At 51.8% G+C, this 117,758-nt stretch overlaps 1 protein-coding gene across 11 annotated transcripts; it reads left to right on the forward strand.

Moving 5' to 3' along the window:
* The first annotated feature begins 3,386 nt into the window (after positions 1-3,386).
* Positions 3,387-60,202, forward strand: ATE1 (arginyltransferase 1). 11 transcript variants are annotated; one of them, XM_081158324.1, is made up of 13 exons: positions 3,460-3,600; positions 6,830-6,893; positions 9,354-9,416; positions 9,892-9,995; positions 10,338-10,589; positions 12,177-12,406; positions 14,205-14,333; positions 15,214-15,342; positions 17,286-17,318; positions 25,128-25,309; positions 26,031-26,130; positions 44,415-44,535; positions 57,131-60,202. In XM_081158324.1, the coding sequence occupies exons 1-13, from the start codon at positions 3,516-3,518 to the stop codon at positions 57,307-57,309; spliced, it is 1,671 nt and encodes a 556-aa protein (XP_081014450.1). In that variant the 5' UTR covers positions 3,460-3,515; the 3' UTR covers positions 57,310-60,202. The 11 variants fall into 11 exon arrangements, 10 of the variants coding, with proteins under 10 accessions (XP_081014446.1, XP_081014447.1, XP_081014450.1 ...); XR_014000261.1 differs by lacking the exons at positions 3,460-3,600; positions 44,415-44,535 and adding an exon at positions 3,945-4,117 and having other exon boundaries at positions 57,131-59,762; positions 59,837-60,202; XM_081158322.1 differs by lacking the exon at positions 3,460-3,600 and adding an exon at positions 3,945-4,117.
* Positions 60,203-117,758: the final 57,556 nt, after the last annotated feature.

Genomic DNA, 117,758 nt, shown 5'->3' on the forward strand with positions numbered 1-117,758 from the left:
CTCTCTTGATCTATTTACACCTCTGATTTCTTTCATCTAAGGTTTGTAGGTGTCCTCATATAGATCTTCTACATATTTTCTTAGATTTTTACATAAGTGTTTCATTTTTTTCTGGTGTTAATATAAATGGTATTGTTTTTAGTTTCAAATTCCAATTAACATTGTATCTTGCAACCTTGCTGTAACTAGTGATTAGTTACAAGAAGTTTTTATTGTTGAGTCTTTGGGATTTTCCTTTTGTGGGACAGGATTTTCCATCATATCATTTGTGAAGACAGTTTTATTTTTTCCTCCCAATATGTATACCTTTTTTCTTATTTATTGCATTAGCTAGGAGTTCCAGTATGATTTTGAACAGGAGTGGTGAGAGGGCACATCCTTTTACTACTGTTCTTGATCTTACCAAGAAAGCATCTAGTTTCTTACCACTAAGTATGTTAGCTGTAGGTTTTTTGTAGATGTCACTTATCAAGTTGAGGAAGTTCCTCTCCATTCCTAGTTTGCTGAGTTTTTAATATGAATAGGTGTTGGGATTTTATTAAATGCTTTTCCTGCATCTATTGATTTTTCTTCAGCTTATAATGTGATGCATTAACTGTTTTTGTAATGCTGAACGAGCTTTGCTTACCTGGAATAAGTCCTACTTGGTGGTGGTGTGTAATTGTTTTATACATTGTTGGATTCCACTTACTAATATTTCATTGAGAATTTTTGCATCAATGTTCACTAAGATATTGGTGTGTAGTTTTCCTTTCTTGTAATGTCTTTGTTTGGTTTTTATATTATGGTAATGGTGGCCTCATAGAATGAATTAGGAAATTTCCTTTGCTGCTATTTTCTGGAAGGGACTGTAGAGTTGGTATAATTTCTTACTTAAATGTTTGGTAGCATTCACCAGTGAATTCATCTGGGCCTGGTGCTGTTTTCATAGGCCATCAATTATTGATTCTATTTCTTTAGACACAGGCCTCTTCAAATTAACTATTTTTTCTGAGTTTTGGTAGATCGTGTCTTTCAACAAATTGATCCATTTCTTCTAGGTTATCACATATGTAAGGGCTTAGAGTTGTTTGTAATATTCCTTTATCATCCTTTTAATGTCCATGGGATCAGTAGTGATGATCCTTCATTCATTCATTTGGCAATTTGTCTTTTCCAGTTTCCTAATTAGCCTTACTAGAGTTTTGCCCATTTTATTGGTCTTTTCAAAGAATCAGTTTGGTTTTGTTCATTTTCTTTACAGATTTACTATATTCAACTTCATTTGTTGTTGCTTTATTTTTTGTTAGTTTTTCCTGCTTATTCTTTATTTAATTTGCTTGTTTTTCTAGTTTCCTGGGGTAGAGACTTAGATTGTTGACTTGAGATTGTTTTTAGTATATGCCTCCAGTGCTGTATATTTCCCTCTAGCACTGTTTTTGCTGCATCCCACATTTTGGTAAGTTGTATCTTCGTGTTCATTTAGTTTAAAATACTTCTAAATTTCTCTTGAAACTTCGACTCAAGCGTTATTTATAAGTGTGTTGTTCAGTTTCCAAGCATTTTGGTATTCTCCAGCCGCCTTCTGTCACTGATTTCTAGTTGTATTCCACTGTGGTCTGAGAGCATACTTTGTATTTCTATTCTTTTAAAATCATTACGGTGTTTTTGTGACCCAGAGTGTGGTCTACTTGGGGCACTGTTCCATATGAGCTTAAAGAGAACATGCGTTCTACTGCTGCTGGGTGGAGTATTCCACAGAAGTCAGTTAGATACAGGTGACTGATGGCACTGTCGAGTTCAATTATGTGCTTTTGGTGTAATGTCTGCTGGATCTGGCCATTACTGACAGAGAAATGGTGGTTTCTGTAACAGTGAATTCATCCTTTAACACTTGCAATTATATTAGTTTTTGCTTCACATATTTTCCAGACCTAGTATTTGTTGCTCTCTTTCCTCTTCAACTTATTTTAATCACCTTTGCCTCCTCCTGTCATTTACTGTGCTAGGTGCACACACATTAAGGAATGCTATATATTCTTGGGGAACTCACCTCTTTATTATGTACTGTACCTTTTTATCCCCAATTTTCCTTGCCGATGTTTACACTGTCTGAAATTAATGTAGCTACTCCAGCCTTCTTTTGATTAGTTTACCAGTATCTGCCTCTTTACTTTTACCTGTGTTTTTATATTTAAAGTGGGTGTTTTTGGTAGATAACATAGTTGAGCCTTATTTTTTTTTACCCAGTCTGACAGTTATTTCATCAATATGATGTTTAAAGTGATTACTGAAAAGTGATTATTGATATAATTGGAATTAAAAACAAAGCTATTGCTGGTAATTTCATAAATAAAAAAAATTCTAATACTGCTCCCATCCCCTAACCCCTCCCCAAAAAGGGGGAAACTAAATGAAGGTCTGTTTTCTCATTTGGACCTCAAAGATGAAAAATGTCTCCCATCTTCAGCAAAATAAAGACCTTTAGGAACTGCTGTCCTACGTAAGTCCAGACCTAGTATTTGTGGCTCTCTTTTCCTTTTCAACTTATTTTAATCACCTTTCCTTCCTCCTGTCCTTTACTAGTTGTAGGACCTTGGACAAGTTATCTAGCCTGTTTCCTATGTTGTGAAGCTGTAAGCATCGCAGGAGTTGACACACGCCCAGGACCCTGCACGTCCTGCGGGCGGTGCCCCGGGGTCCCCGTGGGCGGGTTTGGGGCTGGGAGAAGGCCGGGCCCTCTAACGGGGGAGCCGGGAGCCCCAGGATGGAGGCGGACCCCCCCGCCGCCCCAGGCCCGCAACGATACGCGCACCAGCCCGGGAGGCCCAGGCCAGCTACAGCGAACGGCCCGGCGGAGTCTGTCTTGGGAACGCGGGGTCCAGCAGGGGCTGGAGCGGCCCGGAGGCCCCCAAACCGGCTGCGGGCCGCTTAGCAACGCGACGGGCGCGGGAACTGCCCGCCCGGCCGGCACTGACCCGGCGGGGGGGCCTGGGGCCGGAACGCTGCGCCTCGTCCCGAAGGTTTCCCGCTTCCCCGAGTTTCGTGACCTCGTCAGGACACCGCGCCTCGGCCGGAGACCCGGGGCTCGCGAGGGCAGGGGCCGCAGCACAGCTAAAAAAACTCTCTTAGAGGGACGCCCTGGAAATCGTATTTAAAAAAGTCAGCGCCCGGCTTTTCTCTGCGGCCCTAAGAGGCGGGCGCGGGGCTCGGAGCCGCGCGAGGCGCGCGCCGGTTCCCGCCCGAGGCCGGCGGGGCGCCCGCGGCGGGGCCTCTGCAGCGGGACCCTCGGGAGGCCCGCGGGCGGCCGCCACCCCGCGCCTGCGGCTCCCGGGACGCGGGGGCGGGCCGGGCGGCGACGCGCGCAGGGCCCCGGGCGGGCTCCCTCCCCGCCCACGCCCAGGGCGTCGCGGCCCCTCGGGACCGACCGGAAGACACGCGGCCTCGCCCCGCTCGGCTCCCCGCCCCGCGCCCGCCGCGCTGCCCAGGTCCCCGGCGCCGGGAGGCGTGGCCGGCGCGCACATCCTGCGGCCGCCATGGCCTCGGTGGTGGAGTACAAGGGGCTCCGGGCCGGCTACCGCTGCGGCTACTGCGACTCCGCGCTGGGCAAGGCGTCCCACGGTGAGCCCCCGGCGCGGGCGGGCTCGGCCTCCGCGCGCCCCCTCCCCGCCCGCCCGCCCGCGGCCCGGGCCAGCCCCTCGCGGGAGCGCACCGCCCGGCTCCCCGCCCCCGCTCCCCCGGCCCGCTCGCGGTTTCCCAGACCGTCTCCTCTCTCGCCCTGTCGCCGCCTCAGCCTCACCGAAGATGGCGGCCCCTCCCGGGAGGGCGCAGCGGGAGAGGAGGGCTGGTGCCAGGGGCCAAGATGGCGCGGGCGACGTCAGCGCCGGGACGGCGGGCGGCGCGGTGCACTGTGGGGCGGCTTCGGCGTCGGCCGCGCGCGCGCGTCTGGGCGGCGGGCGGCGCGGTGCAGTGTGGGGCGGCGCGGTGCACTGTGGGGCGGGCGGGCCGGTGCGCCGCGTTCCGGGCCGGGCCATGGCTTCGCGCGCCGCCCTCCCGTCCAGCATCGTGGAGTACTTCGAGGGCGAGGACTTCTACCGCTGCGGCTACTGCAAGAACGAGGCAGGCAGTCGCTCCAATGGTGAGCGGCCCGGCGGCGGCAGGGCGGGCCGGCGGCCTCGGGGCTCCGCGCGGTCTTGGGGTGTCGGGGTCACCGTGGCTGAGTGCGGCCTCGGGGCTCCGGGGCCGCGGCTCTGCCGACCGGCCCGAGGGTTTGCAGGTGCTGGGAGTGCGGGTGCAGGGAGTGCGGGTGCGGGCGGCGCGGGTGCAGGGAGTGCGGGTGCAGGCGGAGGGAGTGCGGGTGCAGGCGGAGGGAGTGCGGGTGCAGGCGGCGCGGATGCAGGGAGTGCGGGTGCAGGCGGAGGGAGTGCGGGTGCAGGCGGCGCGGGTGCGGGGAGTGCGGGTGCAGGCGGTGCGAGTGCAGGCGGAGGGTGTGCGGGTGCAGGCGGTGCGGGCGCGGGCGGCGCGGACGCCCCCCCTGTGGCCGTCAGCACGCAGAGCCCCTCGCGCGGTCCAGCAGCGAGGCTCCGGGCGCAGGTGCTTCACTCGGGGCTGGGACCGCGAGGCGGCGACGCGCTCGCAGCGGCAGGTGTGGAAGCCGATGGGGCCGATGCGGCCGCCGGGTGGGCGGGGCCCGCACCCGCTCCGGGCGCGCTGTGCTGTCAGTGACGCGGGCTGACCCGGGGCCCGCCGCGGGCGGGGCAGCACCCCCACGGCGAGTGCGGGCGGGCGGGGCAGCGAGTGCGGGGCGCCGTGAGCGTGGACGGCGCGCGGGCGCGCAGGTGCTCGGGCGTCGCGAACGGAACGTCTCGGGGAGCACACCGGAGCCCCCGGAGCGCGGGGATTCAGAATCTTCCCGGGCGCTCCCGGGGTCGCCTCCCGCCTCGCGGCCCGAGGGCCCGCCCGCAGCGTGTTTCCTGCCGCGCCGGCGGGTTCCCGAGGGAGGCCCGTGTGAACAGCGCGGGTCACCTCCCGGCCCGCGCGGGGCGTGGGAACCGGCTCCGCCGGGCGCCAGAGGGCGGTTCTCTGGGGAAGGGCGCTGCTGACGCCGGCGGGCCGGGCGGGGCCAAGGCCGCGCTGGGCGGGGCTAAGGCGGATGGGGCGGGGCCAAGGCATGGCGGGCGGGGCTAAGGCGGACGGGGCGGGGCCAAGGCCGCGCTGGGCGGGGCTAAGGCGGATGGGGCGGGGCCAAGGCCGCGGCGGGCGGGGCTAAGGCGGGCGGGGCGGGGCTGTGGCGGCGCGGGAGGGAGACGGGCACCGCGCCGCGCTGAGGCCCGGGCGCCCCCTGGGGGAGCTCGCCTTGCGCCTGGGTGGCCGGGGCCGGGCTGGGCCTCGGCGGGCGCCCGGTCCTCCCGCGCCTGCCGGACGCCGGGCCGTCGCGGCGCCGAGAGTGAGGAAGGAGCCGCGTTAAGTGTCCGCAGTGGATAGTTCGCGGGTCTGGGAGCCGCCCTGGAAAGCGTGCGGGGGGGGGCGGGGGAAGTGGCCGCTTCGCGTGGGGTCCGTGTCTGCGCCTGTGCGGGACCCTCAGAGCGGCCGCACAACCCGGGCCCCACCTCGTCCTCACAGCCCAGGGCCGGCGGGGCCTTGGTCCCTTCCCGGGGGGGGGGGGGGGGGGGGCGCGGCCTGGGCGCTCCGGGCTCCCAGCTCCCGGCCGCCCCCCCTCCCCCCGCCCGGTGCGCCGCTGCCCCGTGGGAGGTGCGTTCCCCGCCCTCAGCTAAACGGGCTCCCGACTCCCCGCCCGTCTTCGTGACTCGTGGTTATTCCACCCTGTGGGCGCCGCGCCGGCCGTGGCTCCTGGTCCGAGCCCCTGGGCCTCTCCCGGCTCCCCGCTCGGGAGGAGCGGCGCCGCGCGTCCCCGTCCGTTCTCGGAGCTCAGAGCGGCGCCGCGCGTCCGTCCCGTTCTCGGTGCTCAGAGCGGCGCCGCGCGTCCGTCCCGTTCTCGGTGCTCAGAGCGGCGCCGCGCGTCCCTGTCCGTTCTCGGTGCTCAGAGCGGCGCCGCGCGTCCCTGTCCGTTCTCGGTGCTCAGAGCGGCGCCGCGCGTCCCTGTCCGTTCTCGGAGCTCAGAGCGGCGCCGCGCGTCCGTCCCGTTCTCGGAGCTCAGAGCGGCGCCGCGCGTCCGTCCGTTCTCGGTGCTCAGAGCGGCGCCGCGCGTCCGTCCCGTTCTCGGTGCTCAGAGCGGCACCGCGCGTCCGTCCCATTCTCGGTGCTCAGAGCGGCGCCGCGCGTCCGTCCCGTTCTCGGTGCTCAGAGCGGCGCCGCGCGTCCCCGTCCGTTCTCGGTGCTCAGAGCGGCGCCGCGCGTCCCCGTCCGTTCTCGGTGCTCAGAGCGGCGCCGCGCGTCCGTCCGTTCTCGGTGCTCAGAGCGGCACCGCGCGTCCCCGTCCGTTCTCCGAGCTCAGGGCCGCGCCGTGAGCGGCACGGAACCCGGGAGGACTTGCGTGCGCAGGAACCGCTCGCGCTGATGTCCCGAGCGCCCCGCCCAGTAGCCGTCGGGATGTCGTGTTTAGGGGTGCGGCGCGCCCCGGTTGCCTCGGGGAGCGGAGTTTGTGTCATGGAGACCGTTGGCCGGCCCCGAATTCAAGGGAATCACTCCCACGCGCGTTTATGTTTAAGCGAAGGCGACTGTGCCGCGTCTTGACCTTGTGTCACCTGTCGCGGGAAACCAGCCGGTGGCACAGACGGGAACCCCTTCCCCGCGGGAGCCGGGTTTCCTCCGCGCTGTCTGCGTTTGGAAAACGCCGCTTTGCGCTGTGAGCAGGGCGCGGCCGGCTGCTGACGCTCGTCCCGCCCCGCAGGCATGTGGGCGCACTCGATGACCGTGCAGGACTACCAGGACCTGGTGGACCGCGGCTGGCGGAGGTGAGCGCGGGGGGCGGGACCCGGGGGGGACCCCAGGACCCCAGACTCAGGCCCGGCCTCAGCCCGGGCGCCGGCGGGTCCCGCCACACGGCTTTCCTGCCGCTGGAGAGAGGTGGAGGGGATTTTAAGTTACTTCGTGTAATGATTTTGTACTCTGTCATTTTAAGGACGACTATTAGGGCAACTTCCAATACGCAGACACAGAGCTCGTTGTGATGAACCCCGTGTCTCATCGCCGAGCTTCAGCACTCAGTTAACAGTTTGTCCTGTTTCATCAAACGCTCTTGCTCCCTGCAGTGTGTCCCACCAGCGTTTACTGTTCAGCCTGACTCCCGTGGTGCTGGTGTGTGGACGCGGGGCCTTTGGGGAGGTGGTTCAGCATGGAGATGGAGCCCTCGTGGGTGGGATGAGCGCCTTCATGAAGGAGCCCCCTTCCCCCCCCTTGTGAAGAGAGGAACCGGGAAGCTAGTCTTTGGAGACCCCAGACCCGCTGGCGCCTGGATCCTGGGCGTTCCAGCCGCCGAGCTGTGGGGAACCAGCACCTGTGTTTAGAAGCCACCCAGTCGGTGGCATCTTGTGATAGCAGCCTGAGCAGACCAAGGCACTTCCATCCCCCCCACAAGATAATTCAAAGCCAGGGTCAGGTGTCATGCCTGTAATATGTGTGGTCTCTAGGATGGAAGGGTTCTTTTTCTTTGTAACATATCCACAACTTTACAAAATTAGTAATTCTTTGATGTCACCTGTTACCTAGTTTTGATTAGATTTTCTCTGTGTCTCAAAACGTCTTTTTTTTTTTTTTTTTAACAGTTGGCTTATTTGAGTCAGGGTTCCATTAAGGTCCACACATTGCCTTTGATGGCTAAGGGTTTTTGGTAGTTATTTCTACATGCATGATTTTAAAGTAAAGCTCCCTACATAAGTAGTATGAGCAGTGTTATGTGCCCTGTGCTGGTTGGTCCCCAGGAAACATGGGATTAAGCGTAGCAGTGAAACCTCATGACTTAAACTTAATAACAGCCGAGTTCCAAAAGCAGAATCAGGCCAGGTGCTAAGGGACTTTGTGTGCCGTGATAGGAGCCTTTTTAAAGGTGGAAGGGGGCTGCAGAAGGCTTTTATGTCGCACAGAATGCGGTGGAATTTGTGCTAAGAAATCGTTTTACGTAATAGAAGAGTGTTCGGGGGGTGATCCTGGAGGGAGAAGACCAGTTCCAGAGATGATTGCAGTGCTGGGACAGGAGGCGGGTGAGGCCTGCCATTGTCATCAATAGCAGTGGCCAGAGATAGGAGATTGAAGATTCATTTTAGCAGTGGAAAGCCTGCTAACTGGAGAGAGAGCTACATTAGAGGGAAGAGTCCAAGATGACTCCTAGGTTCCTGGCTGGGGAACTGAACTCCTGAGTGTGTGTTGGGGCTGCCATAACAAGATACCGCAGATGGGACAGTTTAAACAAGAAAAATCTGTTTTCCCATCGTCCTGGAGGCCCAGAATCAAGGTGTCCAGAGCTTTGGTGTCTCCTGAGGCCTCTCTCCGTGGCTTGTACATGGCTGCCTTCTTGTGTCCTCACGTGGTCTTTTCTCTGTGCTTGCATATCCCTGGTGCCTCAAGTCTTTTTGTGTTTCCAGTTTTCTTTTTCTTTTTTTATATATATTGATTTCAGAGAGAGGAGGGGGGAGAGAGAGAGAGAGGAGAGAAACATCAATGATGAGAGAGTCACTGATCAACTGCCTTCTGCATGCCCCCGACTGGGGATGGAGCCCACAACCCTGGCATGTGCCCTGACCAGGAATCGAACTGCCATCTCCTGGATTGTAGGTTGATACTCAACCACTGAGCCAGGCCCGCTGGGCCAGTTTTCTTGTAAGGACTCGTATCAGATTGGATTAGGGCTCATCTTAACAGCTTTTTTTTTAACCCAGTCACCTCTTTAAAGGTCTTATCTCCAAATACAGTCACATTCTGAGGTGCTGGGGGTTAGAGTTTCAACATATGAATTTGGGGGAACAAAATTCAGCCCACAATGTATGGTTCTGCCACTAACTGAGATCTAGAGAGCATGCGAGGAACAGGTTGATGTGGGGTACTTTGTGCTGTTGCACGTGGAACCCCCAAGCGTGGAGGTCTTAGGCAGCAGCGTCCACCAGTCCCACAGCATCCTGGGCAGTTTTCTCTACCCGGGTATTGAGGAGTTTGGCGGTTGTCAGGCATGGAAGGGATTGCAGGTGCTGGTGCGAAGGTGACAGCGGATTAGCTTTGGAGCATACAGGTGAAGGTCTAGCGGGGAAAGCCTGGCCTCTCGTCAGAATGCCCACCTTGCGAGGTGATTTAGCTCAGGGAGAGTAACGAAACCTAGAGTGTTTTTACTCTTGATTAGGCTTTTATCCAACTTAAGTTTGTGCTTTTATACTAATCTACTTTGGTGTATATGAGAAATTAACAAAACTGTTTTATAATTTTAGAAGTGGGAAATACGTGTACAAGCCCGTGATGAATCAAACATGTTGTCCTCAGTACACAATAAGGTAAGAGTTCGGGTTCGTAGGAAGGGGCTCTACAATACGAGGGTTGTGTGTAATTCTTTAGTAGAGTCCTGCTTGTTTTAAGTCAGTTCTCGTTCTTGGTAGACGTCTGCGTAAGGAAGAGCCGACGAGCTGCGCTTTTCTGTTATCTTCCCACTTGCTGGTGCTGTGCTCATGTGCTGATCTGCAGCTTCAGTGATGTGTGATTGGCTCGTGTGTAAATACATGGAAAAATACCTCTTTATTTGGCAGTGTAGTGAGTGATTCCATGAAATGTTGGGAAAATATTGGTAAATACTCATTACTTTTAGATATCAAATTTTTATAGGTTTTAGCTCAGGGCTTTCCTTGTTCTGCAGTGTAACTGGCACAGTGCTCACATTCAAGTTTTGCCTCGTGGTACTGGGTACTGCCCATAACTGGTTTTATTTCTTCAGAGTTTGAGTTCACTTTTTAAATATTTATTTTGCTTTCCTAGGTGCCGATCTTTACAGTTCCAGCCATCAAAATCTCACAAGAAGGTTTTGAAAAAAATGTTGAAATTTCTGGCTAACGGGGAAATTTCCAAAGGAAATTGTGATGGTGAGATGAGGGTCTAAAAGCTGTTTACTTTAAAATGATGTTTTTTTCCAAGGGGAGGGGTGGAAGTTCATGGTACAAATTTCCTTTAAAACAAGCAGGTAAAATTGGACCTCTCGACTTGGTTGTATTTTGCTGGTGGGAATGTGGTTACACTTGCAGAGGGACTGGCAGCCCTTCCCCTGCTCTGCTGCCCAGCCCCGCCTGCAGCTCTGCTTCTCTGCGGGACATGAGGATGGACTGTGGACACAGTAGTTCCTGCCACATTGGGTGAAAGGGACACCTTTTTCCTTTGTGTGTCTTAACTGTATCTGGCTGATGGACTTTGATTTGTTTGATTTGTAGACGAGCCTATGGAGCCCAGCATGGAGGATGCCGTGGCTGGTGACATGGCGTTAATAAATAAATTGGATATCCAGTGTGACCTGAAAAAGCTCGGTGATAATCTCAGAGAGAGTTTAGAGAGGGAAGAGAAGACGAGAGGAAAAAGCACAGAGAAAGAAGAACCTAAGGCGTTAATTCAGTCACAGGAGAAAAAGGAGTTGGGCTCCGGGGAGCCGTCCCACTCAGTTGAAGTGCATCCGGCTCCTAAGCCAGGTAGTGGAGTCGTCTTCAGGCCGTGTAAAGTCACAGTGCGTGCTTCTCTGTGCTTGAGATCCTGCCCCTGGGTCCTCATCAGCTGGAAATGTGAATTACTGTGAAACCTATAAACTAGATCTGTTTTACACAACCCACTACCTGGGTTTAGGTGGACAAGTCATATCTTACTAAACTCTATGTCCTTTAATAAGCCTGAAAGAACAGCCTTGTTATCCCCAACTACGTTTTATAAGAGGCCCAACTCCTCTTACTACAGGTTTGAGAACCCAATTTTTGTCAGTGAGAAGATATGCTAAACACTTTCATTTTTGGTATTAACTGAGACAAAGTAAATTTTAGGTCTTATGTCCAAAGTGCAGACATCCTAAAATTCTTCAGTTTATCGTTAGATTTCTTTATGTCATAAAAAAACTTTATTTGATATTTAACTTCACCTTTAATAAGGTAAGATTTGTTTTCCATGTTTTCACTTATAAAAGAAATAGATTTGAAATTTTTATTCAGCATTAAGTGGGTTTATTATGTGTTTGTGCACGTGTGTACGTACGTGTGTGTATACGATTCTTTTAAAATTCCATAAAATAATTTGGATGGTTATTATGCTTCATTTCTTGAATTTGTTCTTACATTTATTTATACAAAATGATCCAAGGGAGAGGTTTTTAGTACTACTTTAGTTTTTCTTTGTTACACATATAAAAGCACAGAAAACTTTGCGTTTCTATTGAATAGTTTTGTGTGTTTTTTTTAATGTAAGGCTTCCATGGCTTTTAATTGACGGTCTGAGATTTCATCCTAATAATAAGAATAACCCAATAAAGTATTTTGAATGAGCTAGATCATTTCTTTCAAATTTTACTGTCTCGAGCGATAGGGTTAGTTCTTTTATTTTTAATTTTTATTACAAAAATTATCTGTGTATTGGTTATAAAAATTCATTTTGGAGAATTTCAAACAGAGACATGAAGACTGAATATTATAATGAACTTCCATGTACGCCCCCCTCATCTGAAACAGTCATTGACTCATGATTGATGATCCTCACGAAAAGTTTTGGCATATAATCTTTAAATTTTTATCTTTTAAAGAGGTTTGATTAATACAGAACTGTGATTAACCAGAGCCAAATAATATGAGTCCTCAGTTAGATGTGGAGAGACGTACTTTCAACCACGCTAGGGTGTTCTTTCATCGAAGCCTGCCGCAGTGTGTCTGGGGTCAGTGCTTGCACCCGGTGGCTGAGCATGTCTGTCACCAGTGCTTTCAGAAAGATGGGCTGGGGGCAGCGTGTCCTGGAGCAGGAGGTATTTGGTTATGTTCTTTCTACTACATTTTTTAAGAATGGAGATTTTCGAGCACAACCTGCCCGAAAAGTTCTGTGCCTCTTTACTTCCTGTGGCAGTTCCTGCTTCTGGGGTAGTTTTGTGATGGACTTACAGCTGCACTCGGGGCCCTCTTAAATGTCTGCCCCATAGCTAGCTAGTGTTTGGGATCCCGCACTTACCCTGCGGAATCTGGGAGACTTTTGAGAAAACGTTTCCAGAGTCGGATGTGATTGGCCTAATATTCTGGAATTCTCTTCAGGCAGGGGGCCAGATCTGAGTAAGCCTCCATGTCGAAAAGCGAAGGTGATCCGGAGAGAGAAGAAGAGGCTGAAGGCCGCGCAGCAGGGCCCAGCTGGGGGGCCCGAGGGCTTCCCAGCTCCCTGTGCACCGCCGGCTCCGCGCCCTCCAAAGGCTAAGCCCGGCCAGCCCAGATCCCTCGAAGACTTCATCTTCGAGTCTCTGCCAGAGAACGCGTCTCACAAGTTAGAGGTACTTCGGAGAACATGCAATGTTTTGGTTTGTCTTACTGTTTTTGTTGTTGAGTAACTTGTGTATCTTCACTTGAGGTTATATCGATCCACCGACACGTTGCTGTTTAAACGACAGGGAATTAAAGTGAACTGGGATGGAGCAGCCCTTGTATTTACTAAGTCAGCTGCTACTTGAGGGAGACTTTTAAGATGAAAAAAGTAGGCAGTTTGACTAAAGTTGGGAAAACAGTTCCAGGTTTAGTATGTAATGATGCGCAGAGTACTCTGGCTTTTTGCACCTCTGATTGAAATTTAGTAGTTAAAGTGAAAAAGAAACACCATTTAAATCTCATTTTTGGCACTTTTGGTTTAGAGAGTGAAGGATAACAGATCCCGCTAGGCACCGTGTCACTGGGCTGCTCTGACATTCTGACCTTGATCCAGGCAGCGGATAGCATTACATATGCAAGCCAGCAGTTAGGGATCAACCAGATGGTACTAAGTCGTTTTACTTTAATAAACTTCTCATTAATTCCCCAAACCAGTTTAGCACAGTGTGAATACTTTTAGAGCATTCCTGTTGTTTTTCCCAAATTGATTTACAGTCCAGATTAAGTTTAGATTATTCAGTATTCATTTGGTATTTATGAGTTTTCTTTCTAAAACATTAGCCATAATATCATATTCTCACATGATTTGCAACTAGTCGGCCTTTGAATTTATAGCTTAATATCACCTAAGATCGTCACTCATCACTAAAGATTTTACATTAAAAGTTAACTTTGACACAGTGTAAACCTTAGGACAGTACATGTTGTCAGACGTGTTTTTAACAGCTTTCACTCTTACAACTTCTTGGCTATTCTGATTTCGTTATTCGTGTTTCTCCTTCCCAAATTGTAAAAAGGGAATTAACACGCCACTTAAAGTATTTTGTGACGAGTCATTTATCGTTTGATGGTGAATAGTAATGCACTCAGGGAACCGGGCACACCCACCAGTAGCCCAGTGGCAGCTTTTACTTCTTAACGTAGTGGCACCTGGACGGATCAAGACTTGTCCACTGGGTGTCGCCCTTCCTTCATAGGGAATGGCTTCCCGAGGCATACGTCAAACTTCCAGTTATGCCTTTTTATTACGTTGCTTTTGATTTTCTGTTTCACTGTCTTGTTTTGCTAACCATTTTAACTGGTTAGTAAATAAATAGTGGTAAAATAAACGTTAGCCATGTTTGCAATTACAGTTTTAACTCCTCATTTTACATGAGCAAACTAAGGCACAGAGAGGTTAATTCATCTACTGAGCAAGACAGTGACATTAAGATTTGAGGAGAGGAAACGTGACTCAGAGTCTTGGTCCTTTGCTTAATGTCTTTCTAAAGGAAAGGTGGTAAGTTAGGGTCAGCAGCCCGCAGGACAGTGTCCAGAAAATGTATTCACGTGGCAGCCTTTCCGACTGATTTATTGCAGGCGAGGTGCACGCAGCTGAGATTAAAGAGTGTTTTATTTGTCGTCTGTATCTGGAGTGCTAGGAGCATTCTGTCATTTTACAGGGGATGCAGCTTATGTTATTGGGTCATAGACTGTAGTCGCAGATTTGGGACAGGATTCTCTGCCTCCTTCATGAGTCTCTAAGTCGGAGAAATAACTTAAGTTTATTTACTAACTGGTAGATTTTTAATGTTAAAATATTCTATGTTTGTGCATTAATATTTGTATCGGAACATTTGGTCCTTTTTGGGGGGGAGTAACTGTTGATATGTACTCCATGGACTAAACTGATGAATTAACGAGCATTGTTTTTAACTCCTTCTGAAGGTGAGGGTTGTGAGATCATCTCCACCAAGTTCTCAGTTCAAAGCCACAATGCTGGAGTCGTACCAGGTCTATAAACGCTACCAGATGGCTATTCACAGCCACTCGCCCGATGAGCCAACTGTCAGCCAGGTCAGCAGGCCAAGCTCAGTCTTCTGTGCACACGGAACTTTCCCTTCCACCCGACGCCACTTTGAATTCTCGGTTTACTTGTGCTACATTTTACTTACATTCAGTTTGCAGCATATCTACAGAGAGAGAGAGCTGGATTAATGGACATTCTGAAAGTGCAGATTCTACCTAGTGCCAGACATGTATAACTTCAAAGCGGAAAAGTCACATAAAATGAATTATCTTTATTTAAAATCACTATGTTCAGATGCATTCATCTAAAAGTAATAGAGGTCTAAGTAAAAGTGTTTATGAGAAAAATGCAAAATCTTTTACTCTTCACAGTGGACACACTTGGCACAGCACGGTCTATACACTTTCTCCCTATTTCAGGTCATGTGTAGAGGGGCTCATAGCTACCTCACTCTGTCCATGCTCAACTGAGGGGACTAGAAAAGTGAGATAGAACATTTGAACAGAAGTCCTCATTTGCTTATAATTTTATAAGTCAAATTATCCAGGAAAAATCTGGAAGGGAAAAGCTTAAAACACTATGTCGTGGTGACAGAAGTAGTGGCCGTGACCGTGACCGTTAGCCGCAATACTGACTCTAGGGTGTGCAGAAAACCACAATAGGTTGGTAGAGGAAAAGCCAAAACAAAAGAAAAATACATTGTCTTGGCCCTTAGGAGTTAAGATTTTCAAAGATACTAGTATAAAGCGAGTGCTTCGGGTTCTGTGCCAGTCAGCTCGTTCCGGGGCTTACTCGTTTCCTGGAAAATGCCAGTGCTGAGCTTTGGAAGTGGATTTGCGGAGATCCTACTCTGGCCTCACCTTCAGAAGCATGTCATCAGGTGGAGGCGTTTCAATAGCATTTGCTTGTATCTTCCTTGCTCTGAAGGTGAGGTTAGTACCTGTCTCCTTTGAGGACCCAGAGTTCAAGTCGTCCTTCAGCCAGTCCTTCTCTTTGTATGTCAAGTATCAAATGGCCATACACCAGGATCCACCCGATGAATGTGGGAAGACCGAGGTACCTTCATTTCCTCCTGTGTGGATGAGGTGGTCTGTGAAGCATAACTAACTTTCTTAGGCCATTTTCACCTGCTGAGTGGAGTGTATATTACTCTGCATTTTCAATGTAGGTTACTGAGTGTTTATGAAAGTGAGTTATACATGTGGATATTCTAAATCCTCAGGAAAAGGGCAGGTTCTTACTCAGTGTCCTGTCCAGGAACCTGACTGTAGTGTGTGTGTCTGTTGTCGTCGGGCTGAGTCAGCAGAGGTCCCTGCGTGCTCCTTACTCGCCTGCCTTGGTGCACGGAACCCTATACCTGCATACCTGTGAAAAGCTCAGTTTATTGATTAGGCACATAAGAGATTGACAACAATAATGATGATATAGTGCAGTTATATGCTATAATAAGTTATGTGAGTTTGGTCTCCTTCGTAACCAGTCTGATAACTGAGGGGCATATATGGCCTGGATGTGCTGGACACAGGGATGTTCACGTCTTGGGTGGGACGGAACATGGGATGGCGTGAGATCTCATCCCTCTCCTGGCAGAAGCTGTGGAGCAAGCACATCACCTTCCTTCCTTTGAGATTGTTTAAAACAGCACTGAGGTTGTGCATGAAGTTTATGGAGATTATCCACAAATACCCAACTAATGTCAGGACAGCTTTTCTCTATCTGTTTGTAGACAATCATGATGTTCACAATGTTACCATTTCTTTTTAACAGAAATCTTTAAAAGGCTTTAAAAAATGAATAAATCTTTTTTAAGAGAAGTTTTTAGGTTAAAAGGTTTGTTTGAAAGAAGTTCACATATTTGAAAGACATAGTCCTAGGATTAATAAGTAAGTCTGAAAAGTAATCTGAATGATTTTTACTTTACAAGAAACTTTAAAATGGAAATGTCAAGCCTTCACATGAAGATGATAGAATGGTCAGCCCCTTACATGCCCAGCGTCAACACTGTCAACTCTTAGCCTTATTTCCCCTTGCGACTTTGTTGAATTATTTGAGAACAAGTCCCTGAAATTATGCCCTTTTATCAATAATACTTTGTCTGATTCCATCAGGTGATTTTGTATAAATTTAAGACTTACAGCGATTGAGCCTATTTCAGGCTCCTGTGCCTTCATGGAAACTTTTCTAAGTTAGTACAGAGAACTTCCTATGAGCAATTTAAATGTAAGGAGACCTGCCCTTCTGATGGGTGCTTGTTTGGGGGAAGGTTTATCTTACATTCAGACATGATTAGGCAGTAAATGTGGTCATGAAAGGGAAAAATCACAGCGCGTCCATTCTGACCTCGTGGAGAAACAGGAGGTAGTAGAACACCGGTCTGTTGTGTGACCACGGCCACCAGGTGGCGGCCTGGCGCCAGGACAGGTCTGCTCTTGGATCCTGGGTCAGCCTGCCCGGGGGTGGGGGAGGGGGGGTGGGGGTTGAGTCCTGTATCCACAGCGTGTGAAGTAGGATAGATGCTTTCCTTCTGCTGTTGGTTAGACCAACTAGGCATTGAGCGTGGTAGTTACAGACGAACTTACAGACACTTTCAGCTTCATTTTCCCCCCTTGTTGGTCTCTGTATTTGAAAATAAGTTATGTTTAAAAAGTATTCACTGTATCAGACTGACATTCCCTTCAGTTATGCAAACGAACCAGACACTCATGTATCTAGGCATGTTCTGGTTTATAAATACCTGTCACGTGATCAACAGAACTGGAAAGATGGCAGTTCTAATTTTTCAGTAAGAGCACCTAAAGTGAACCTAAAAGTCTTCATAAAATATAAAACCACGCTCTCATGCGCTGTGTAACCCGTCCAGAGCACAGAAAAGTGCGCTCACGCCCTCAGTAGGCCCCAGCCTTTTGAATGCCATTAAACAGTTAATAACCTTCCCTTTCTTGTTCTCTCCTGCTGCCTGTTTATTGGATGAACCGGATTCTATTCAACTGTGACTGCAGTTCACGGGATTCCTTTGCACCTCGCCTCTGGAGGTAAGAGCTCACTCACTGGCCTTAGTATAAGTAAAAGCTGCTTTAATTTCCCAAGAGTATTGAGAAATTTACCTACAACGAGTTAAGCACAGTTTAGTGAGTGCAAAGCTCCTGTGATAGGAATAATCTTGTCGCGAGCGCCAGCGGTCTCTAGCAGTTGTTTTTTAGGTCTGCTTTTCCCATGAAGTCCAAGGAGCCCCACGTTTTATGGCCTCCTCGCAAGGACTTGACAAGTGAACAATGCTCCCTATTCACTCGTCCAAACAGGGAAAGTTTGCGGTTTTGCTGTGGGAATTCATTTACTAGGCCAAATAATTTTAGGTAGCTGCTTGCATGACTACAAAGCAGTTGATTTCCTTCTAGTTAGCAGTTACAAAAGTAAAATATACATATTAACACACACAATCACTTATCCAGAGCATAATTCTGCCTTTAAGAATGTAAAAATAGGAAATGTATTTGTATAGGTCTTTAATATGAGATACATATATATGTATGTGTACAAATATACACATATACATAAAAGCTTTTCTGTGACGTTTTAAAAATAGTTTGAAATGTCACTTTTAGAATGGCTCCCATATTTCTCCTCCTTTGCTGTGGAGAGTGTGATTCTGCTGGTCATCCGACTGTGTGAACCTTTAACTCCCAGCCTGTTGCAGTCACTGTGAGGTTGGGGGGCGCATAGATAAGTAAAGCATTGTCCTTTGAACATTTTAGCTGACAAATACATCTTAAAATACTTCTAAAAACTTCTTTTCATAGGTTTGCCTCAATGTTAAGAATGTTAAAATACTACATAATGCCTACAGTTATTGGGAATACATGGACCTGTCTTGATGTGGAGACATTTGGTCTTGCTCGGAATCAGTGGTCTAAGTGTGCAAGCAGCATCTATAACCAGTATTAGTATGACCAACTGTCAGTTTATAGTACTTGAATTACTGATGATATATTCTATATATTATCAGTACTTTGACCAGAGGGCTTTTAAAATAAATTTTGTCTTGATTGTGGTTTTCTGCTAATATTTATTTCTAGGTTTTCTGCTTATCCCTAATTCATGCCAATCAGATTTTTGGGAGTCGCCCAGTATTTCAAAGTCAATTTGAGTTTTTTTACTCAACTCAGTGTCGTTGACATGGTAACCTTGTGTTGACCTCTGTCTCTTGAGCAGTTGCTCCTTAAGAACAATACTTCCTGGAAGTTTCCCTGCAGGAAATTGGAGGCCGGGGGACAAGTGTTCCTAAGCGCTAGCAGGGAAGGCCCAGGCCATTTCTCTGGTGACCCCTCCTTTGTAACAGCATCTCAGCCTTACCAGACAACCCCACTCTACAGAGTAGCAGGGGCCACGAGGAGACTTGGGACAAAAGAAAAGAACATGAGCATTTATTTGTTTATGAGCTAATTAATTCAGTTCATGAATGAATGTGTGTAGGCATTCAAGCAGCAAATACTCATTATGAGTCCCTACTATGTGCCAGCAGTTATTTTAGACTCTGGGGATGCAGCATAGGTAACAAGACAGAAACGTTCTCACTCTCTGGGAGATTGTGCCCTTTTCTTACCTTAAAGGTATTTGGGAAATAGCTGAGAGTTTTCTCTTGATATTTTTCCAGCCTGGAGTTTCACAGGGGCCACCTGCTGATGTCATTATTGGCTGCTACCCCCCAGTCTCCACGACACTGAACTCAGCACTCTGTTCCTTTGCCCCTGCAGAGCCTGAGAGCCAGAGCAAAGCTTAAGCAGGAGAATGTTTAAGTCTCTAAATGTTTAATTTTTGCCACTAAGCTTGTGTTTTAGCTGGAGAAGAAAAATTGCAAATATGGTAAATACTGAAACACCTTTGCTAATTTTGGATAAAAGAAAATTAATTCTGGTAGAGACTGACATACCTGAGACGTGCCGTTGAAAATGAAGGAGACTTTAAATTTCACTTTGTCCACAAAAGCTGCTGCGAATGAACCATGTCCCTTTGTTGTAAGTCCTAAACAGTTAGCCGCCCTGTGAATCTAGCGAAATTGTCAGGTTATAGTAACTGCATCAGTAATGTGAGCCGCTGTCATTTGAATGGAGCCATGTGTGGAGAGTCTGTTACTTCCCTCGGTGGGGCTGACCCTTTTACATTCCTGTAAGCTGAAGACTAATAGAGCTCATTAAGCTTTATGGGAAAAGAGCTTTTATCACCTCGTCAAGTCAGGCAACATATTTCCATTCTACTCCTAATTTTGTGGGCTCTGTGCTGCTGATGTGTACTCCCTGCTAGGTTTACATTGGGCCTCTCCCTCACCGACGTTTTTATTGACATTTCTAAGTCTGAATTACATTTTGTGTGGCACCACCTACAGATGTCTTCAATTAAACGTAGGTAAATAAAAGGGATTATATGTCAGAGGCTGAGAGATTCTTGAAATTCTCTTGAGTTGAGCTCTGCCAGCCAGCCCAGTAGGGGGCAGTCTCTGTCATTTTGGAGGTGGACAGCCACAGGACCGGCCTTTGTAAGGAAAAATGAACCTGTGTGACTGCAGGTTACTGAGATTTCTCTTCAGATGTTCCTAGTCCTTCATTTCAGGTCAGTTAAAATATCCTTCACTTACAATTATTATAACTTACTGAGAAGCTAGCACCCGTAGTGCTAAGCTCTCAGCTTGCTATGTTTCAGTTCTTACAGAATGTCTCTGAGGAAGATAGTCCCCACTTTCTTATGAAGAAAGTTGAGCCTGGAGAGGCAGATGAGTTAAGCTCAGTGTCACAGCTGCTCGAATGAGACGACAATACGAGAGAGGAAGGAGTAGATGAATGACACTGCTCTAAGACTCTTGTGTTACATGAAGTGATGCAACATCATCGGAAGGAGGGCCGTGATGAGTTTGAGATGTGGTCTGTAAACGCTAGAGCGAGGTTTCCGGGCCATGGCACTGTTGACACGGATCAGTTCAGTCGTTTCTGTGGGTGCTGTCCTGTGCATTGCATGATGCTTAGCAGTATTTCTGACTTACACCCAGTAGGTGCCAGTAGCACCCTCCCTCTGAGCTGGAACAAAATGATGTTGAACAGAACATGTTAATATATTGTGATTGTGTTTTAACACGGTGTACCACAGAGCAGTGTCCAATGAGAGAAGCCCTCAGCCGAAAGCTGGGAATTCCTTCTTAGCATTTCCCTAAATTGGCTTCCTGGCCTTCGCCAAGTCTGTTAATTACAATGAGTACACACATATGTACAAGCAATTTAATAAAAGGTTGAGATGAGATAGCTGGCTGTTAGATAAAAACAATTCTCTTACGGGCATTAAACTAATGTTTTGGGTTATTTGTTCCGCTGGACACATAACCTCTGCCCCAACCAAATGTTAAAATAACCCAGACAATAGAAAATCAAGGCCAGAACTGCACTATTGAAGGACACCAGTGATTTTTCATATGATTGGGATCATAGCTCCCATTTCACAGTGTTAGATTTTTACTTAAGTTGGAGAAATGTTCATAATATTACTAAAAAGTCTTGGGAAAAATGGTCTTTAATTACTACACAGCAATTGCTCATATGAATGTACTGTAATCAGCTTACTTCATAATGTTGTTTAATTCGGTTCTTCAGAGTACTGACTGCCAGAAAATTAGGAACTGGTTGCATTTGATTTTTAAGTCACTTACACAAAACTGTGGGATGTTAGCCGTGAGCGTGATATAGGCAGTTTTCAGCTTAACCTCTTACTTCCTTTTATGGACTATTTCAAATTTTCAAATTTAGTGCTTGTTTTTTTAAAGAGAGAGTGTAGATTTTGATGCCACAGTGGTTTAACACACCTTCGGGTTTCTATTTTTAAAATGAATCCAAAGTTTAGTTTATACAATGTTTCATAAAACTATTAACAAAAGGCGACACAAGGAATAAGCTGCTGTAAAACAATGCATGCCCTTAATCAGGGGCTTAAAAAGACTACCTGTGGGGGCCCCTGTGAACTGTTAAAAAAAATTCAGACACCAGTTGTCTAATTGTAGATTTGTGTGTGAACAGTTGTGTTTTGGGGGAGGTACTTTTGGATGCCTTAGAAGGAAGGAGAACACAGGCCCTGCCCTCTCAGCGCCCCTGAAGACCTTCGCTGGTCCTGCCCTTGAACTCCCCCTTCCCCCGGCGTCACCTCTGGTGCCTGGTAGATGACTCACCCTTTGTCTGTTGCTTTGAGTCTCTGTAGTGCTTGTTTTAAGCATAACTGAGGTGTGGAGGCAGATGGGTCGGGGGACAGGTGTGCTCTATCAGAGTAGATAGACACACACTGACTTTGGGAGCAGTTTGATTGGAGGCCTGACCTGGCCTATTAATATTGGTGGCGGCTCTGCGTGGTGCCTCTGGTGCTGTACTGCACAGCTCATTAATCACCGAAGCCATGCGTCCTTCCCAGTGTGTAAGGCGGGTTTCTTTTGTGTAGCAAGTGGTGAGCTTTATTATGTTTTTCCTGTTGTCAGCTAAATCCTTGAAATTGAGGAACTTCTGAGAAATAACTTTGTATTCTTTCACATATCCAAATCTGTTTAAACTGCAGGCATGAGAAGGACAGACTATTAAATTATTTATGAGGAAATTAAAGCTATCTGCTACTTGTTTAAATAACTTTGCTGTTAAATGAGTGAGCTACTACTGATGTAATTTCATGGACATAATCTTTTAGGATGTGCTGTTCAGACCCCTTACACCAAAAGCTAAAACTGACCCAAATTTGCTCACAGTCTGCAGGATGCTTTTATTTGTACATTGTTTTTAAAAGAAGTTAAATTACTGTCTTGGGCCAGCTTATATAACTCCATGGTTTTATGATTGTATTCCTTAATCGACTCCTGGATGTTAGGTTTCCTTTGTGCCGTAATGGGGTCAGAGTCAGTCCTTCTGTGGCCTGTTTTTCCTGAGTAACTAGGGCAGCCCATAGTTATATAAAGTGCTTTGCAGGTGGGAAAACCCTGGCTTCCACGTAAATTGAGAGCTGGGAATAATGCCTGTGGTAGGACAAATTGCCCATTCAAACCAGTGAAGCACATGGAAACAGGTTACTAAATGGGAAGCCCAGGGAGAGAGAAGTGATGGATATTGGAAACTGGGATGTAACTGCAGTTTTAAAAAAAATTTCAAGCTGGTACCACAAGTGAGACTGATCCACATGTGGGCGTAACAGAGCACGCTGGTCATTCACTTATGAGAATGTGCTTATCGAGTCTGTACGTGTGTCCTTGACACATAATTTTGAATTAATGAATGAACAAATACACAAATAGATTTAGTGACCGAGAGGGATGCACTAAACTGAAGTCATGGAAGAATTTAGACTCATTTCAAAGGCGTCTAGCGAGCCCTCGACTGGGAGGTTTCTGGTCGTCAGCAGCTTCCACCTTCACTTCCCGAGCTGACAGTTTCTCTGTCCCTGTGCTGCAGCCTCGAGGCTCCTGCAGGGCTGTGCCTAAAGGCGGAGTGGTTCCTGTTACCTCAGGGCTTCCTCTGAAAGACAGTTTTTATAAAGTCCCTAAGAGAGGAGTTTGTTTCTTTCTCACTGGAGTATCCCGGTTTCTAAGACAGGCTGTTAGGCTTCACGTTGTGTAGCTGCAGGGGTCACTTCAGGTGTGTAGTTCTAGCAGGCTGGTGCACTTCCCTGTTTCCTTTTGGTTAATGCCTCTGCTTGTTTACCTCTTCTCTTGAAACTGTATTTGCTTCTAGGGAAATGGTGACTTTCAACAGCAAAGCTAAATGTGACAGCAAATGCTGAAACCTGGGTTTGACATAATTATTAGAATGAGTGGAAGCTCTTAAAAGTTTAAAGATGGCCCTGCTGGGTGCGGCTCAGCGGTTGAGCATCAATCTATGACCTAGGAGATTGTGGTTCAATTCCAGGTCAGGGCACATACCCAGGTTGTGGGCTCGATCCCCAGTAGGGAGCATGCAGGAGGCAGCCGATCAATGATTCTCTCTCATCATTGATGTTTCTCTCTCTCTCTCTCCCCCCCTTCCTCTCTGTAAAATAAATACATATTTTAAAAAAATAAAAGTTTAAAGATGTATTTATTGCCCAAGCAACATTGTAACTACAACAGTGGAAGTTACAGAAACCACTGATGCTGGGGGCGCCTAGTAAGTCCTTTCTTACTTGCTGCTGATGGTGAGCAGCTGTGCAGGTTCTTTCCCCTTCCCGTCCTGGGCTCTGGAAGGCGATCGCCGTGTGCAGCCCACACTTACGCAGTAGGGAGTTTGGCTCCCCTGCCCTTAGGAAGAGGGGTGTCCACACACGTTCTGGATTCATGGGAAGTTGTCCTCCTTCCTCACTAATTTGTTCTGTGACGCATGTGAATGTGGACGCGTGGATATTCAGTGTGTGCTTCGGGTTACAACCACGGCCACTGTATCTTGTTGCCCAGGTTATCTCGGCTCGGGCCATTGGGAGCTCCTTCCCTTGCCCCCGGGCCCTCTGATGGGGCCCCAGCGGTGTGGGCCGGCTTTTCTTTTCCGAGCACTTCCTGCTTTCGGGCACCACAGATACTCCAGGCTCATCTTGCGTGCCTCGCCCCATCCTGGAGTCAGCCATTTCTCCAAGAGAAATGGTTCTTGTTTCTTTTCTGGTTCCTCTTGCAGCAGAGTGGAGAAACCAAGATCTGGGTCCTCGGTGTGCTTGTTGCTACTGGGGTGTCATTTCTTTTACCATCTGACAGAACAAATAAATATATGGGTGTGACTGACCCTTGTGTGATCATGTGTGTGAGATACACACCTGTAAGTATTTCTGTGTGTGACCATCTGTCTGTGTTACACTAAACAGGAATTTGTACTCCTGTCTCCAGCTCTGGTCCATCACCCCGTGGGCCATGCTAGCCTCTCCCCCTTCCTGTCTGTAAATCCCCACACGCACAGCGGAAACCCGGCTTCTGCCACCCGCCGTCCGTTTACGTTGCTGTTTAGTTCCAGCACAGATGGGCTCAGTAGCAGAATGGTTCACCTGCAGTGCTCTTGGGAAGCAGTGTTCTCAGGTGCTGCGTGCAGATTTCCTGTTGCCTTCATTCTTTCAGACCCGAGGAGGTTACTTAGGTCAGCACCTTTCCCTCCCAGCCTCCGTCAGTAAGGTGGTTTCTCTCGTCATTCCCCGTGGGATCCCCAAACCTCCTAAATGCCTTTCTTTTAATTTGCATACACGAGCATCCATTTAGTACTAGCCAGCTTTTTTTATGCTGCTTTGTAGTTTTCATTTAACAAGTTATATTTTGAATCATGCTGAATTTTGAAATGAGAAGTATCACTCAAGTCACTATTTACAAAAATAGTTACACTTTAAGTTTTTTCTGTGGGATTACAGCTACGTTAAAGTAACGATGAGGAAATAGGTCTGTTTTCCCTTGGCTAGAAAGACTGTTACAGCCCCTTGTACTACACAGGAACTGCCCTGGAAGAACAGTGCAGTCAGGCGCCTTGTCGGAGCCGGGTGTCGGGACAGGTCTCCTCACCCCGCCCTGTCCCTGTCCATTCTCCACCTTTTCTCATACACGGTTTCTTCCCCGCTTTTGTGTGGAACAGAAAGATACAGCTTGATATTTACTCATCCTGTAAGATTTATGTTGCTTACTGGCAGATTTTAAAACAAGCTGAACATTCTCAATTGATTTCTCGTTTTCCTTCTTGGTCAGTGTTTCTACTCGTAAAACACTTTGCAGGGCGGGACTGCAGAGGAAGGAGGCCACAGACAGGAGCTGTAGGACAGTAGATTCATTACTAAGGTTTTTGATAGAAAGAGAAAAATGACATACTGCTTGTGTTTGCGTGTCTGCTGTTTCACAGCCAGAGAACCCGCCTAACGGACCGGACTGTGGCTACGGCTCCTTCCACCAGCAGTACTGGCTCGATGGGAAGATCATTGCTGTGGGGGTGATCGACATCCTTCCGTATTGTGTGTCCTCTGTGTATTTGTACTACGATCCCGATTACTCATTTCTGTCCTTGGGCGTCTACTCTGCGCTACGGTGAGTGCCTGAGAGCCTTAGACAGTTGTGACGGGTCAGGTAGAACTTCCAGTAGTTCCTCGTCTGCGCACGTCCCTCACAGATCAGCAGGAGCCCTGTTGTGACAGCACACATAACCTGTTGCTGCGTAGTCTCTTACGCTGGTGTTTAGAAATCCCACTTCTAGACCTGAGGCCAGCGCCGGTGGTAGTCCCGGGCCCCGCCTGCTCTAGTGCGCAAGGAGTCGTCGTGTTTGCAGGATGCCTTTGTTGCGTAGTGTATGCATTTGCGCTCCTGTCAGAGCCACTCATGGTTCCTTAGTATTACGTTCTTTATTTATTTTTCTTGTCACTTTTGTGTATGTTTTCATAAAGGTCAGATGGATCTGGTGTAAGTGGATTAAAGCAGCGTCTGTCTGTGGGAAGGAAGACGCAGTTAGTAAAGTATACAGAGTGGGATGGGCTCCCTGGCCCTGTGCCTGACTCGGCACCTGCTCAGACGACAGCCACTTCCCTTTAGGCTCCGGCTCATATGTGCTGCACACCACAGGTGCCTTTTGTGCATCTTCCTGACAGCCTTTTAGTAAAAATCGTCTCGCGGAGTTTTTAAAATGCTTTCAACACTTGGATGTTTTTGAGAGCTTAGTATCAAATTTTATCAATTGTGTGTCAGCAGGTTACACAGTACGTTGAATATTGGAACTAGATTAATTGTATCTTCATCTTTATTCTTCTTTTGGCAGAGAAATTGCTTTCACCAGGCAGCTTCATGAGAAGACACCTCAGCTCAGCTATTACTACATGGGTTTCTACATTCACTCGTGTCCCAAGATGAAGTATAAGGTAAGGGGAGCTCACATATGTCTGCTGTGGATTCAAACTATGAAAATTAGTTCTTTCATAGTTTCACATCATAATGTTTAACTTGCTTGTATATTTCTAATGTAAATCATGAGTTATTTTTAAACGTCTTAAACTTTTCTAGAGTCTAGCTGGTTCGTTGGCTTGAATAGTGCCTTACTCCTGGGTACTCGGTAGTTGTTTAATGTGGGTTAATCTGCAGTATGTTAATAGCTGAACACATAGAAATCCTAGCTATTCTGGGTAAATTTGCATGTTTTTTCCAAGTGAAGCCTGAGAAAAATTGGTTTAGAAGTCAGGAAATTGGGGGAAAATATAATGATTCTGCCACAAAAATTAAAGCTGAGTCGGCACCACAGGGGTGTTAGAGTTTGAGGGACCCACCATCAGGCCTGAAGCAGGGCAGGTTGGCGTTTCAGGGGGAGGACCCATGAAGTCTCCGTCGACCAGGGGTCTCCTTTGCGGCTGTAGCCGCACCGCTGGTGTTTCTTGGCCCTGTCTGCTGTTAACACTATAAATAACACTGTAAATATATGATATTATCAGTTCATGTGCAGAGTATATGAGTGCTGTTCCAAACAATAAGTTTTGAAACAAAATAAGTTTATAAATTGCTAATTTCAACTTTGGATTTCCTGTAGTGCTACTGACATGCTAAGAGATGCAAGTGTTAGGTTATTGGAAATAGTACCTAGCGGTTTTGCTGGCATTTTCCAGTGTGTTAATATTTTCTATAGCCTAGTTCTTTTTAAAATGCTACTAAACTTGATTTTTTTTTAAACTTATTAACTAATTTTTAAGATCTCCATATTGATGAGTAAAGAGTATGAGGAATATTGGAAGTACTTTAAGAACAACTTAGAATTTCAGGATTCCTAATTTCTCACTTTGAAATCCCCAAAGTTAATTTCTCTTGGGAATTTAGAAACACTATTGAAACCTTTAAAGTTAGGGTACAGCCCAGAGTGGAAAGGGAGGGGACTCAATTTAACCATTCAAACAAAACTTAAAGTTTCCCAATATATTGTATTTACATTGTACCTTCTTGGGAGAGACAGTTCTGAAAATTTGTAGTATAGTTAGTGATTTAGTAGCTATTTGGGAGATAATGATAAAATATTTGGATAGTAAATTAATTTTGTAAAGCCAGCATTTTCCTGGCATGGTTGAACACTTCTTAGGTCCTTAAGAACGTGTTGATTTTAATCTTTATATTGTTCGTTTAAGAAACTTATTTCCACTGCATTATGATTGAAGATAAGCCACTTTAGGTAACTGAGGAGTCAGTATATTTTTATTTAGTCAAGGATATTTTACTGTATTTGGAGCACATGAGAACCCTCGGCTATGAAGGAATAGCACAGCTGCTTATGAAAGTGGGATTTTCAGTCAGAAAATGTGCTGTTCACAGTTGTCAGGCAGATGTTGGTCCAGGCATGAGTATTTCTCATGACAAGTTGAGGGTCAGGAGCTAGAGACCAGTAAAAGGTAACTCACAGAAAATGAATTGCACACTCTTGTAAAAGCTCTCATTTTTAAGATTGAATGAGGGTAAATTTAACATATAACTAAAATAATAGTTAAAATGTTATCTTAGACCATAATTAACTGTTTAAAGAATTGATAATGACATTTTTTCCACATTATAAAATATACATGGAAAAATCTACACAAGTTTTCTCTCTGAAAGGAAAACGGAGTATGTTTTTGAATAGCAATGTTTCTTAATAACCAAGACGGACCTGTCTCTGAAAAACCTGGTGCGTGCTGGACACTGGCAGTCTGCTATAGCCATGCAGATGTGGGCTGTGCCCTAAGGGGGCTCCAGCTGAGGGGCGTGCGGGTAACTATAGTGCAGCACCTAAAGGGGCCCCGGTGACACTCAGCTGTAGCTGAGACTGGAGTCGCGTGTTATTGGGGTTTAGACAAGTTAGATCCCAGACTTCACAGTAAAGACACGTGTTGTGTGATGCAGAGCAAACTCAGGTGTTTAACAGCAGGTTCGATGCAGGTCTGGGTTTCCCCATGGACGGGAGTCACTCTGTGCCGAGCTGTGCAGACACGTGTCCTGAATGGAGCTGTGCTGATCTGAGAGGTTTCTGATGGCTCACGTGAGAGTTTTGGCAAAGTCCCTGAGTGTGCACATGCAGTCAGACCTCGAGGTGGCCGTTTGACTCAGATAGTTCATCCTTATGAGGCATTTTATTTATACCCTGGCTTGAGCCTGCAGGACATTTCTTAGCATGATGACACATTTTTATTTTGCTTGTCTTGCTAACAGTGAGCACTGCAGGTGGAGGTCACACGTGGAGCCTCCATAGCTCCAGAGTGGCACGTTTCGCAGTCAGTTCTCGCACAGTGCTCACGGCTGCTGGTTTATAGCAGTTACGTCTTCGAGCAGCGTAGTCCCTGAAATGCAGTACTTCTACTGCATTCCTTTGGATTTACCGTTGCGTGTGTCTGTGTTAAATGACGGTGATTTACGTGCACGTTACATAGTCAGACATGCTTCGTCTGTGGCCACTGTCTCCGGTGTGAGGCACAAGATAGTCGCGGAGGACGGTTCCGAGAGCTGGAAAGTAGTGGTGATGAAAGGAATTGTCTTCACGTGCTGTGCTGTCATCACTCCCGTTGACTTACAGTAACTGTGGCCACTTTACTGGGACTTGGTTCTGTTTTAGCATAAACTGGTGTCAGTGTGGGGACTCAGGCATTGGCTGAAGTGAGTGGAAAGTGTGTGTTCACCCTGGAGGAGGTTCTCCGTGGAGGAGCTGTCCTGCCGCAGGGGAGGGGTTGTGTGTCCCCTGGTCTGCTCTCGGCTCCGGTGCCTGCTGGCCATGCAGCACTGCAGGCCACTGCCCGTGGCTCACTCAGGAAGGAATGTCCTGTCCTGTCCTGGGGCTCTTTGTAATTGTGGTAAAACATACATAAAATTTACCATCGTAATCATTTTTAAGTGTACAGTTCAGAGGTATTAATCCATTTCCAGAACCCCTTTCATCTGGCAGAGCTGGAACTCTGTACCCATGAAGCATAGCTTCTCGTCTCCCCCTCTGCCCCCCACCGCCGTTCTGCTTCCTGTCCCTGTGAAGGCGACTCCTCGAGGTGCCTCATAGGAGAGGACCGTACAGTGTCGGCACTTTTGTGACTGGCTTGCTTATTTCACTCAGCACGATATCCTCAGGTCCGCCCATGTTGTAGCAGGTGTCAGGCTTCCCCCTCCTCAAGGCCGAGTGAGTCTGCGTGTGCCGCGTCTTGTTGGTGCGTCTGTCCACGGGTGGACACCGGGCTGCCTTCACCTCCTGGCTGCTGTGAGTGCTGCTGTGGACCTGGGTGTGCAAATGGCTGTTCAAGTCCCCGAGTTCAGTTCTTTTGTGTTTATGACCCCAAATGCAGTTGTTGCATCCTATGGGAATTTTAGTTTTAGTTTTTGAGGAACCACCATGGTGTTTTCTGCAGTGGCTCCACTATTTCACCGCCCGACCAAAGTCACACGGGGGTTCTCATTCCCACAGCCTCTCCAGCACTTTGTGTTGCCTGGTTTCCTTTGTTTTGACAGAGGCTATTCTTGTGTGTAAAGTGGCCTGTGTACCTCTTTAAGGTCCAGGAAAACCTTCCCAAGAAGCCGCCCAGCCCATGGCACCCGTTCCGTCTGTCGGAGCTGTGCCTCTTGTCCACCTGAGCCCGTCACTGACAAGGGGAACGGAGTGGCCTTGTGGCAGCTGCGACGTGCTGGGAGGAGTTGCCTCCTGGAGCACTTGGTGCTGCGGAGGGTGGTCCCCTGGCCAGGCGTGTGTGTGCTTAGTCTGCCTGCCAGCCAGGATTCATTTTTAACCCTCACCTGAGGATATTGTTTCCATCGCTTTTCAGAGAGTGGGAGGGAGAGAGAGAAACATCGATGTGAGAGAGAGACCAAATGGCTGCCTCCTGCACACGCCCCAACCAGGGCCAGGGATGGCGCCTGCAGCAGAGACACCGCCCGCGGCTGAAATCAAACCTGGGGCCCCTCAGGCCGTGGCCGATGCTCTGACCACGTAGCCACACCAGCCAGGGCCAACCAGCAGTTTTTAAAACTGAGCTGTTGGTATATATTTATTATACATATATTTATATGTAGTTACTATATATACTTTTTAAAATTGAGCTTTTGTTTTAAATATTTTTAGTTTTCTAAACCTTTTTTTAAATCTTTTGAGTTTTCAAAATGTTTGTTTGCATGTAAAGATTAATTTACATTCTCTCTTTTGACTCCTTCCTGCACATTTCAAAGATACTTGATTTCCTTTGAAAGTGAAAATTGGAGTATATAGAAATGGTGTTAGAATAATTTTAGAAGTTTCTTTGTGTTGTCTGGGGTTGCGGCTCTAAGGCCCGTCTGGCCAGAGCAGACGGGGACCGGGCTCTCAGCTCCGGTATCGCGACTGGCTGGACATCAGATAGCTGAAGCAGCAGAAAGGGTTCGAAACGTCAGGAAAGAAATGAAGCCTGTTCACCTGTGATTAATTATCCTTAAACTCTGCCTCAGCTGACTGTCTAGCAGCAACCCCGGAATTCTGCAGCATTTGCCTGACAGGAGGTCGTTGGCATTACCATTATAAAAGCACCTCCAGAAAATGGGGGTTTACAGAGCTGCATCTGCAAAACCACGTGCCCCTGAAATCCCCAAGCTCCCAGCTTTTCAGTTTTCTGACCAGACAAATTAGCAAATGTTGTTTCACTGCAGTCCTGGGTGGTGCATCTGGCACACGTGGTGGTGACGTGCTGCCTCCGGTCTGAAGAAATTCAAGTGGTCTCGCCAGTTACCCCAGCACAGGACAGGCTCCGCAGCATCCGATTCCCTGATGCTATGTCCAGTGACCACAGGATAATGTTAGTCAGGGGTTTTTTATGCCTCCTGCTGGCAGTGGGAGGTAAAAAAATTCACATGCTCATCACAAATGCTTGTTTTTAAAACTGTCACATGCTGAACTTTGCTGCATCAGAGTCAAAAGCAGTTCCTTGTGTTCTGTTTTGAGCTGCTCATTACAGATGGAAAGTGGGAGCTCAGTGTGGTTGCCCTGCACAGAGTTTGCATTGACTTCCACTTACTTTCAGCACTCTAATGAGAGTTTGAAGGATTGAAATGCGTGTACCTGGCTCTGTCCATCAGGTTCTGGCGAGGGTCTAACTTCTGACTTTGGAGAACCTAAGAGACTTGGTTTTAATCAGAGGTAAATGTAGACGGGATCGAAAGCATGTTTACTCATGTTCCTTTCCCGTTCTTCCCGCCTCTTCCCACAATGAAACAGCTTGGTTAGTACACAGTTCCTGCCCTTCGAAAACTTCGGAGCTTTTGAAAGACCCTGATGTTGGCGCTCTGCCTGACCTCCTGAAGAGGGAATCTGCTTCTCCCTCTCTGCAGCCCATCCGCTGACCGCGGACACTGTTTTACATGCTCTTGAACTGTCCTCTGACCGCGGGCACTGTTTTACATGCTCTTGAACTGTCCTCTGACCGCGGGCACTGTTTTACATGCTCTTGAACTGTCCTCTGACCGGGCACTGTTCTGTGTACCCATGAGTCTCCCTCTCTGCATGCCATCTCTCTCATCTGGAAGGGGACTCACTTATCTCTGCACGTGCAGCTCACAGCTTCCTCTCCAGACCAGGCTCCTACACAGGTCCCCAGGGCAGCCCCGCCCACCCCGCTCCGAGTGCTGGAGCTGGGCGGGCCTCTCCCTTCCTTTGAACCCTGTCACTTCTCAGTGCTTGTCTGTAGCCCTCCCTGTGCTCTAGCCGGTAGGAGTGTGATCGGGCAGTGGTCATGGAGGGCCTCCTTTCTATGGGACATGCCAGACGCTGAGGCAAGAGGACCAGGAGCCGACATGGTTCCTGCTGGTCGGGTCCCTGAGCAAACCGTGTCTTATCTGTCAATGCCCCCAGTGCCCAGAAAACTGACTGACAGAGAATTCTCCGGCTCAAAGTGTCGGTGGTGCCGAGGGCTGAGAAGCTGGTGTGAACGGTTGCCGCTGCCTTCGAGGTGTGTGGGGCTTTGCAGGGCTGAGTTACGGAGCGTGATAGACTGCGGCTGTCAGAGGAGCTGTCAGGAAGATTAACTTGGGCTCACATCACAGTGTTGGGATACAGTCTCCTGTGTGACGCACCAGAGACTTTTCTTGTCCTAATTCATGACCCTGGGCAGCCATAAACTCATTGATGGCCCAGGACTGTCTTAAATTTTCTCGAGGAGGCTCATGTGTGGCCCTCATGTCAGCTTACAGGTGATTCAGTGTTTTGTGCAGTGAGATCATTTAGCAAATCCTGAGGCCTGTTAGAGGGGCAGCCCCAGCACACAAGTCCCACAATCCCGATGTGGTGCTTGCTCTTCCTAGTTCTGATGTGTGCTGGGGTCTGTCTTCAGTGTTCACAAATCTTTCTGTCTCCTTGCTTTTTAGAAATAAGGACACTGCACAGCTTCGTAACAACCAGGTGACCCGAGCAGCAAAGTCGAGTCCGTCCTTCTTGCGGAGGGCACACAGGGCTGGCCTCTGCGTTCTGGGGTGGGAGGTCTTACTCGTCTCAGCTCGGCTGGGAAGGGATGTTGGCCCATCCTCTGCCCATGGTTGGAGCGAACCTGTTTCGAGAAGCCTGTATCATACGGTCTAACCATTCTCACCGATGATTCTGCCTCGGTGGTGAGTTTAGAATGGAGCCAGTTCCCACCCGTCCCTCACCCAGGTCTCTCCATCACAGCTCAGATCTTGCCTCCTGTCTGTACATGTTCTCTTGCCTCTTACGCCTTCATTCCGTAGAAGTCAGGCAGCTGTGAGGTTTTTATACTTGACACTTGGGCACTTCTAACGAGCTTGGTGTCCCTCGGTTTGAATTGGTCTGATTAGTCACCCTCGGACACAGGCAGAACTTGGTCGGAACACCACCCAGGTGGTGTGTTGGTCTTGGGACGTCATGCCTGGGCCCTCTGGTGAGGTTCCCGCCCGGGGCGGTGTAAGCTTGTCACCTGGCTCGGGTGGAACCTCCCGGGTCTCTCCCCGGTGGAGCTGCCTTCCCCCTCACTGTTAGTGAGTAACCTTGAGGCTGATGTTCTGCTCCCCGGCCTGCCCAGGGGTAGGATCTTTTTCTCTCTCATAATTTCTTCTGACTATGAGGGTTTTTAAAACATATGCCATGATTGCAGTTGTTTGCAAACATTTAAAATTTATATACTTATTCATTCTCTTAATGAAATGTTGCTGAACATCGGACTATAAAACTATTTCCTTACGGAATTTAAACATTAGTTGCCATGTTATCAGGAGAAATCATTGTTACGATCGCGCTCCCGCAGAGGGAAGAGCTACGTTCAGACTGTGGTCTCGTGCCTAGCATCTGTGAGACCCCGAGCCTCATGTCTTGTCTGTGAAATGGGGAGTCGTCGCCCCTGTAGGGCGGTGGGGGGAGGGTAATGAGGCTGCACGCGGAGAGCAGTTAGCACGGCGCCCAGCTCACAGCGGCAACTCCGTGAACACCACTGACACTAAAGCGCTTCGTTATACGTGGACGTAATCTTTACTGAAAATCAGCGGCTTCAAGTTACAGAGAGAAAAAATAGACATTTGTTTATTTCTTTTATTCAAATTTGATTTGAAAATAGAATGAACTTCCTTTTCTTTGCTCCCAGGGCACTCGATTCTAGTTTTCAGATGCTTTTCACGCCCCTCGGTGGAGGCGGGGTATCTCGCTGACCTGCTTTGGGAAGTGACATTCACTTCTGCCTGGTGGGCCTCTTCTCAGTCGTCTTGCACATGCTTCGTGCTGTTGCTGCAGGCACAAGTCTCAGGGCCTCACAGGCTAGACTGGTTTCCAAGACTGAAGTTAAATACCTGGGTGAAACTCCATTTATTTAGTGTAGATTTTCAAATCCATTACTCAGAAACACACAGTGAAGCTTGAGCTAATTAAACTCCTTTAGGAAACTGTGTGGCGATAAGCGAAGTTAGTGAGCGCGGGAGCTGCGGTAAATGACCAGGATCGTGTTGGGGGCTCACGGGAGCCAACCTACATGGACTCCCACTGGCCAAAATACGAACAGTCGGAGCGTCAGGTCGAATGACTGCAGTGGATTGAAGCACATGACTTACCTGGAGACCTGTGAGCTCCTGATGATGCAGAAGGTACTGCAGGGTCTGCTTTGTGCACCCACCGTGGTACCCAGGTGCCGCGTCCCTGGAAACTTCTGGACGGCCTCCAGATTGACAGCCTCCAGACACCTTTAGGCTCAGACCCATACAGACAGCATCACTGCAGACTCTGCGTAACAGTCACCTGTCAGAATTACACTTTGCACATCTGGAAGCTGTAGATTTCAGCTTCAGTTTTACTTACACTGTTTCCAGAGAGTTCTGACGTGGCGATTAGGCTATTTTGATTTCTCCAAAGTGTTACTAGATGTAAAGGTGATGATTAGCTCCTTAAATTTTAGGATGATGTATTTTTGTGTAAAGTCACAGATAGACGCCATGATAGAAAAATGGTCTAATTGTTAACGTTTAGCCGTGGACAGCTTTCCCTTCATACCTGCATTTCAAAATTAAGTCCTTTCCAGCCATGCACAAAATGTTAACTCTCACATCATAAAGGTCTTGTGTGTGTGCCTGTGTGGTTTTATGATGGGCTAAAAATGGGTAAGATCATAACACTTACTGAGGCATTAGTAATTACTATCATCCTGAAGATCTGTAAATTCTGTTCTAGCAACATGGTCAATGGAGTTGGGACTAATATGATATTTTAGGCTAAACGTCTTAGATGGAATGAGTAAGCTTTCTCAGGTCGTCGTCCAAGGTTATTTGGTGTTTGTAACATCATAAATTCTTCCTGATACGTTACCTAAAACTCTGTGAATAGGCTTGATTTGCCCACTCTGTGAATTGCTGTGTTTGTCGTGATCACGTCACTAATCGCTGAGAAGGGGCAGACACGGTCTGTTGGTGATCTTTTGGGCTTGCTGGACTGTGGGTCCTCGGAGCTGTTAACTAGCCCCCCGAGCCTTTCCTCGAGGAGACATTCAGGGTCGTGGGGTTTCAATTCCCCGGGACTCCTGCTGCTGCACAGTAGAGGGGGGAAAGGTTATCCTTAAACTTGGAGCATTTAGATCATTTGTGATGAATTTTCCATCATACAGAAGAAAATGATTGTCAAAGATCACACTCCTGGGATAAATAGGAGGTGGCAGCTAACTTCATATCCCCCCTGGGGTGTGATTAAACAGACTTTTACGACTGAGGTTTTCAGGCATTGAAGAATGTTTACTGGGAGAATGTAATAGCTTTAGTTAGAGACACAATCCGTCAGAGACAGCTTGCCGACTATTACAGCTGAGTACGTCCCACGAACTGTTCGTAGCTTTTAGTGATTCTGCATCTCAACTTGGGAAAGAATGTTGGGTCCTGGCCAGTTTGGCTCAGTGGTTAGAGCACCTTCCCGTGGACTAAAGGGTCTCAGGTTCGATTCCCGGTCAAGGGCACATAACTCGGTTGCGGTTCAATCCTGGCCCTGGTCAGGGAGCATGTGGGAGGCAACCCATCAATGTGTCTCTCCCATGGATGTTTCTCTCTCTCTCTCCTCTTTTCCACTCTCTCTAAAAATCAGTGGAAAAACTACCCTCGGGTGAGGGTCTACAAGAAAGAACGTTGAAAAGTAAAGCCGATCCACTTCAGGCTCCATGTTGTCTGGTCTAGCTGGGAACTCGAACAGGAAAGGGAGGAAGCAGCTCCTGGTCCTGGCTTTTCCAGGAACTGGCCTGAAGACACTTCTCCCCCGAGTGTGAAGTGAGAGTGGAGGCTGCCGGGGCCAAGGCTGCTGCTTCCCCTGCCTGACCTGCTGCTGCTGCGGAATTCAGGGGACATGGTGCAGTTCAGTGCAGTGGACGTTCCGCTGAGACTGTCCTGGGAGAGCAGACACTGGGCTGGTTCCTTTCCTTAGCCTGGCAGAGGCCCGGTTCCCCGCCGCGGGAACGCAGGCGCTTGTTCAACTGTCTCACCTTCAGCGGATTCAGAGCTGCGAGTTTGGTCTCGGCTCCCTCTGCTCGCTCCCTTCCTCCTCTATCCCCTCTTGCTCCTACGTCCTGGCACCTTTCGACCTTCAGCTTGGAAGTAAATTTGGGCTGTAAGTTGACTCCGGGAATCTTTCCTTCACAAGCTTCCTTTGTATTTTCTAGAAGAAAAAGATTAACCCGGGGTTTCCAGAAGCAAAGCAAAGACTGTGGTTAAAACTGAATTATAGTCTTTATTGTGCTACTTGCTTCCGGTAAAATAAGTAGCCTGGTCTTAAGGAAGCTTTAAGGTGCGTCCCAGGGCCTTTGCGAGCCCTCGGATTTTAATTAAAGAAGCGCAGAATACCCTCGCTTTTGTCTGCCGGTGGAAGAAATATGTATTTTAAGTTCTCACAGCCTGGTCCCAGCACATGGAGTGCATCTGCTGGCCTCGGGTCGGGGCACAAGTGGATTCAGATGTTGAGGCCCTTTCTTTGTCTGCCGGGTCTCGCCCACCGCACCACTGAGCGCGCACAGTCCAAACTCCGTTTCTGAAAACAGAGCGGCTCGAGTTACCCCTCAAGCCCTCTCCTGGGGACCGATAAGTCAGACTCTGTTTGTGTAATGAAATCAGGGAGCAGGGGTCTGCCTGGTGCTTCACTGACGGCTCCTTGGTGCTGTCTTTCAGGGAGACGACTGGGTTTAATACGCCCGCTCCCCGCTTTCTCTAACATGGGTTGCTGTGAGCTAGGTTTGTGTCTGTAGTGTTAGGGCTTCTCTTTAAACAGTGGTTTTAATAAAACTGATAAGTTTATTGTAGAAATGGGACACTTATGTGAGCTTTCCCTGAATGAAGATTTTAATCTTTCTTTGTGCTCAGTGCTGCTGGTTCTGCCCCCCCAGCCCCCATACTTTAACAATAGTGTCTTTTTAATGTTCTTACATTTTAATTTAACTTGAACTTTCAACACAAACTGCAGGTTTATTCTTTTCTCAAATATTCACAAAATCCTTCATGTTTTTCAAAATATTTATAAAGTATTCTTGAGAGTGAAATCTCATAAAGATCTTTGCTCAGGACCAGAGTTCAAAGGAGAGACCGTTTGGTTTTAATTTGAAAACTGTAAAAACAACGTTCTCTCACAATGGCAGGGTGAGAATTGGTAACTTCAGTTTTATTGCCGCCGGCCAAGCCCATCCCAGATGTTTCCCATTAGAAGCCAGGAGCGCTCACGGTGAATATCATGTGAAGGCATTTCTTTACTTTTCCCTGATTTTCTTTTTTTCCTGAGAAAAATAACAGTCTCGAGTTCTTTAACTTGAATTAAAGAAATAACTTCTCATTTGCATGTTGCTTAAACCTATACAAAGAGAAACATACTATTCAGAGAGAATCCCTACACGTCTGATTTGCAAACATGTAGCCCCGAATACATATGTCTCATACAGGCCAAAAAAGAAAGAAAAAGATTTTTAAAAGATGTTAAAGCCTTTTTGAAATTAAAATCATGTATTTCTGGATTCACTATAATCAGAGAGTAGACCTTTTAATACTGTGAACTTGTTTTAAAACGTCAGTGCTTTCTTCAGGATTGTTACAGGGCGTTTTCCGTTGTAATGTCAACACTGAGCTTTTCTTCGGTTTTGGTCAGTTGCACGGTCAGTCGTAAGAAGTGCGCCCGTAGGAACCTGGGAGGGTGCAGTCAGACACCGGAAACAGCAACGTGGCGTAAGGCCCTGGGACTCACAGCCTTTGTCCAGATGACGGCAGGTACAGCGGGGCCCTCTCGTGACCTGAGGGCTCTTTCCCATGGGCACCTGTGTTACGAAGAGAGTTACCTGCAGGTGATAAATGGGAATTTGTGGAAATTGGTACTTGTTTGAAGGAAAGATGGCGTTACTCTTTATAAGTAACCGAATGTTGACATTTTGAATGTAAAGCTAAAGATACGTTTACTTTTGAAGCTTCCACATGCTAATCTGTAGAGTTGAAACGGTTGTTTCTTGTTTCTTTTCCCGTCTGGTGACATTTTGAGAGACCTGTTTGGGAGCTCACAAGGGGGACAGCTATGTGGGTCTTGGGTCTGTATTTGCTTTTGGTAGTCGCCTAATTTTTGTCCAACCGTGGGGCCACCCAGACTGACTCACTGCGAAGGCACCTCTTCCGAGGGCCCTCAGAGCAAGGGCTGCTCCAGCTGTGTCCACCGGAGCTGCTTATGTCCTGGTGCTCCTCCCGGTGCTGAGCCTGCGGGTCTGCCCGCAGCCGCTCTGTGGCCTGTAGCCCGGGCGCCACTCGCTTTAGCACAGCCGCCTCGCAGGCTCCAGCCATCCTCCCGTCCCATTGCTGCGCAGGGTCCCGGTGTGTGCTGAACGGAGTCACGACTGTGAAGATTTTTGGAAGTTATTTTGAAAATACTTTAAAGAATTGTGAACATTTTAAAACTGAGTTGCAGAAAGAGAATGGGGGTGGCGGGTCCAGCCCTGAGTGCGTCCCCACCATCCCCACCGTCCCGTGCTGTGCGTTCTGTCCAGACGGTGGACGTGTGTTTCAATCACTGTCCTACGGTGGTGAGATTTCGCCCAGGTGTGCAGCGTTGTCATGAACGCTGCATCTGACACGCGGAGAACACGCTGCTGTTGCCACTGCTCAGCTCTGTCCACGCCGCACCCCCTCCGTGCTAACACATGCCACGTAATGTGGAAATGCCGCTCTTCTTCAGGGGAACGTGTGGGCTGGTAGACTGAGGAAAGGCGGGCCTTCAGCTGGGACAGAAAACTAAAGTGATATAACCAGTGGATTCTGCCCTTGAGTACAAGACCCCCTTTCATTTCATTAGCTCTCCTAGGCCCCTCAGGGTCGTGTCTTTGTACTTTGAGTAGCTGATGGTTCACGGGGCTCCTGAAGGCTGGGAACTGCGCGCACAGTGAAGCGCGGATGGACACCAGCTCAGCAGAGGCTGACAGGTCCCATGAGCCACGTCAGGGAGGAGACGGCATGTTCAGGTAACTCCCACTGACTCAGGCTGGAGCCACGCTCACTCGCCCGCAGTGTTCACCGAGCGGCTGGGGTGTCCGTGAGCAGGTCAGACTACGGCCCTCTGACTCCCACGGTCCAGCAGGAGCCTCCTGTGGACGCAGCACGTGGGTAACTGCAGGAGCTACCGGTAGCGGGTGCGTCCTGTGGGAGAGAGGTGGGGGGCGGGCTTTCCGGAGAAGGTGACATCTGAACAGAGCTTCAGGTGCTGGCAGGCAGCCGTGAGGATGTTGTAGGACCAGGGTGAGACCGTCGGTGAGCCTGTGCCAGGAATATTATGATCACATTTTAGCTTTTTTCTCTCTTTTTCGTCGGGGGAAGTGTAGTATGGTTTGGATTTTCCAGATAGCCTGCGCCGTTTTCGTGAAAGGAGGAACACCGTTGGGTGGTACCGCTCTCCTGGGGCAGCTCGGAGCACAGGGACTTGGTTCTGTGCTCATTCTGCAGGGTGTGAGCAGCCAGGAGGTTGGCGCCCATGGCTGGTGGTGTGCGGACCACCGTCTGCTGAACTCATCCCGTCAGGGCTCTGAGCGGGGCTCTTCCTCCCGGGATCGGTGGGGAAAAGGGCACGTTCCCTCCTCTGCTGTGAGCCCTTTAGAAGGGAGCTTTACCTTTCTAGGCACTTACGCTGAACCCTGTTGCCCTGTCCTGGGGCCCCCCTCTTCAGATGCCTGCCCTGCGGGGTGAGATTGGATCAGGGCACCATCCTGGGGCGGGGCTAGAGCTCATCTACAGTGCGGGTCAGATTGGAAAACGCTCTGAAAAATTGTGAGCTAAGCCCTGTCAGACCACGTTTCAAAATGCACTTTAGAGAAGTCTGTGGTGACTGACATTTCTTCTTTACCGGAAGTCAAGCGCCCCAGGAAAGAATTGATCTGCGTTTGCCTCGCTGTTCCTTATGAACGAAGGCACTTAGAGGTCGATTAAGTTGTTTTTCTTCTGAACACGGGGAAGTATGTCCAAATCCGTAAGTCGTTACATCCTTCACGCAGACACTTCTCGCTTTCTCCCGTGAGCCGCGCAGGCTGGGTGGCTTCAGCCCTGCATTTCCATCCGTGTGATGCGACTTTAAACTGAGCTGAGGGCCTTGGTCACTTAGCTCCCCAGCAAGTTGAAAACTCGGCCTTTCAAAGCGCTTTGTCCCCTGACCCTCTGCCTCTTCAGTGGCTGGAGAGAATGTTTAGAGCACTGTGATAAGCCTGTACTTAGAAAAACAATGATTTAACCTAATCAAAAAATCTAACTTCAGTGATAAGTTGAAATGGGTATATTTATTGTTTTTCAAGGGCATAAACTAAGTATTTAAAGAATTAGAAATAAAATATCTGACCCATTGTTATGAGCAAGTGTTGCCTTAGCAGAACACTGCGGCCATTCAGGAACTTTGGACGGTTTGCGTGATCACACGTGGTATCGTCTCCCGTGTACTGTTACCTAGAGACGGCATTTGTTCATCTGTTTCCAGCACCTGGTGCCTGTCACAAGTGAGGACCCAGTTAGTGTTCATTGACTGAATATTTTTTATTTGTCACCATCACTGTTAAGTTCAGGCACTGGTTCAGGTGGCTGTTGATGAATCTGCACATCCCCATGAAATATGTTCATTTCAACCTTAAAGTCTCAGAGTGAAGCCTGATTGCCCCCCTAGCCCCTGAATATTTTATCTGAGCCAGTCAGTGCTCATTTCCACCTGGAATTAGACAATGGTGTCATTTATGTTGTGTGTATTTTTTTTAAAACTCAGGATGATAAATGTTATTTTCTTTTTACTGGACATCCTTGGGTTTCTCCATCACAATAGAGAAGATACATCATTCCATTTTTATTACTATTTCCTTGTTCACGTAAGTAATATCTTTGTATACTAAATACAGAATCCAAAATAATCTAGCAGGAAGAGCCAGAAAATTCTGTAAACAGCAGTGGGTGGGGGTGAGATCTGCCAGGTGCTAAAATATACAGTAGAGCTGTAATAGTTAAAACCATGTGGCACCAGCTCGTGAGCAGACAGACAGGTCAGCGTACAGAACAAATAGAAAGTCCAGAGGCGATGTACATGTGTGTGGAAATTTAGAAAGTTGTCACAAAGACATTTTAAATTGGTGGGGAAAATGATGATTGTTCAGAAAGTGATGCTGAGGCCATTTGGTAAACATCTGAAAGAAATTAGGTTGGGTTCTTTTTTCTACCTTACACCAAAATAAATTCCAGATGGAGCGTAAATGTAAAATTACGAAGCCATAAAAGTACTAAAAACAAAACCTAAAAAAGTCCCATGAAAATGTTCTTATAATATTCGAATGATAGTGGCCTTTTTAATTATATTGGAAAACCCAGACATCATTTAAAAAATGATATATTTTACCACTTACTAGATTTCCACATGACAAAGAGCATGGCATACAGAGTCAGAAGCTGATAACCTGGGAAAACCCAACATATTTCTCAAACTAAGGGTTAATTTCCTTAATATATGTAGAGTTTTTAATTAATAAGAAAAGACCAGAAATCTAACAACACAATGGGTCCACTTCATAGAAAAGGAAAAGCAAACTAGACGTGGAAAGATGCGTGATGCAGACTACCCCACCACGACCGCGTTCTCAGGGCGCAGAGACCGGAAGCTTGGGTGGTACCGTGTTGGCACGCCCCGGGGGCCCGAGCACTGCCTGTCTCGCTGCTGACGGGGGGCGTGGCCAGCTTCCCAGTCTGTGCTGAAAAACGTAAAGCCTTACACCCAGCAATTCCTTTCGGGGGGTTATCCCAGACACGCTCACAGGTGGTGGAGATGTACTGGGTGGTCCCACCAGTTTAAACCAGCAGCTTCCGAGTTCTGGACAGTCCGGATCCGCACCAAAACCTGCCTTTCCGTCTTACCATTTTGGCCGTTCCAGTGGGTGCTCAGTGGAATCTTATCGTGGATGTAATTTGCGTTTCCGGTAGCTGACACTGAGCATCCTTTCACGTGCTTGTTAGACGTTCACGTAACTTTGGCAGAGTGTTTGTCGTTTGCCTGTTTTTGAAGAGTTGTTATTCACTCTTGTTACTGAGTTGTTCAGTTACGTGATTTGGGTACAGGTCTGTTGCCTGACACATGCTTTGCTGATGTGGTCCCCAGTCTTCAGCTTTCTTATTTTCTTAATAACTTTTTGAAGGCAGAGGTAATTTTGATGAGCTTCATCAGTGTTTTTCTTCTATGGCTCTTTTTTGTGTACTAGAAACCTTTCTATGCCTCAAGAAAATTTACTGTTTTCCTTCCCTGAAAGTTTTGTATCTTTAGCTTTTATATTTAGTTTTAACCCCCCCATCAGATTTTCAGAATGGTCTGTAACCAGAAAGGAAGAATGATTTAGAGGCACTGATTTAGACGGCTGTGTAATTTTCCAGATTTGCTAATAATACGGACAGCTTCGCTCCCTTTTGCCCCAGTAAAAGTTTCTGAATTAATGGAGGGACTGACATTGCTTTTGATGAGGCATCAGTGGAACATCTGGCTCCATTACACTCCCTGGTACATTGCTAACTTGAGTAACCCTGTGTGATGAGCTTCAATAGTAGGTGAGTATGTGGACCCCTGGAGTGCCCTGTAGGCGGCCTTCCCTGCTCTAGGGCATAAGGCTCAGCAATTCGGGAACTGCCCCGAAAATCAGCCGGAGACCTGAGTTCCCCTCTGCTCCTTCCGCACTTGCTCTCTCAGCCGGCAAGCGTCCCTTGTCGTCCAGCGTCAAAACGTATCCGAGGTTCCAAAGAATCCAGTCCCAGCCTACCTGCAATCCCTGTCAAGCCCTGCTGGTTCTGGTCCAGAGCCGCCCTGGGCCCAGCTCTGCTCTGTTCGCACCGTAGCCTTCATCTACGCTGTTCTCCTTCCCCTCCCTCCTGCCCTGGACGAACCCAGTGGCCTCGAGTCTCCAGTCGAGCCCCGCGCCCTTGGACTCTCTCGCAGCCTCTCGGGCAGGAAGTAATTGTCTTGAGCACATTTTGCGTAGCTTCTCCATCAGCTCACCGGCTTCTGAACGCTTTGAATTCCTAGGAGACCTGGTGCTCATGTCATGCCTGAGGGACGCTTCCCGTGGTTCCCAGCCCGCGGCAGGCTGGCGAGGAGGCCTTTCTGACGAAGAGCCGTTGTACACGACAGCCGAGCCCTTGCAGCAGTGCTCTTTGTAATGGTTTTCACACTTAGTGTTTTCAGACTCTAAGGTCGTGGTCCATTTGCTGTTGGGAAGCAGTTTTGATTGTTCAACAGCATTTAAAAAAAAATGAAACAGTAGAATAGAAAATAAAGGATCACATGGCAGGCATTCCACAGCAACAGTCTGCTTCTGGTTTGTATTTGCATATATTTCTACTAGGTGATGACGTAAAATGTATTTCTCTGTGTCGCAGCAGAAAATTTGAAAAACACTGTCTAGATTTTAACCTCAATGAATTTTGAATTTTAAAATTTCAAGAAAAGGCATTTTGAATTTTAGCTCATTTTAAAATTTCTGAAAAATTTGACTAAGTGCTGTCTACAGAGTACCCTTAGGTGAATGATTTCTTCTCCCTCTGTGACTGTTCTGTAGTCTTTTAGATGTGGGGTGCACAGTTGGCTTACAGATATCTAGGTCACTTTTCTAAAATGGAGAAAGGTTTGAAGAACTTAGAGGGTTGCCATCGCAACGTGCCTCAAGTTTCGTGGTGCATTTTAGCCCCCTCTTTACTTACGTTTATGAGTTTAGGTTGCTCATGGGAGTATGTTGACAAGACAGCACTTTTTAATATATTAGAATGAAATTAATATTATCAACTGAGTCTATAAAGTGAAAATTTTGTGACTAAGGATAATAGAATTAATAGAATTTTATTTTGGAAAATAAGTTCACTTCATATGCAAGTTATGACGCTCTCATATATGAAAAGACATTGCCCTGTGTTGTTAACTAGCATTTAAAAGACAACTTGGTTTGAAACTGGATTTTCTTAGCAATCAGCTCAGCAAGAATCATATGTTAACTGTTTCTCCCCAAAGAAGTAGAAACTCAAGTCTTCCAGATTGACACGGGCGTCCTGTGGTCTCGGAGTTAAAAGAGCATCCTTGGGGTGCGAGTGCAGTTGGGAATAGAGCCGCTGCGTGTTTACAGTAAAGCGGTTTCTGGCTGACGTCATGTAACTTTGTGAGTAGCACCTTCCCTGGGACCCGGAGCCCTTGGTAATGCCTGTGCCCCCTTTCCTCGTGTCTCTGCAGGGTCATTACAGACCTTCCGATTTGTTGTGTCCTGAGACGTATGTTTGGGTTCCCATCGAGCAGTGCCTGCCGTCCCTTGAGAACTCCAAGTACTGCCGTTTCAACCAGGACCCAGAAGCAGGTATGGGGGGAGCAGAGCTCAGCTGGAAATCATTGGCTTTGCTTTTAGAATTCATGTGTCTGTGTCTGTGGCTCCTAACAGGGTCCAGATAGCTTTCTGTATATTGTGTAGTGTGCATGCGTGTGTGTGTGTGTCTGAATAATTCCCGGCAGTGAATGGACATTCAACTAAAGATTCATTCATGTCAGTCATTTTTAATTCATTTTCTAAAGTAAGCACCAACGAGCATTTCATGGCAGAAAAGTTGAACCTTCGTATCGACTGGTTTTTGTCAACTGTGTACCACCCCCAGTGAGCTTGTTCCTTTCCTATAATCTGAGTTGCATTTCTGATGGCATTAACTTTAGCTCTTAATATTTATTGCTTAGAATTCATTTACAAAAATCAGAGGAGTAAATTTTTTTGAAAATAGTACTTAAAAGTGCTAAAAAAATTAACAGTAAATGTTAAAGACCTTACTGACTTGATTCAGTGATTCGTGAATCGGGCAGCATCCCATCCAGCCGGTAGAAAGGCGCTCGGAGGAGCTGTGCAGAGGGGGAACTATAGGAGGAAAGGGCGGGACAGGACATTTCGCTGGCAAAGAGCTGGGTGTCTGGAAGGGCTGCTTTCTTCAGGGGGTGCCGGGTGCATCAGGCGGTTGACCTCAGTAGCGCTGACCAGGTGATGCCAGGTCCATGGTTTAGGACTCTGTTCCTGGGGAAGGCTGAAACTAAGTCAGTCAGGTCTTGGGTCTCGGCTGACGGGGGGGGCTTAGCACAAGTGACTGCTCTTGGGGCCGTTGTCTCCTCTTTAACAGGAGAAAAGGAAGACCCTTTCCATGCTCAGGAGGACACCATGCGTCACCTGTGTTGAAGGTCACAGTCCAGACGCTTGCTGTTTGAAATTGGCTCGTTGTCCTGTGGCTTTAGGAAGTTAAAATGCAGCGCTGAGCTGGAATGTGCCACGCAGGCTGCGAAACACGCTTGTTGGAGATTTAAATGGCACAAGTGAGACGCCGTCGGCTTTACTTTCACTTGACCCAGACTCTGACTCGGAAAAGACAGAGCTTAGTGGGCAGTGGTGTTAGTCAGCATGGTGCTGTTTCCATGAACTCGTAGCTCCCCTTCCAGTCTCCCGTAGTTAGATTCTCTGTAGACAGCACAGCCGTCCGCCCTGGTCTCCGTGAGACTGAGTTGACTACAAGGTGCTTCAGTGGCCACTTGTGAAAAAGATTACATTTCCCGCGTCCCGAGATGCTGTATTGCTGCGAGCCTCTGGGAACCTCTCTCCCTTTCCCTGCGTGCGTGGGCACACACATACATGCACGCACGCACTCACGCACATGCACATACACACGTGCACACACATACATGCACTCACTCTCAAGATTTGGGCTCTGGTTATTTTTCAACTTGGAAGGCGGGTAACAGTAAACACCTACTATGCTGACTGCTTTTACAGTACTGGGGGGGGCGGGCGCTCGGACGTAACTTGGAAAATTCTAAAGAAACCCTCGTGTTCAAAAATAGGTCTTTTCTCTTTCTTTCCTTTTTTTAAATCCTCACCTGAGGATATTGTTTCCATTGCTTTTCAGAGAGTGGAAGGGGGAGAGAGAGACATGGGTGTGAGAGAGACACGGCGATTGGGTGCCTCCGGCACGAGCCCAGACCAGGGCCAGGGATGGAGCCTGCAACTGAGGCACTTGCTCTTGTCTGGAATTGAACCCAGGACCCTTCAGGCCACAGGCCGATGCTCTAACCGCTGAGCAGCACCGGCCAGGGCAGGTCTTTTGTTTTCCAGTTCAGGACCTCTGCCTACTCTAAAGGAAGGATTTCAACAGTTTCTCAAATGGTTTTTATGTAAAAGTCTTTGAGATTGCTCTTAAATTGGTAGTTGGATATGGATGGATTTAAAATTTTTTAAATTTTTTTATTTGTTGATTTTAGAGAGAGAGGAAGGCGGGAGAGAGAGACAGCGACCTGTTGCTCACCCATTTGTGCTTTCGTTGGATCAGACCCACAGCCTTGGCGAGTCAGGATGATGCGCTGTGTCCAAGGCAGATAGATTTTTAAATTTCTGCATCAGAGTTACACCTTACGTCCTTTTAAAAATTATTTTTAAAAAGCATTTACTGGGAACACTAGTGGTAAATTTGTCCACATTTATAAAACCACCCCTAAGAAGATTTAAGGTGCCATGGCCTCGTCGCGCAGCTGTGGTCGCCGTTGGTGTTTTCATGCTCTGCTCTGGTCATTCTTAGTCTGTGCAGGTACCTGTGTGTTGATTTTTAATGAAAACAGGAATCGTGCTTCTAGCTTTTGCTGTGTTGCTTCTTGCTTTTAGTGAGGTGACTGCTTGAGTATTAATTCAGTCATTCGGCAAACAAGTGCCCCAGCTTCCGCGTGGGAGTGGCTGGCGTCGGCGTTGTGCGGGTGTCACTGAAAGCCTATACCAGGCGTTTGGAGTTGGTTTAGAGCCGTGACAACTGATTTTATTTGACTCTTAATGTTGGACGGATATTGTGCTTATTTGGTTTCAGGTTAACAAAAAATCAAAACATTACTGAGCACATGCCGGTTCCCAAGCAGCGTCGATTATCCTTAGAACATAACTGAATGTTTCCTCATTGGCCCCTCAGATAGTATTTATTGCAAAAATGACAACTAATACTTGTTTTTAATCAGAGACCTAAAGTAATTTTGACTCAGATATTGCTCTGTAATTTTATGAGTCCTTATTTTTAGTGTTTACTACAAAGGAGCTGAGCGGAACAGTCTTCAGTACACGTTTTACCACAGACTGGCCTAGGTTTTACTCTTTTCTGAACATACTCTGAAATGTTTGCAAGACATTTTCTAATTTGTCTCTAATGTAACTCAGCCATAAACTGTTAGTAAGGGCTTGAATTTAAATTCACTCAGAAGTGACGGCGCCCTCGGGGCTCAGTGCTCTGAGCGTCACCCAGTTAGGGGTCCCGGCCCTCCCGGCTGCCGGGAGCCCAGGCCCATGGAGCCGGCTTTCTCCCAGCTCGAGCCTGTGAAGCTCCTGGGCTCCGTGTGTTTTGTCTTGTTTCATTTGTCTCTCCTCTCTGCTCCGTCCTGTCTCTCTGTCTCTCTGTCTCTGGCGTGTTCCCTGGCATTTCTCCGTACTTCTGTGGTCTCCGTCGCGTATGCCCACAGAAAAGGAACTGTGCCTGCCGGTGCCTGTGTGTGAAGTAGCTCGGTTCAGAGGAGCTCCGGCCCACGTCCATGCGCGTCCTGCGTGCTGTTTGTGGCCCCGAGTGTACCTCAGCGAGAATGTCCCCTTAACCACTGGGGAAGGAGACAGTAAATTTACCAGAGCTTCCTGGGGCTCCTGAAATTGTGCTGCAGTGAGGGTGACATTTTTTTCAAATTTAGATTTGAGGTTGACCTACCCACTTAATATTGCAAAATGAATACTTTGATTGCTGAATACTTAACACACATATTTTTTGCTGTCAGTAGCCAGCTAGAGAGAGAGCCCCATGTCCCCTGGCTTCCATTTGCACGGGCTGAGCAGGGTCCCGTTGGGTAAATGCCTCTGCACTAGAATTTGCACAGATGCAGAGCAGGCTCCTCCCGGCACAGCCGCCGCTGCTTCTGACAGGACCCAAGAGGGGCCTGTCCCTCTCCCTTCACAGAACGTGCTCCGGGGTCGCCTCAGGTCGGAGGTGAAGCCAGGGGGTGAAGCGTCTGTTGTAGAAAAACAGGGTGAGGCGGCATGTCCCTGATGTCAGCTGACCGGTCCTTTGCCTTGGGGCAGGTGGACTGAGGACATCAGACACAAAAAAGTGGTGGACCCTCAAAGAACTCCTGCTAGTTGGTGTAGTCAGAGGAGGCAGCCAAGAATCACAGTCGTTCACTCAAGTATTTATTACGTCAGGACCTCTGCTTTAAGGTGGGGGTGCCCATTCCTCATCCCGCCCTCAGGGGACTTGGCGGGGACACAGCTACGTGGGGATCTCGGTAAAGCGTGCACATTGCGTGGTGGGGCATAGAGCGCACAGTGAGTCTGCCTGGAAGGATCCTAAACCAGATTTGCATGGGGGGGGCAGGGAGCACTCCTGCGGTGAAGAGCAGGTCCCCGAGGTGCTGTTTGTTCTCTTGTGACGGGACATGTTCCGTGTCCTTTGCTGTCACTTGGAAAGAAAAGGGCCGTCTTGACCCCCTAAATGGGTGTCCCAGCCCACTAAAGTTCACACCCCCAGCATGCAAAGACTGGTTTATCTCCACTTCAAAGGTTTATATTAGGGTTTCAAATCTGTGGGTGTGCAGGGATTAACTGTCAAATGCTAAGTTTTTGGTGCCCATGAGCATGATTTTTGTTTGCAAAAATTGTTATTCAATTCATTAAAGTAACAGTCTATTGAAGTAACATCTGTTTCTTCTTTAAACATTTAAATTCAGATTACAAATCTTATTTTCAAAGCCTTGCAGTCATTTTAAGGGGCTTTTGAATAACATTTGTTTTTAATTACCAAGTGTGAATTAAAATTTCTTTGAACACTTTTTAAACTTTTAACATAAATGTAATGTACTCAGTTTTCCTCTTAATTCAACTGTCTAACAGAGGACACTTAAAAATCTAATAAATTTATAGATGTAATGAACCTTAATTGTTACTGATGGTGAAATTACAAATCTAAGTCAATTATTTAATTATGTATTTACTGTTGACAGTAGAAATTGTTTACATAGAAAATTTCCAGAAGTCAACTGCACAACTCCTGCAACTAATATGTGAATTTAGCAAGGACACAGGGGGAAGGGTTGATACACAAAAGTCAGTTGTATGTTTACACACTAGCAGCAAACAGTTGGAGAGTGAATGAAAATACACCCACTTACACCAGCATCAGGGAACGTCGGTGTCTAGAAACACAAGACCAGCACCCTGGAGACCACAGCGTTGCTGGGACCTGCACAGTGGAGATTTGCGCCCTGCTCATGGACTGGGGACCTAGCAGTGCTGGGGTGGCAGGCGAAACCATGAGAGGAATCTGCTCCCTAATGGGCCCAGTTTTGCAGCGTGGCAGGTGTGCTCAGGTTCCCTGACACCGTGACCAGCACACTCCCCTTCGTGACACAGCCTGTCCAGGTGGAAAGACGCGGGAGCCTGTTTGCAGTGCCGTCTGCATCTCCAAGAGGTGGGCTCACCCAGGACCTGGTGACTGGCTCCGCTCAGGAAGGCTGCATCCCTTAAGCCCAAAAGGTGGTGCCTTGACTGGCATTTGAATTACATTTAGGTTTTGAGATATGTCATTGATGCCCACCGAACTCTAAGACCTTTGGACGTGATGGAATTCTGTCCTGTCACATTCATACGATCACTCAGATTGGCCTGTGCAGAAACCGGCTTCATTACAGGTCGTTTCTCTTAGAGGCACAGTGTCCAAGAATCTATCCGTGATGTTAGGTGAGGACTTGCTCAGTTTAAACCCATCTCTATTTAACGGTCATTGCACCTTGTCTGTTGCTAACAGGCCTCTGCTCTGTTTCTCAATTCTAGTGATACTAACAACTAAGAGGTCATCTTACGTGTTATTCTTACATGTCCACACATATGTGGGCGTCGGGTAGAAATGTCACTTGTAAGTTGGTGAGGTGGCAGGTTGTTCCTCTCTCCTGTCTCCTCTGCTACGTTAGATAAACTTGGACTGTCCCGCTCTCTATAAAGGGTCTGCTGTCAATCTTGGTCAGGATTTCAGTATTTTTATATTTTACAGGGGTCTGATGCTGTGATTTTATTGGTCAAGTATTCCAAAGATTATATCCCTAAGTAGATACTCAAATGAAACCTGTAAGTCACTCTTTGCTTTTGTTTGTTTGTAATGTAACTCTCATTGTCTACCAAGTGTCTGCGCTCTCCCGGTGCGTCTCTCGAGCAAGATGCGACCCTGTAGGCTTGTCTCCTCGGACAGACTCGGGACTGAAATACCGGGCCCGTTGATTTTACATTGTGCAGTCAGATGTGCTTTCTAAAAAGCATTTTACGCTAAACAAACATTATTTGAGTGTGCTAGGGAACATTTAAGTGCAATTTGTGTTTTTCTCTCAATTTCTTTTTAGCTCTCTCAGTGTCAAGTTGCGAAGATGCTTTATTTGACCAGTCAGTAGCAGAGAAGTTTGGAGCAGGAGTCAGGGTCTAAAGTCAGACGTGTCAGGAACTGAGTTCTTATGTCACATTTAAGTCTAAGTAGGTTCCCTTGTAGTAAAAATCTCTCTCCCCCTCTTCCTCCCTCCCCTCCCTTCCTCTTTCTCTAAAATCAATTTAAAAAGCCAGAAAACCTAGGGCTTTTGAACATGTTTTCTTAAATGCTCGCGCTGCATTCAAGAATGCAAGGAAAAGCAGAAGGGACCGTTTCGTTTATTTGCACTTCTTGAATCTGCCGTGGTGCCAGTTTGCTTTGGCAGCATAGTCCTGGCTTTAAATTAAGAACTGCAGCCATTTCTTTCCTAGCTGTACACTTTTGAAAGTGTTTTTTAAACATTGCGATTTTCAAGGGGAGAGGAATGTGTAGATTAAAAGACGGTGCTTTGCAGCTCTGCTTTATTTGTTTTTAGTCACAATACTTAATTATTTTGTTTTTCAAAATACGGTAAAGGGGTAGTTGAGACTTTGAAATGCAATAGAAGCGTGTTTGGATTGAAAGGACTGAGCGGCCCCCTCTGAGGCCTCTGAGTCGGCTCCTGTGGTTCCCTGGAAAGTTCTTGAACAGGTTCAAGACTAGGAAGAAGCACTTGGGCTATAGGAAGACTCCTTAAAGATTTACTTTAAAAAACTGGATTTTAGAAACTTAACCTTTATGGACTTGTGAATTGATTGTTTGCTGAGCAGCATGAGACAGGATCCCTGTCTCTGTCAGACTGTGTTGGCTAATGGGGACACCAGAGGGTCCCAGGCCCGGCCGGGAACGGCACAGAGTCTCTCCCACTGCTGCTGTCTGAGGTCCAGTGGTCAGCGGTAAACTGTGCCCTGACTGACTGGTTGCTGGTCAGCTTGCTTATCTAATGATGAAAAGGGGTCGTAATACTCTCATTATAGTGCTCCCTGCACCTTCTCATTGTTAAAACATTTTGCTTCAGAGTGGACATTTTCAGTGCAGTGTAATGAAATGAAAACGAAAACCAAGAGCGTGTGTCATTAGGCGACCTGAGCCAGCAGGTGACCAGTGGATTCCAACGTAAGCCAGTGAGAACAAAGGAAGGCTCAGCAGAGACCCAGGAGGTTCGTGGAGCATCGCCCTGGACTCGAGCACGGGAAGGGGGGAGGGTCTCATAAGATGAAAGCAAGCACCTCGAGCCTGAGGAGCAGCAAGAGGTTAAAGAAAACGTTCTTCCTCTGAGCCAGAGGAACCCCGGACAAGACCGCAGAGCCCATTCTGTCCAGCACCTCCGCGCGTCACCTCGGACGGGGCGCTTGCTTGGTGGAAGTGGTTTCCAAAGATGATAGAATCAAGCACTCGGGTGATACGTCTGTTGAACGGGGGACTCGTACCACAGGGCCTTTGAGCAGCAGCAAGACAGTTTGTAGCTCGTGGCTCTAAAAGTCCCTGTAAACCCAGCTCAGGCCGTTGACATTGGCTGTGATTCACTGTCGAAGTTGGGCCCAGATTCCTCCCTTCGTACGAGTCATCAGTTAAGCTCTGCCAGTTGCTGAGAGATCTGGAGCGTGGGCACCCTCCACAGTATCTGTCTCTGGGGCTCCTGACCTCCCTGGGGAGGCAGACAGACTAGTCCCCGACGTGAGGCACGGGCCGAGCCTTCGCGCCAGGTAAGCCGAAGGTGTCTGATGGGCTCTTTACATCAGCGTCGTTTCCTTACACGTCACTGTGGTTAATGAATGGAGTCTGTGAAGATTTCAGTACCATCCTTGTTCTAAAAACGCCTCAACAGCACAATTTAAAGTTCTTTTGACCTGATTAATTTCAACATACCACATTCAGAAACGAAGGAAAATAACCCAAGAATGATTTGAATCGAGAACTCAGACATTGAGCAATAAGCATATGAAACTAATTAACGAGAAAGTTGATAATAGCTGGGCATTTACTCTGGGATATGTCCTCTGACGCTCGTCTCCGAAGAGTCTGGGATTGAGGTCAGCACCGTGAACCACAGACCCACTGGATGCCGACCCGGCACCGCGCCCGCCTTGTGGGGAATGTGGTGTCGGGCTCTGAGTACCAAGAAGTGTAGACCTGGTTCCCACCCCCAGCGGTTTACTCAGAGGTGGGGAGGGCGTCCACCTAGGCACGTGAAAAACCAGAATCATCATCTTATAAAAGTTTTGCATTAAAAAGCATCATTTTTTATGAATGTGTTGATTAGCTTGATTGTAATCATTTCACAGTGTAGACATGTATCAAAATAATCATATTGTACACTTTAAATATATGCACTTTTAATTTTTGTCCGCTGTTCCTTAATAAAGCCAGGATAGACAACCCACTGAATGGGAGAAAATATCTGATAAGGGATTAATATCCAGAATATATAAAGAACTCCTACAACGCAATAGCAGAAATAACCAACAATGCAATTTTAAAGGGTAGACGATCTGAGCAGATGCTTCTTTGAAGAGGGCATGCGGGTGGCGCACAGGCACCTGAAAGGATGCTGGACGTCGTTAACCAGCAGGGTCTGTATTGAACCGCAGCCGGCCACCCGTCCCCTCGCGTAGAGCAAGAGGTGACACGCTGGCGAGGGAGACGCACAGGAAAGCCCGGGGCGGTGGGCCGTGGCAGCGGCCGTGTGCCTCTGAGCGCGCTGTGCTCAGGGCATGGGGATGTAAATGTGTTCGATGTGTTAGAACAAGGAGACCCTTGACCTTGCTGAGCGGCATGGAGGTGACTGAGCCGAGGTGCACGTTGCAGTGGATGTGGGGCGAGTGGCACGTGAGGAAGTGGCGTTAAATGGAGTCTGTGGAGGAGGAGAGGACCTGAGGCCGTGGGCGGGTGCCAGGCCTTCCGCTCCCGTGGAAGCCGTGGAGAGGAAGTACAGGGGAGGGGACGGATCAGGGAGTCATTTTAACCCAGGGGTGATACGCAGGTCGGGCGGAGGCCAGGAATGGGGGAGTCAGTCCTGCGTTGAGACCTCTGGCAAGGAACAGAGGTTCTGTTGCCCTGAGGCGGGAGCCTTGGTTCTGCATTCGAGTTCATCCCCTGGGAAGTTCTCCGGTTTTACGGCCGAAGGCACTTTTGGATCTCTCTCAGTTGATTCCCTGGGAGGGCGTCAGGCACCCCCATGCCGAGCTCCCTTGGGAGGTGAGAACTGTGGCTCTTCCTGGAAGTGCAGTTCCCACTGCGGCTGCCAGCGGGATGACCGGTTACTCATGGCAGCAGCTCTGTGAGCTGTCACATCTGGGGGTTTAAAGCTACCAACCAAATAAACCTAGTTTGTCCAACCAGCTGACATCGTAGATCCTAAGATGAACTGATTCTGTGTGTTTGATAGTAAAAAACTGTCAGCTGTCACGTATTGACATGTGACATACAGCGTTGCTTCCCTGAGGCCTGCTGTCGGTCCCGGCAGCCGCGCTTCTACTACGGGACCCTGGTGAGGCTCCGACGTGTCAGAAGAAAAGCAGCAGCCGGAGCGGGCTCGGTGGGAGCGGTGGGGGGGTGAGAGCGGCACTTAGCAGTGAAGGAGGTGTGGAGGGTGGGCTGCGGCCCAGACCCGGACGCGGGGCGCGGTGGGAGTCAGGACGTAGTGCAGCGCACGTCCCTTCTTTGTTTTGAAGTAATTTCAAGTTACAGAAACGTGGTAAGAGTCCTGCAGACGCCTTCCCGTGCTTTCCCCGCGGTAACGTCACCACGGTTGCCGTTTTCTCGCTTTTACTCTATTTTTTTCTGAACCATTTGCCAGTACGTTGCAGGTACACGGCGCCGCTTTCTTAAGTATTGTGTTGCCCGAAAACCAGGGCACTTTCCTCTCGACGAGTGTAGCCAGCAAATCGAGGAGAGTAGCTCGATGCGTTAGCACCACCAGTGCGCAGAGCCCAGCAGGGGCCGCAGGCCTCCCAGCAACGTCCTTCGTCGCGCGTGCACAGGCGCACACGGGCGCACACGGGCGCACACGCCTGCTCTCCTTTCCCTTCGTTCCTGTCTGAGCTCAGGTGGTTCTGTGCTGCACGTGCTGTCCTGTCTCTGGTCTCTGTCTGGGACGGTCCTAAGGCTTCCTTACTTATCGTCTTAAAGAACACAGTCCGCTACTCTGTGGAGTATCACTTACCTTCGTTAAATGTTCTTTGTAATCTTTAGAATCCTAGAATTTTACTTATTTATTAAATGTATTGGGGGGACGTTGGTCCCTCAGGTCATAGGTTTCGAGTGTGGATTTCCGTGAGGCGTGACCTGCGTGTTGCACGGCTTGCCCACCACCCAAGGTCAGGTCCCCCGTCACCGTGTCCGGCCCCCTGTGCCCTTCGCTGCCCCTCACCCTCCCCTCTCTGTGCTGTGAGTCCTGTTTTTCGTACCTGTTCATTGTCTCTCTCTGTTCTGTGTCCCACGTGAGTGAGATCTCAGGGTTCTTGGCTTTTTCTGACTCATGTCGCTCGGCGTGATCGCCCCGGGGTCCGTCCGTGTGGTTGCAAACGGCAGTGTTTCATCTTTCCTGCGGCTGAGAGTGCTCCCCGAGTCCATCCCACAGCTGCTCTGTCCAGGCCTCTAGCGAAGGACACTTTGGTTTCCTCCGTGTCTTGGCCACCGTGAGTAATGCTGCGGTGAATGTGGGGGTGCATTATCTTTCTGAATGTTCCTTTATAGTTTGATTTGGGCACAGCCGTCCTGGTGGTTCATGTCAGCGAGGGCTCGTGGAATCTGCTTGAGTCAGTGCATTGTGACCTGTCACTCGTCCCGAATGCTCCTCTTCTCAGGGTTGGCCAGCGGGACCTTTCCAAGGTGGCTTCTGTGTTCCTGTGACAGGTCCCGTTCTGCTTTGAGCATTTGCGTACCTCCTGGCACAAAGCACTCCAGGCTCACTCTGTCCTTTCCTGACCCCGCTGTGCAGGTAGACGCATCTCGGGTTTTTCTTTGTAGGGACGTTTGGGAAACAAGGCCGGGGCAGTTAGGCCGCTCGTTGCTCCTGAGGTTGCTGCTCTAAGCCCTTGTAGCAGGCAGATCGAGGAAATGCAAGTGTGTGTACAAACACGCACGCACATGCACACACGCACATGCACACATGCGCACAATCACCTATATCTACTTTTTTTTAACCCTCACCCGAGGATATTTTTTCCGTTGCTTTTCAGGGAGTTGGGGCGGGGGGGCATCGATGTGAGAGACACTCCGACTGGCTGCCTCCCACACTCACCCTGACTGGGGCCGGGGATCGAGCCTGCAACCCAGGTACGTGCCCTTGGCCGGAATCAAACCCGGGCCCCTCGATCTGCAGGCTGACGCTCTAATCGCAGAGTCAAACCGGCCAGGGCAGTCCCCCAGCTTTCTCATCCCCTCATCTGCTGATGGGCACGTGGGCTCCCCCAGATCTCAGCCGCTGTAAACTGCGCTGCTGTGCACACGGGTGCGTAAGTTCTTTCTGATGAGTGTTTCAGGCTCCTTAGGACACATTCCTAGAAGTGGGATCACTGGGTCCAGTGGCAGCTCCATTCTTAATTTTTTGAGGAACTTCCCTACTGTTTCCAGATCAGTTTTATAGTCACGATCTCGGGGTGGGAGCCAGGCCTGCTTGTGTTTTAAGGACTCCGGTGTGTAGTCGAGGAGCCACCGCTGCGGCCCGGTGTTCTCATAAGCAGCCTGGCCGAGTCAGGGATGGGACACTGCGTTTTAGTGGATGTTGTAACGTGATTCTCTGTATTAGTTGGAATCAGGAGCGACTGCCAGGAATGGAAACCTAAAGTAAGTTGACTTATACAGATGGTTTATTTCAGTTTCATGTAAAGTTCTAGACACGGGCAGTCCAGGGCTGGCATGGCCATTGGGTTCCACAAAACCCTCACGTACCAGGTTCCCTCTTGATGTGTTTCTGTTGAACTGGGGCGGGGGGGGGAAGCTCTTAACCTCAAGCTCCAGGACAGAGGCTCGATCTCCTGCCACAGCGTCCGTGTTCCCAGCTGTGGAGGAGCCTGGGAACGGGCTCTTCTGGGCACCCGGCGTGCTTGCTAAAACCAGAAATCCTTTACGTGGGAACAAAGGAGAACCGAGGTGGCAGCCACCCGCCATCCCCACCTTGCCCTCTGGGAATCTGCCCCCGTGCTGTTTCCCCGACCCGGCCGCTCAGGTCAGCAAGAGGCCGAGTCAGCAAAGGCTCGTGGGGACGAAACCTCTGCGGGGGACAAGACGCCTGTCAGTCTGACTCAGAAAGACGGCAGGTTACAGACTGTACTGTTACGAGAAAATAACAGAGGTGTCAGCTTTCTGATGGTGCACAGCTCCTGCCCTCCCCCGGTGTTTCAGGAGTGGTTACCTCTCAGCCGGGCTGTGTACTTGCTGACCCGCTCGGGTTGGCCTTCCTGTCGATGCTGCTCGGGCTCGGTGCCTCACGCTTACCTGTCAGTGTTTCCGGTGCTTGTCAGTGAGGGATGAAAAGCCGTCTGCTCCGTGGCTGCTCTAACCGGTGCTTTGTTGTTGCAGCCGACGAAGGCCGCTGCACGGACCCCGACCGGCTGCAGGTGCTGTACAAGAAGACGGTGCTGCCCTACGGGGTCTTTAAGAAGCAGCAGCGGAGCCCGGCCGAGGAGGCCGCTGTGCTGCAATATGCCCGCCTGGTGGGGCAGGCGTGCGCCCAGCGGATGCTGCTCTTCCGGAGCTGAGGCCGCGCTCGGCCGGCTCTGCGCTCGCCCCTCGCTCAGCCCGCGCCGCCCAGACCTGTCACTGCCCGAGATCCCGGCTCCACCTGCAGATCCTCCTCGTTTTGACTATTACCTACTTTCCTAACTGTTCTGTGGCAATGCGTTTGTGAGAATCTCATGGTTAGTGTGAAGATTTTAAAGGTACGTTGTGACCTTGCCTCCTAATTGGGGTTTATCATTCAGAAGCTTGTTTTGTGAACAAGACATGGTCAGCTTCTCTCATTGTCAGTGTTTTAGGAAGTAAAATCAGACGTGAGCCTTGAGTAATTTAAATTACAGTCATGTTTTTTGCTCTGTTAGAAATCAAAGCAGAGTGTGGCCTCAGGTCCATTTAAAACAAGCTGCTGCGTTTCAGGTGAAGTCACTGCTGGCATCAGGCTGGCGTCTAATAGAGGACTCCAGGGAAGGAAGGCATCACCTCGACCTGGTCTTTACTCAGACGGCCCTGCTCACGGCTGCTGTTGGCCGATGTTCTAGAAATTACCACCAGTGCTCCCCTGACTCTCAGAATGTCCCAGCTTGGACAGTGAAGTGTTTGTTTACCCTGGTTGTATGATATGTAATTTGCTCTATTTCTAAAAACCTGAGAAATGGAGTTTCTGAAGAAAACGTAGCTCCCGCCCTCACCTGAGCAGCCTCAGGAGTAACATGCCCTCGGTTTCCCATCTCAGAGCTGAGGTCGCTTGTCTTTGGTTATTGATTAAGGGCTGGTTCACATCCAGCTGCTCTTACAGCTGGAGGAAGGAGAGGCCGGCGCACCAGGTCGGAGCTGCAGGGGAGTTGGGGCAGGCGGTGGGGATGGGGTTGGTGTCTCCTGTGCTCTCTCCGCTGACCCCGGCTTCTGTCGCCGGCTGCTCGGCCCTGAACCCTTTCAGTCCCCACTCTGCCCATTCGTCTGTTTTCTATTGATGGACCTTTGAAAACTATATTATAAGCTTAGTAGTTTGACTCTCACTGCTGATTTTATACTTTTCTTCTAAATGCACTGAATTTAGATAGAACATTTTACAATAATTTCAGCCGGTAAAAGGGGGGCTCATAAAACAATGATTTTAAACGTCAAATTCCAGAAATTCAACATCCAAACCATGTGTTCATTCAGAGTGTGTGTGTACCTCCTGCCCTGTGTAGCTGTTGGCTGACTAGAGACCGAGCAGCGAGCAAAGCCGGTCTCTCCGATGGCATGGACTTCACCTTCTGGGATCCCCCCCCCCCGCCTTCAAATAGTTCCCAGGAGCACTGGATGGACTCTTGCTTGGAACTGCCTTCAGAATCTAGGAAACGTCTTCTTTTCCCTCTGAAGTGACAACAGCTTAATTTTTTATGATTACAAAAGTGATAGTGTGAGCAATTAAAACATTAAGAAAAATATAAGTAGGAAAGTAAAAATAATCTGAAATCCTGCCGTACAGAGAAAGAGAGGATGTCACACACACACAGTTTTACAACAAATAGAATTGTGCTCTGCATGCTGCTGTTCTCTGAGGTTGGAGGGAATTTAAGACAGGTCCCTGACGTGCTGTGAGAAGTCCCTGGGACTGAAGTGAGGTCAGGTCGCACCCAGTGCCCGTGGCGTTCAGAGCCCGGGCTCCGTTGTCAGCTGCTTCCATCCAAGTGGGGAGCGTGTAGGATGGTGAAGCTCACAAAATCCCACCTCGAGTATCAGACGGGGGGGAAGGCTTGAATCTGACCACGTGCCGTTCCTCCGCTGAATTCCAAGCAGGGCTCCTTCAGGGGGATGGCGGTCGGCCCTGTCTGGGGACCACCACGTGGGTCGGTCCCTGCTGGTGGCATTTTGGTGGCTCGATTGAGCCCCTGGAAGAGTCGGGCATGGAGAGCCTTCCCTGTTGCTATATTCGTGTGTGGGGTCTTTTTTGAGAATAGATAGTGTGTTGATCCTAATGAGCAGTTTCTTGAAAAGACAAGTAATTGGTCCTTGAGTCCTAGCTGAGTGTTGGTAGTGGGCGAGAAAGGACAGGACAGTCAAGGGGAGTGACCGGCTTTGTCCTTCGGCACGTGGTCCGGCTGAGACATCTGCTTTCATGTTAGTGGCTGTGCTCTGAGACAGACACGGGACCTTTCTAAGGCCGTTGGCAAACCTCTTTAAAGCGGGCAGCCCTGCACCCATATTCTGTGGCCCTTTCTGATTTCACGTAACACACCTGCCTTCCTGTCTAGAGGCAAAAGGGTGGTAGAGGTCCCCATACTGCCAGGGTGGTAGAGGTCCCCGTATGCCAGGGTGGTGGAGGTCCCCGTATGCCAGGGTGGTGGAGGTCCCCATATGTCAGGGTGGTGGAGGTCCCCGTATGCCAGGGTGGTGGAGGTCCCCATATGTCAGGGTGGTGGAGGTCCCCGTATGCCAGGGTGGTGGAGGCCCCTGTATGCCAGGGTGGTAGAGGTCCCCGTATGCCAGGGTGGTGGAGGCCCCCGTATGCCAGGGTGGTGGAGGCCCCCGTATGCCAGGGTGGTGGAGGTCCCCGTATGCCAGGGTGGTGGAGGTCCCCGTATGCCAGGGTGGTGGAGGCCCCCATACAGCCACCTTTGTTTAAGTTACTTTAGTTCCATGGAAATTACTCTCTTATTTTTAAAAAGTGTAATTTTTCTATTCTAAAGTGTAGAGGCTGTTACCTTATTCGTGATTAAAACGGACAAGAGGTTGTCACTGTGTGTGTTTCCTTTCAAACCGCTGACCCTACTTTTTCTCCATTTTGCAAAACACCGGTTGTGTGGCTGCCATGGTGGACTCTGTCATGTAAATGAACCTTTTCAGATTCTGAACAGCGTATGGTTTGGTTTTATAGGCTTTCTATCATTTCCATATGAATAAAGGTGAAAATAAGATGATGACCAGTTACCGACAACGTGTCTGTCTGTCGCTGATTTCAAGGACAGGGAAGTACATGGGTGTCACCGGGAAGTGTCTAAATTAGAAGTTGTTCAGATGTGTCTTCTTTTGTTCCAAAAGAAAACCAGTAAATACATGTAAAGCAACAAGTTTGGTGCATGTTGTGTTTTTGCTCCTGTGTCTACTTTTTGAACGTGTGTTTGGTGGTGCTCAGTGGGGAAATAACGCTGCTTCTGTCACAGTGGCGCCCGCTGGTCAGTACGTGGAAGACCCGTGTTCTCATCTCCTGAAGTCTCCAGGGCACTTTGCCCGTCGTGAGTATGCAGAGGACGGAGGTGAACCGCTGGCTGTGAACCGCAGCATTTGCTTTTCAGTAACTGGCATTCCAGAGCACCTGGTTGCTTAAAGCACGATGGGTCCCTTTCTCAGGGATGAATAAAAGTCTCCTTCTTTAGCAAAGTCTGGATTTTCACAAGATGAATTAGGGAATAGACATTATTTTACCCAAGGGGATTTGAAATAAGAGATTTAAATTACAATCTTGAATATAATTTCTCTTAAAAAGTTGAGTTTATAGCCCAGCCAGTGTGGCTCAGCAGTTTCGCGTCGACCCATGAACCAAGAGGTCACAGTTCGATTCCCGGTCAGGGCACAGGCCCGGGTTGTGGGCTCGATCCCCAGTCGGGGGCCTGCAGGAGGCAGCCGATCAGCAACTCTCATCACTGATGTTTCTGTCTCTCTCCCTCTCCCTCCCTCTCTGAAATCAATAAACTTTTTTTTTTTTAAGTTGAGTTTACAGAGAAATTTTCATAAATATCTCATAAAGCAAAGCCTGCTTTGATTGTAACAGTCCACAGTGTATGTGTGGAAGACATTTACAGGTGTTTGTCTTTCCTGGTAGGTTTATGATAAAACGAATCCAGTTCTCCAAGTTATGTAAATATTAGTGACCATTTCCACTGACATTTTTTCCAGAATAGAAATAGCTTTGTCGTTTTCCTTCCTTGAAATGGGCAGTGTTCACCCCAGCACATTTAGACAATATAGAAAAGTACTCGGAAGGAAATAAGAGTCACTCAAAATCCCGTCACTGACTGCTGCCATTCAGTTAGTCCTTTCAGACTTTGTTCTACCAATGTGTACGTGTGTGTTTTGTTTCTAAAGAAAGACGGAATCATGCCATGTATATTTCGTAATTTTTTACCTATTTGATATATAGTGACTATGCAGACAAATGAGGAAAGAAAGTCATTTTAATGGCTGCGTAATATTCCACTGTGCCTATCTTTTGAGAAAGGGGCCCTAAGACTTCAGCCCCTCCTTGTAGGTAATAGGATTGTAATTGACCAGCATTAACAGTTTTTATCAGTTCTTTGTGGAACTTGGTGATGTGCTTCTGCCTCATTTCCAGTCTCTTTGCCTTTCACTGGGCAGGAGGAATTTCCCTTTTTCTTTTTTTTCTTTTTAAAATATATCTATTGGTTTCAGAGAGAGGAAAGAAGAGGGAGAGAGAGAGAAACATCGATGATGAGTCATTGATTGGCTGCCTCCTGCACGCCCCCAACTGGGGATCGAGCCCGCAACCCGGGCATGTGCCCTGACCAGGAATCGAACCCTGATCGCCTGGATCACAGGTCGACGCTCAACCACTGAGCCACGCCCGGCTGGGCTCCCTTTTTCTTGAACATTCAGAAAAGGTGTAGCTTTTACAGCTTTGAGCCCCCTCTTGTCCCTCAACTAGGTGTTTTCTGGGAGATCTATGCTAAGGTTACAGTTTGTGTGCCTCTAAAATGTCCAGTTAGAAAATGCCTGTCTTAAAAGCTAAGGTTATTTAACACAGCTTCTGGTTCTGATTCATTTATTATTTACAGAACAGAGACCTTTAAATTGGGCACAGTGGGAAGGGTGGGTTACCGGACCAGTATGACAGATTTAGCTAAGTTTTTTTACTTTTAAAAGTATGTTTATATTTTTAAAAATATTTTGAGATTTAGCTCTAAGTAAAATTGCATTTTTTTTGTGTCCAGTTGGTTGTCACAGGTGATATCTTCAGTCCTATCTAGAAAGTGTTTCCCATTCACTGTTTCAAGTAGACCAAGAATTAAAGTTGCTGAGTATGTTTCACACGTGTGAGTTTGTCGTGCTCATTACCAAGGGTCTGTGTCGTTTCCTAAGGTGACTGCCGTGGCTTTGAGATCGACAGTTGAAGGAAAACGTTTCCTTCAAGAACAATTTGAACGACTGATAAATTAACTCAGAAATATTTACCCCGGGTTTCTGCTGTTTTACTCCATTCTTATATTGCATCTTGAATCTTTCAGGTTTCTGATGCTGGTTACATGTTTATTTTCATCAAATAGAAAAAAATTATAAATTTATCAATAAATCATTAGCAATAAAATAAATTAACTGCATCTCCCAAAAGAAGTCTACCCCGAACACGCAGTGACCCGGCTTTGTAGAAGAAAAGTGGGAAAGATGGATCCTCGTTGCAGCGTCTCTCCAGCTGTCGGAACCAGCCGGGGGTTGCCTCGGAGTTGTCTGTCCAGTAGACACACGGCACGGGTTGACTCACAGCTCTGCTTTTAAAAGATTTTTCAGTCCTTGATTGTATTTTTAAGGGTAATTATGATAACTTTTTACCTAGTACAGCCAACTTCTGATGCAAACTCGTGTCAGTGTCGTCAGCATGAAGCTCCATGGACTCTGACTAGAGGCTGTTAGATGGGGAGACCGTACTTTGGACTGGCTTCCCCAGTGTTGGTTGCAGACACCTGCGGCCACCGGCCAGCCTCCGGCAGAGAGGGAGCCTTGGCGGGAGCGTCTGACCCGTCTTCATCATCATCGAGAGCAGTGCTTGCTCAGGTGACCCTGAGTGCAAAGTGCAGAAATTGCTCTCCTGTCCTTGTTCTGCCCTTTCAGTTAAATTTTCCCCAGAGCCACCAGGGGGCAGAAAGAAACTTCCTTACCTTGTATTTTAAACTTCTGACTAACTCCACGTGGAAATGTAAACTTTCCTTTTTGGTCCATTAGGCCAGTGTTTTTTATATAAATTTTATGAGTGAAACAAGCCAGTCACAAAAAGACTGGTGCTGTTTGATTCCATGCACGTATCTAGAGTAGTCGAGTTCAGGGACGCAGAATAGAATAGTGGTTGCCAGGAGCTGGGGGGAGGAGGAAACGGGGGGATGTTTTGTGGGGACAGAGTTTCAGTTTTGTAAGATGAAACAGTTCTGGAAATCGGCTGTACAACAATGTGAATATACCTAACACTACTGATCTATACCCTTAAAATTGGTTAAGATGGTAGATTTTATGTTATGTGTATTTCATCAAAATTTAAAAAAATTTTAATGCATATTTTTATTTTTTTATTTATTGATTTTAGAGAGAGGAAGGGGAGAGCGAGAGAAACGTCTGTTTTTCTACTTATTTTCGTATTCACTGGCTGATTCTTGAATGCGCCCTGACCGGGGATCAAACCTGCAACCTTGGAGTATCAGGACGACACTCTAACCAACTGAGCTACCCGACCAGGGCTGAAAATTCTTATTTTTTATTTTGTTTAAGTACAATTTTATTGATTTGAGAGAGGAAAGGAGAGGGAGAGAAACAACGTGAGAGAGAAATAACAGATCAGCTGCCTCCTGCATGCCCCCTGCAGGGGATAGAGCCCAAAACCCAGACTTGTGGCCTGACTGGGAATCGAAGCGGCAACCTTGGTGCATCGGGACAACGCTCGAACGAACCGACCTGCCTGTCCAGGGCTGAAACTTCAAATTAAGCCGCATTGTGACACAGTAGCCTGGTTGTCTGTTGTGCTGTTTCAGTCTTCGGAAGAAGTGAGCTCTCAGAGCTACGTGGAACTTGCAGAATAACAATGTGTCAGTTCTAAGGGCAGAGGCACCACCTCTTCCAAGGAGATGAGTTAGATTCGTGTAGGGAATTTACAATGTTACAGGATTCCTTCAGACAGAGCTTTCCAGTGGACACTTTGTTACCAGCGTGACTGAGGTCCCTGTGTTCTACCGGCCCGGCATTTTCAGGCCCGGGAGGTATCCTCTGGGAACCTAGCATCTCAGGACGGTAGATCGCAGGAGCACGCTTTGGTTTTGGAGCACGGGGGGCCATTCGAGTTGGTAGTGACATGAATCTGGACCCTGCCCCTGCCCATTTATCAGACTTTCCAGTCCGATTTTCAAAGGGAGAGAAAGAATAATAACCAGTGTCCAGACCATTTTAATAAATACAAAGTTCCCCAAAAGGCCCACCGACCCAGACCTCATGGCTCCTGCCAAATCCTGTAAAAATAAAGATTAAACCGTACGGAGTATTTGTTTTGCTCTGATTGCTGTTATATTGTTTGGCTAATAAAAGTCCTCAGGCATCTGGCCTGAGAGAGTGCTGATGGCCCTCACTTTTGATGCCACTGCTCACCCACCCCTTCCAGGGAGTCACTTCTTTCTTAGCTGCATGGTGCTCTCCTCACCTGGAATCCCACTGTCTCTGGGCATTGCCAGGGAGGGGCATTCACGTGCCAGCGAGGCCAGGGTTTCAGATTCCTCCTCATTTCTTAAAATCTTGTATTTTTAAATAATTTCAAGCTTGTGGAAAAATTGCAAAAATGACAACCATTACATACCTTTTACCCAGGTTCAGCAATTGTTCATATTTTGCGTACCTCTCTCAAATATAATCACAGTACAATGATCAGAATCAGAAAATTAAACGCTGGTACAATAGTATTATCTAAAATATATCTCATTTCACCAGTATTCCCAACAGTTCTGCAGTTGTGTTTTCCAGTCTGCGATGCTCACCGAGTGCCTTGGCTATAGCCAACATGAGCTCATTCATGTCTGACCACCAATTAAACAAGTCCAGCCTCCCCCTCTCTCCCACTTCCCAGCAAAAAAATAAGTTGGTGATCACAAAGGATTGGAGAGGAACATAGTTAACTTATTTCCTGCCTCTGTGAGCCAGTGATTATTTACATGTTAAAATAAGATTAATGTGTATACAACTTTATATGAACAATATTGTCATATTACTCTATAATAACTGAAAATAGCCCAAAATGAAGGAGAACATCTCTTTGATTCTATGTAGGTAACAATTTAAATAGAACTGCTTCACAGGTAGCAAGCAGCCCCGGAGAGAGCGCCCCCTGCTGAGAGAGGGGAGTTCTGGCGCCAGCACTTCACCAACCGGGAACAAAGTCTGATTCGTAGGCTGGAGTGAAATGCGTTGCTGCTCTCCGTGGGGTTAACCAAACAACTCACGAGAAAACAAACTAATAAGAAGGAACAGAAAAAAACGAGAAGACTTCATGGGCCGAGGGTGAATCTCAAGGCTTAATTAATCCAGGTCCAATTGTTTCATGGTGGTGGTGTTTTCCAGCGAGAGTCAAAAAATGGTGGTTTCTCTTGTTCGATATTAGCAGCCAGTACTGATCATTGCCTTCTATTGACCAGTTTTCATGATCATAATTTTGTCCCTTGTTCTTTGGAGGTAACCAATTAGGGGGTGTGTGTAGTGGATTTAAACATATTTTAACACATTTGAACATATTTGATGGGCTTTAATCCATTGCAGTTACTGTCTTTATTGAAGCTCCTAAAATACCATCTTTGGCCAGTGGGAGGCTAGCGTACACTTCTCGATAGTAAATCATCCATCATCCATCATCCACTCATTCGTTTGCTCATCCATTCCACCGAGAGCTTTGTGTGCCTGTTGTAGGCCAGACCCAGAACCAGACAATGCAAAGAGTGTAAAACCAAGATTTGGCCCCTGCCTTGTCTACAAAAAGCTCACAGCCTGTAATGAGAAATAACATCTATGCAGATTGCAATCAGAAGGTGGTGTCACGAAAGACAGAAAAGCAGAAATGTGTTGTGGTGACTGGACATGAAGCTCATATGACATGTTGCCTCCTTACCAGGTATTTCGGCCTCTCTGCTTTGCCCTCCCCAGCGTGGGGATTCCGTCTTGTGATTTGAGATGGTGGCTCCATCTCCTGCCTCAATGCTCATGTCCTCTGGCAAGACAAGGGGAGAGGGAAGAGAAAGACTCCTGTCCTAAGGCCAGCACCTGGAAGTAGTATCACTTCTGATCACCTACCAATGGTCAGAACTGAGACACATGGCCACACCTAGCTGCAAGGGAGTCTGGGAAAAGTCTTTTTAAAAAATGTGTCTATTGATTTCAGAGAGAGGAAGGGAGAGGGATAGAGAGACAGAAACACCAATGATGAGAGTCATTGATCGGCTGCCTCCTGCACGCCCCCCACTGGGGATCAATCCCACAACCTGGACCTGTGTCCTGACTGGGAATCGAACCATCCTTGGATCATAGGTCGATGCTCAATCACTGAGTCAGGCTGGCCGGGCTGGGAAAGGCAGTCTTTAAGTGGATGACCCTGTGCCTTTTCACTTTGCTATGTGCCAGCCCTGTGTAGACCACCAGTTCTCCAAGTTTAATGTCTACAAGGATCACCTAGGGATGTTGGTAAAATGATGCTGATTCGGAAGGCCTGGGGGCGGGGGGCAGGTGTTGAAATTTTGCATTCCCCACCAGCTCCCAGGGGAAGCAGGTACTGTTGGTTCTTGTGCCACACTTAAGCGCCACACTTGGAGTATGCAGACGACCCCATAGGAGGGACTCTCTGCCTCCAGGGCAGCCTGGTCTGGCAGCAGATGTCACCTTTATCTTTGGGTCACTGCTGCTGCAGCTATGTGGGTAAATACCTTTGGAGAGTGTTGCATATTTGATTTAAAAGCCCAGAAATGTGCCAGCGTACAGAGTGTAATTAGAAGTCTCTGCCTAAAGTTATTTGTATATTAGCTTTTGTTTAGAATTCAGAGTTTTCCCTTCGGATTTGAAAGTCTGAGTAACAGTATTTCCAGTATAATAATATAAAAATGAGATATTTTCTAAGTAGAAACCAAATTGCAGTAGCACACAGATTTCTGGGCATTATAAATATTTAGATCTGTGGACTTCATCCAATTATCTTCAAACACTTTGAAAGTGTGAATAATTATACTTTATGCCAGTATAAATAGAGTTTTTATTTCCCAGAGAAATCTAAGCACTTCAAGGCCCTTTAAGAACATTATCTTTTAAGTGTCATTAATCAAAATAGAAGCGAGCGTCCCGGGGATGCCTCCCTTGCCTCCTGGGGCCTGGGCGAGCCACCCTGCTCTGCCTCCCTCGCTGCCTCCACCTCTCCAGAGGCCCTGAGCTGTCTGCTCCAAGACGGACGGCAGGACTGTCTGGTCCTCCCTCGCCCCTGTCCCCCACAGCCCAGAACTTTTCCAGTCCCCAGGGCGAGAGTGTGAAGCTTGGATTTCTCTGTTTGCTTTGTCCCCAGCAACTGGTCTTTTCTGCTTGACCTGCAGCGCCTGGTACAGGGGCTTTGATCTCCCTCCAAAGGCACCACCAGGGTTTATCAGAAGAGCCCCGGGTGGGTTGTTAGGAAGATTACAGAGCGAGGTAGGTGGAAGCCCGGTTGTGAACCGTGGAGGGCTCTACACACCTGAGGGGGCCTTGCCCTGTGCAAGAACAACGGGGAGAGTAAGAGTTGTTACCGTTTCCGAGCATTGGCCGTGGGCCAGGAAGTAACGCTTTACACGGGGCTCATCTCCATTTCACAAGTGGGGAAACTGAGGACGGAGAGGTTCAGTGACTCACCTGGGGTCACACAGCTGAGCCTGGGAGTCAGGACACGAACCAGCCCAGGCCGAGGGCCTCCGGCGCCCACGCTCTTAAATAGGATACATTTCAATCGGATTCTGTTATAAAGTAACAGCATACTTGGGGATATGTTCAGACTTGAGTTTGGAGTCTTAAATCACAGTTATATTTAGTTTCTTCTCACATTCCAAAATGTGTCTTTACCTGGGTGGGTTGGGGGGGGGCTCCTGGCAACTTTTCATCTCACGTCCCTGAAGTGTGGTCACTGCTGCCCTTCCTCACAGCCTCAGGGGGGGGGCTGTGCAAAGCTGCGCGTCTGTCTCCCCACCGCGTGTGTGTGTGGGGGGGGGGTGGGGATCGAAGCCTTCGTGCTTTGGGTTTACCCACCGAGACGGGGAGATAGGGGACATGGGCCCGAGAGAAGGAAGCCGGAGAAGCCAGACTAGGGGATGCCTCCCCCACCCCCATCCGTTTGCAGTCCTGCCCATCTGTTAGGACTATTTTCTCACCCCACTCTGCAATGTTTTCGTTCAGATAATGTTTATTTCCCCCTTCCTCCAACTTTGAAAGTCATTTACCCTGCAGGGAATAACACAGAAATGCTGTGTGCTTCAGAAGGATGCACAGAAGTGCAAGGGGACTGACCTTACCCCCCCCCCCCCCCCCCGGGCCTCTCAGTGAGCATCTTTAAGATGCCTAGTGGAGCCTGGGCTTCCGTAGAGCCAACTTACTCTCAAACTGCAAATCCCCCCAACGGAGCTGGAGCAGATCTCGGCGCTCTCTCCCCCACTCCCAGCTCCAGACAGTTCTCATCCCCCCCAAACCCCCCAGATCGGCTTGAGAACAGCGCTCAGAGGGAGAGAAAGCGGCTTTGGGGAGTGTGACCCGAGCAGTCAGCTTAGGCGAAATGTGCACAATAAACGTCTATGGGCCCTGAATTGTTCCGTGAAGGGGCCGCGCTTCCCAGACAGACAGGCCCTGAGGACCCGCCGCTCTGCACCCTCTAATCACCGTTGCCATGGAGAAAGCTACTATTTCATTAGAGAAAGCGCCTTAACGCAATTAACACATAGTTCAGTTGCTCCCCATCGCTCTGGGGCCCTCGCCGGAGGGGGCCGCTGGGTGTGCTTTCCCTGGGGGCCCGAGGGTGACCGCAGGCCACGCGGGGCAGGGAGGGCTCCGGGGAAGGGAACGCAGGGCCGCAAGGACTGGGGTGTAGATTCAGGGACCTCGAGAGGAGGAACAGGCTTCCCATTAACAGAAGAACGCAGGGCGAGGCAAACACTTAAAGCACAAAAAGCCTCTGCCGGCTACTACTTGAGTTTGGAGATAAACTGGAAACTTCTACACGTCCTCTGACGAAGCCGATTTTACTACCGTTTCTTATTTCCGTTTTTTGGACAAACGGTAGCCCAGCCGGTTGAGCGCAGGACCCCAGGCTGCCCCTGGCGCTGGGCGCGGGGCGGACCCTCCCGCTCGCTGGCTCCGGTTCTAAACTCCCTTCCACAAGCTCATTTGCAAAACAGTGAAGATAAAATTTTCAGCTTAACTGGGCCGGCCTGAGAAACTCTCCCCAGGGTGCCTGCCTGGCTGGAAAAAGGAAATGCTAATAAAAATGATGAGTTTTTGATGGTTATGAAATGAGGGTTTGGGGAAAAGCTTTCTAAAGTTACTGAATTCTGGACGTTTCCCAAAAAACGGGGCTGTAGTTTGCGCCCGTCCTTGCCTTTCTCCGGCTGTGCAGAGTAAAAGACTCGAGCGACGGCGTAACTCTCAATTAACAATATATTTTTTAAAACAAGCACTTAGGCTCGTGCATCCTCTGCTGAGAAACGGCTGGAAAGAGGGGGGCCGTGGAAACGGTGGCGAGCGAAGCGGAGGGGTGTACAGGTCCCTATAGAGATGTCGCGGATCATCACTAATTAGCTAATGTATTTCTTTCCGCCGGTCTCTTGGAGAATTCTCAAGCGTGTCCCCCGCCGCTCCTGGAGACCAAAGAAAAGCAAATGACACCGAATTTTCCCTCCTTAATTAAAATGTTAACCGGGGTTAAGATGCCAAGTTTCCCCAGAGATGTTTGCTCCCCTGGTGAACTCCTTCAGTCCTGCTGGGGCCCCGTTCAGTGGGAGTTATTTGAGTCAAGACATGTTATTAAGTTTCCAAATGTAATCAGCCCAGATATTTTAATGGAAACTCTCTCCTTTCTTTTAATAAGCATGTGGTTTGGTTTAAAAGCCCCTGGGTTAGGTGCCCCGCGTTGCCCTTCTGGAACCAATCGCCATAGCAACAGGCAGCTGGTCGCTACGCAGCCACCGGGCGCTGCGAGGGGCGCGGGCAGGAGCCCAGCCCCCGGGGCAGTGCTTGGCCCCAGAGAAACGGCGTCAATGGGATTAGGACGTTTCGGGGCTGGAGGCTGTGGGAAAGCCTTTGTCCGCCCCGCTCACCTCCTCTGCTGTTGTGTCTTAACATTTCCACCGGGGGGTCAGCGGGGTGAAAAGTAAGAGCAAATGTTTTGATGGGCTTATTTTGAATTATGGATTCATGGGTCTGCAGGATCGCCCGCCAGCCCCAACCTGCTTTCCGCGGTGCCCGCTGCGGGCCAGAGATGGGCGGAGGGCGGGCGGTGGGGACGGACGCCGGGCAGGGCCTCGGCGTGGAGAATTAATTACGTGGGGTGAGGGGAGCCTCCTTTCTCCCGGGTGGATGGACGCCCCGTATCTTAGAGACGGGTTCGGGCTCACAGCCGCGCTCCTGGGGAAGGACCAAGAGGAGGGCAGGTCTGTTTCTCCGACCAGTTGGCTGTTACCGGGGAGGAAAACCAGCCGAGAGGCAGGTGTTCCTGAGCCTGCTCCTCAGTTTCTGTGTGACTCGGGTGGGACAGACCTGATGTGTCAAACTCGGACTTGAAAACAGATATATTTAAGGTTGGCAGTTTACATTTCTCTAAAGTGTATGTGAAGTTTATGCCAAATAGCAGATTTCTTTGTATACTTAGAATTGAGTTTGCTGCAGAAACATCTGGTTTGCAGGGAATTTCTTTCAGGAATTGTGCATAAAGCAAGGCCACCTGCTCAGGTAGGTGACACACTGAAGGGTGACCAAGGTCACTTTCTCAGGATGTTTACTGTCGAGAATGGGGGCAGCACAGCCAGACCGGAGGACAGGACAACTTAATACGTGACTACACGCACACACCACTACACACACACGACTACACACACGACTACACACACATGACTACACACACACGACTTCACACACACATGAGTACACACACACACGACTACACACACACAACTACATGACTACACACACGAGTATACACACAACTATACACACATGACTACACACACGACTACACACACACACGACTACACACGCACATGACTACACACACGACTACACACGCGCACACGACTACACACGCATACACTACTACACACACTACACACACACAGCTACACACACACGACTACACACACTACACACATGACTACACACATGAGTACACACACAACTACACACACGACTACACACATGACCACACACATGAGTATACAGGCATACTGGGTACACACATGAATATATACACATGACTACACATGAATGCGCACGTGACTATACACATACGTGAATATACACACAAGAGTATACACACGTGACCACACATATGAGTGTACAATCTACATGAACATGCATATGAATACACACATGAGCATACACATATCTACATGTATTCGCATATGGATGAATCTGTACATACACACGTACATGTGTGTGCATATGTATAATCACACACAGTTTCCTGCAGTTGGCACCTTCAGGAACCGGGTATCGAGCGCTTGCTATTTGCAGTCGTGCGAGGTGCTTAAATACGGAGAGCACAGGGCTTCTGCTCTGAGGAATTCACGGTCCGAGAGAAGTGGGATGGACCTAAATGATGATGCCCCAGGCCGTTGACCGTGAGAGAAATTCCCACGGCAGCCACGCGTTCCCAGGGCCGCAGCTCACGTGCTCTCACACCCACCGCCTGTCAGTACAGCCTCCAGGTCGGGGTCATGTGAGGGAAAGAAATCCGTGCCCGGCCTGGTCCTACAGGTACGTCCCCCGCACGTTACAGGGATTGAAACGTTTAAAGGTAGTGAACTCCGTTGCAAATTTGTCTCGGGATGGTTAATGCACGTTTTTCTCACCTGAAGTTGGTCTCAAGAGGATCTGAAAATCTAACAGGAAACAGTTCTTTGCATTTTCAGCCCTTACGACCCGGCTCCCGCTGGCCGCCTGCTTTGGCTTCTGGGCTCACACTGTCTGCATAGCTCCGGGGAGAATGTCTGTGTCTCGCTCGGCCCTGTTCTTCCTCTACCTCCCCGGCCCGACGCCCGCCCTCCCTCAGGCTCCCAGACCCTCCCTCGGGGAGGTGCCCTCGGTCCGCCTGCCTGGCGCTGCTGCCTGAGTGACGGTCCCACAGCACAGTGACAGTGACGTCGCTGCTCCCGCCTCCGTCAGCAGCCCCCGCAGCGTCCCTGCGGGCGAGTTTATCGTTCATTAGCTGCCACCTGTTTGCTGGAGACCGTGCATACCTGTGGCTTACAGAACAAGGTCCCCTGAAACCAGGCACCCAGGGGCCCGCCTGGCGCTCGGAGGCGTCAGTCAGGCCCCGCGGGCCGCTGGGTGCCCAGCGCTGCGTCTGCGCCACACCTGCACCCCACACCTTTCCTCTCGCCTGCTGTGCTCTCCCCGCCTGGAAGAGTTTTCAGTAAAGGAGAGAGAGGGTCACGAACACATTTCTGTAAAAAACAATAAACAAGCCGAAGCTCTCAGAAAGATATTTTGCAGGAAAAAACTGAAAAATTCAGAGGTAGTTTCGGGGTAACGGGGCCATGCGTCATTTTTCCCTGCTTTCTACTTTCTGTTTTCTGACTTCTTAATATCAAGTGTACTTTGCTTTATAGGGGTAAAAAAACAAAACAAAAAAAGATTTAAAAAACAGAACCTACCTAGTCTTCAGGAACACACTTGGGATGCTAGAAAATTCTGCTTGGGATGGTAGAAAAGAGTGTGAGCTTTTAGAAACGTAAGTTCGGGCCCTGGTTCTGCGACCCGGAAGCCAGGATTAGCTGTGTGAGCCTCAGTCTGCACAGCTGTAAAATGGGATGGTGTCTTCCCGTTCCGGTGGGGGATCCATGCCGGGTCCATAAACCGTAGCGAGCGCATTTCAGTTCTCTTCCCGTCTCTCCCTCCATCCCGTACTCGCTCCAGCCCCTCGTGTGGCCCCCGTGGCCCCCGTGTGCCGAGACCGTTTGCACAGGGGAGCGGGAGAGGCGCCGAGTCCCCGCGTACCTGCCGCGGCCTCTCCCGTCCCAGGCGCCTGGAGGCTGCGTTTGGAGCAGAAGCGTGGAATCGGTCTCTGCGCTGAAGTAGAGAATCCTGGGAATAGCTCTGGGACCGGAGATGCCGTGAAAAACACTCGACCGGGACGAGGGAGAAAGAAAACAAAGGAAAAATAGTAGCCACTCTAAACTCCCCTTCAAGCCGTAACTATCAGAGAACGCAGAGTTACGGCTCCCTCTCCTGCCGTAACCTTCTCACATCACACGTATGTAACAGGGGCCGTAAACGTTAACAGGGCGCCCGGCGGCCGCGCCGCAAACAGGCCGCGGGCGCGGCTGGGTTACGGCGGCGAGGGGAGCCGTAACCCGGGCTCCTCGCTGTGGCCGTTACCGCGCCGGCCGGTGCCCCGTCTGCGCCCAGAGCCCGCGCCGTGTCTGCACCTGGGACGCGGGCCTGCAAACCGCCCGGCCCCTCGGGGCTCCCGGCCTCTACGGACATTTTCCAAGCAGCCGTTTTCCAGAAAGACATCGGAATAAATGGAACGTTTTCCCCTTAACGTAGCATTTTGCTTGAGTTTCCCAAACAGTGTTTGTCTTCCGTTGAAATCGGCGCTTTCCGGCCTGGTCGGCCTCGCTGGTCGTGGACGGCGCTGCTGAGCTGGGGCGGGAGCCGGGCGGGGCGACCCTGGGACGTCACAGGTCCTAAAGGTGCTCCCCGCTTGCTCGGCACCTGCCCCCAGGCTTTCAGAGTCGCCAAGGGCACGCGAGAAGGAGGCGCCACCCCAAGGCGGTGCAGGACGTGAGACCCTGGGCTGGGGCGAACCGGTTTTCTGTTGCCCCACCCGGAGCAGAGGCTTCTCATAGGACCCTCGGCTTGGATCTCGCGAGCCCCTCGGCTTCGGGCCGGGTGAGTGGCCCGCGTGGCCGTGTTAGGAGCGATGACACCTCAGCCCTTCGGTTCCCGCTCTGAGTCTTTTCTTGCCCGTGTTCTCCCGGGTGGGCGACCACAGGCCCTGCCCGCAGGAGCCCTCCTGGGCTGCGGGCTGGCGCTAAGCTGGCCCGCTCTGCCTTCTGCCCCTCACTCAGTCTGCCACCCTTCAGCCTTTCCTCCTTGGCCACTTTCCTTGCCCTTTATCAGCCAGGTCATTGTCCCTGAGGCTCAAAGGCCCCCTCCCGGCAGCACGACACGGTCGCCAGACGGCCGAGGGTGGGCTCCAGGACGGGGCTGAGAGATTCCAAGTCCCAGGTGGGACTTGCGACAGCTCCCAGGAAAGCCTGCTCTTCAAAGCACTCACCCGGCCCGGCCCGGCGTGGCTCAGTGGCTGAGCGCCGGCCGACCTATGAGCCCGGAGGTCACAGTTCAGTTCTTGGTCAGGGCAGGTGCCCGGGTTGCAGGCTCCGTCCCCAGTCGGGGGCGCGCAGGAGGCGGCTCTCACATCGGTTTCTCTCTCTCTCTCCCTTCCGCTCTCTCTAAAAACCAATAAACATATTTAAAATATATATATATATAAAATACATAGTGCTCATCCAAACTGGCATCAACAAAGCAGCCAGCCCCGGGCGCACGCGGGCGTTGGAAGGTGGTGGAGAGGCTGACGCACCCGGAGCCCTTGTGCCGGTTTTGTCCACGGAGAGTCCGCCCATGATACGCGGACATGGCGTCTGGAGTATCTTAAACTCCGCATTTTATTTTTTATGCAGTTAACTTCGGTGAGTGTCGTTGGGTGGTTCCTGCCAGGGTTGCGTTTTGGAGAATGGCAGGCTCCCTGCAGGGCAGGCGCCTGCTCACCACCACCAGCTTTGCCACCCACCAGCCCGTGGCCTCGGGCAGTGACCACTCCGCCCCTCCCCTCACGCCCCGTTTGTAGAAGCCACGGCGCCAGGGCTGCGAAGAGAGTTAACTGTGTGGATACGTGCGAAGGGCCGAGGCTGTGGTGGGCGCCCCGGTGAACATCCGCTGCCCGGAGGGGTGTTTGGCCTTGAGCATGACACGTGCTGGAGTAGACCAGGCAGACTTCGGGCTTGAATTCCGGCTACGGATCCGAGGGGGTGGCTTGTGAGAAGGTGGCATGGAGGTGCCTTGGGGTAACCGAGCAGCATGGGGGCGGGCGCAGGACTCTGGGGGTTGAGGCCTGACTGTCAAGACATCAAAATCTGTGACTTCTCTCACTCATTCGTTCAATGACAAACATTTACCAAGGGTGTGTGGGGGGCCCGGCACTGTGCTGAGTCCCAGGGATCCTGTAACAAACAGGGCGGGTGAGGCCGTGGAGCCTGTGTCGTCCTGGGCGGGCCGGGGGACGGGCGGGCAGGCCGTGGAGCCTGTGTCGTCCTGGGCGGGCCGGGGGACGGGCGGGCAGGCCGTGGGGCCTGTGTCGTCCTGGACGGGCCGGGGGACGGGCGGGCAGGCCGTGGGGCCTGTGTCGTCCTGGACGGGCCGGGGGACGGGCGGGCAGGCCGTGGGGCCTGTGTCGTCCTGGACGGGCCGGGGGACGGGCGGGCAGGCCGTGGGGCCTGTGTCGTCCTGGGCGGGCCGGGGGACGGGCGGGCAGATTGTGGAAAGCAGACAAATGTGAACAAGGCCATTTCAGACAGGGGTTGGGCATCCACTGCTGGGCAGCAAACCCGCCCGGAACAGAGAGGCTTGAAACCACCGTTTGTGTCTCAGGATCCTGCAGTTTGGGTGGCGTCCGGTGGGGACGGGTCGTCTTCGTTCCGAGGCACCAGCTGGCCCACCGGCTTGCCTGGCCAGCTGCTGGCCGTTGGCTCAGCTGGGGCTGCTGGCCAGGGCCTTGGCCCCCCACGTGGCCTCCCCTCGAAGCTCCGCTGGGCTTCTCAGAGTGGTGGCTGGGGTGGTCGAGGGGGCCTTCCGAGGTGAGTGGCGGCGGGGGCGGGCCCCCCGAGTCCAGGTGGGGGGTGAGGCCGCTGACCAGGCAGCCACACCACCTCCCCATCCCTCCATGTCCGCGGTCGGAACGAGAGGCCTGCCCCGCTTGCCTCCAAGGTCTCTCCCGGCGCGTTTTCCTGGGCGATTTGGGGAACGGCTGGCGGCTGCCGTCTCCGGCTTTGGCCCCTCCGCTGAGCTCTCGCCTGAACCGCCGTGGGAAAGCAGAGCTTCTGGGTGCTGCCTGAGAAGCGACACGACCGCATTCAAGGATGAGTCCTCGGCACGCCCTCCGCGCTGGCTTGTGCGCCTCGTGGCCGGGCCCACCCTGCGTGCGACGGGCGCGGAAGGCGGAGGCCACGCAAGGGCCCGTCGGAGCCACGGGGAGCGCCGTCGTCCGAGCGTTTCAGAAGGTCCAGTCCTCCATCGAGACAACCGAGACCAACATGCGAACCAAGTTCCAGGGAGCTGGTGCTTCCTGACGCGCGGGGGCCCGGGGCGCCCTCGGGGTGGAAGCTTCCTTGGGGACTTAGGTCAAGGTGGTCGACACGCTCCTTCCGGAAAGAGCTGAGCATTTACGACTCTGCCAAAGGTACTTCCCCTGGTTCTCTGCGAGGGGAGCTGCGAGCCCGTCAAACACGCCGGAGGGAAGCTGCCTGCGTCACTCGTTTCAAACCGGTTCCAACCGGCCGGCTGCACCCCGCTCCCCCAGAAGCTGTCGTCCAGCCCCCACGGAGACGAGCAGGCGAGCAGGCGGGTGAGACGGGGTCTCGCCGGGACCTGCGGAAGGGCGGGCGGGGCTCCACCTCCGGGGCATCCGCGCATCTCCCAGGCCGCTGGGCCCAGCCCGAAGCAGCGCCTCCGATGGGCTTTTTCATCCCAGCGACAGTTTCTTGGAAAGGTTAGGGTTTCATCTCCCCCCAGGATAGACTTATTTCAGCTGCCGCTGATCCTTCCGATACACGAGACCGGGTTTCGTTTCTCCTGGCTACCGAGGTGTCTGTTTTATAAAAGCCTGACGGGGGATCCATCTCTCGCAGCAGCAGGGTGGCTACGTGTAAGGACTCGCCTACTTTCTATTAATTTTCTAAACGAGCCTCCGCCCCTCGCCCCCGGGGAGCTGCGCCCGCCTCTCTCTGTGGGTGTCGTTAGGCCTGTTTGAAGTCGCGACGGAAAGATCGTTGGGATGCTTCGGAAAGATAGTGGGCTTCAGAGAGTTGCGCTGGGGAGACTTAAAAAGCTTCTTCGGCGTAACTCCCGCCCTCTGCTTTTTTCAGAGCTGTGATCCGGATGCGCCGTAATTGGTATCATTCTCTTTCATCTCACCCCCCAGCTTTTATCGTCCCCGCGGCTCCTACTCTTCTGAAACGACACGTGTAGTAAGAAAGCAGAGAAGAAACCGGAGCATCGCCTAAGGAACTCAGAGCCAACGGAGAAACGGCTGCATCCGGTGCACAGAAAAGGGGTTGTTACAAGGGGGGAAACTGAGGCAGGGGCCTTTGTGATAAGCCGTCCGGCTTAGATAAACATTTCCTACGGCCATGACACGGCCAGGGCAAGGGTAGGGCCGGTGTGGTCATAAACCATTCGGAGGTGTCCCCGGGTCCGAGGGATGGGACGGGGAGGGGAGGGACCCTTCCTGAGCCCCGAGGCGGCGCTGGGCGCTCTGCTGAGACCGAGGATGGCGGAGGCAGGTTAAATAATTCTCACCGGTTCCTAAACTCGACCTCGATGTACAGAGAAGTGTGTTATCATCGTTTTATTCTGCGGCTGAAACTTCTAAAGCTTCCATTGTACAGAGAAGTGAAGTCGGGACTGGAAGGTGTCAGCGAACTTGTCCAAGCGCATAAAGAAAGACCCCGAACTAGAACGCAAGTCGTGAAGTTGCTCGGCCTTGGCAGGACTGCCCGAGCCTCCCTGCCTGTCCCGGGGCTCGGGGGAGGGTGGCGGGTGTGCACCGTGGGCCACGGGCCTCATCTGCCCGGCTGGGCACCGTGTTCAGCGCAGCCGGCTCTTCTACAGCAAATACCTGTTGGTCGAGCCACGTTTCAAACCCACTCTGGGTACATTATTTTAATTTTTGTTGTTGTTGTTAATTCTCACTGGAGGATACTTTTTCCATTGGTTTTTTAGAGGAGGTAGAAGGGGGGGAGAGAGAGAGAAACATGGACGGCGCTTGCCTCCTGCACTTGCCCCAACCAGGGCCAGGGATGGAACCGACAACCCAGCACGTGCCCTTGACTGGGAATCGAACCCGTGACCCTTTGGTGTTCGGGCCGACGCTCTAACCACCGAGCCACGCTGGCCAGGGCTGGGCACATTATTTTACAGGTTCGAACTAGACCTAAGACTTTTGATAGTGGAGTAGGTTTGCCACCCCCACCCCCCCGGCCATTTTTAAAAGGGGGAGGAGAGATGGCAACGTGGGGGACACAGTGCAAGAGACCAGCCTTTCCTAGGAAAACAGTATTTTTGACAAAGTGTAAATGAATCTACCCTGAGCCCTGGGTAGAGCCTCCTCGGTGCCACCTCGTCTGCATCACGCCCCCCGGGAGGCACCGGGTGCCGCCGGCCTCCCCTCCCCACGTGGCGGCTCCCAGACACCCCGCAAGTGGCTCGGGGTGTTTGCACCTGGGGTGCAGGCTGCTCCTGATGGGACGCGGGGAGGGGGCAGAATCAGCCCCACCTGTGGGGCCACTTTTCCTTCAGGGTCGAAGGTTGGGGTCGATGCTGCGCTGGAAAAAATATTTCTAATAATTTTAAAAAATAAAATTAATAAGCAAAAGAGGAGGAGGCCATTCCCAGTAATGCCGACAGATCACCCAGGAAGCCCTTTTGGTTCTGCGATAAATGGCGTAACCGGCGTGGGAAGCACGACAGGTCCACCACGGCCCCGGGCGGCCCCAGCCCACCCCCCACGCGGCTGCGGGCACCTTTCGGGCTTGATTCTCGCTTGATTGCTACGCTTGGGCTGATTTTCACCCAGAAGAAACCTGCCCGGACAGCGAGAGGGCGTGCTCCTCCGCTCGTCTCCCTCTGCGCTCGGTGGGGAGGTTTCACAGGTGAGGCACCGGGCGTCGGGCAGCAGCGGAAAGGTTAGGGGTGACGCACAGAGACCCCCTGTCGGAGAGAAACGCCCTCCCGCGTTTCCAGAGCAATGTATTGAGTTGTGACCCCACGTGCCGGCCGCCTGTCCGCTGCGTCGCTCAGTTGCTTAGAGCGTGGAGGCCCGTGTCAGCGCCCGTGGCGTCTCCCCAGACTCCAGCCACGCGCCACGCTCTCGGCCTGCAGCCGGGCAGAGGTGTGAGCGAAGGGAGAGGGCTTGCAGGGCTTGCAGGACTGAGGCTCCCCAGAGCCCGGGCGGCTTGCAGGACTGAGGCTCCCCAGAGCCCGGGCGGCTTGCAGGACTGAGGCTCCCCAGAGCCCGGGCGGCTTGCAGGGCTGAGGCCTCCCCAGAGCCCGGGCGGCTTGCAGGGCTGAGGCTCCCCAGAGCCCGGGCGGCTTGCAGGGCTGAGGCTCCCCAGAGCCCGGGCGGCTTGCAGGGCTGAGGCTCCCCAGAGCCCGGGCGCCTTGCAGGGCTGAGCCTCCCCAGAGCCCGGGCGGCTTGCAGGACTGCGGCCTCCCCAGAGCCCGGGTGGCTTGCAGGACTGAGGCCTCCCCAGAGCCCAGGCGGCTTGCAGGGCTGAGGCTCCCCAGAGCCCGGGCGGCTTGCAGGGCTGAGGCTCCCCAGAGCCCGGGTGGCTTGCAGGACTGAGGCCTCCCCAGAGCCCAGGCGTGCGTCCCTCTTTTAGCCCCGACTCCGGAGCAGGAGGGAAAGGAGCCCGGGGGGCGACCGACTCTCCCAGGCCTTTGTCCCTCGCTTGGGATCCGTGAGTAATGGGCTCATTGCGTGTGAGGGCGACCTCCACTCCTTTGGGCAAACGGAACCAGGCCGGAGCTGTAACAGCAGGGCCATAAATCACCTGGGTTACAATGCAAGGTTCTCGAAAGCCCCTAAAAGCCCCGTATCCATTCCTCCTGGTTAGTGAGCAACAAGGTGGGGCCGACGGCACAGGCTTGGTGGAAGCCAAGTTAGAGCCCGAAGATGGATGTGCGAAAACCGGTCACCCAGAAACAGCCGAGCCACCAGAGAAACACGCTCCACTTCAAAGGCCTGCCCTGCCCTCTCCCACCCAGGGCTGTGCTGGCCGAGGAGCTTGTGTGAAAGAGCGGCCAGGTCACCCTGAAGCCGCTTCATCAGAGGGGACTTTTCCCTGAGGAACTGTCCGTAAGTCTTCCCCTCAAAGTGTTGTCCCTACTCCTTGCTGCTCGATGGGAAGCTGGTGAGGGACCCTCTTCTCCGTTTGCAGGCCCCAAAGTCCTGTTGCTCCCTCATTCGCCCCGACTCTCAGGCGTGTTCCCGACAACCTGCCTCCAGGTGGGGCGAGAACCACTGGCTTTCACTGTAGATGAAACCAAAGTAGATTCCTGCTGATGGATGGAAACTCTCTAGGATTTTTCCTTTCCCTGTGAGATGTTGTGCACTGAGCCTCTGAAACAGGAAAAAAATAAATCAAAAGGCTCATTCATTCATTTGTTCAGCAGACAGTCAGTATCTTCTATTCTATGGCACTGAGCCTGGTGCTGGGTTTGGGTCCCCACTACGCCTGGGCCAGTTCTGTACACAGAAAACATGCTTGGTGAATAGTGAATGAGTGGATGAGTGGGTGCATGGATGGAAGGAGGGAGGGAGGGAGGGAGGGAGGGAGGGAGGGAGGAAGGAAGGAAGGAAGGAAGGAAGGAAGGAAGGAAGGGTGGATGGAAGGAAGGGTGGATGGAAGGAAGGGTGGATGGAAGGAAGGGTAGGTAGATGGATGGATGGATGGATGGATGGATGGATGGATGGATGGGAGGGTAGGTGGATGGATGGATGGATGGATGGATGGGAGGGTAGGTGGATGGATGGATGGATGGATGGATGGATGGATGGATGGATGGATGGATGGATGGATGGATAGGAGGGTAGGTAGATGGATGGATGGATGGATGGATGGATGGATGGATGGATGGATGGATGGATGGATGGGTGGATGGATGGATGGGAGGGTAGGTGGATGGATGGATGGATGGATGGGAGGGTAGGTGGATGGATGGATGGATGGATGGATGGATGGGAGGGTAGGTGGATGGATGGATGGATGGATGGATGGATGGATGGATGGATGGATGGGAGAGTGGATGGATGGATGGATGGATGGATGGATGGATGGATGGATGGATGGATTTGGGTTAAACTAGGCCATTTCAGGGGAGCTTCTGGAAAGAGTGCACAGCCAGGTTTCTCCGGGTTCCTGGAGCCAGAGCAGAGCACTGAGGATGGTGGTTCTGGAAATGCAATGTGGGAAGGCTCAGTAAGCCCTGAGCATTGATTCCTTTCCACACCCAGGGAGACCTCTTTCTGCTGACTCTGCACCATGCCCAGCAGGTCCCTGGCTTTGCTGGCGCTCTTCCTCCGCTTTCCCTTTCCTGGGGTGGCTGAGTGGGAACAGGATCAAAGTCCAACTTTTCCTCAGAGCTGGAAACCTACAGTGGGAAAGAGAAAGAAAACACAGACCCTTTCTACCCATCCCAGCTTTCTAGCATTCTCGCTCATGAGGGCCAGCAGCTGAACTAAACTGACAGTGCTCCTCCCAAGAAGCCCACCTCTGGGGGTCGGAGGGCAGGCGGGGAATGGCACCTATGCAGGTGGAGGGTCCCATTCCCACACCTTCAGGAGGGCACAGGTCCGGGTGCTGGGCGCCCGTGGCTTTTAGAGGCGGCTGTGAAAGCCCCTGAGTGTTTGTCTTGGCTCCACGGGGGCCGTGGAGCAGCTGCCATGAGTGGGCCAGGCGTTCGCTTGGCTTCCTCGGCCTTGCATCTTGGTTTGGGACAGATTCTGCTGCTCTGGCCTCTTCAAAGTAGAGGCAACATAGCCCCTGAGACTTAGGGGCGCGGCAGGGCTCAGCTCTGAAAGCCACATCCCGGAGGCTTGGGGGCTGGCCTCCACCGGCCAGGGGTCTGTTTTCTGTGCTGCAAACCAGAAAGCTGGCCCCGCTCAGAAGGCCCCATCATCTGCTGTTATTCCTCCCACCTCCTGCTCGCTCCTGCCAGTACAAACAGCAGAGCAAGCCACGCGGGCGGGACCTCCCTCCAGACGCCTCTGTGAGGGCCAGGAGGGGCTGTGCGCATTTCAGCGTATCTTTTACACCTTGACTTCTGCTGACGTTTTTTGAAGAAGTCCCCTGCAGGGAAATGTATGTCCATGCTGAGCTTGGCTTTCAGTACCTGGCAGAGAAGCCCCCTGCCCCACCCGAGTCCCCGGGTGAGGCGCTCCGGGCCCGAGGCCGCCTACGTGGACGCTGTACATTTCCCTTCCTGCCTCACTTGGCTCACTTTTCTCAGTAACCCTACCGTCACCTGTGCCACTTACTATCACAGCGGCACAGGTTCATTCGCGTGACTGAGCTCCAGCGGCCCGGCCCACGTGGCTCCTGTCCGTTTCACTGTGTGTTTTTTTACTTTTTTTTATAAGAAAGTAAAACTTGGGAGCAAAATTGCATCTTACCACATGACCCAGCAATTCCACTCCCAGGTATGTACCCCAAAGAATTGAAAACAGGAACTCAGACGACACCTGTCACCTGTGCTCACAGCAGCAGCAGCGTTCGCAGTAGCCCAGAGGGGGAAACAGCACAGTGTCCACGTGGCCTGTCTACACACAGCATTATTAAGTCTCAAAGGAGGTATCGGCACTTGCTACAAAGTGGATGAACCTCAGCAACATTGTGCTAAGTGAAGTAAACCAGACACGAAAGGACAACCGTTGCGTGATTTCGCTTATATGAAATACCTGTGGCAGAGGCAGAAAGTGGACTGGAGTTTACAGGGGCGGGCGGAGTGGGAGCTGCTGCCTGATGGGTACAGAGTTGCCGTTGGAGGTGACGAAAAAAAATTGAAATAAATAGTGGTGATGTTAACGGCGAATGGCACCAGATGTTACCATCAAAGTTAGATCGCAGTCCTTGAGTTTGGCAAAGAAAGAACTCAGAGAAAATAACTAATTATAAAAGAGAGTTTATTTAGAAAAGTCACAGAGGTCGAAGAGAGAGCCAGCCGGGCTGCACGACTCAGGAAAAAGTTACAGAGGCAAAAGGGGCTCTGGGAGCTCAGAGAAAGGAAGCAGAAGTACTCGTCTTGAGGGAAGAAAGGGGAGGAGAGGCCGAGGCGTGCTCCAGAGAGAGAGAGAGAGACAGAGACGGAGAGACAGGCACAGAGAGACAGGCACAGAGAGAGACAGAGACAGAGACGGGCACAGAGAGACAGAGACAGAGAGATAGGCACAGAGAGACAGGCACAGAGAGAGACAGAGACAGAGACAGACAGGCACAGAGAGAGACAGAGACAGAGAGAGACAGAGACAGAGAGACAGGCACAGAGACAGAGACAGAGAGACAGAGACAGAGAGAGAGGAACAGAGAGAGACAGAGACAGAGAGACAGAGAGAGCTGGGTCCTTCGTCTTAAGGGCTTTTTTCCCCTTTCCAAAGGCGGGGATCCTAGGGGAGGTCTCAGGACAGGATCGCAATAGAATATTCATCAGCCCTCCAGGTGTGTCCTTTCAGGGCCAGGTCTCCACTGATTGTCAGCACCGGGGCAGGGGGTCATTAGTCATCACAGCTGGTCCTGGTTTTGCTGCTTCCCTGGACCTGGAGCTGAAACACAACTGAGGCCTAGATGTCGTCTCCAGTTTGCCCGAAACTGTCTCTGTGGTCAGCAGACCCAAGGCTTTGTTCCTAAGATTATTTGATGTGGGTCAGAACCTCGTTGTCCTGAGGGCTTAGTGCTTAAGGGAGTGGTCACCCAAGGGCTCGTAGGGGAGCCCCACGAGGCTGTTCTCTGGTCCCCCTTGTTCCTCCTCTAAGGGGGGGTCTCTGACAGGACTAGTGACATGCCAGGGGAGGAAAGGTCAGGGGAGGGTCCAAACTGCCAGACCAGCGATATGTAGGGAGGAGAGGCCGCCTTGGGGTGAGGTCCTGCAACACTTGTTTTCCCATTTCTGCCCTTTGCTAGGCACCTGGGGCTTTCTACCCTGGTGACTTTCTGTACCTGGCCCATCGTAGCTACTCTGCTCATTCTGTGTAACTGCCTCCTCTACACGTGATATTTGCACCACACTGTGGATGTGATTCATGCTTCCGAACTGAACATTTAAAAATAGTTGAAGTGGTAAACTTTGTTACGGTATTTTACAATAAAAAAGAAACCTCAGCTCTCCTTTTCAACCACTGGAATCAAGTGAAAAGCTGTGGATTTGCAGATTCTGTGGCAAAATCCATGGGTCTGAGGTCCCCCTGAATGGGGTCTATTAGGAGCTCCCGCTGCTGAGCACGTAAGCTGTTTAACCTTCCATTTCCCTGCCCTAGCTGCTGTGGCCTGGGGAGAAAGGATTTACGGCCTCCCTGGCTTTCTCTGGAGGGCCCCCGGAGAGGGTGCAGCCCAGGGCACCTCAGGTCCTGGGGTCCGAGTTCTGGCTGATGGTCCTGGGACAGCCACGAAGAGGGATCTTCATTTCATTGTTGGAAATTCCCCAAAACATTCTGCTCATATTCTTCTCCGACCCCATGGGATTTCTAATAACGGAACAAGGAATTGTTGAATAAACATGCAGACTCCCCAGCAGCCTGTGGACATGCCTATGGGGACCCTGCAGACCTGGCTGGGCTGGGCCTTGCTGATCCCCCGGGAGAGGAGGGCCGGGCCCAGGACTGGGAGGAAAACCCCGCTGGCCAATGAGACCCACGGTGGGGTCGATGGTTGATCTCAGATACAATCGATAGTAAGAGCAAAACCACTGAGTTAAGGCTGGGGAGAAGCCGGGTTGCTTGAGGCTCCGATTCCTCCGCTCCCTCAGACCTGATTCTGCAGGAGCAGGCTGGGCGCTTGGCTGTCCCATAAAAGTCAAGAAGTCCCCAGAAAGGAGGGGATGTTTTCTCCTTCAGCCCCTCGGGCGTCCTGGTGTCCTTCCAAAGCAGCACAGGGATCCCTAGCTCCTCCCGCCCCCCCCATTGGGAAGGGAAGCTAGCAGGTCTCCAGGAGGAGGGAGGGGCCCCCTCCCCACACCTGCCTCTGCCTTTGGCTGAGTCCTGGGAGTGTTTCCGACTCCAGACTCCACCCGGTTCCACAATGATTCAAAGCTTCACTCAGCGAGGCTGTGGCCTGTCCCTGGACTGAGGGGCTGTTTGCACCGTGGGCTCCGGGCCTAGGAGCCGGGGGACGAGAGACCTTAGTGAGTGCCTCCAGCTCAGATCTGTCTGCTCCTGGCTTCGTGTCCCTCCCTTCAGATGTGCGTCTGACCTCCCCTGCTCACCTGGGGCCGCTGTCAGGCACGGCGAGGAGATTCCCCGGAACCGGCTCTGGCCCACCCTGAACTGGGATGGGGCCCTGGTCAGGAGTCTCCCCACTGCAGCTGGCCGCTGGCCCTGCCCTGCTGGCTGTGTTCTGCGTCCATCTTAACTTAGCACAATTCCTGTGATAAATGACTGCAGGGGGCTCAGCTCTCAGAGGGGCGGGCTGTCCCTCTGCAGGCAACACTTCCAGGCCGGTGAAGGCACCCGAGGTGGAGGGACAGCGGCCTTCCCATGCCCACGGGTGCCTCTCCTGGGAAAGAGCATTTCTAAGTGTGTGACCACTGGGAGCTAAGAGGTTCCTAAGCTGCCGCTTGCCTGGGCTGCACAGGTGTGCGCCGGAGACGAACGGGCTGTTTTACAGCAGGTCCTGTTGTGCCAGTAAGCAAGGACACCCAGAGGTGGGGGACGGTGGGTGGCCCAGGCTTGCCTCCCGTGGGGAGAGCAGCGAAGCTTCCAGACATGGACACTGAGGCTCCCTGCAGGGCAGAGGGCAGGGGGCAGGGACCGCAGCTTGGGGGTGGGGGGCTGTTGGGCCTGCTCTTCAGAACCACGGTGGATGCTTAGCCGACCACAGGTCAGGAAACACCTGCAGGTCAGGTGCAGCTTCATGGAGGGAAAAGGCCGGGAACTTGGGGCAAATCGGGCAGACGTCCTGGCCTCCTCTGCTCCTCTGGCCACCAGTGGGCGCACACCTCTGGCACTTTCTCCGAACCTCTGACCATTGGGTTCATTTGACACATGCGTATGTGGACCTGGAACTGGGCTGGGGCAGAGCCACCCTCAGGGGTGTCGGTCGGGTGGGAGATCCAGGCAGGTGGCACCATAGCGCATCTGACTCCACCTGTCTCTCCCACGGTTGTCCCTGCAGGAGCCTCCCCTCCCCCTGGAGCTCCAGGTGACCCAGAAACCCTCTGCCCTCCCAGCTGTCCTCTGCCCTGGGGTCCTCTCCTGCCCCGGGGCTTTGTCTGGGCATCCTTTCTACCTGGGTGGTCCTCAGTCTGAGTGCGCTTTGGAACCCCTGGGGGTCTTTAAAAGGACACTGATTCCTCAGGTCCCACACCCGGAGATTCTGACATCACCTGGGGGTGGCCAACGGGCGAGTTTTCAGAGCTCAGCAGGTGAGTCTAATACACAGCAGTGTTTTAAGAACATCCTATGTCCTCAATGGTGGCCTGTGCCTCAGGTATTTATTGGACAGAACTATTGGAAATTGGGGGTGGGGTGGTGGATAGAGCCACAGACCAGCACTGACCAGTAGAAATGTAACGGCAGCCACAAATACGACTGGTGCGTATTTTACACGGATGGGCCATCTTGATTTGGAGGAGCCACATTTGACGTGCTCCATGGCCACATGTGGCTGGTGGCTGCCGTGCTGGAGAGGCCGTGACAGCCACAAATGGATTGAGTTGTGCTGTTCCCGGCTGGGCTGGCCTGGGCAGCATGTGCTCACAGCGCCGGCCGAGGGAGAGGGGGCTTCTGCAGCTGCGAGGGGAGATCTAACACTCGCAGCCCCGACACTCCCATCCCTCCCTTTCCGGCTAAATCACAGCATCTTCTTATCTCCCTTGGCTCTCCTCACTCCGCCCATCCCCACTCCATCTGGGCATCACATCCAAGACAAATTTCCTCCCGTCCTCTGCCTCCTGGGGGCCAGCTTTCCAGCCCCCAGCTGTGGACCTGCTGCTGCTTCCTGTCCTGGTTGCTCGGTGCAGAGCCGGCTGCCAGTCCACTCGGGAGGGAGGGAGGCCTGGAGGCCGAGCCTGGCCCAGAGATGGGGAGCGAGCGGAGAGATTTCGGAGTGTGCGCTCTCTCACGTGCTCTTTTTTGCTTTCTCTCTCTTTCTCTCTCTCCGGGTCAGATGCTAATCCCCTAACCACCGCCTTCCCACAGACTCACCCCCCCCCCCCAACACCGGAGAAGCCCCAAAAGCTGAGCAGATCTCCAGGTGAGAGTCTCCTGGCTCTTTGCCAACCTTCCGAAGGGCAAACCCTGGTTGGGACATTTGGATGCCCGATTGTGCAGCGCCGGCGAGAATGGGGCTATTATTAGGCCTCCTGCAGCCGGGGTTTCCTAGCCGTGCGGCTGGGCCCTGGATGTCACACTAAGACGGTATTTCTGCAAACGCTTTCCCCTGGCACAGACCATCATCGCACTCTCGGCAATTCTCTTTTATTTCCAAAGGCAATTAATCTCTTTTGTCATTTTTTTTTTTTTTTGGTATGTGGTCAGTTCCCAGTCTTTGTTGCTGTTTTGAATCTGGGAACCGTCTGGGAACATGTATAAACTGGCTTTTTTGCTCGGTTTTTGCTGAAAGCTGAGGCAGCCGGGACGGCAAATGAGAAATAGTTATATTTAAAGGGCTGTGGTCCTAGGGCATGTAGATGGTCCCCGTGGAAACTTGCAGAGATTAGTTGTAGGTGACCAGTTGCATGGTTCCGCGGTTCAAGCAGTAAGATTTATCGAGGGGCAACAGGCACGTGATAGGTTCCTGGGGCGGTGCCATGGGGATGGGTGACACAGCCCGTTTGGTGAAGAAATGAGAGCGTGTGCAGGGAGGTAGAGAGGGTAAGTGGAAGTTCAGGAGAGTAACGCTGCTGCGGTGGCCAGGTGAGGGGGGATCGGTTAAGGCTCCCAGGGGAGGTGGGTGCTGGCTAAACAGGGAAGGATGGCAGTTCGTGGGCACCTGGGCCAGGAGGGCGTCCGGTAACCCAGCAGCAGCTTCTGTGCACGTCCAGAGGACAGCGTCAGGCTTTAGGTTGGAGGCTGCTCCTTTCATGGCACTTGGAGAGATTATGGTTCCACGGCTCGAGCACTAAGATTTATTGAGGGGCAACAGGCGTCAAGAATATTAGGTTCTGTTCCCAGCTCTGCTGCTGACATCCTCTGATGATTTTGGTCAAACAACTACCTCAGGACCCTCCTAGGATGGACTGTACTTGTCGCTGCCCTTCCCTTGATCCGCTGTTCAGAAAAGATCAGAGACTGACCATCCATCGTCCATTCATCCCTCCCTCCCTCCCTCCCTCCCTCCCTCCCTCCCTCCCTCCCTCCCTCCCTCCCTCCCTCCCTCCATCATCCATCCATCATCCATCCATCCATCATCCATCCATCCATCATCCATTCCTCCCTCCCTCCCTCCCTCCCTCACTCCCTCCCTCCCTCCCTCCCTCCCTCCCCCATCCATCCATCCATCCATCCATCCATCCATCCATCCATCCATCATCCACCCATCCATCATCCATCCATCCATCTATCCATAATATGTATACCTATCCATAAGTCATACACCTACCCATCTATCATCTGTCCATCCATCTGGCCATCCACCCACCTGTTCATAAACCAGTACATTCATCCATTTCCTACCTATTCACCCATCTGCCCACCCATTTATCCATCTTTCCATGAACCAGTTCATTCCTCCACTCACCCGTTTATCCACCTGTCCATTTATCCATCCCTCCCGTGAGTCAGCTGTGCATTTGTTCATTCACTCGGTCCTTGTTTTCTGAGGCCTTTTCTGCCACATGCACTGTACTGAGACAGGCACAGCCAGAAAGCGTGGTTTCTGCCATCAGCAAGTCAAGGAGGCAACTGTACATACACAGACATGCCCAACACAGCTCCGAGGTTCAAGGCTGGGAGGATGTGGAACCACTGAACTTGGCTAATCTCCGCCCCTTTCCCTGCACGGCTCCAACCTCCAGTCTCATTCTCTGTGAGGCCAGCCTGCTGTGTTCATCAGGTCTCCCAAGAAGCAGAAGCCAAGGTGGGACTCGCCGGGTGGGGCATTTATCAGAGCAGCTCCAAGGAGAGAAAAGCAAGGCGAGAGCAGGGAGAGGCTGGGAGGGGAGCGGGAAGGCCGGCGGCTGGGCTGGGGCGTCTTGAACCCAGAGCAGCTCTGAGAAAGCTCAGCAGGCCGCGGGGTGTCCTCAGCCAGCGTTGCCCGTCAGAGGAGCCCGCGTTCCCCCAAAGGGCCTGCCTTTATCCCGCCACCCTCTGAGTGTTGGGCGTCGTCCTGAAGGCAGGTGGATCTCAGAGCCCCTTCTGAAGCCCCGGCCCCCAGACCCCTGACGGCCCTCGCCCTGGCTCCCCTCTGCCCCTCAGCATGGCACCTGCCGCCCCGTAACGTGCTCTGTAAATCACTTATTACACGTATTTTCTGTCCCCTGCCCCACCTTCTCCAGCTAGACTCGGTCAGAACAGGGAGGGTCCTGCTTTGTTCACTGACGTACCCCTGGAGTCCCGACAGTGCCGGCCACGCAGTAGGTGCTCGGGAAATGCTGGTTAACTTGACCGAATTGACAGAGTCTGGGAATCAGGAAGATGACAGTTTGGGAGGAGGTTTCATGGGGCCAAAGAGAAGAGCCCTGTCCCCGCCCCTTTCCTCTGCGGAGCTGGCTCTGAGGGGCGTCCCACCCGTGGGCGGCTCTGGCTCCCCTGCCTCCAGGCCGCCTCCACCTGACACAGACCTGAATTCAGAGCGAGGGCCTCCGAGGAAGAGAGTTTTAATGTCACTACAATGGGGAGCAGTCACTTCTCAACCGACCTGGACCAACAGGTGTAGCGTTTTGTGCCACAGAATAACTTTCCCTTTGAAAATAAGTTCCTCCCGCCCCCGACAGCAGGCGGAGATCAGCGCCTGGGCCTCCGGGGGGCAGCGGCTCCGGAGGGGCACAAAGATGCTGTGTTCTCAGGAAGGAGCAGGCGCCGGCTGCACAGGCCACACAGTGCGTGGCCCAGAGGATGTGGGTTTTCCCTCCCACCCAGACCCCACGGCCCCTTCCTGCTCTCGCTTCCGCAGGGGCTGTTGCTGACCTGCGGCCAGGCCCCCGGGCCGCGTGTTGATTCGGAGGCTCCCAGGCCACCCTGCCCGTGTTGCACCTGGCACCAGGCTCCCTGGCTGCCCAGACCGTTGGAAGAGACCCTCTGCGTATTGCTTCCATGCTTGGCTCACCCTGCGGAAATTCTGGGCCACTTCATCCCATCAAGCTGCTGGCTGCCCACCGGCTCTGAGCACAGCACCTTCCTGCCCAGGGAGCCCTCCTGCCCCTGCCAACCCTGAGCCTTTGCTTCCTGTGGGGCTACAGGGGGAGCCGGCACCCACGGGCCCCTCCTCTAGGCTGTACGTCTTGTCTAAAAATAGGAACCATCCCGAGAGTCAATGGGACCAGCGCCTGTAGGTCCACCCAGCTCACTGGCCACCCCGGCTTGTGAAAGGCCAGCCAGGACAACCAAACAGACCTTGTGGAGCTTTGGACAGGATTCTGGACAGGAAACTGGGGACTTTTTCCAGCCTACGTAAGACCTTCCAGAGACTGGCCTGGGTCCCTGCGCCCATACCTCCCACCACTCTGCCTCAGAGCCTCCCTCCAGGGCCCGGGTGCCAGGGCCCAGCTCACAGGGGGCATCGGGTACACAGCCGCTGAGTGCATGCAGCTTCCAGCTGGAGTGGAAGCCTCCCTCCCGATCTAGTGCCCCCTCAACACCCAGGGCCGGCCTCTCCTGGGCAGAGGTTCCTGAGCTGCTCCCTCTCTTTAGCCTGGAAGCAGATGCTAGAGCCCTGGTCTCACGCAGCACACGCTGCTTTTATTTATTATTCTTAACTAACAGGTGTTCAGCCGTAATTACCAAAGCAACACTTCCAGTCTGGTGGCCGTGAGCAGTGTCCACGCTGGGAGCACAAAGGAAGCCGCAGGACCAGCCCAGACAACCACCTCCGCCCCCCTCTCCATCTCCCCCCTCCATCTCCCCCTCTCCATCTCCCCCTCTCCATCTCCCCCTCTCCATCTCCCCCTCTCCATCTCCCCCCTCCATCTCCCCCTCTCCATCTCCCCCTCTCCATCTCCCCCTCTCCATCTCCCCCCTCCATCTCCCCCCTCCATCTCCCCCTCTCCATCTCCCCCTTCCATCTCCCCCCTCCATCTCCCCCCCTCCATCTCCCCCTCTCCATCTCCCCCTCTCCATCTCCCCCTTCCATCTCCCCCTCTCCATCTCCCCTCTCCATCTCCCCTCTCCATCTCCCCCCCTCCATCTCCCCCTCTCCATCTCCCCCCTCCATCTCCCCTCTCCATCTCCCCCCCTCCATCTCCCCCCCTCCATCTCCCCCTTCCATCTCCCCCTTCCATCTCCCCCTCTCCATCTCCCCCTCTCCATCTCCCCCCTCCATCTCCCCCCTCCATCTCCCCCTCTCCATCTCCCCCCCTCCATCTCCCCCCTCCATCTCCCCCTCTCCATCTCCCCCTCTCCATCTCCCCCTCTCCATCTCCCCCCTCCATCTCCCCCCTCCATCTCCCCCCTCCATCTCCCCCCTCCATCTCCCCCCCTCCATCTCCCCCCCTCCATCTCCCCCTTCCATCTCCCCCTCTCCATCTCCCCCTCTCCATCTCCCCCTCTCCATCTCCCCCCCTCCATCTCCCCGCTCCATCTCCCCCTCTCCATCTCCCCTCTCCATCTCCCCTCTCCATCTCCCCCTCTCCATCTCCCCCCCTCCATCTCCCCTCTCCATCTCCCCCTCTCCATCTCCCCCCTCCATCTCCCCCCTCCATCTCCCCACTTCTCCATCTCCCCCCTCCATCTCCCCCTCTCCATCTCCCCCCCTCCATCTCCCCCTCCATCTCCCCCTCTCCATCTCCCCCCTCCATCTCCCCACTTCTCCATCTCCCCCCTCCATCTCCCCCCTCCATCTCCCCCCTCCATCTCCCCACTTCTCCATCTCCCCCCTCCACCTCCCCCCCTCCCCCTCTCCCCCTCCATCTCCCCCCTCCCCATCTCCGTCCTGCCTAAGGTCCCACAGCAACACACCCCTGAGACCCACCTCAGGGCCTTGGCATTTGCTGTGACCTCTGCCCATATCTCTCACCCCAAAGTTCTTTCTATTGCTCACGTTTTATCATCCAGGTCTCTGTTCAAACACCCTGCTCTCCGAGAGCCTTTCCTGACAGCACCATCCGAACAGTGCCCCCCAGTCGTTCTATGCCCTTCACCCTGTTGTAGTTCCTCCCTCCCTCCCTCCCTTCCTCCCTCCCTCCCTCCCTCCCTCCCTCCCTCCCTCCCTCCCTCCCTCCCTCCCTTCCTTCCTTCCTTCCTTCCTTCCTTCCTTCCTTCCTTCCTTCCTTCCTTCCTTCCTTCCTTCCCCACCCGAGGGTATTTTTCCACTGATTTTTAGAGAGTGGAAGGGAGTGGGGAGGGGAGAGAGAGGGAGAGGAGAGAGACACATCGATTGGTTGCCTCCCACACGCACCCTGACAGGTCTGGGGATAGAACCTGAAACCCAGGTGCAGGCCCTTGGCTGGGAATTGAACCCGAGACCTTCGGTGTGGGGGCCGACGCTCTAACCACGGAGCACACCGGCCAGGTCTTCTCTGCCGTATTTCCTTCGCAGTAGTTGTCCTGGGGTGTAACACGTCACCGATTCACCTGTGCTGTGCTCTGGGCTCGCTCTGGAGCACACTCCCCGAGCCGGGATTCACTGGGTCTCGTTCATTGTCGGAGACCCAGATCCTACAGGAGGCTGACCGGGCGACTCGGGGCCTCCTCTCCATCTGGTGACCTTCTCAAAGTAATGTTTCTAAATGCATAAAATAAAGTATATATGATTATAAAGGAAACCACGTATATTGAAATATAATTGAATGGTTATCGATATATTAAAAACATGTGGTGTAATAGTGTATGTGCTTCTATATTAATACATTAAGCAATGAAACTCAATACGGTGCAATAACTTCCGTAATAACTGCATCTCCAGGTAACGGGGAGGGTAAGTGCTATCTTACAGCATCTGCAGCGACTGAAACTGATACAAAACCACCTGAGGTTCCTGCTGGTGACAGAGGTCACAGGTACTAGTAATACCGCTGTGGTCTGGGACCTGTGGTCTCATTGGTGGGAATGCTGAATACTAATTCGAGGTTAGTAAGGTTCAAGGTGCCGCCGTTTTCCACCTAAGTTCACAGACTCCCTGAATTCACGGACTCCGGGTGAAGGCGCCCTGGTTGTTGGTGCTCAGTTATTACTGGACAGAGGAGTAAACGAGGGAGAAGACACAGGTTTGGGGCAGATGAGGCAGGACAGCCAATAGCCATGGGGATGCAGAGTCCCGCACAGGGAGTGTAGTCGGTAATATTCTAATAACTGTGCGTGGTGTTGGATGGGTGTGGGATCTATTGGGGCAATCGCTTACTAAGTCATGAAATGTCTGGTCACTGGGGTGTACACCTGAAACTAATATAATGATGTAGGTGAACTGTACTTGAAAATAAAAAATGATTTAAAAGAAAAGACTTGTGCTGAGTTGGAGGCCCAGCTTCGTGTTGGCTGCCAGGGTTAACGCGATGGGAGAGGCCTGGCCCTGCCCGTGAGGAGGCGCCAGTCCCGTCCGACGGAACGGAAGTGGAAAGCAGGTATGTCTGGTGCAGCGTGGCAAACCCGAGGCCTGCACCCAGGCGCTGGGCAACCCTGGGGCCGCAGAGCCTGCGCCTGGAGGAGAATCTCTTAAGCTGAAAGCTGGGGAATAAATTCCACTTGTCCGACAAAGGAAGGGTTGGAAGTGTGTTTCACACCCAGGGAACAGCATGAGCGGAGCTCAGAGTTTTCAGGGGGGGAAGGGAGAGTGACATGCGGTGTGGGAAGTAGCAGGATATTCCTTCCTTTTTCCCATGACTGTTTATTGAGCATCTACTAAGTGCCAAGCCTTGTTCCCAGGACTGGGAGTTCCCTGCTGAACCAAAGTCTCTGCTTCCTATGAGCTTGCCTTTCAGTAGTCAGACAACAAATAATTATATACTATCGTATCCAGCAGTGATACGTTCTGATAAAACAGAGTGGGAGGTAAGGCTGAGGTGTGCGTAGGGCTGTGCTGGGGGCTCCAGGCCACGCTCAGGAGCCTTAGGGAGGGGACAGGAGCTGCTGGTGATGTGGAGAGATGTGCGGACTGAATTCTTTCTTCCCAGAAGGCATACATTGAAGTTCTAACCCCTCCATGTGGCTGTATTTGAAACAGGGCCTTTAAAAAGGGAATTAAGGCTAATTGAGGTTGCGAGGGTGGGGCACTAATCCAATGGATGGAAGGAAGGAAGGAAGGAAGGAAGGAAGGAAGGAAGGAAGGAAGGAAGGAAGGAAGGAAGGAAGGAAGGAAGGAAGGAAGGACACCAGGGACGCACTGACACGGAAGACACAGTGTGAGGACAGCCTCGTGCGAGCCAAGGAGAGAGGCCAAACCTGCCGACACCTTGATCTTGGACATCCAGCCTCCAGAACTGAGGAAATAAACGTCTGTTGTTTAAGCCCCACCTCCCCCAGCCTGGCCCGTGGGACTTGTTACAGCCGCAGAGCTGACGGATGCTCCTGTGCGTGGTTAGAAAGACCCCGCTGGCCGCTGGTGGAGAACAGCCCGGATGGAGCAGGCGGGAGGCGGAGAGCGTGAGGGTCCACCCTGCGTGGCTGGGAGGCCGTGGAGGGGACCGAGCAGGTGTCACCAGGACCACGGCGGGCGTGGAGACCAGGGCACGGCTGAGCGGGTATGGTTGGCGGGGTGGGGAAACCGCACAGACGTGGGGGAAGGTGGCCTGGCAGGTGCGGTGTCAGAGGCGGTGACACATGCGGGTAAGAACGGGGACCTGCCTGGGTCACTGAGCCCCGGGGACTTCACAACACTCAGCTCCCTTCCGTCCCCACATTTCCGGGCAGGCGAGGAAACAGGGCCGGATGGTCGCTGTCCTGAGACGTCCCGTCTCTTGTTCCCACACAAAGGGGCAGTGACAACTCGGTTGTTTGCAGCTTCTGGTGCCAGGGAGGGAGCTGCCTCCTCGCCCTGTGCCCGCCGCGTGGGGTACCAGGTGATGCGAGCCGAGGGCCCGGCTCTCCGGCAGCAGCAGAGGGGGAGGCTGGGGTTTGCACCCGGCACAGAGGAGGCATTGAAGGGCTGTGGGCGGCTGGGAGGCCGGGGGCAGCCGAGAGCTCTGGGCTGGCACCAGCTGCTCCTGGGCCCGGGGGGGGGGGTGTCTGCCTCTCTGCGCCCCAGTCCCTCCCGCCCTCCCTCCCCTCTCCCGTCCTTTCATCTTCTCCCACTTCCCTTTCACTCGTTATTTGCAACTTTCCAGTCTGTACAGCAGGCGTCGGCCGCTCCCTGCCCCCCAGGCCTGAGCCCTCACACCAGCTCCTCTGGGCTGGCACCCCCACCCCAGCACCCTGCACCCCGTCCGATCAGCCTTGCCTAGTCTGCTTCCTGCCCCCCTCTTCTCAACCTGCCTGTCCTGAGCCCCAGCCCCTCACGACCCTGCCGGGCGGGGGCTGGCTTGGCTTAGGGGCTTGTTCACTGGACTCAGTTCTCTGGTTGACCTGAGCTCCTTGGGGCCAGTGTATCCACTGGAGCCACTGACTTAATGTCCCTCTCATGCCACGAGGGCACTGCCAGGGCTCTTCCTCGCCCCCACCCCGTGGCTTCCCCCTCAGGCTGAGCTCTCCCAGGGACCCAGCAGATGTCCTGCCCCCTCGAGCCCATGGCCAGGATGGGCGTGAACCAGCCCCAGCTGCCTGTTCTCTGGTCGCCCCCCCATGTGCACCTGCTTCTCACCTACCCCCCCACCTTCCCACTTTCTCGGGTTGACCAGTTGTCTGATAAACTAGTTCAAACCAAGGCTATGGCTCAGGTTTCATGCAGCCCAGGGGACAAGCCTGGTCTCAGAAGAGGGCACTTTGGCAAGAAGGGCTGGCGATTGGGTGGCCTTCTCCCTCAGGTGAGACTTTGTGGGTCTCCACATAGTCCCCCCGTGTTGCCCACAGTGGGGCCTGTCTTCTTTGATCAGCACCGAGCGGTTACTCCCGAGTGTTGGCCAGATGAAGGTGTGAGTGACCGCAGGGAGCGATGAAGGCCGGTGTCTGCACCTGCCCATCACTGCTTCCCCCGGGGACGAGCAGGTCTGTTCCTCGAGGCAGAGCTTTTCCTCCGGCCGGTTCTGTTTCTGCAGCGCCTCCAAGTGTGCTTGGCCCAGAACTGGCACCCAAGATACTTTCTGAATAAGTGAACACACCGGAGTCCACGGCCCCAGACGCAAAGAGGAGCCGAGCCGGGCTGTGCATCCCAGTGTGTGTCGTCTGTAGTTAGGGGTTCAAACCAGAGCCAGCGCTTCCTCCACATCCTGTCCCAGCGGCTTCCAGAAAGAGCCAGTCCTCAGGTGGCATCTCACCAGGGGCCGATGGCTGGTTGCTGCCTGGTAGAGTTTCTTGAACTTTTTTAAAAATTGATTTTGAGAGGGAGAGAGAGGAACATGGATCTGCTGTTCCACTTATTCACACATTCATTGGTTGCTTCTTGTATGTGCCCCGATTGGGGATCGAACCCATAACCTTGGTGTATCGGGACAACGGTTAATCATTGAGCCCCCGGCCGGGGCACCAGAACTTCTAATGTGCTTGCAGGTTACCTGCCGACCTTGTCGAGATGTAGAGGTCATTCCTCCAATCTGGGCGGAGCCTGAGACTCAGAGCTTCCAGCAAGCCCCCAGCTGAGGTGGGGCTGTGAGTCCTCAGACCCTGTGGGCTTTAGGCCCTGGCCTGGGCTGTGTGTGTGCTGGCGAGGCCTTCGTGGGGGCTTCTAGAAAATCCCTGCCAGCCCTGCTCCTTTGGTGTAAAAGCCGTGGTCCTGGAGGACATTAAGAGAGGGGTCCAGCTGCTGCGACCCGCCTGGCTGACAAGGAGGAGCTGAGGCCTTGCTGTGCTCATGGCCAGTGACCCAGCGCAGACTGGCATGGGGTCCAAGGCCGAGCTGGGGGGGCCTATGGAAAGGGCGGGACTTCCGGCCCCTCCCACCCTGCTTTGGGCTCTGCTCTCAGTCATATGTCAACTCTCAGTGAGACTCCGGGTGTCACGTTACCACCACACGGGCTGCATGGTGCTGCAGGGGGCGGGAAGGGGGGCCGATTCCCCTCCTGGGGCCACCTGGACCAGCCCTGGCACCATCTGGTCCCCCAGCTGGTGCTCCAGTGTCTACCGGAGGGTGGTTACACCGCTGAGAGTGTGGGGTGCACCAAGGCATCTGGAGTTTTCTAGAAACAAGAGGATGCTCACCCTGCTCCCAAGAGAATGTGGACAGTGAGTGCCCGCTTCCCATGGTGAGCCCTGCTGGACTCTGCTCCCTGAGACACGCACACGCACATGCACACATGCACACGCACACACACGCACGCACACACGCCCCTCGCACCCTCAGCAGCCACAGGGCCTTGGGCCTTGGTGTTTTCCTTGTAACTTACGGGGCCACAGGAGACGGGTGGGGAGCGGGTCCTGGGCTTTGCTCCTCCTGGGGAAGAGGCATGTTCTTGGAAAGGACTCCCAGGTGGGGTTTCAGACACGCCTGTACGTGGGGTGGGTGAGTATTCGGGGAGACGGCCAAGCAGGGGTGCCAGGCACCATGCTGGCCTCCCCGGCTGGCGGGAAACAGAAAAGGAGGCGGCCGAGCGAAGGCTGATGGGAAGGAAATGAGGGTTTCTTCTCAGAGCAGGAGGTCGGGGCCGGAGACCGCCTCTGAGAAGGAACCAGCCTCGCGGGGAGTTTTCCCTGGAGGGAGTGCCCTGGGCGCGTGAACTCAGCTAGTCCTTGAGGATTGCGCAGGGAGACGTTTTCATGCCCGTTTTACAGATGCAGAGACTGAGGCTCCTGTCAGGATGCGGTCACTTGAGTCCCGGTGAGATCTCCGGAAGACAGAGCCACAGGGATGCATCCGTCCGGGGCCTGTCTGTTCCCGAGTCGTGTCCCCCCCCCCCCCCCCCGATTCTGAGGCACAGTGTGTTAGAGCCTCGTATCCACGGCTGTGCGGTGCAGGTCGCCTTTCAGAAAGGACCATCTTAACTCTAAAAGTGGAGACGTGGCATCTATGAAAGCTCCGCAGAGAAAAATCGTCAGCACAAGGTGGCCTTCTAGAAGTTCTGTGGGTTCTTCAGGCAACTAGTTTCCGGGCGTGGGCCGAGGGCCGGGGCACTTCCAGCTGCGCGGAATTAGCCTGTTTGCATGGTGCTTGCTGTCTCCTGGTGGGGAGGAGGCGGTGACCTCAGCAGGACCAGGACCAGGACCAGGACCAGGCGGCAGTTTTTGTATTTGCTACTGTTCCGGTCAGGTAAGGCCTGTGTCTCTAAGGGATTTTACTGACTCGGGGCTTTCGGAGATGCCTCGTCTTGACCTGCGGCTGTGCAGGGTCTGAACTCGCCCCTAAATATTGACTCAGAGGGAGCGTTTGCTGAGTGTCTGCTGTGCGCCAGGCATTTTTGAATGCATTTCACAGGTATCGCCTCCTGAATCCTCCCAACAAGCCTGCAAGGCGGGTCCTGTTATTTCTCTCATTTATAGATGGGACGTTAAGGCTCAGAGAGGTTCAGTAACCTTCCCATGACCACACAGCCAGGTGTAGCCAAGATTAATAAGCCCAGACAGGTTTGTTTTCTTTTTTCAATTTTTTTCCTTTGGAAAATGTCAAATAGACACGAAAGTAGAGAGAGCGGCAGACTGAACCTCCACGTGTCCATCACCCACTTTCAATGTTGATCAGTATTCTGCCATCTCGTTTTTTCTTTCTTCCCCACACTGTCTTGTATTCTGGGATAATTTAATCCTGGGTATCATATCATCTCACCTGTAAATACTTTAGTAGGTTTTTGTAACCGGTAAGGACTCTTCCTTTTTTTAATGACCATAATACTATTATCACACCTTAAAAATGATTCTTTTATGTCATCTAGTACTCGGCCCATGTTCAGTGTCTCCTATTGCCCCCAAAATGTCCTTCTGCAGCTGGTGTGTTTGGATCAGGTGCAATCACCCAACGCTGCATTTGGTGGATGGTTTTTTCCGTTTCTTCTGATCTATAACAATTTCCCACTTATTTTTCCCGTGTCATTTACTTGTAAAATATTCTGGATTTTGCTGGTTATATCTGGTTGTGTCATTTAACATGTTCCTCTGTCCCTGATATTTCTTTTAAGCTGGGAGTTAGAGCTAGAGGGGGATTCTAGTCACCTCCGACTTCATGGAGCAAATCTCCCAGAGGTACCACTCCTCCTCCTCCGTCTTACGGGCTGTCTAGTGAGTTAATCTTTACTGATGTGAAGACTGTTCTGTGAGTTCCGGTGGTGTCAGCCTGGCTCGTTGATGACACAGCTCCCTGCCCGTCTCCCCTCTGTCTTAGCAGCCACAGTCACTGGCGAACACTGTCAAGGTCATCCACAGGTGCCAGCGAGCCCTGTCAAGGTCATCTCAGACGGGACAGGGAAATGGTGACTTTCTAACCCGACTGTTCCAGTCTGTTCATTAGCGGAGCTCCTCCCTGGAGAATTCCCCACCTCAGCTACTTGCTAACGGGGAGTCTGACTCGAGCGTATGCTCTGCACCTGCGCGTCTCAGGGTTTCACAGGTACCCAGCTCACCTGAGGGTCTTGTTAAGACGCAGATTCCTACTTTGTGGGTCTGGGGTGGCACCTGAGAGTCTGCATTTTTAATAAGTTCCCAGGTGATAGCAATGCCACTAGTCTAAGGACCACACTTCGAGGAGCAAGGCCGACCCATCACCTGGCTCCTGTCTTGACATTTTTCTTACTGGTTCTTTCCTCCACGGAGTTCGTGGCCTCTCTGTATGTGGACAAGCTACTCTAACACTGGCTTGTGGTTTCTCACCCTCATAAAGACGCAGCAGTGAATGGTTTTTAAATTCCCCTCTCCCTTCAGTCACTCCCTAGCCGAGGCTCCGGAGTGCGTTACTCTGACTATAAAATGCCGTTATAGCTTAGAATTTTCTGAGAACAGTGGACCCATCACATACCGAAGGAACAAAGTTTAGTGTGTGCGTGTGTGTGCATACATGCGTGCATGTGCGTGTGAGACATTTCACTAAAAAGCACTTTCTTCAGGAACGATGGCCGTGGCCTGGTGCTGAGCAGGCGGAGAAATATCATCTTCAGGTGCTGAGCTTATGAAACAGCTGAGGCCTGGGCCGGCCCTGTGCCAGGCCTCTCCCTCTATTTGCACAAACCAGGTGTTGCTTTGGAGAACTAGCTCCCCGAGGTGCCTGCTCTCACTTAGTCGGGGGGGGGGGGCACACAGACCCTCTACCTGTGAACTTAAGTCTTAATAGAGCAACATGGACATGGAGATGGCTGGAGCCAATTCATTTCCACAGCAGCACTGAGAAGGGGGGGAGGGATTTTTGGCCAAAGAAGGTTGAAGGCTCCCCATGCTCCCCAATTTCTAATGAAATAAAATGAGGAATTACCTTCATGTCTAGAAAAGCCATGACCTTGAGAAAAACCAGAAAATTCTGACAGCGCAGCTCCCGAGTCCAAACCTGACTCTCCAAGAGAAGAGAGCTGGCGACATCCAGCATTTCTGCGGAGACACTTCAATTTATAGGGAAACGGGGTCTCCAGAAGACGAGGCAGGGGTGGGAAGCCTGTGGAAAGATCCCTTGAGCTTAGAAGGCCCTGAATGTCACCTTGAAAGCTCAGGGGGAAGGAGGCACTGTCAGGCCTGCCTTGTGCAAGAGCCAAAACCCACAGACGCGCGAGCAGCCCTGGCTGGTGGCACGGACCTTGATGAGTGACATGCAGTGTCCTCCCAAGAGGCAGCAGAGCCCAGGCTTCCAGGAAAAGGCCACTGGCCACGCTGCCCAGCGCCCGTCCTGCCCCCTCCCCATCGCTGTGCCCCGCAAAAGAGCAGAGTCGCCCCACAGTGTAGCTGCAAGACAGTGAGCCCCAGATAATGTGAAGAGGGGGGTGAAGGAAATTCTCCCACTGCTCAGAGTAAAGGGGTGCGAGCAGAGCTGGCAGCCGTGCGCACACGTGGCAACAACAGCAAGTGAGAGAAATGAGACATAGCTGCGGGGGAATAGATAAAGGGCTGAAATGGACGGAAACGTATTCCAGAAACTGCCCGTGAACATTTTGGATGACAGAGGAACCTGATAAGACTATGAATTCAGTAAAATAAGACCTCGAAAATGAGACGATAGAGCCCCGGCCGGGGGCTCAGTTGGTTAGAGTATCACCCCCATGTGACAAGGTTGCGAGTTCCATCCCCCGTAATAACAAATGATGCATAAGGAAGTGCAACAATGTATCCATGTTTCTGTCTCCCTCCCTCCCTCTCTCTAAAAAAAATCAATAAAATTTAAAAAGTCTCTCTGCAAATATGGAAAAAATGAGACAATGTAAAATAATGAATGAAATTTAAAAAGGTTTCAGAGCAGAGGAAACACTAAGTTTAAAAAATAACATCGATGGGAATCCATGAGAAGTAAGAAGTAATAAAGACGCCCCTGGAAAATCAAATCATTGACAAGGAAGAATTGCTGGAATCATGTGTGGTCCATGCACAGGAAAAAGGAAAAGATTAAGGTGGGTTAGAGGAGATGATGGCCCTGGGACAGAGGTGGTCGATTAATAACGGATGTCTCTGAAGAAGGGACCCCACCCACGGAGCAGGGAAAACACACCCAGAGGGAGCCTCAGAAATCAAGGCCAAGCCTTTGGGTGGAAAGGGCGGCAGGGAAGAGATGGGGTGTGAGCCTGACACTAGCCGTGTCCTGGATAAGCGGTTGAACTTGGGGGGTCCTCAGACTCACCCACAAGGGGGAAGCATCGAATAAACCTAAGACACGCTAAGAGAGGACAGTGGAGCAATGTCTAGAAGGTCCTGACGGAAAGAAAGCAAAATCCAAGAATATTGAACCGACGTGAGTTGCCATTTAAGCAGAAGCGCAGCAGGCGGGCGTTGGAGCAGGCGGGCGCTCGGGCCCAGCGCCCGTGGGCTCGTCTGGGAGAGGGCGCAGCCGGCCAGGAGGAGGAACCTGGTGAAACTGGGGATAAAATACACCCGACAAACTGGGAGGTGGCGGAAATGAGAGCAGATGGCCAACTTCTGTTAAGAATTGAAAGTAAAAATTAAAACAAAAATTTGAAAGCTTCATGACTCCAATTACTTCATGACTTTTAATCACTAGTTTTTAAAACTTTGGAGGAATCTATAAGAATTGATATTTCTTTTGGAAATTCAATGACATACAGATATTTATTTGAGGTTTATAAATTCCTTCAGCTTTTTTACCTTCCATAAAATTAATTTAAATTATTTTTATTTTAAAATGACATTATGATTCTACTTAGTTCATTTACTCAACAGGTATTTGTTTGGAGCCTCTGTGTGCTAAACACCATTCCAGGCACTGAGGGAACTGAAGAGAATGATATATGTCATATATATAGGGTGTCCCTCCAAAATGTATACACACCTTTGAATAATGAAAAGGCAGTGTTTATTAAAATACATTTCTTTTTCAAAATTGAGCTATCAGCTGTTACATTATGTACATTTTTTGGGATACCCTGTATATATATACACACACACACACATATTTATAACATTAACATACAATAATGTAATTACATAACATGTAACCTCTGTATTTTATAATTATGTAACAAAAATGCTATAAAATTACTCCTACTATCCTTCTGTCTCCTCAGGGAAACTCAGAATGACTCTCGCCAAAAATTCTGATTCCTGGGTGGTGGGGTCTGAAGTGTGTCCTTGAATGTTTCATGTTGATTAAATTCTTTATAAAGCTCACGTATGACACTTCTCAGTGGAAAATGGGTGTTCTTTAAAAACGTGACTGCTTTAATTAACTGAAAGTTGGGGGTCCTTCCCTTCCGTGGATTGATTTTGCAGTTTTTTGTTACTGAGGTGCCAGCGCTTTCCGCATCGGTTACCAGCACTCCGCTGATCTCCATGAAGTGCCTGCTGCATAATCCTCCGTCTCACGCGCGTTCATATGTGCTCTTCCCGCCCTCGCTACCTTCAGTGTTTCTTCTTGGCTGCAAATACCATTTCTAGTCTTGTTTGCGTGTGCATTTTTATTATTAAAGTAATCATTCTTATAAAAAATACGTGCACACTGCAGGAAAATCTGATAATATAAATAAATAGAAAAAAGGGGAAAAATCCCACAATCCCACCGACTCAGAAACAGCTTCGCAGCCATTAACACCGCGGTGCACATACTTCATCGTATTTCCAGAGACTTTTCTATGTGAACAGCAGCTGAGATTCTTATTTTACAAAATGCCTCGATGCCACACTGTTTGGCAATACGCGTCTCTCCACTGAACTGTGAACATCTTCCACGTTCTTAAACTTTCCCTGAAGTTTCATGGTTATGGACTGTTTTATTACTCGGCTCTTTATTTTCAGTTCATCCCCTCTGGGCCGTTTCGATGGTTTCCTGTCTTACGCTGTTCTAATCCGCGCTGTGCTTTGTAAGTCTGTGCTCACACCCTCGCTGCCGCCCACATTCAGAGGCTGGGGCAAAACCTAAGCACGTTTTAAAGAGGCGTCGAGCACGTATCGAAAACTGCCATCTGGGAAGACTGGCCCAGTGTAGTCCCTCCGGAAACACGTGGCTTCCTTGTCCCTGCAACTTGATAAAAAGGCGTCCTAGGGTGTTGTCAGCTTTCTTCTAGGTGAAAAATCGTGTCTGAAAGTGGCTTTAATGTGACAATCTTTGCTTACGAGGGAGGCTGACTTTTTAATAGTTCTTGGTCTCTGCATTTCTTCAAGAACGGCCTCCTGGCCCCGCTGGTGCGGCTCCGCGGGTAGAGCGTGGGCCTGTGCACCGCGGGGCCCGGGTCTGATTCCCGGTCAAGGGCACGTACCTCAGTGGCAGGTTCGCTCCCCACCCGGTCAGGGCGCGTGCGGGAGGCAACCATTTGAAGCCTCTCTCACCTCGATGTCTGTCTGTCTGTCTCTCCCCCCTTTCCACTCTCTCTGAAAAGCAATGGAAAAAATATCCTCAGGTGGCCATTAACAAAAAACACACAGCTGTTGAAAATGAACCTGAGCTGCATCCTCCTAACGGGAGCTCTGCTTGCCCTTCTCACCAGCGCTGACCTTGAAGTGCGGGTGTCAGACGCCCCTCCCAGCCCCACTAAACGGGGAGCCTGCTCCGGTCACTGTGAGTCGTGGGGAAGTTACTGTGTGGTCTCGGGGAGCGGGGCAGGCGACCCCCTCCCTCCACTTGGGCCCCTCTGGGTCCCCCCACCCGAGGTCCCGCAACTGGAGCGGCCTGAAGACCAGCCCAGGGGTGCAGGTTCTGGCTGACGGGGGAAGGAAGCCAGCGGAGGCCGGGCTCGCCGAGAGCCCCTCGCACCAGGAGGGAACAGAGGAGCGTTTGTTATTTAAAATGTGTCTTTTAAGCATCTGGCAAGTCCCCGCGTGTCAAAGCCATGCGCGTTCCCATGAAGGGGGGTTTGAGCAAATAAAGCCGGCTATTCACCGCCGGGCCCTGTGTTTGACTTGAACAACAGTCAGAGGACGAGTGTGTACTTGACATTTCTTCCCAAGCAGGGCGTCTCACGCGTTGCCAGCCGGTCCCCAGGACGGGAAGCCCGTAGAGGCCTCCCGCGTGCTCAGCAGCCGCAAGGCCACCTCTGCCCTCTTCTGCCTGCGTCCCCGGCGCGGAGCCGCGCTCGATGGTAAACCTGGAGACCCAAACGTCACTCCTCCGATCTGAGGAAGGCTCTGTGCCGCTGTGTTTCCACGGGCAGGTTGCTTGGCCCCTCTGAGCCTGAGCTCAGGCGTTTGTCAAGAGCAGAGGGCGGGACTTGCTTGGTTTCTTCGAGCACCGCGAGCGGCTTCCTTTAGGGATGATCGAGCTGCGTAATTTATCGTCCTGGAACCAGCTTCTTCAAGGCAGCGGCTTACTATCCCTAGTAAGCTCTTCCAGTCTCTGCACTTTGCTTCCAAAATAATTGCGTTACAGCTAAATTAATGAGGGGGGATCCGTTTGTTGCTTTAAGAGGCTTAATATGTTTCTCATGGAGACGTAGCCAGGACCCCAAATGGTCATTTCTAACCCTCGGGACAGGCAGGGAGGGCAGCAGACTGTCTATAAGACTTCTTTTAGAGGTAAAAAATAATTTTATCTCTGTGTTTTAAAAAACCATCGTAAAGAAATGTCCATGGAGGAAGCCGGACGAAGCCCGAAAACCAGATGAAGTGCGGCGTCTAGGTGTCATTTTACCCAGAGAGCCCTCGTGCCTGGAAGCTGACGGAGGAGCCAGTGGGAAGACGAGCCTTTCGGGACTAAGCATCACCCCCCGCGGGCAGGCTGGGCGCGGTCCTGCCCCTGCCTGGACCATCCCTTCAAGCAGCCCGGCCCAGCCTTCTTTCTGTGCCTCAGCCTCCTGCAGAAGGAGACTCCGCGGGGGGCTCTGCCCAGCCCCTCCCTGGCAGCCTCGCCGGAAGTGGGGTGTCTGTGCCTTTCGCCCCAGTCGGATCCTCAAAGACTTGAGAGCTGGGAAACCAGCCTTTCAAAGAAACTGGGCCCGTATGTGAACGCCTGACAGGCCCAGGGCGTGCTGGGAATTAGAGGCGGCCGGCGCACTTTGGGGCGTGGGAGGGGTGGGGGGGCCTGGATAATTTTTTAGCAAATAAAGTCATGTGTGAGGCAGGATCCGAAAGACGTCCTGCCAACACTCCCACAGGCAGACGCTAAGTGGACTCCCTGGGGGGAAATAACGGAATCTGTTCTGGGTGGCACCGTCTCGCTTGTGGCAGTGGGGAGCCGGCTGCCCACAGCCGCCCGGGGAGGGCAGAAGGAGGGGAGGGGATGGGTAGAAACGGGGGCTGAGTGGATGAAGAGCATCGTGGTGCGCAGTCGGGCGGGGCCTGCGCCACGTACACCGGGGTGCGCGGATAAATGTTCGACAGCCGGCTCGCCAAGGGTGGCTCCTCATGGTGCGCCGCTCGGGGTGAACCAGGCGCGGGTATTTCGTAGGTGGGCCCTCGCCCGTCGCGGCTCACCGGAGGTGGGACAGGTATGTCAGGAGAGGGTTTGGGGCTCTTTCTGAGACGTTCACGTCTCCACAGGCGGAAGGTGGGATCACTGCTAGTTCCCGCTGGGTTGTCAGCAATGTGACGAACACTGAGGCCAACGACATTCGGGCGGCTGGCATCGGAGGGGCCGCGTCCCACCACCCCGCCGGGCCAGGCATCTCTCTCTGCAGACTCATCTCTAGAAGCAGACATATAGGTGCCCCGCCAAAACGCACACACTTTGAATGCTTATAAAGGCCGAGTTTATTGAAATACATTTCCCTTTCAACACTGAGCGCTCGGCTGTCGGCGTGTACGTTTTTGGGACGCCCTGTGTAAGCAGGTAACTAGGCGACGGTGGAGCGTGCACGGGAGAAGGTGAGGGGCAGTGAGTCCTCGCCGGATGCCTGCGCCGGGCACCAGCGATCAGCAGATGGGCGAGCTCTGGAACACACCCCCCGAGAGAAGACGGTGAACTAAGGGAAGTGTTGGTATCACAACCGACATCAGCGTGCTAAGCACGGCTCGAAACCACGCGGCGACATCTGCGCTTCAGCGGAAAAAAGTCCGGGGCCACCTGCAGTCCCGGCACCTGCGCTCGCTGCTGTGTGGCCCTGGGCAGGTTCCTTGGCTTCTCTGAGGCTCACTGTCGTCCTTTCCGAAGTGGGCCCTTGCCGGGCGGCGGAGACAGCCGGTCAGAGACCATCTCCTCGCAGTGCCCCTCCGCAGAGCTGGTGCTGTTGAGGGCCAGGAGCTTGGCAACGGCAGGGGGACCCTGGACCTGGGGTCTGAGCCGACGGGACCCGGAACCTGTATCCTGCTAATAGACGACGTCGCTGCAGGTCTCAGCCTCCCCGGCTCTCACTTGCCTGGGACAGTCCTGGTCGACGCCACTCTTCTCCTGTAAATAACTGTAGCTCCCCATCTGCTACCAAGGTGTCCCTGTTTGGGAAGCAGTGTGTATAGTCCCTTTCAATAGTTAACATTTTTAACTACTTACTGCTTGCCAGCGAATGTGTTTTACAAATACGATTTCATTTAATGATTTTATTTTTATTTTTTTTATTATTTATTTATTTATTTATTTTTAAACATATCTTTATTGATTTCAGAGAGAGGAAGGGAGGGGGAGAGAGAGAGATAGAAACATCAATGATGAGAGAGCCATTGATCGGCTGCCTCGCCCACAGCCCGGGCCTGTGCCCTGACGGGGAATCGAACCCCGATCTCCTGGATCCTAGGTCGATGCTCAACCGCTGAGCCACGCCCGGCCGGGCTTATTTTTATTTTTTTAACTTAGATTTTTTGCTGACACGGTGGCAGAGGTCCCCCCTCCTTGCCCACCTCCACCAGCCCCCCCCCCCCCCCGGCAGTGATTTTACTGTCAAGCTGCTTTATTGAATCACTTACACTTAGGAAGACACACGTTTAGAGAACAGTCGAGAAAACTGACAGAACCAGGCTCCGACCCAGCCCGGGGCCATCTGACGCCGAGGCCTCAGCCGCCCTCAGGCCTGCGCCTCAAGTATTCACAGACGCCTGTCGTTCTGCCTAGTCCTGCGGCTCAGAGGCGCTGCCAGAAACAGGCTCGAAAGCTCTGCAGGTGAAGTTGGGTCCCGCCTGTAAGCGGAAGCATCGTTCATCAGTCCCGCGGCTGCGGGGCACGCGGCCCACGTGGTGGGCACGGGCGCAGCCAGGCCTCCGGGACCGGCGGTGAACGGTGCCGCCTCTTCAACTTGGTGCTTTGGAGACGCCAACACAGTGGAAACACTGGCTTGGGCGAAGCACAGTTAAGGAGGGAGGTGTGTTGGGCGCAGGACACGCTCCTGCCTGATAACTGCTCTTTGTCACCCGCCGATGTGGGTCAGATTCCCCGCGATGCCCAACCCGGTGCCCGAGAAAGTCAGGTGGCCCCCCCCCGGGGCCTTAAAGAGGCAGCACAGCCTGTTCAGGTGCGGGGGGATTGCTCCCCGTGGGGACTTGGAGATCACGGGAAATCGGGCGTGATTTTCACGTTCCTTGTTTGGGAGGCATCTTAAAAAGCTATTCCTGACACCGACACATCTTCCTGGGAACTGATAGGACTGGCGGCCTGGGCGTGCGGGGCCTCGGGCCCAGCTCAGAGCTCCCGCTGGGCCGAGGTCGTGTCTGCACCCACCCGCGTAAGGACCGCAGGGACGGAGCAATGACGGGGAAAGCAACAGCCCCTGCGCGCCCTGCTCCCTCCGCCCGCTCGCCACCTATGGGCTTTAAACCCACGGCCTGCGAGTCAAACCCGGCCTTGAGCTCCGCCCCGCAGAGATCACGGTGGCACAGAACACAGGTGTCGGAAAATGTGCCCGGAGCTTGGACTGAAAGGCGCCGGCGGGAAGTGGGTTCCGTCTGATCTCACCAGCAGACTACAGCAGGCGCTTGCCGTCGGTGGGGCTTCCTGTTTGCATCAGGCGGGTCCAAACTCAGGAGAAAGAAGGAGCGGCCAGGCCAGGGCCAGGGGCTTCAGAGCCCAGCCGGCTGCCCTGCGTCCCTCAGCTACCCAGGGAAAGAGGGCGATGCTCTCCGTTTCATGACCTTGTGCCCCCAGCCATGACCTTGTGCCTCCAGCCATTGGTCCCCCTGCCAGTTCGACATCCACTCAGGACAGCTGCATGACCGGTCCTCCCACCCGGGCTGCTGTGAGTCCTCAGCACACAGCCTGGTGTCTGTAGCACCTTCATCCCCTGCCGCGGCCCCCTGTGGGGGGTTAAAGGTGCCTGTGAGTTCTCTGCCCCCCCCCCCAGGGGGTGAAGTCTTTTCCCACTCCCCTTGGATCTGGGCTGGCGTGGGTTCCTTGGATGGGTAGGACGTGGCAGAAGGGGTGCCGTGTGACTTCTCCTTACTTGGAATGCTCTTCCTTGGCCCCCAGCGCTGGGCCTCAGAGCTCAAGCCCTGAGCAGTGGCCATAGGGAGGGACGCCGTGGGCTCGTGTGGACAGCCCACCTGAGCCCCTAGGTGACAGCCAGTACAAACTGCTGCCTCCATGAGCGAGTGAGAGTGGTCACTCTAGCCCAGTGATGCTTCCAGAGGAGTGCAGCCCCTGGGGAACCCACCACAGAGCAGGAGGACCCCAGGCTGAGCCCGGCCAACCTGCAGAACTGTGAGAAGAGCACCGGCCGGCTGTTTGAACTGCTGTTCTTGGGGATGGACAAGAACACAAGAATGGACAACTGAGAGGCCCAAAGATGGGATTGCTAAGGTTTCTGAAGGTTGGGGAAAGATCCCCGCCCGCTTTTTTAATAAAGTGCAGTTTGGTCAGGTTATAAATTTCCAATGAAAACTGCACCTGGTTGGAGAATTCGTCAACCTTAGAGCCAAAGGGGTCCTTGTAGACCTTTCATTCCACAGGCAGTGACCTTTCCTGCCCCGGGGTCACCTGGCAGCCCCTGGCCTCACCCTGGCACGAGAGGCCGAGGCAGGGAGGTGGGCAGATGCCTGTCCTGGGTGCCTCAGAGTCACGATAAGAGGCGACCTCAGCTGAGAGGTCTCGCTGCCCCTCACCCGCCCGCCTGACCTGCTGCCCCTCACCCGCCCGCCTGACCTGCTGCCCCTCACCCGCCCGCCTGACCTGCTGCCCTCTCACCCGCCCGCCTGACCTGCTGCCCCTCACCCGCCCGCCTGACCTGCTGCCCTCTCACCTGCCTGACCTGCTGCCCCTCACCCGCCCGCCTGACCTCCTGCCCTCTCACCTGCCTGACCTGCTGCCCCTCACCCGCCTGCCTGACCTGCTGCCCCTCACCCGCCCGCCTGACCTGCTGCCCCTCACCCGCCCGCCTGACCTGCTGCCCCTCACCCGCCCGCCTGACCTCCTGCCCTCTCACCTGCCTGACCTGCTGCCCCTCACCCGCCTGCCTGACCTGCTGCCCCTCACCCGCCCGCCTGACCTGCTGCCCCTCACCCGCCCGCCTGACCTGCTGCCCCTCACCCGCCCGCCTGACCTGCTGCCCCTCACCCGCCCGCCTGACCTGCTGCCCCTCACCCGCCCGCCTGACCTCCTGCCCTCTCACCTGCCTGACCTGCTGCCCCTCACCCGCCTGCCTGACCTGCTGCCCCTCACCCGCCCGCCTGACCTCCTGCCCTCTCACCCGCCTGCCTGACCTGCTGCCCCTCACCCGCCTGCCTGACCTGCTGCCCTCTCACCCGCCCGCCTGACCTCCTGCCCTCTCACCTGCCTGACCTGCTGCCCCTCACCCGCCCGCCTGACCTGCTGCCCCTCACCCGCCTGCCTGACCTGCTGCCCCTCACCCGCCCGCCTGACCACGCCTGCTTTAGGCTGAGCGGGGGCCGGTGCAGCAGGTGCTTGTGGCCACCTCCTGGGCCACTGGACGAGTCACCTGGCCTGCTGTGCCGGGAGGTGTGGGGAAGGCTCTGCTGCTGGGACGTCCCCTCTCCCACTTCCTACCAGAGCATTTCCTCCGGGGGAACTTCTGCGCACAGGCCCATAGGAAGGACCCATAAACTGGTTTATTAACCGGCTGAAAGGCGAGTAGCTTGGACTCCAGGCCCTGATGCGAGGAAGACTCAAACATCGCCACATTTGTTTATTTTTTTAAAGTTTCTGAGCGAGTGTATATTTCTGCATGTTTAGAGATTGGCAGCCCTGGAAAACGAAGTTTATTTATATCCACCAGATACACTTCATATAAACAGCTGCGAACGCCCCCCACCCCCCGTGCGGCTGTGGCTCTGGCTCTCGGCTCTGACCCCCGGCTGCACTCTGCAGCTGAGAGGCCTTTGGTTGCATTTTCTGCAGGCTCTGCCCCTGGCCAGGCTCCGGGCGGTGCCTGTGGGAGGTGACGGCTCTATGATGCACCAGAGGGCCTGAGACCAGGCCTCCCTTGCAAGAGGGGGCGGCTTCCAGAACCTTGTCTGGTGGCCTCAAATCACTTCAAGGTCATTTAACAAACCCACATTGATCTGTCCCAGACCCCAGGCTGGACACCCGTGATGAAGAGAATCAGCTGGCCCCTGGGAGACCCTTGTCCAAAGGTGAGAGCCTCGGGGGCACTGCCATCGGGAGGATGGTGCCTTCCCTCTGGGGCTCCTTCAACCCCAAATGGGCCTGCCCATCCCTCCCATCCCCCAGCAGCAACAGCTGTCCCCTGTCCTCTCAGCTCTGTTCTCATCTGTACTGGGGGACGTTTGCTGAAGACTGTTTCCGGAAATGAGGCGAGGCCAGGGTGCCAAGTGTTTGGAAGTCATCTTAGAGAACGTCCGTGGAGGCCTCTGCTCTCCAGGAGGCCCTGCTGCGTGGCAGGGACCGGACTGGGCCTGCACGTGCTCTCACTGACTAAATGTGGAGGCGCTAAAACACGGAGCGAGACCCCCAGACTGCCCATGGAGTCTGCCAGAGCTTCCCCGCTTTGTGTGCTAAGAAGGCCGACATAGGAGTCATACATGTGCAGGGCGGTGATGGGCCAGCACCCAGGGTCTCTAATGTAACGCAGACCCCAAAGAATGATGGCCCCGGGGAGGCTGACTTGGCAACAGCGCTGGGATGCTATTGTGTTGACTCCCAGGAGGAGCGGGTCACATTTGCAAGATGGATTATCAGACCGGGACAGGGAGAGGGTGCAATTTCTTGCCTGAAAATTGCTCTTCCTCTGAGCCTCCCAGCCGCCGAGTCAGCACCTTGCTTTCTCTCCGTTTCTCCCTGGCAGGGTTGAGTTTTACACCCGCATTTCCTACCAGGAAGGCTATTCTGCCAGCCAGGTGGGCAGCTGGGTCTCCAGGGTGGCCCGGCCGCTTGACTCTCCATCTGTAATTGGCTCAACCTGCCAATGGGCGCGGCACCTGAGGGGCAGCCGTCTAGAACAGGTGGAGCTCGAAGAGTGGCCAAGGTGTGAATCTGGGGAGCCCAAGAGAAGGGAGGGGATGTCCCAGCAAAGGGCTGGAGGTGAGGCTGAGCTCCAGGTGGGAGAGGGACCGGCAGGAAGGCAGGTGTGGCTTCTCGGGCTCCTCTCCCCCACTGCTGGCCCTGCCCATGCCCAGGGTGGCCCAGAGTGTGCAAGGCCAGCTGCTGCTATGGATGGAGCGCCGGCCGAGGTGAGGCCCAAGCCCGGCCTTGAGCCCTGTTTTGATGGGCACAGAGGATTCCAAGGCCCATTCCTGGTCCCCAGAGGCCGGGACAAAGCCAGGAGAACCTGAGTTGCATCACGGTGAGCTCACTGGAATGACTCCCTAGGTGACACTGAGAAGACCTTTAGAAAAATGAGAGCAAACGCTCTGCCCTACGCAGCCTGAGCTGCTCCTGGAGGCAAGTCCACCAGAGTGGTGGTCACGTCCCAAATTCACAGCCTACCGCTCAGGGCAAAGGCTGAGCATCTTGCCCACAGCCCCACAGCAAAGGGAACCAGCAGGAAATGAGGCCAGGCCGAGGACGGGGCTGGAGAGCGCGGCCGAGTCCCCGCGGCCTGCGAATGGCCAGTGGAAACGCACTGACCACGCGCCCTGCGGCCCGGCTCGGGGACCCCAGCCGCAGACGCGCCTCACCCTGGTCGCTCGCGGGCTCAGGCGGGGGCAGGCGAGCCCTCCGGGCCGGGCGCCTCCGCGGTCCCGCGGGGCCTCCCCACGCGCCCCGCGCCGCGCGGCCTCCCGGGCGCCCTGTGCGCGCACCGCCCCCTCCGGCCACACGGGGGCGCTGGCGCCCGCCGCGCGCCGCCCCGCGCAGAGTCCGGAGAACAAAGGCGGCGCCGGGACCTGCGGGACCCGAGCCACCTGCTGCCCCGACGGCGACCCGGCCCCCAGCCCCCGACCCCCGCGAAGGAATTAATTTTTGCGCAACGCTGCTCTTAGAAATCAGTTAAAGGAATTGCTTCCCCCTCGACGGCCTTTCTCCCCAGCCTGGGGACAGAGTTCAAGAGCCCTGGGACCCTCAGAGGGCTCCTGGGTTTGCGGGTTTGCAGTGCGTCCGGCTCTGTATCCTTCGTCTCCTTCCCGAGTTTGCCAGGATCCCGCAGCAGCATCTCTCTCCCCTTTGGTTTATTAAAGTGAACTCCTCGCGTTTGGACGAAGTAGGGGGTGCGTCGCACACCAAACGCAGAATCCCGGGGGAGCAACACACCGTGGGCATCGGGCGCACAAGGAGCGGCGGCCTCCCCCACACCGCGAGGTCGGCCCTGGCCTGAAATGGCTTCTTTTCTCTAACTTCTAAATATACTGCAAAACCCTATGTAAATGTGCCCAGAGGCCTTGATTAGGAGGCCCTGAAGAGGCTAAATGACAGTCACCGTCTACCAGCAAGTGCCCGCTGAGGGGCTGTTAGGCATCAAGGCAGCTGAACGCACTGCCCAGGGCGCCCAGGCAGGGGCCAGGGCCCGGAATCCAGACAGGCTGGGCTTCCAGGTGTTACAAGTTAGTGGTTTCCAATCAACCCTTCTCCCCCTAAATGGTTGTCCAAGGTCAATGTCCATGGGCTTTCCCACCGGCACTGACACGGCGGTTCAGCAGGCCTCCCTTCCTCTGGGTTCAGGGCTCTGAGCCCACAGAATCGAGTGCCGCAGGATTTGAGGGAGCCCGAATCCTCACGGAGGGGAACTTAGGGCCTGCAGAGGCTCCCACGGAGACCAGGGCTAAAAACCACCTGCCTGTTTTCTCTCCAGTCTGCTAGGAGGTGCTGTGGGTGGAGGCCGCGGTTGAGTGCAGCCTGGGGGTGGTGAGAGGGCACGGAGTCTTGCAGCCAGGCAATGACGTGCCATAAATTGCCCTTAAGCAGCCGTGGGCCAGGGATTAGAGGACTTCTCCGGTAGACAGGGGTCAACAGCAGTGTTCCTAGACTATGGTTTCAAAATACTTTAAAGTGGACGTTGACTTCCTGTAACCTGGTCGCTCTTGGGTGATAGGTAAACGACAGCTTCTCAGTTTCTCTGGAGACAGGGGCTGCTCAGAGGGGCTGGAGAGCACAAATTTATCTTTTAAACTAGAAGGAGCCCTCAATTATGCAAAAGTGGGTGAGACCAGGTGGGGGGAGTGTGTCCAAGGACTTTCCCAGAATCACATAGTTAGTTTTTGACAATATTGGGATAAAAACACAGGTCTTGGGCACCCAGTCCTCTTTCTATCGCCCAATGTTGCTTGTCAAGTATTGGGCATCATGGGCATTGGGCATGTAGACATTGGGCATTGTGGACATTGGGCATGGGGACATTGGGTATGTGAACACTGGGCATCATGGGCATTCGGCATGTAGACATTGGGCATTGTGGACATTGGGCATGTGGACATTGGGTATGTGAACACTGGGCATGTAGTCATTGGGTATGTGGACATTAGGCATTGTGGACATTGGACATTGTAGACATTGGGCATGTAGACACTGGGCATTGTGGACATTGGGCATGTAGACATTGGGTATTGTGGACATTGGGCATGTAGACACTGGGCGTTGTGGACATTGGGCATGTAGACATTGGGTATTGTAGATACTACATCTGGCTGATTTGGCCAACCACTGAATCGATCGATTTTCCCTCACTTGTTCAGATTGGCAGATGCTGGGTGGGAACTTGCAGCATGGTGGGGATGGGGGTGGGGTACAAGGGGGCAGTATTGAGCCAGAGGAGAATTTCCTCAGTTTCCCCTCTCCCAGTCTCTTTGTAACAATTTTTGCTTGTCCTGAACCAGAATGCAGTCAAAGTTTCCCAGTTGCCCCTTCTTTGTGTTTTGAGTAACAGACCTGGTTACCCAGTTGCAAGTAGCAAATGTGTGGCAGATTTTTAAGCTTTAATTTCTCAGCTTTTAGCAATTCTTCAGAATTTTCCATTTCCATTTCTTTCTATAATATCACTAGGAATCATTATATGAACCACAAATGTTGGCCCTTAATTCTTCCCATTTTGAAGACTGCAAACTTAGCCGGTGAAACTGTAGGTGTGGGAAAGAGGTGTCGGCCCATCTTATGCACCTGAACTTGAAGCTGCTTGGAAACAAATTCCTCTTGAGGCACTTGGAGAAAGAATGGACTAAACCCGTGGTGAGCAGGTAACTGTTCTCTGGAAATAGTAACATTTTGGGAGGCAATGAATTCTGCTCAAAATATTTCAGTTGTGCACTGAGTTGAATCACCTAGAAAGAGCCATCACCTGGCATGGGTTGGTGGACGCGGCCGACTTGCTCTGGTGGCCCCTGGACTGAACCCCATCTTGATCAGGACACCAGACTTCTCGTTGCCCAGCCACGAACCAGTGGGGTGGCCTTGAGCCCATCAGTTCTCTACTCTGTGCCCTGCTTTCCTCCCTTGTACATGTGGGGGTCAGTTTGATGGTTTAATACACACTTCCTCACCTTTGGGCCTGATCTCCTTCGGAAGACTTATCCATGTCACTCAAGCGACCTGGAAATGGGGTCAACCAACCCTAAGACTGGGGCATAGAGGCTGTTTTTATTCAGAGGCTCCTCTTGTTTTTAAAGAGGCTCTTTCTTTGGGGCTGAATTGTTCACCAATGTTGTTAAAACTGCCTTCTATCTGGCATCACCTCCTGTCTCCTTTGCCACCCCCAGGACTGCTGCTGGGGGCAGTGGGTACCAGTGAGCATTGCTTTTCCTTCCATTGCAGGACTCACGCTACCTGCTGAGGCCACGTCTCATCTCAGGTGGGTCTCGTGTCGGTACCACCAGGCCTTTCAGCTGGGGCCGAGGGGTGGGGTGGAGGGAATGGGGAATCAGAAGTTAATGGCCCCAGACTCTGCTAAAACCAGGCTCATAATAACATCCAGGTGGCATCGGTGGGTTCTAGGACCTTCCCTGGAACCCTTCCGTCTTTCCAATGGTCCCAGGAGGAGGGAATTATAGACTCATCATAATAAGAGCTTAATAATGACCATAGGAAACCCATGGCATTTCCCGTGGGCCACGGCGTTTCTCTAGAACCGTGAGGGGCATCGAAATAAAAGAGGTCTTGTCAAACGTCGGTTCACTGAATCCCTCCGTGACCCTTTAAATCAGAGTGGGTACTCTCATTTACCTCATTTCACACCTGAGAAAATGGAGGCTCAGAGAACTTACGTACCTTGCCCAAGGTCACACAGCCTTTGAGTGACCAGAGCCACACCTTGCCTGTGGAAACCCAAGCCCTTGGCCTCAGGGGGAAGCAGGACATGGAAGGACTCTGTCTCCAGGCTTCGCGCTGCAGTTCTAGGTTCCGAATCACTGGCGATGGTCAGTGCTGGGCCCCACGGCTTGGCGTCAGTGAAATGCCATAAGCCCCCTGAAGGTGGGACCGGGCTGTCGGGGCCCAGGCCCCGCCCCTCATCCCAGGACCACGGGCTCTGACCACAACCCTTGGGCTGTTCAGTCTCTCTCTCCGGTCAGATTCTTCTCTTGTGCCCTGGGCATCACTGAGATATAGCTTCAAGCTTGAAATTCACAGTGTTGCAGGGAGCTCAGAACCACATTGGGAGGCTTGTTAGCCCCTAATCAGCCTTTATTTTCTAACTTCTCTGTAGGGCGAGGGAACAGCCAGCCATTAAAAAACAAGTTATTAAAAGAGAAATCCCACATCGTTGAAGGGAGAGGCAGTGGTCCCCACCCCATTCTTTTCCCCGCCCGTAACCAGCGGGCTAACGGCACGGCCTGTGTCCGGAAACTGCGGGCCACTGGTGTTCCGCTATCCTCACTTATTTTTTATTATTTATTGTATTTGTTGGGGTGACACTGGTTAAGTTTTTTTTTTTATTGTTGACATTATTACCGATGCCCCCCATTGGTGTCCTGTTTTCTCTCATCCATTGATGGGTCATCACTGGACAGAATGAAAGAAGGGCGTCTCGAGGGCTTTGGGGGGAAAAAAAAAAAGATGACTGCTCAGGACATTTTGCAAAGAGGGGAAAATTGTGAAGAAAGGGCCCCCAGCGGGGGGAGGGCTGGTGAATGCAGCCTTGTCTGGCAGTTCTTTCAGCTGAAACCTGGGGCCAGCTCTGTGTTCAGTTCAAACTGTCACCTTCAGTTCTCGCTGGCTTTCCTGCCCTCGGCCCTGAACCTCAGCAGATTGGGGCTTATTTACCTATTCACGCCCGGCCGTGGAGGCTCATTAATAGGCTTATTAGCAGCACCATTCACCGGAGGCCATTGACACGGGGGTTCCAGCACTTGAAGAGGGGAGAGAAAAAACTGGAGAGAGACTATTTTCTCATTCAGGAGCCCGGCTGCTGTGAAAGCTTTCCTGGACCCTCCCAGCTTCCTTGAAACCTAAATATGATGAAGAATTAGTGTTTTGTGTTTTTTTGTGTGTGTGCGTGTGTGTGTTTTAAATTCCAAACATGCTTTTACTTTTCTCAGAACTGAGCAGCTTTCTGCTGTGGGCTCCTCTCACTTAAACATGGACACTGTGAAGGGAAAGGG

This window comes from Miniopterus schreibersii (genome assembly GCF_964146895.1).
Source record: "Miniopterus schreibersii genome assembly, chromosome: 14".
NCBI classification, from domain to species: domain Eukaryota; kingdom Metazoa; phylum Chordata; class Mammalia; order Chiroptera; family Miniopteridae; genus Miniopterus; species Miniopterus schreibersii.

Coding starts and splice junctions, on each gene's coding strand:
- ATE1 (XM_081158319.1), top strand. CDS start 4,012: ATGGCTTCGCGCGCCGCCCTCCCGTCCAGCATCGTGGAGTACTTCGAG. Junction 9,417..9,891: donor TGTCCTCAGTACACAATAAG/GTAAGAGTTCGG, acceptor TTGCTTTCCTAG/GTGCCGATCTTTACAGTTCC. Junction 12,407..14,204: donor ACGCGTCTCACAAGTTAGAG/GTACTTCGGAGA, acceptor CTCCTTCTGAAG/GTGAGGGTTGTGAGATCATC.